Source organism: Cyprinus carpio, chromosome A15 (genome assembly GCF_018340385.1).
Source record: "Cyprinus carpio isolate SPL01 chromosome A15, ASM1834038v1, whole genome shotgun sequence".
Lineage (NCBI taxonomy): Eukaryota > Metazoa > Chordata > Actinopteri > Cypriniformes > Cyprinidae > Cyprinus > Cyprinus carpio.
In genome coordinates, this window is record NC_056586.1 from 26,571,507 (window position 1) to 26,715,685 (window position 144,179).

Sequence of the window (144,179 nt, forward strand, 5' to 3'; positions counted from 1 at the left end):
GATTCCTTGGGAATTATTGGCTTTAATTTTTATATATTTTTTTTAGTTTGGCTCCAGTTTAGTTTTTTTATTATTTAATAGAAAGGAAGAAAGAAGCCTCATGTGAGTTTTTTCACACATGGACTTCACCCTCTCAGGGACAGTAAACAGTAAATGAATTTGCTTTGTGCTCCTCGTTTGATAAGCGCGTACAATAGAAGGGCAGTGGAGTGGACCATGCAGTGTTATGTAATCAATATCATTGGTCATTTGGAACTAAATGGGCTGACAGGCTGCTGACTGAAGCACTGTTTACACATTTCCTTCCCCCCTTCCTCAGGATGCCGCCACCAGAGAAGAAAGAAATGACGGAACAAATAAAGGACTGATCTTTGTGGGCCAATGGTGCGGTTTAATCTGAGCCAGTCTGAGTTGATTGAGGATGCTTGCAAAAGTGCCTAAGCCTGTGACCCATGTCACAGCCAGCCAAGGTCACGGCAAAGTTGCTTATCTCTGTAAATCAAAACTGTCGGCGTGAACAATGGGGGACAATTTCAATTAAAGTGTGTTCAGGGACCACAGAAACACTGGAGAACAAACTAAACGACTTTGAGCTCAGAGTATTGCAGTTCAGGAGTCCAGACCAGGCCAATTAAAGAATCAAGTGAGGTTTTGATTCACAAATGTGGCACTGGAAGATAAAACCTATAAGGCAGGTTTGGCGATTTGGTTTAAAAACATTTTTTGTTATACTGGTTGAAAGTCTCTTCATATCCCGATAGCAATCAATAAGTTAAGTGGTCTAAATGTATTTATATGTATTTATATTGTCTGTGGAAGGTGTAGGACCATCCCTCGGCCTGAGGACTATGATAGGCTGTCTTACCTGCTTGTCAACATATGTATTTGCATATCTGCACACCAGACAGGAAACATCATCAGAACGTTCCATTACACTATTGCAGACTGAGCAAGAATGAAAGGCATTATTATTGTAATATTATGGGCTATGTATTGTAATGTTTTCTCAACGGTGAATGAGACATGAGGTAATCTGACAGCATTGCATTCAATCCTCCACCAACGCCATCTCTCATCGTGTCGTTGGTTAGCCTCTGGTGTGCCTGCGTGCATTCATGTGTTTTGGAGGAGGCGTGGCTTTGGAGAGTGATTTGCAATGAGGGTGGGATCTTATGTTTTCAAAGCTAGCTTGCTATTGCTAGCCTCTCCAAAATTGATTAACATTCCTTTAATTGATACACTGATACTTCAAGTGTACACTGTAATTTTTATTTATTTATTTATTTATTTTTATAAGTTGTAAATTACACAAAGATCATTTGTTTTGTACATTTTACCATTTTATTGGAGTATGTTTATTGTATTATTGGATTAGTGTGCTACTTGGCATTTCTTTGTAACTGTTAAATTTGCTATCAATTTCTAAGTATAAATTGCTAGTATTTAAAAAAAATGATAAAGAAACAGCAAGTAGCACATTGAATTAAATGTGAAATTTGTAGGTAGAAAGACTGAAATAATAAAAAGAATAATTTTAACAGTGTATGTTTAAAATGGTAAAAGCATTTCTCAAGGCCAGATTTTATTCCTTCTCATGATGTTATCAGTTTGCAACACCACATATCCAAATGCCCACGCCAGGATGGCATTCTAATAATGCCAATGTTTCTGGCAACATTGCAGATTATTAGCATCATGGCTGTGGGTTTTACACCAGAAAATGTAAAAATGTAGATAATTATCAGCTGTCACTATAACTTGCCAGATTTGTGTTTTGTGAAACTAGCAATTATTTATGACTAGCATGTTCTACTGGCAAAATGAACATTCATTTTGATATTTCGAGCAGGAAAACATTCCATCCGTTCAAATTATTTGGCTCAGGTTTCAAACTTTTGTTGTTTGTTCAAAGGTTTCGCCTCAGGTGGAGTGATGCGCTCCATTCTACTAGAGGGGAACGTTAGCGTTTTCACACTTATCTTTTAATCATGTTTGCCTAAAACCTAATTGGAAAAATAATAGAGTCTAAATTTATTTAATGCAGATCTCAGCATAACTCAAGACACGCAGAGGTAACAATCTGTATTTGACCCATATCGTGGAACTGATTCAAATGAGAATGGTATGCAAATTAGAATTGCCTCCAAATTATCAAATTGTGCATGCTAAAATACAAAAATCATTCATTTGAATTTAGAATAGTGCTTGAAAAAGACAAGAAACTCAGATACCTGTTGTGTGACTCGCACTTAAATGTTTTGTTGGTCACCTCCTGTGTCACAAGATTTTTGTGTTTAGAATTTTCTTGATCTAAATGATAATTGCTTGTATTTAATTCGGATGATTTTCATGTGTGAATTATCTCTGTTTGAGCTCTGTTGAATGCCTGCCAGGAGACGGATGGAATGAACAAATTGAAAGCTCAAAGAAACAGAATCATTAGTGTTTGCAAGCCAGTACAGCATTGATTTTTCTGAAACATTTTAGTTTGGGTTTGTCATAAACATCCAGCTGCAAGTATTACAATTCAAAATATAGTGCATGAGACCTGTGGACTGCTTTTATAGTGCTTTTATGACCTTTTTAAAGCTTAACAGATTGATCACTATCTAATGTCATCATTTTTTGTTAACTTCAACAGAAAAATAACAGGATGACGTGAAGGTGAATAAATAATGACACGATTTTTATTGTTAGGTGTGAGTGTTCCTTTAATGTTTTAAAATTCCAACTGACTTACATTTAATGTAAAAAAAAAAAAATGTACCTGAAGGAAATTACATGGCTGTAATATTTGCATACTTACTCTGATTGGCCTTTTTGGATTGGTTTTGGTTTTGCTTGTTATGCATTGATTCCCATGCAGAGTCAACCAAAAACAAAAACAAAAAAAAAAATGTGTGCTGATTGTCATGACAAAAGCTAATTGTTCTGTGCATTTTCTTCACACCGAACCAAAGCCTAAAACATCAGCTTAGGTAAAACCATAACATTTTTCCTTTGGTATTGGTATTTCCTTTAGGCAGTGAAAATCTAATTTTCTTTCGAAAGTTGTATTATTAAACAAAGTTTCTGCATCTTAAAAAAGTTGCCTATAAATTTTCAATTTCAAAGCTAGTGGAACATTCATTGGTGATGTGCATTCAGCATTCAATGTTTATAAATTTTGAATTATTTCAATTATTGAGCACTTTACCTTGAGTTAGTTCTTGTGACATCCGATACTGTTACTTTTAGTCAAGTTAAATCATTCTACTAGTCTGTGTTATGAAAAGCATGTTAAATCTCACACTCATTGAAGTGTATTAAATAATGGATTTCATCACCCACCAGCCACTTTTTTCCTTAATTTCTCTCTTTTCCTCGAATGGGCTCTTGTGATCAGAAACGCAGACTCGGCAGTGTCAAGAAAACCTCTGAACCTCAGTCAGCGAGAGCAGCGGATGGGTCATGGGACGAAGGATTAAAGGGTTACTCCACAGCAAAATGAAAATTTTGTCATTAATCATAATGCGCTGTTTTCTTTCAAACCAAAAGCGTAAATACACGTAAAAAACATATCCTTGTGTTGCGGCTGACACAGAAGAGTTGCCAAAATGGTGCTACGCTGATTTGGAGAGACACAGAGGGGAGGAGTTGTTGAATAAAGTCGTTATTTTTGTTTTCTTCATGTACAAAAAGTATTTTCGTTGCTTCATAATGTTATGGTTGAATCACTGACGGCAGATGGACTATTCTGATGATGCTTTTCATACTTTCCTGGACCTTGACAGTGTTAGTTACTTGGCAGTCTATGGAACAGTCTCAAGCCTCCCGGTTTTCATCCAAAATATCTTATATTGTGTTCCGAAGACAAACAAAGCTTTTGCGGGTTTGGAACGACATGGGGGTAAGTGATTAATGACAAAATTTTCATTTTGGGATGGAGTATCCCTTTAAAAGACTCTTCCTGACTAGAGGAACTCTCACGTAGGTCGGCACACGATGAGTCATTCATAGCCCTGGGCAGCTTATCATTTGTGGTTTGGCTGATTGAAGAGGAAAGACACGAACTAACAACTGATCTGAAATCCATCAGTAGTTCCAACCGCATTGAAATCTTTCCAAAGTTTAGATGGGTCTTGATGGTGAAGTTTCCGACCTTCACATGACAGATGACAGCTGCATAATGCACTGTCTGGACTTAAACTAAACGTTCATTTGAGTCCTTAGCAATACAGATTCAAAACTGTAATGTGCAATTAATAATTCACCCAAAGATTGAAATTCTGTTACAAATTATAATCTATTTATGTTGTTCCAGACCTGTATTGTTTTTCTTTTCCTGTTGACCATGAAAGTACTACTAACCAGACTGCGTTTTCTGTACAACAAAAGTTAATGGCTACAAGGGTAATCTGGCTAAAATGCTAAAAAGAACTAGTTTGTATGCATGGATGCCTGTTTCCGCCACAGAATAAAAATAATATTAGTAATAAAAGATAACTGCAGTTTTATCTCACAATTCAGACTTTTTACTCGCAATTACTATGGAAGCTTGTTTCCGCCACAGAATTAAAAAAAAAAAAAGAAAGTAAAGATAATTGCAACCTTTTATCTCAAATTTCTGACTTTTTTCTCAGAATTGCAAGATTTAAATTTGCAATTGCGAGTTATAAATTCAGAATTGCAGGATATAAAATCATGATTGAGAAGAAAAAAAAAAGAGTCAGAAATTCAGTAAAAAAAATCTGAATTCTGACTTTTTTCTTGCAAATCTGACTTTATATCTCATAATTCTATTTTTTCCCCCGCCTTGCAATTAAAAAACAAAAAAGGTAATTGTTACCTTTTACCTCATAATTTTTTTTTTCTCACAATTGATAGTTTATATTTCACATTTCTGACTTTTCTTATAGTTTATATCCCACAATTATGAGTCTATGTCTCGCAATTCTGACTTTTTTTCTCCAGTTTCTATAGTTTATATCTCACATTTCTTATTTTATATTTCACAATTCTGCCTTTCTTCTCAGAATTGGAGATATAAACTGGAAACTTTTGAGATATGGAAACAAGCTTCCATACTGTACATATGACTCATGTGCTATTTGTTTTGGTATTTAAAATGTGATTAATTTATTTGCCATTGATTTAATTTGCACTTCAGTTTGTCACTTTGTGCTCAATTATGAGACAATGCAAGGTTATACAGTTTTCAGTCTTTTTATTTTGATATAAAACAAACATTTATTTTCAAGAATTGTGTGACTTTGTAGCTTATTGTAAAAATAAACAATTATATTTGAATAGAAACCACCAGAAGGCCATTCACACTGTGTGAAATCAATGCTGCAATACAATAAATGTATTGTGGTGACTAATTCCTTTGATTTGTATGTGGCTAACAGGTTTTTTAGTCCATGGGGATTGACGTCTTAATTGGAGAGGATATGGAATTGTAGAGCTGTGAAGATGATGACACGGCCCTCTTCCTCTCCGGTTTGCCTGCAGGGGTCTAGATGATTTCATTCATTTGTAAGTTGGCTGCTGCATTCATGCGGTCCTCCTGTGATGTTTCATTATGTTCTCAAACAGAAGAGCTCTTTGGTATGGAAATAACTTTTCATGGGAAAAATCTCTCTTTTTATGCCTTCAACACACACTATGCAAATGAAACATGAAACCAAAAAAACAGCATTTTTGTTATATTTTTAGAGAAGCTTTCAGAAGCCATGCTCAGGTGAAAGTGAGACACAGGAGACTCTCTCAAGCTGCAACTGTGAAGGATTTTCCCAAGCAAACTAATTAAAGGTAGTAGCAGGTCAGCAAGACACATTTGACCAGCAGTTTGAAGACAAAAACCAAACACAATAAATTTTTTTTTTTTATATATATTCAGGTGTTTGTATTAAGTAAACGTACCATACTGTTTTTCATGAGCATAACACATTGTTTGGAAGGTATTTTCTTGAGTTAAATTCTTAAATTAATCAAATAATAAAAATGAAAACCCAATACCATCAGTACTTAAGAGGGACTGCATAGTCCACCAAATTGAAAAAGAATTTTTAATTTTTAAATATATAAAAATATAATATTATTAAATTCATTTTAATTTCCAATCCATGTACCTATTCATTTTAATTCTGACAGTTTTAGATTTATTTATTAAAATTAAATATCAAATAATCAATTCCATTTATTTATTTAATAGTTCACAATGTGAAAATTAAAATAAAAATCGTTTTTTTTTTTTTTTTTACAATTCCTTTATGGAAACATTTCAGTAATGAAATGGTTATTGGGTTTTCAATTTCATTTTTATTTTTTGATTATTGTATTTACAATTGGATATAAAAAACAACTTATTTTTCATCATACAAAGCTATTATATAACTTCAGAAGACCTGCAATATTGTGCAGGAGTCAAATAAACTACTTATTGTGTTTTTTTTTTTTTTTTGGTCAATTTTCTCAACAGCCTCCATGCACCGTTCACTTTCACTGCCAGAACATTCCGCCCCAAATCTTTTGTCTTCTACGAAAGAAAGAGAAAACATGTTTGGAACGACATGAGGGTGAGTAAACAGTGAATTTATTAATCAATATTAATTCAACAAACCTTAACTTAGTTTGTGCGTAGTGCACAATGATTAGATGATTAGAACAAAAACTGTGTGATGTCATAATGTGTGCTGAAGTCATCACTGGGTCAAAGATCTGTCAACACCATTTTGATCTTTAAGTATAACCGCACATGTCAAGCACTTGCTCTACGATATAATTCTCCGTTTGATGAATGAAGATGAAACGGTGCATCATAACGTTTCTTTCCCAGCATGCCTCCAAATCTCACACTTTCGGCGTACATTACAGACAGAGCCCATCTGCTGAGGTCAAACCTAAAGTCACAGAGCAGAAAGCTGATGAGAGAATAAATTTGTCCCAGTGGGAAAAAACAGAACTGCGTATGTGTGTGTGTGTGTGTGTGTGTGTGTGCATGAGTATATACAGACCCTGAGGTGGGAATGCAGGTACACGATACTGCCGAGAGTCAAGACGCCCAGGAGTGAACCCAGCTCCACAGCGTTTTATTGATGCTGTTGCCACAGAAACCAGGGTCGAAGGGCTCAAGTACACACACAAAAGCACATCTGTGTTCACCTGTGCACACACACACAGTCATTGTTATTCTCAGGCACTCTCGATTGTCTGCAAATGGGTTAGTGCTTTTAAACAAGAAGCAGGTTTTTTGAAGAATCCATTTAGATTTTAAAAGAAGAAACCACTGTTTGCAACAAAAACCTAAAAGTGACCTGAAATGAGGGGTCAGCTTTTTGTGCCCAGTGAATACGTTTATAGTACTTGCGATTATGAGATTGAGATCGCTCCCTGCAGTCTAAAACAGAGGGCTGTATGTATCGCCGGGCTGAACATGAAAGTCCTGGTAAAGAGCTCTGTAGGACTCATCCCGCCCGAAGATAAAACCTGTCTCAGATATTCCAGCTTTGAGTCCCCCATGAGCCCCTTTTCATGTTGGTGCAGCTAAGAGCCTCATAACCCACAGAAGAAAGTGTTAAGCTTCCAGCGCGAGAGGGGCTGGGAAAGAAACACCTTATCAATCACATCACCGCTGTACCAGCTCTGGATGTAATACACTATCAGGGGTTTAAAACTTTACAGGTCGTCCAGAAACTAGAATCGCTGTAAGGCGCACTTGAGGTGGCTGGAAGCTTGATGATTGTTTGGTGTTATATTGAGCCGGTTTGTCTCCCAATGTCCTAGGTTCACATAAAGAACTCCAAAATGAAAAATATAATAAAATAATTAGATTTTTAAATTTTAAACAGAAATACTAAATTAAGGCTCTTAGGTATGAGGGCTGTTCCTTCTCTAGCCAATTTTAAATCTTCCCTTAAATCTTAGCTTTACACTTAAGCTTTTAATACAGTTTTGATACATACACATATATGTTTTTATTTATTTATTTATTTTTATCAGTGTGACAGCACTTTGGATCAAATTCTGTTGTGAATAAAGGTGTTTTTTTTTGTGTTTTTTTTTACCTCAGTGTTGAAGCCAAAATAACCAAAGTATTGCAAAAAAAATAAAAATAAATAAATAAATAATTATAAAATGAGCTAAGTAAAAGAATAATAATGAAATAATATAATGAGTGAGGTCTGATTTGTGACCTAGAAATTGTGTTTGACCCAGAAATTATTATTAATTTTATGTCATTTTTGCCCCCAAAATAAAATTAAATAATTAAATACTGTGAGTGAGGGCAGATTAAAAAAAAAAAAAAAAAAAAAAAAAAAAAAAAAAAAAAATATATATATATCATATTATATAATATATAAAATTAAATTAAATTAAATTAAATATAAATATAATATATATATATCTATATATATATATATATATATATATATATATATATATATATATATATATATATATATATATATTTGACTGGTGACAGAATCAAAAATTGTGCCAAAATATCTTAATGATTTTATGACATAGTTTTCCCCCTAAATCATTATTTTTTTGAATCAATTTTACTTCTATTTTAAACAAAACAAAACAAATGTATTTATTTATTTTTTATTATTATTCATTTATTATTTATGAAGGTCTGAGACAATACTGAGACAAGGTCTGAGAAAATAAAATTATTTTCCAAACCATTGTTTATTTACAGGATTAAAATATAAAGAAAGTCCTTGAGGTCTCTGATCTTTAGACGGCACTTCTTGTACTTCGCTGCTGATGGAAAAATACATTTTTGTGTATTTGAACACATCAATGTCATAAAATAGCATCTTCTTTTGTGTCATCATACAGGTGGACAACAAATTGATGATGAGGGTGAGTATATGATGACAGAATTTTCTTTTTTGGGATGAACTATCCCTTTAACATCTATATATTCCTATAATATTTATATGAAATATTAGCAAATTGTCACACACTCTTCCTTATATGTAGTGCAAAATGTTGTGGGTAATATTAGCATGCATAAAAACAATCAATTGTTTTCAATAAAAACCCTTGCAAAACAATTTCACCAATGTAATAAATTGGAACGCTCTATTTCTATCCTTTCATGCATGCAGTATGAATTAGGATGCAGCTCCGATCCAGATATCTTTCACTGTGTAATAATACACTAATAATTATTGTGAATGTCTTCTTTTGTGTCCAGGTGCGGTCCTTCGGCCAGGTGGCTCGATGCGTATCTCATGCATATGAATGAGTCTATTTTAATGGAATTAATATTTTTACCACGTTGTTGCGGGCCTTATGGCATGCAGCCTGGATTTATCGTGACAGAATTCTTTTTTCCCGAAAAACAACAACCGACAACAGTGCTGGAGAAAAGATGCGAATCATAACGTCTAACAGGAGTTGTGTGAGACAGAAAGATAGTTTGGAGACGGGTCGAGTGTATTCAGGTATGTGTTTTATGTGCGTGACCCTTGAGCTCACAGGTCTATTCGAGTCCAACTTTTTGGCGTAAGGATAAAATGGGATCGTATTTAAATACGGCCACTGGGGAGCACAAGCTGACGTTTGCTCAGGTGTTTCATGAATGTAATTTAGTGTTTCAGAGAACATCCAACTGTGCGGAGGAGATGGCAGCCCCAGCTTAGCATGCTCGCGCTGAGGAACTGGCACCACGTCTAAATGACATGGAAGTCTTGAATAATAAACAGTAGGTGAGCGTTGTATCGCTGCAAAACTCTGCTGTTTGGCAGCTCGGATTTGGCAGAGCCAATTTCCAATATGTTTCTCATCTGTCTCATCTCATCTGAGCGGAGAGAGGAAAGTAGACGGGCCGGGAGAGGGAGAGATGAGGTGCAGGTGTTGAAGAATAAGATCTGAGATTAAATTCTCAAAGGTCACAACCTGTATATCAACTCCACTCGCAGATACATTGAGACACCAAGCTAAGCCTCTCACCTCAACTGCCCTTCTCTATCCGCTGGAATCCACCGCTCAGAGCAGGCGAAATGAGAATGGGAGAGTGAAATCGAGTGTGTGTGTATGTGTGTGTGTGCGTGTGTGTGTGTGTGTATGGCAGGCAGTGGTCTTCTGAAATGAGAAGGCAAAATCCCCTCTCTTTAGTCCAATGGAACTTAATTTTTCATTTGATGTTTACACAGTTTCCAAGTAGAAAGCAAACAAAGCATTATTTTACCTTGCACATGGGACTTAGTGAGCAACCAGTGCCATATTTATTTAATAAATGATATTATGAAAATATTATTTATTAAAACTAGTTCACATTACTGTCTTAAACACTGCTTGAAAAATAATAGCTACTATAATACAGTGCCAACAACCAGTTCACCACAGGTTTTATGTACTTATTATTTATAGTCAACTTCTTTTTGCATCATTAGTCATCAAATCCTCTGTAAACACCGCAAGGGTAATGAAGGTCACAGCAATGGACGTGTAGCTTTAATTTAGCTCAGAACTCACAGTTAAAATTACTCACAGTTCATTTTGATTCAAAAGCAACCAAAAGTGGTTTGTTTTAACTAGTTTCAACCATTCTGGGACTGACCAGTTGCAAATGTGATCGATATGAATTTTAGGTTGAATTTTTAATTTTAGACTGTGATTGTGCGTCATACAGAATAAATATAAGATTCAAATTACTATGTTTTGATGACTCTTGAATTATTATGTTCAATGCAAAATAATATTTATTTATATTAGAAATCATTATAATTTATATTTAAATATTTATGATAAAAATAATGATTAAATCAGGCAAAATGCACCTCATAATACAAGTTTGAAATATAATGTAAAATAAGAAATACAAATTATTTTCTTTACAGTTATTTTCTTTACTTTGAAGCAGGGTTATTGCAGTTAACTAAAACCAAGCCAAAAAAAAAACTTTTTTTTGTTACTTAAATAAAATAAACTTTAACTGAAATAAAATAAAATAAACACAAACAAAATCTTATCTAATTTAATTTAATTTAACGTTCATTTAATCATTATTTTGATGTAATGATATAACTAAAACTGAAACAGAAATAAAAATTAATGAAACAATGTAGACACATTTAAAAATATATATATATTTCTATTTTATTTCATAAAAATGTATTTAACATAATTAGTCAGAATGATTGATGTAATCATTTATTATTATAATGACATTTGAATGTCTCTGAACTGCAAGTGAATACATTTCTCTTTCTGTCTTTTCAATGTTTTTCCAGTTCTTTTCTCCTCCTGTGGCCAGTTCAGTTCATCTTCCAACTCACTGGGATCACAGCCACATCTCATATTCAGAATGTTCCTCAAGCCTGCTATGTGCAAAGACTGTGCCTTTACCTTGTGTGTACATGCTAAGAGTTCATGTCAACATCAATACTACATACATATATCATGAGTTGACATTTACACAGCATACGTGAGTAGGCAGTATCACCAGAGTTTCATGGCTGGGGGAAATATGAGGCATCAGACTACTTTGTACTGCTTATTATGACCTTTGGAGGCTGGGTTCAGACTTCTATTGCTCCAGACGACAGGTTTAGACCTGACCTTTAACGAACTGCTGCCTCCCCATCACAGATATCGGCTGGAGCATCATATGTTTGTTGTCCACTGGACTTCATGGTGTGCCATTATCGTGTTGTTGTAGAGAATGTTGCATCGTTATTTCTGAGTAATTCATATTCATGCATTCCCTGGGAATCCAACTCATGGTCTTGGCGTCACTAGCATCATGTGCTGTTGTTTGAGCTACAGGAAGGCTGTTAGAGTATTTCTGTTAAATGAAACAGGTAAGATTTAATAGTACTAAACTGAATGTTTTGATATATTTATTTATTTATTTTGTAAAACACAATAGGCAGGTTTATACATTTATCATCAATAAATCCAATTTGTTTAAATCTCTATATATCACTTGTTTCACAGCTAGCCATATTTAAACCATGTTCATACTTCTTTCCCAATGAACAGATTCATGCTGATTCTAAGCAATTTGAATAAATGCATTTTGAAGATATATGAAAAATTAAATCAACTAGATGCAAACATTTTTTTTTGAGTGCATAAATCTTACCCGTTTCATTTATGTGTGACTGACAAATGTAATGCAAACAGATGCAATTCAAATACATTCATTTTTAATTTAGAACTACAATTTTTTTGAGTGAATTTTGAAAAGAAATGTAAAACCTGCATTTTGTTTTGTTTTTTCATTGGTAATAAAAAATAATACAACTTTTTAATGCTCATTTTTGGTTTCAGCTATTTACTTTTATTTAGATTATTATTATTATTTTTTTTTTGTCTGCTTGTCATGATTCAATTCAATTCAAGTTTATTTGTATAGTGCTTTTTACGATACAAATCATTGCAAAGCAACTTTACAGAAAATTACGTTTCTTCAATATTTAGTAGTAGCTTATCAGTGGTGATCTTTTGCTTTGCAATTTCTTTGGCTTCTGGTTATGATTTCTGTTAGCATTTTGAATAGCATCAGTAGAAGGATGCTTTTTCGACCAGATGGTGTAGTTCTGCATCAGCGGGGGCTAAACGGGGCTTTGACCCCTTGGTTGTGTCCTTGTTTTGTTATCCTCCCTAGTTGTGCCTCTAGTTCTGTTTTGTTCATCTATTAGTGGGTTTATAATCAAAAAAAAAAACAAATACTAAAAAATCAGGAACATAAATATCCTAAACATTACCCACAACACCACCTACTCAATGTTGAATTCTACGAGTTGCATCCAGTTATGAGAAATAAAAATACCTTTGCATTTTTAATCCAATTTTGTGTAAAAATGTCTTCAATTTTCATAGCTTAATTTAATGAGTTATGCACATTGCAATTTGGGTAATTCATATACAGAAAATGGTACACAGACCTCAAACTATAGCTATAACCTGTTTAAACTGTATGGAAAAGTCGGCTGGCCAAAATGGTCTTTCTGATGAAGTTTGCTGAGCAGAATCTTGCTGCATAAGCTGTTGAAGCAGCCGGATAGGGCAAAGCAGCACACCAGTGTCCTGAACACAACATATGGTGATCTTTTCAGCAGGGAGAACCTCGAAATTAGCTTGATTATACAAGACTATGCCTGCACAATAGAGAACAGTGCTGTTATGGATCTCACAGGTCCTTTAACAAAGCCTGTGTTGTGGTGGCACAGGGGTTTGTTTTATTTTCACTCACACACACACAATCACACACAATGGGAAAGAGACTCACACTTACTCTGAGACACTGACCTTGACAAAGAAAAAGAGCTCACTTCAGCAGTTCTCTCCCCGAGTCTCTCATGATCATCTCTACAGCTCTGCTCTCTTTCTCTCCCTCCCTCCACATCTGTCTGTTGTTCTCCTCATCCTTCTGAAGCACCCGCGTGAATTTACTCTTTGCACTGCATTTTGCTTCACTGTGTAAATATTTGATTTGCCTTTACAACACTGCATTATGAAACACCACATTACTATGCTTGAGCATCACTATATGGAAAAAATAGTCAGTAGCTATTGTTTGTTTAGTACTAATATAAGGATTAAAGAACCTTCAAGCTGCATATTTACATAGCAAAAAAAAACCTGTCTACAATATTGCCTTGAAAGCCTTTCAAAATCTTTTAAGCTTTATTCTTCACTGAAAATCTGCCTCTGTGCTATAGCTCTCAAATCCAAATATGGCATCAGGTGTTATGGCATTTGATGTTAATGACATCTATTTAAGGGAATATTTTATTATACTAAAATTATATTATTTTATTAGTATTTTACAATTCTGTTTTATTTTGCCATTCTATGTCATATTTTAAGGCATATTTTATTTTATTAAAACTATTCTATTTTATTATGTTTTTTTTTATTTTATTATATTACATTATATGTTATTTTGCCATTCTATGATGTCCCATTTTAAGGGAAATTTTATTTTATTAAAATTATATTTTTCATATTAGCCTATATTAAATTTATATATAAATTTTATTTAAAACATGTTTTTATTTAATTTATTTTTATTTATTGGTCTATTAAAAAAAAAAAAAAAAAACAACAACAACTGTGACTTCCATAGACTTAAATAGAGCACTATTTGTGCAGACTACTTTTATGGTGTTGTTTTTGAAGCTGTCATTGCAGAGTCGGCGTCAGAGCAGATCTACTGGAGGGGCATTGGATCATCGGCGGGGGGGCACTGTCGTTTGATAAATATTTTTTTTGACGCATTGGCAACATCATAGTAGCATGGAAATCCAGACCTAAATCTGAAAGATCTATATAGAATGACAATGAAAGATTTAAGGCCCGTTCACACAAAGAACGATGACTATAAAGATAACGATATTAGCGTCCACACCAGCGAACGATATCTTCTGTTTATTCTAAGCGCACGCTCGTCTGGCGCTTTAAATTCTCGAGCGCGTTTACAACAGGATGGATTCTGATTGGCTGTCAATTTTTTTATCGTTCATCAGCTGGAAAAAAAAACGTTTTGAAAGTGATTCCAACGATATCGTTTTTCTTTGTCTTTATCGTTATAGTTGTGGTGTGGACGCTGCTGTTCTTTAATACTGAAAACGATTTTTAGAACTATATCTTATCGTTATCTTTATAGTTATCGTCCTTGGTGTGAACGGGCCTTTAGACTTGGGTTTTTATCTAAAAGAGGAACAGAAGACAGCGCTGAAATTTGCTGTTTTGGCCGACCGGATACGGTTCCAATGATCTATATAGAATGACATTCTACCCTATAATGTTAGCTCCAATGATCTATCTATATAAAATGTCATTATATAATTTTTTTTTTTTTTTTTTTTTTTTTTTTTTTTTTATTAATACCCGTCTTGATTCCTAATACACAACAGATGACGATTGTTAGGTTAAACGTACAGAATACGATTCAATATAAGTTTAGTATAGCCTAGTTCAGCACGTCAGCGAATGGACAGCGACTCATTCTCGCGTTCTATGAGTTCAGTAGCCTACATTTTTGGGAAACGCGCGAGGAATTGCGGCTAACGTTTATAACCTTGCACGTAGAGAGCGCTTTTAAGAGCTAAGATATGCTAGGCTACATCGAGGGAAACCCGGCCCAGAACAGATAGCCTAAACAACAGAACAGGACAGAAAATAATAATATAAATATAATATAGGCTAAATAAAAAACATAAAATTGGCCTACAATGAATAGCTATATATTTTTTATACTTAAATAATTTACAAATTACGACGACAAAAATAAAAACACTGAATCAGTTTGAAGCTTTGAAAAACCGGCAAAAAAAATGTCCCCATCAGACAAAGTGTTTTCGTATAGATGTTTCTGAAAACTTAAGGCTTTTTTTCTTAATAAAACGAGTTGGACATCATCACACAAATGTCTGCGTATGGACCAACAGAAGACTAAAATTCGCCTGCAGAGAATAAGGATGTCACAACAATAATGAGCCACTCACACAGGGTATAAGGTTTAACTGATTTTGTAGTTTTTGATTTGCGTAGAATGCAAATTCTGTAGAACTTGAGAAATAGATAAAAGAAAAGAAAATACAGGAAATGGAAAAAATAAAATACAGAAAATACAAAGTGTGCTTCAACAAATAAAATAATTTCTTTAAACACCGTTTTTTCTTAGGGTTTCAAGGACTTTAAATACTCTAAAGGACTCATTTTCTAAACAAAATAAATAAAGGACAAAAATAAATGTATTTTTCTGCTATTACTTTATGCTAATACTTGGTTTTAACCTGGGTTACACACCTCCCAACAGTTTATGCACGCACCAAGCAGAAATGACATAAGCCCGTATATCTTTACAGACAGCCAAGTATAAAACACAAATGCAGTTAGAACCCACAAACATTCATCAACAATTCACCTGTTTTTTTTTTTTTTTTTTTAATTAGCTGCTAACAACTGTCTATAATATAGACGGACAAACTGTTCTTCAACTTGAAATGGATTTTGCGCGCGCGCTGCAAATCAAATGTAACAAGTTTACTCGGCGACCAATAAGCATTCACCATGACGAAGCCTAGTAACGTGCCATGAGCAACCAAAATTATGCATTTTCCCCCATTATTTTTATTTTATTTACTTTAAGTTACAGTTTGAACATTTAATATTAAAATAATAACTAAAAGGGATTTTTTTTTTGGGCCACGCCATGGCCTGTAGGAGGGGCATCAATGACCGCTAGGGGGGGCACGGCCCTCTAATGCCCCACCACAGCGCCGGCACTGTGTCATTGTATGAAAAAAGAGCTGCTGAAAATACATCAAATTCTTTAAAAAGTGTAGCATCTGAGTTAAAAACATTGTGAAGGTGTGTTAATTTTGACAGAAGTTTTATTTTCTGTGAGAAAACGTCTATTAAACTATTAAAAGTAGCTCAAGACTTAAGCACTTGCGAGAACACGAACACATGCAAATCAACAAAAACGCCCTCGTCACCCACACTCAGTCACCACTTTAATGAACCCAAAAGCGCTTCCAGGAGACCAATGTAATATTTCACTTCCTAAAAAGACTAAAATGAACAACAAATACTGCGTGCCGCCATGAGCACTTCTAGAATGCTGCCAAGTGTTTGCCGGCAGTGGAATATGAACGGTGGAAAGGTTTAGTGAGTTGTAATTAAGAGCAACCTAGGTGGTGACTTGCAGAGCTGAGATAAGAGGGTTTCTGAAGCGCACCGGGTGTAATTAAGTCTATTTGCTGATGCAGTGCTGAAAGCCTCCAGCCTGTAAACACAACGCATTACACACTCAACTTCCCCTGTGCAACTAGAAAGTGGAACCAATGCGACCAAACTTAAGATTTGGAATAAGCGACAAATGTTTGAATTTCATACCATAGAAATATCATAGAGTAGCCTACTATGTAAATATCAATCTGCATTAATGCGATAATCATTCAGTATAGTATGGCTTATCGAAATACATGGTTCTACCATCAGTGCACCATAGCACGTTGTTTTCCCACCCTTAAGAATGTTTACTATGTTTACTAGTTAACTATTTTGGCATAAGTATTCTACTGTGCTACTGTGATACCATGGAATCAGATACAGTACCATGGTACTTTTGCTACTCTACTTTAAGATTTCCATATTCATGAAGGAGAATATATTTAAATAATACTAAAAGTTACTTTAAAGATTTAAGCTTTTTCCATTTTTTCAACATTTTATTTGCCCATATTTTTCTAAACATATATAGTGTGTTCAGCTGTATGAGTCTAGTATATATATTAATGTTAAATATTTACATTATATATTGAACTTATTTTGTATTTGAAAAAAACATGCCATTTATATAGTTTGGAATCATATAGTTTTTATTTGATAAAAATACAGTAAAAACAGTAATATTGTGAAATATTATTACAAATAACTGTTTTCTATTTAATATATTTTACAGTGTAAATTCTTCCAGTAATGGCTGAAACTTCAGCTTTGCCATGTCATGAATTAATATATAAATATATTATTTTAAAATCTACATAGCTATGTAAATACATAAAAAAAAATTACCTGACATTTTCCGACCCTGTTTCAGACTGCTATTTTTCATAACAAATACTGTAGTTTAATTTAATTAGATTTGATCTAATCATGGTAAATTATTATTAATGCTTTTACCTGTGATGTGAAAAATCTTTCATAAGGGTGATCTGTTTGTGAAATCTGATTGATGCGGCATTGATTCATTTCTACTTTATACTGAAATACAACTCTGAAACACCTGACACGCAGGAGCTGTTGTGATTGTCAGGCAGACCTTTAATGAAAATGATCAGTATTCACATAAACACAAACACACAAATCACCAGTCGAGGCAGTCAGTCTTTAAACTCATGCCAATTTGCCTCTTACACAACAGATTTATTGAATCTGCAAGACGGGGGGGAAAAAAAACCCAGGAAGAAAAGACCCAGCAGGGGTTAAAATCAATCCGCAGATTAGAGTGAGCCGTAAACAGAAAGTGCAAGTGGGAAAAAAGTTTTCCTCAAGTAAGTTTAACTCCATATAATACTACTGGAAAGTCTCCAGCTCTCAGCAGAGGCCTTTAACTCGCCGGTGACTCTGCATCTTATATCTGTAGCGATGATAAATTAGCTCTCATTCAGCATTTCACCCCAGCAGCTCTAATTCATTAGTCTACTTTCTTGTTCCACATCAATACCCACAGTTCATTATCTTCCTCTGGCTGGTCTACATTAGGCAATAGCACGCTAAGGAACTCAAGCGCAGGATGAAAGGAATTGATGCTACACATATACAGCCTTTAAACAGAACAACCTGTACCTGTGTCGAACACGTCAAGAAATTAACCGTCGTGCTTCTGAAATAAAAGATTCCCTAGAATCAAATCAGTCCGGAGGGGGGGATCGACTCGATCAGATCGTAATTTTATCCAAATGCAAAAAATATGATTCAGAATAATAATTCAGAGACTCAGGCACACGAATTGCTTATGCACAGATTAAAAAAGATGAAAATCTGTCATCCGGCCCTGCATTATCATATAAATAACCAGGAAGACACAAGCGAATATGATCAATAAAGAGTGCATGTTTGGGAGGAAAGAAAGACTTACACGCAGGGAGAATTGCATATTGATTCTCGGTAATCATTTACAATCATATTAAATCTTCATGGAAGCAACAGGACGAACTGTTAGGGCATTTGCACAGAAATTGTCTATTTGCATACGCCAAAACCATTTCTCAAACATGCACAGATAGACCTGGACTGCGAGCGGCTCCTTGTTTCAGTCGCATCAGCAGATGCATTCAATCATCCTGAAAAGGTGTTTTAACTAGGTGATTGGATGGCCTTTTCAGGTTGTAGCGCAGGTCTGTAGAGCATGTTTACAGGGGCTGGATCCTCCTCCTCGACAGACCCTCATAAAAACCATAATCCTTTATACTGACAGGGCATTTCGCTGCAGGCCTGACAAATATCTCCCCAATCCATAAATGCCTGTGTAGGTTTTTCCAGCTGGTACAACAGAAAAGGTCTGTAAACCTGCGGTGCTCCTGATGCAGCATCCGGCTTGATGTTTAAATCCTTATCTTGGTGCATTGATATTTGGATGGCATGTAATCTCAACAGGGCACATGTGAATATTCTATTATTTCTTTGTTTGATGTTGTTAGGCTAACAATTTAATGTGATATGTATTATGAATGAAATGGTTTGACCTGCAGAAGCAATCTGAGCAAACCTCAGGACAGAAAAATCGGCGGGCAGATCAGTGTTTTATCGTAAACGGCAGAAAATCCCACTGAGTAGACGCGTGGAACGCTGGTGTTTTTGGAGCTAAATCGCATCTCCTGTGGAGAGTATTAATCAGTCTGTTTACCGGCATTGTTCATGCAATTGATTGGAAGACAATGGGATGCAGCTCAATTTACACCTAATTACGGTTTTAATGTGTGTTATTAAATACATTGCCATGTCCCAATTAGTAGAAGCTGGGCTCATACATCACACTAATTGATATCTAGCCTGTGCTGCAATAGTGGCTGTATTGCAAGAGAATTCCCAGAGTAGCCCACATGGCCGCTGAGTGAACGTGTGAACCGAATTATTGTCAAGGTTTTATGTCTAGCACCGAAGCGAGGGGACACAGAGCAAAAATAAAGACTTTTCTACTTCAAACCAACATAAAAATGGACAGCTCTTTTCTAGCTTTAGAAAATTATGTTATGTGGGAAGATGCATGTGTCAATATCTTATATTTTGCTTATGTAAAACACTGTACAATAATTTTGATAAATGTTATGAATGTTGTTGTGATTTGCATTTCAAAATTATAAAAACATGTTAAAACTGTAACAAAAAATACAGAGGCAAAATAAAGGCAGTTTTATGTTCGTAAATTTTAGTTTAAAATTTCAAATGTACCACACAGAATTTACATGACTGACAATAAAAAGTGAAAAACACAACTAATATAACAATCACATGTGGGATGAATGACTTCTGGGAATAAATCAATATTAATTCAGATTAATTATTTGTGCTTTTTATTTATAAAAAATAATTGTAGAAATATTTAAATTTTAGAAATATATATTTTAAAGACATTTAAAAATAATATATAATAATATGTAGATTAAATTTCAGGCAAATCATACTTTTTACTTCTATAAAACAATTTATACAATATTACAATACAAATTACAATTACAATAAAATTACATATACGTGTATATGTAGTCTTTTTAAAAATAAAGTTTTTTTCACCAAATATAACTTGTAGATAATTCACAGTTTTTTTCTGTAGTTTTTTATTATTTAAATATTCAATATGTTATATTTTTATATTATATTTTAGAAATCACCAAAATCTCACCCACACACTTTTTTTCCACCTATTTCCTATTTATATTTAATTAATTTATATTTAAAATTTATCTTTAAAATGTTAGTTTTACTTCCAGTTTGAATTTGGTGTAGTTCTGCATCAGAACCTTTTTGAATCTTACTTACCTCATCTTTACATGGACAAAAAATTTAGTCTTAAATGCTATATTAAATGCTATAAAAATGATTTTAAAAGTATAGAGAAACATTCAGTGATGACACCTTTGACACAGTGATGACAATAAAACATTATTTCATGGACAAATTGTAATTGTCCATTCAATGATCTATTTTTATTCAGTTTAAGATTGTTCAATGACTCTTCCTATAAAAACTATATGTCACATTATTTAATATTACATCTGGCCGTATTCATTGATTTTTTTTTTCTGAAACATATAACATGCATTTAACAAGCCAGCTTGTTAAAATTCCCCATGTCTGATGTGTTAATTTTTTTTCATTGTCACCCGCTGTTTATGTGTTAGATATTTGTTAAGGTCTCCACAGAGTGTTGATAATAGGCTCATAAATTAGCACTAACAGCCTCCATCTTCAGCCATTATGATGTCATACGGCTGTGAGGAAAAAGAGGTAAGAGAGGCCGGACGCTCTATCACCAAAAATAACACAACACAGCTGATGGACGGCTGCGAATAAAGTGCCAGTGCCACTCAAAGACCACTTCGCCCACTGTGATTGTGTTCATCACGGCAGAAGAAGATAGAGAGGGAACCAATCAATAGCCATTTCACATCTGCACCCTTGATGTGATCCTAATCAAAGGGCAGAACCTCTCTTTCACCTGTCGTTCCTTCACTGACATCAGACCATCCTCTCACGCGGTCTGCTCGTCTGTTGCCATGGTTGTGAGTGTGCTTCTGGTTACTGCTGCGAAAATACAAATGTATTATTACACAGACTAAAAACACAATCAATATTGTTAACTGCTAATGTCTTTTCATGTTTATGCACCGTGGGGCTAGAGAAGACTAAATATCAGTAAATAAGACAAAGCGTGTGATGAATATCTAGTTTAAGGCTTAAAGGGACAGTGGAAATCCTGTTACCGTCTACTCTCGTAATGTCACTCAAACCTCAGATTTCCGGTTTTATTTTTGTGAAGCACAAACTGTTATCTCACACATGCTTTTGAATGTTCAAACATGCTGCGTTTTTGATACATGCAAGAACCAACCAAGCAAACAAGTAATTCTAAAACAGATCTCACTTTAAATCCTGACTGGATGTGCCTCATTTGAGCACATATGCAGTAAGAATATAGAGGTATAAAATAAATGAGAAAAGCAGCTCAGAACATTTGGTCTCTGAAGAATTTCGTAAGCAGTGATCAAGTGCATATTGAAATCTTGACTGCAAACACTAGAATATCTGTGCATCTGAACGCATTTTAGGAAATTGCTGGAACCCTAGAGGAGACATGAGGTTAATATATGAGTCTATTTGTCAATTCGTCAGCAAAACAACTAATTTAATCAACGGTAGCATTTTACTGTAACAGCTTAGATATTAAAAAGATCTTATTTGTGATTTTTCTTTCCTAGATAGACATATGAACAAATAGATAGCTAGCTAGCTAGCTAGATAGATAGATAGATAGATAGATAGATAGATAGATATAGATAGAAAAACTGAATGAACAAATCTAAAAATTATTATTATTATTTATTTATTTATTTATTTTGTTGTGGCATGCTAACCAATCACAGAGCCTGATTTTAATTGACACTTAATACATTTTGTAATCAGCATAGTGATATAAAAGTGTGCGGTGGAGACTGGAGAGGCTGCATTCGACCCGACCTCAGCGCATCCGGAACTTAATCAAATGTATATTAGCACAGACAGGCTCTCCAGAATCAACAGAGGAGGCTTCTCTTTTCTTCCCAAACATGGTTAGATGAATAAGCTGTTGACTCATGTAGGGAGAGGCAGTTCTGCGGCCTTGCGAGCGAGTCATTCCAGACTCTTCAAAGAACTGCATTAGCTTTGAGCTTCTCCACAGCACAATGAAAGCAATTCAGGAACGCAAGCAAACCGGCTCACCTGGGACCAAGCACACGGGAGTCCTCCGTCCCCATTTCCCCCACTAATAGCTTTTGGTATTAGAAGTTAATTCTGTGTTGGAATTAAATTCTAAAGCATGTCAAAACAAATTAACGTCCAGCGGTGAGCAGGTGCTTTTGTTGACAGGCCGAGGGAATTTGTAATCTAGTGTGGAAGCCCTCAAATGCATTAGTATTGTGGTCCTGGGAATAATGCTAATACTCCAGGTTCGTCCTCTTCCTGTCCTCTGTGTGTACGTGTGAATGCGGTTCTCTGACCCGAAGCACAAACAAACACACGAGGACCATTACTCAGGATCCACGCTGGTATTTAATACAGCCTTTAACTATACTGTTGCTTGACAGAGTAAATATATGTAGTAATTTATGGTTGCATATTTTTATTTATAATTCTGTTATGTTTCTAAATTAATAATTTAACTTTAAAAATACAGTATACATATTTCCAAATATTATTTGTGCAATTTTATTTTCTGTGTAAATGTTAAACATGGCATTTTAACTCGCACCCAGTCTTGCGTAGTCAGACTTTTTATGTGCAATCTAAAGTCTGGACTTCCCTGCAGTTTACTCTGGGTTTAGTCTTCCTCTGCTGAAAGACTGGCATAACAGCTTGCAGCTATTGATTAAACCTTAGGGACAGCAAAAAACAGATTAAGGCTTAAGGTTTTCCATTCAATGAGCCAGACCTTCCAATGGCTCCTGTCTAATATAGATTTATTATTTGCAATAAGAGATGAGCTGGTGCTTCCTCTCCTGATGAAAAGTGATTTGGCTATTTAAAGGAACAGTTCACCCAAAAAAGAAAAATGACATTATTTACTTACTTATAACAATGCAGTGACAGTTTGTAATTTTTCAAGGACAAAAAGAAACACTAATAAAATAGTTCATATAACTTGTGAACTACATTGTAACAGATGGATGGATGGATAAAAGTCAGAGGGTTTGAGGGTGTAGGCAAGAGAGAGTACTGGACTGTTTTTGAAGGAAGTATAAACTCTTGAAAGAGCCAGAGGGCTAAAGACTCTCTCTCTCGCTCATTACTCACCAATAATCTACTCTGGCTCCCTGATGAAGGTCACAGTGAGTCCTCTCTTCTGTATCATATCCTCCGTGTCTCTGCATGCATGCTAAACACAGTCTCACTTAAAGAGGGGGTACAGAGGGGGCTAGGGTCACAAGGTCACCATTTGCTCTTTAATTATGCCAGCAAAAAAGGCTGATGGTGGAAGGTAAATATAGTCTAATGAAGCTTGGCAGACAGGAAGTAACTATCAGCCTGATGGAATCGGCTCTTTGTGGCTGTTGGATGAGTTTAAGAGGACTAATGAGGATGTTTAGGGGAGAAAATAATCAGGGAAGGTTTGGAATGAACTGATAGCAAAGCGAGTAAGGATACGTTTTCTTTCATACTAGTTTTCTCATTTAACTTTCGTATTAGTAAAAAAAAAGGAATATAATTTTTGGATCTGATATATGTGTATTCACAGTAGCATCCACAGGTATGAGAACACTAGTGAAATGCTGCTATTTTGCATTTTTTCTAATTCTAACTGAATACTGTTTCTTTTTTTCAAATCAGTTTAACAATTTGAGTGAAACAATGAATTAGATCAATATGGATTTCAATTGTTTTTGTACAACATTGTGCAGTAAAAACATGTAAAATGGAGTAAAATACAGTAAATAAATAAAAACACTTAAAAAATAATGGATTATATAGATTGTAAAGGTGTGACAGTCTCTCACCTGCTTCTTTCTTATTTTCTTTCAACCACAGCTGCACCGTGAGTGGGATTTATTGAGCCTCTACATGGATCAAAATTCTCCTGAGAGAGAGGAGCCATTACGGTGACAGTTTGTGAGGTGCTTTTGACTTATCCATTAAGGTTTGAACTCACACCATGATGTGAGTTTTAATGAGACTGGTTCCATGTCAGGGTCTGTGCCTCCCAGCAAAAGCACATAGGTGGGGATAAAAAGGAAAGACAAAGCATTAGAGGTAGAGAAGTTCATACTAGATGCAAATTCAGCCGGTATGCCTGATATGAAAAGCATAACCTCCTAATATCCAAAGTCTGACATCCAACTCCCAAACCGTTCCACCTTTGTCTAAGAATTTTCTCGTCTTAAATTCAGATCTGACAACATTTCCATTTAATACTGCTGTCTCCATCTCCAGCTGGCAGAAGTGCTGTAAATGAAAGAAAGCCTTCACATAGTCACATTACACTATATCTTCAAAGTGGCGTGAGAGCCCAGATGGAAGAGATCTTGTAGTTTGATTGAAATTATTTAATCTCTGCCCATCTGTTTGCTTCCAAGCCTGAACCTCCAGCATGTGTTGCCTTATGCTAGAAGGAAACTCAAAAGATTGTTGCTAAATAGTTCAGACTTCATGTTTTGCCAAATTTGAATATTTAAACTGACTCACCAAGGTTACATTTGGGAACCTAAGAATCAAAACACATTGATAGCTTGAGTCCAGGTTGTTGTTGATGAAGAACTTGGGTGTCATCTCCAAGGACACTCTCGGATAGAAGCCTATCGAGTCATCTGCAGTGAGAACTTAGCTGTCTCACCCTCTCCCACTAACCAGCTGTCTAACCAACAGCATGAAGCCAGAATGTTTTGCTTCTTTTTTTTTTTTTTTTTTGCAATGCACTACATGAAGCTTTTAGATGGAAACTTTGTCCCTAAAGAAAAGGCCAGGAAATGAGAATTGTGTTCCTGAATAAACTGGGGTATAGCCTGTGCAAATATCAGCAGGGTGAAAACATACTCTTTCACTCCAAGCAATCTCTTGAAAGGATCTCTGGTTTTGATGGAGGTAGGGAACATTTCAAAGCCTCAAGTAAAAAAATAACATGGGGGCCACAAATGTGTGTGGAAGTCCATTTGGATTGCTATTGTAATGCCCTTGACCACTGTTTTTACCAACTGCTGTCTGGTACACCTGCTCGCTGCTCTGCCAATCTGCTTGGCAGCTTTTCCAATTGTTTACATGCATGCAAATTAGTTTTTATGCATGCTTAATAACCTTTTGTCCACTCATAATTATATGATATCAATAACTGTCATCTAAGCTTGAAGAAACAACTCACTTATATCAACTCTGCAATGTGTCTTCTTTGGAATTGCGATGAGTATCGAAATTATTATTATTACTTTTTGATGGGACTTTTATATTTTTCGAGTAGAGATTTATGGTTGCCAAGCTTATTCTGAATTCAACCGATGTGAGGTTATACGACAATTTTAGCTATTTTAGAAAGGCTTTGAACCTGAAATTTTATTAGACCTTTTACAACTTTTGATGGAAGAAGTGAGTGTTTCAAAGCCTCAAGAAAAAACTGACAATGGGGCCACAGTTGTGTGTGGAAGTCCAAGCTAGGTCCCATGTGACTGCTATTACAATGCTCTTGACCACTGTTTTAACTAACTGCTGTCTAGTAAACCTGCCCACAGCTCTGTCTTCTTTGGAACTCTGATGAGTATCGGAATTATTGGGACTTTTATATTTTTCTAATAGAGGCATTTATGATAGCCAAGATTAGAATTTCATTTAGACAGAGAGATTCATTTTTTGGGAAAACGTTTGATGGCACAGCATTTCAAAGCCTCAAGAAAAGAAAAAAAAAGGAAAAAAAAAACTGTCATGAGGGCTGAAATTGTGTGTGGAAGTCCATTTTAAGCTCTGTTTGACTGTTACTGTAATGCTCTTGACCACTGTTTTTACCAACTGCTGTCTAATACACCAGCCTGCTGTTCTGCCAGTCTGTTTGCAGCTTTTTCAATTGTTTAAATGCATGCAAATTCCTTTTTAAGCATCCTAAATAATCTTTTGTCCACTCATAATCATATGACATCAAAAACTTTCATCTAAAGCTTGAGGAAACATATCACTTGCATCAACTTCAAGACTGTAATTTTTGTCTTCTTAGGAACTGAAATGAGTATAGGAATTTAGTTATTGGGACTTTTATAGTTTTTCTGGCAGTTTTTATTAGGTTTATCAAATTTCTCAGGAGAATCTCGCCCTGAGAGACACAGTATTACTGATATTTGCACTCATCCATCATTGTGGCTTGACAACACGAAAACACTGAGACCCTGAAAGTAATTACTCAATAATGTAGTTACAGCTGCCTAATGTGAGGGACTCAAAACTGGAGGACTCCGCCAAGCTCAGGGCGCTTCTGATGAAGGTTTTAATCACAGACGAAGGCAGACTGACCTGCCTTTGGGGTCACCAAACATTAGACGGGATGGAGTGTCTCTCTATATTTTCAGATGAGGTGAGTGGCAGCACATTGGAAATGATGGGCATCCCTTCCATTCCCTTTGGACATGACCCAACTCCTATAATGGTCAGCCCTGGTAAATCTGTTGCGTGGGTGGCTGGAGCACAAAGGTCTGTTTAATTCTGTGTGGATCGCTTGGTCCTGCCAATGAATGACAAGTTGGAGTCCCTAAATGCCAAGTATCTATAAATGGGTTGACCATTTTACAAATAAACAACTTCATGTTGTGGACAAAGACATGTGAAAGTGTGAATGATTGAATTGGGAAGTAAGAAAGCTTAATATCAATGTCAGTTCATAATGCATATTCAATTTAGGAGTCACGCTTATAATTTAGCTACATGCCTATGATTAATTACCCTATACACCCACGTCGAAAATGAATTAAACACCCAATTAATTAATAAATGTGTTGTGCAATAAAGACAACATAATTCAGTATGCAAAACTATAGAAATCACCATTGATAAACCATTCTTTTACTCATTACAGTTCCAAAGAAGATGCAAAAATACAAAATCACTGTCAAAACTTGATGTTGATATACTACAACGAGACCATTGCTGGCACAACAATATGGTAAAGGACACTAATGTTCAATCAATGCTGACATGTATTACTGACAGTTTTTTTCATTAGAAAATATGTAGGGCGTTTATGGTTGCCAAGCAATGTAGCAACTTGGGCCTATACCAAATTCTACTGATTTGATCCAATTGTAGCTATTTTAAAACAGCTTTGAACATGGTTCACTAAATAAGAATTTACATGCATGTTGCTTTACATGCTGTAGAAACTTGCCATCAAAGTCAGGATATAACAGAAGAAAAAAAAAAAACACACCACGAGGTCAAATAATGAAATAAATAAACAAACAAATAAATAATAGTATAGGCATGGATGAATTACTCACTACAATATGCATTTAGAAAATAAATAAGGTTCATTTTAATTTCACGCCAACTTTAATACTTTTTAATTGGAATATGCTATCCTATTTCAGCAATTTTACAACTGCATTAAACAGTATGGTTTAATGGATGGCTTAACCAATCAGAATTTAGAGTCATTTTTAAGACTACTTTATTAGGCCTTATTGTAGCGTGTAAACCTTTCCATGTTATAATAGTCCGAATAAATAATTCGTCTAGGCTACTATTTCCATTAGTTCATTAGCTGAACTTGCGAACTGGGTATCTGTAGATAATCGATGGTCTTGTAAATAATCGTTAACGCGGTATATCATAACGGGAATCAGTCGTTACTCGAAGACCCCGGATGTGAGGAGCATGCATTTAGTTTGTAAACAAAAACGGCATATTAGCAGGAGAGTAATTTTTCAATCAAGAACAATTTTCACTCAGAAATTGCTAGTAAATTTCACAATCAATTACAAAGAAACAGTAACAGAATGAGCAAGAAAATATAAAGTATAAAAACTGGAAAGATTAATTTCTTGTAAAATGCACTCCAACAATCTTTGTTTTAATTTCAACTTTGAAAAATCATTTTTATAGATCATTTACTCACAGCTGCTAGACACGCACCAAAAGCCTTAAAACTCTTATTTTGATTTATATTGGAGCATTAACTATCCTTCTTATTTATAATATTTTACAGCTTTGAGCTTACATTTCTTGTAAGTACGACCGAACCTGTCACTAAAAACATCAAAAGAGTTTGCTTGTATTCTGTGCATTAGGGTAGATGAATAGTAGAAAGGATGGAAGGATGAAGACGTATTCCGGATGATATAATGCAATGCTCGCGGTGCAGTAACTCATTAAAGTTCAGTGGCGCTGCGGTTCAGCTTTAGGACCCGGGGAAGCAGAGCGCAGTGACAGCGCGTGGAAAGGTCGGTATGCTTTACCGCGCACGCACCGCAGCAGCAGCGCGTGAGAACGCGCATAAAGACACTATCCATCGGTTCACTCCGGTGCCTGCCTCGCTTTTTTTTCTGTGTGGTTGAACTGCCATAGACTAAAGCTCACCTTCGTTTCCCCGCGCATCTAAATTTCCAGGTGCTGACCATCCATTGGAAAGTTACGCACGGTTTATTGGAGAGATGGAAGAGTAGTTTGACTTCTGTTCTTGGAATTATCAAGCATCGTCTGTGATCAGGAAAGTGGGTAAGAGATTCTCTTTTCATACTTGCGTTTTGTGCACTAAAGCCTTTCAGTCAACTTGCATAATTCCTTGCGTTTTTGGGTGTTTGGATTTGATTTTTGAATAGAAGTGAAGTGCAAAGTATCTTATTCAGCCTGAAGGGTTTTGTGCATCAGGAAACTTTCTATTGGATATGTATTGCATGAAACAGAGATACATTTTGATCAAAAAATCATAAAAAATAAGATGCACTCAGTGTTAGGATTTTATCAGTCTTAAGAAGGATGCCTGTGGTTTTGTGCTGCATTTAAGACACTGCATTGAAAGTGGAAATGTGTAGTTACCTTAGGTGTAGCTTTTCTGTGTGATCTCACTTTTCTAATGTGTCCTAATGTAGTCAGATTGATTTAGGTTGATTGTAGTTGTTGGACTTGGAACATATGAATCAGCTGGTTTAGATGCGTTTTTATATTATTATAAATGGGATGAAGTGAACCTCTTTTGTGCATGGTAGAGGTATAGATCATTGACTAGATCACCATAGCTACAGCTATTATCATATAACATAATACAAGCTTTTTAAAGTTTGCATGCAATAATTTAAATAAAGTAATATATATTCTCATAGAGAGACAGTTGTCATTTAAGTCTATCTAAAAGTCTAATTGCTTCTGCAGAGTAAGTGGACTATAGACTCATGGCCCTGAGATCAGAATTTTGCTTAGACTTGCATTTAAGGAGAACAGTGGACTGCTGAAACAGCGTACAGTCACACTGCTTATTGGTGATCAGCCCTTTAACCCACATGTTCTTTAATTTTTCAGATCTTTTCCTCTAAACTAATTAAACCCCAGCAGACAGACATTATTAAAGCTTTAGCCTGCAGTTTTACCACAGAATAGCATGCACTTTTCAGACTATTATGAATAAACGTTTTGGTCAATTTGATCTCTTCAAGAACACATTCAATGCATTTTTGGTTTCTGTGACACCAACCAGGAGTAAAATCTTTGACATAGGGTTTTATTATAAAAATAGGGGTGTTAAACTGATATATAGGCATATATTTAAAAGCTATTTAAGAGGTCTGTGTCTCTCAGACCACTCATGCCTTGAGCTCATGAAATTGGGAGCTGACTCTGGTGCTGAAAGCATACATGTGTGGTTTAGCCCGTTTAGAGAAATTTTCAAATTTAATTCCTGTTTTGAGGTTGAAATTTTGTTCCTTGTTAAATTCTAAAATAGCAATCTGATACATAAATATATTTTTGTACTATTAAAAGTGTCTTAGTGTCTGTAAAACTCCAGACAGAGCATGAGAGCAGTCCTCAGTGTGTGGAAGTGAGAGGTGTCCCTGCTGAAAGTTTTAAAGAAGAGCCAGGTGTGCTTGGAATACATAAATGTATTTTTAACGGGTAACGTCCTTCATAAATGTATGAAATGGAGAATATGTCCATGAATTAATCATCGCTCTCAACGTGCCACCTTTGTTTAATCCAGTGATTAGAATATAGTCTTTTGTACTATGCTGCGCTATGCCCAAGAGAAATCAGCCCAGTGCGGTCTTTCAATAAAGCTGAAAATATTTCAAATTACATAAAGCATGACCCGCTACAGTTCATTGTATATGAAATCAAGCCTCAATTAAGATCGATGGCGGGGAGACACTGAGCTTTGCCATTGTGAATCTTTTCTAATCACAGCAAATGAAAGGCATCTTCATCAAAGATCAACATTTAATTTTCTTTGTGTGAGTGTGAAACAATTCGTGCTCTGAAAAAAAAAAAATAGTGAACAGATGCCACCAAAGTGATTGTATAGCCTCTCATGACATTTGCATGTGTGTGCATGTGTGAACCACACAATACATACGGTCTCTAAGGTATTTGGGCTGTCAGTTTGATCTCATTTAGTGTTGTTATCCAGCCAGGTGCTGTAATTTAAAATTCAACGTTCCAGCACACTCTTCATTTGATGATAAAGTACTTTTTGGTGCCCTTTTTTGGAGCCTCTCTAGGGGTCCTTTGGCAGCCCAGTAAAGTGTGACTAGTTTTAAGTCCTATGAATTGTATTACTCATGGGTTTCGATTAAAAACTGAATTTGAGGGTTCTGAAGAAAGCAGGTGGACCAGTGGTCTGTAAAATACTCTATTCCTTGCTTCTGTCTGGGCTCTTTAGGTGGCTGGACCCATGCGTGACCTCCATAATGTCATGTGATTCACCTCAGTGAGTTCTTCCCTGGCATGCCAATTTCTAGACAGCGTTGCTTGATAGACAGTTCTGGACCAGAGCCAAAGTCGCTAGATTGCCATCTCTTCTTCTATCTCATTTTTCTTCTTTCTACTGTGTGTACGTCCGCAGGAGGTCTGACAGGAAATGCGTGACGGAACAGACTTTGCTTGGCTGGTGGTGTTCGGAAATATAATTTTGTAATTTGACACACTACATGGCCAAAAATTATGTGACCACCCCCTTGTGATTGTAAAATTTTGTGTAGGCCCTTCAATTCATGATAAATCTAAAGGCTACAGTATACAGTAGCCACTTTTGTGTGTGTGTGTGTGTATATATATATATATATATATATATATATATATGTTTGTGTGTTTAAAAACTTGCAAAAATAATACAATTTAATATAACTGATTTCTATTTAAACATATTTTAAAATGTAATTTAAATTGAATTTTCAGCATCATTTCTCCAGTCTTCAGTGTTACATGATCCTTCAGAAATCATTCTAATATGATGATTTGCTGAAACATTTCTTACTATATTATCAGTGTTGAAAACAGTGGTGCTGCTTAAGAATTTTTAGGAACTACTGAAAAATTCTCATTGGTCATCCACTAGATCTAAACAGAACCTACTGTTGAAATGGTAACATCCTGAAAGTATTTTGGAAATTATTTGTTAATTTGAGCTGTTTTGCGAGCTTAAGAAATTGTAACATTGGAGAAAAAGTTCTGTATTGATGGTTTGTGTGAATAAAGTCACAATTTTAATGGTAAGACATCTGCTGACAGAGCTTGAGCAAATTACTGACACACTTAATCCATGCCATTTACCTGTAAGATGTCTATCAGAAATCACAATCAATTTTGTAGAGGAAAGAAATTTCAGATTGGGGAGATGCATAAGCAAAAGACCAAGTGGACAAAGAAATTTGTCTGCAGATTAAAATTTCCAAAATGATATAGTTTTTTCAGCATTTTGTTATGTAGATATAGATGTTTTAATGGTAGCAATACAGATGAAATATGTTAAGTCGTTGTACATGGTATTGGAAAAAGTAATCAGGCCATTTTACTGCAATTTGTTGTGCTTCATGTGTGAAAGTGGCTAATTATAGAGAATTATAGATAATAACAATGTTGAACCAGCATCATGATTCCCCCGCCCTCCCTGCCCCCCTGCACGGATGGTCCGCATACAACAGCGTAAGCGCAAGGTGATTTTTGAGACAGAGCGAGTCAAGTAGGTGATACTGTGCATGTGTTGAGCTCATCTGTCCGTGATCATCCACGGTTGAGTAGGCTATACTTTGAAAACTGTGCGTGAGACGGAATGGAACGCGGAAAGTGAAGTATACCACGGGCCTTTAGTGGTCAGCTGCAGAGCGTTCAGAGTTGAAGATGAAAATATCTAGTGGAAAATGAGAATGTTATGTTTTTAAGGATATAATTGTTTTCAATTTTGTTTTCCATCTAGCCAAAGTAGTTTCTCCGATGCTGGTTAGGGACTGTGTTTGGGGATCAGGGGTTGGAAAGCAAGAGGTGGTTCTTGAGTGAAACAGTATGAACATGAATTGTATCATCATTCTACACCTGTCTGTCCTCGATACCACACCCCCACGGCCGTCATTTCCCTTGCCACTTCCGATCCGTCTCTGTTGCTCTTTTCTTGGATAAACGCGTACAATCCAAAGAGGAACGCAACTCCAGTCCTCACGGCAAATCTGAGGCTTATCACAGAAATTGGATTTTAGCCTGCTTGCTGCAGCCAATGGGGAAGTGCTGATACTGTCTGGCCCGGACCGTGGAGGTTAAATATCGTACAGTGTCTAAGGAATTCAGAATTGGAAATGGAAAATTTGCAATTCCACAAAAGCAGCGCACACTGTATGGTCTGTTCTCAGGAAATGACTGGTTATCAGTGGACTTATCGTTCAATAACCACAGACCTGAATAGCCCATGGCTGTTAATAAATCTCGCTCACCCTCTTTCTCTCCTCTTCACTCGCTCTCTGTCTTTGGGGAATTGTGGAGATAGATTATTTGTTGCGCATGTGGATGTGACCAGATGTCCTCTGGGTAGGTTTGCCTGAATTGTTTCCTGTCTTGTACCGCTGTCCCGAGGAAACCCTGTGTGTGTAACAGATGTCAGAGACCCGGTTTCATGACCCCTGTGTAAGTGTGTAATCTGAAGGGAAGACCTGACAGATCGTAGCCCTCACCCTGATGTAGAAAAGTGCCACATATTCTATCAGGCCCTTAAGCAAGCAAACAGAATGTTATCTCAGTTATACCTTAGTGTTTATGGCTACCCTTGACCCTTAGTAGTTCTCCATAAAATATTTCCACACCTTCATGTTATGCTCATGTTTGCATACAATACACAACCTTTCAAAAGTTTGTGGTCGGTAAGATTTTTAGAATCTCTTATGTTCACCAAGGCTTCATTTATTTGATCAAAAATGAAGTAAAAACAGTAATGTGATTAGAAATATTGTTACAATTAAATTTTAAAGTTTGAATATATTTTAAAATATAATTTATTCTTTTGATTCCATATCAATGTTGAAAATCGATTTGCTGCTTAATAGTTTTGTGGAAACAATAATGCATTTTTTGGGGGGATTCTTTGATGAATAGAAAGTTTAAAAAGACAGCATTTTGAGTTTATTTTTTTTAAACAATTTGAAAAAGTACAGTACCTTTTAAACAATTTAATGCATCCTTGCTGAATAAAATTAATTTCCTAGAAAATGTTTACTGACCTCAAACTTTTGATCTTTTCCATCCAGACATTTCATGGAGACCGTAAATGAAAAAAATAAAGAGACATTGCAGAGAGGATGCATATATGAACTATAAAGTGTTTTTTGCCTACTGCAGTTCTTGTAAAAAACAGGGTTAGGAATTTTAAAGTCCATTTTAGAGCTTTGGTAGAGCATAAGAACTTTATCACAGAAATATATTGTTTGAATCCAAAAGACTTGGACTACAGTGCACAAGTCAAATGGCCCAATTTTTTTATGCACTTTTGGATTTTCTCCATTTTGAGCATACTCAAAACAAAGAGCAATGGCAAAGTCATGGGTTTCTATTTTCATTGAATGTAGGATAAATGCATACATTGAAAGCCAAATGCATGTATATTTTGGATAGACATGGCCACTATTAACTATATACTGTACCAGCATTTTTCCTTTTTTTTTCATGTGAAATAGGACCTTACATGTTTAGAAATGACTTTGGGGGGAATAAATAATGTCAGAATTTTAATTATTTGGTGAATTGTTCCTTTAACTCCAATGCTAACTCTAGTAGAACAGAACAGATTTTTTTGAATGTCACATTATGAGATGAAATGCAATTAGCTGTAAATATATACAAATTAATAATTAAATAATTTATAGGAACTCATTAATTTAACAAATGCTCATTATGTCCTCCATGTTCCATAAAAGATCTTTAGTTCATATCGTATGAAATCTCTAAGCTGACATATCTTAGTCATTATCCGCTTATAGTTTATCGTAGCCTTTGGCGCGCCCCACAGCATCACCGAGAGGGATGTGACTGCAAAGTCATCACACTAAGCACTGAGAATATCATAACAGCATAAGCGGACACCCTACAAACACGGTTTACAAAAAGAAGTCCCCGTTTTTTCATTTGTATCCTCAGCCGTTTGGTGTTTCATAATTTAGCAGGTTTTAATGTCATAAAACAGCTTGGGGCTCAGCGGGGGTTTGGGGAGATAATTGGGGTGTTTTTCATCTTCACTGGTTCTTAAATGTGCTTTTTAAGTCAGGACTTTCCTGTGGCCCATGTGAAGTACAGCCAGCGCTTCTCATCTCGGTCTCTGGGGGAGGGGGGAAGCGGGTGGTTGTGGGTGGGTGGGGGGGGGTGTCTTTTCAAATGGTCACTTCAGTAGGTGCTTTTCTCTTTCTACAGTCAGGCATGAATTGAAAGAAGCCACTCTGCTTTCAATGACGTCTCTCATTCTGTCAGGCATTAAAATGTCAGTTTTACCATAAAAATGGAGATTATTGTAATGCAGTTTTGGCACAATGAACTGTGCCGTTACAGACTAGTTGTGCATGATGATGTTGAACTTTTCTAATGTGCTTATAATTGCCAATTTTTTTTCTCAGCTGTTTGTTTGCACCTCTGTAAAATCAGATGTTCTTCAGAGTAGTTTTAATTCATTGTTTTGTGTTTGCTAGGCGGTTTCTTGCAGGCCCACCCTCAAGTCTCTGTCGACTTGCAAATTTATGAGATTTTATTCACCTGTTTTATAAAATTAATAGCTCACCTCTTGTTAACAAGCTGTGCAATTCATATTTGTAGCACAAACATGGTTAGTCAAAAAAGGATTTTTCTCATTGCTGCGTCTTGCAGAACAGCTTATATTTTGTTTGTTCGTCTATGTATGTGCCATTTCTGAGAACACGTTGAGTGTAAACTCCTCCGTGCATGTGTGCGCCGTCTGTGGTGGTTTGTGCTTCACACCACAGTGAATGTGTCAAACAAGGCTAAAAACCCACTGAAGTCTCTTTACCTAGACTCCGCTGCCAGTGTGAAGAGACAGTATCGGCTAGTCAGTGTGTCAGTTTTCAATTCATATGACATATCAGCACTCTTGTGACATTAGCGGCGAAGTTCATATTTGGTAGCACAACACCTGGTTTTACAAAGCCTACAAACCTTGACATACTGTGCTATCGCGTCAGGTGCAGAGACAGCTTCGGCTTGCCATTTCTTCAGTTATGTATGTGCCATTTACTGCGCACAATGATTGAGTAGGATACTTCCTCAGTGGATGTGTTGGCATCTGCTGGTGGTTTCTGTGCTTCCAGAGCCTACATGTGTCAAACTTGGCTACTGCTTTGTTGTGAGACAGCATGGTGCCCTGGTTCTCAATTACTCTTTTCAGTATCGCGCATCTACGCTGCTTTGATAATACTCATTAAATTCACCATGATCAAGGCGGGCGTGAATTTTTACAGCTGACAAAAGCCATAAGCCCTCCAGTAATTTACTGCCTTGCAGAGCTAAGCAAAACACCCAATTATGGTACCCATTCTCTTGTTGCCAGGTTTGGTGGCCATCTTCCAGTCATTTAAACTTATACCTACAGTGTCACCCACGTAAGAACCACAAGCAGTTTGCATAACCAACCAACTCGCAACAAAAATGCAAACACAACCGCAAACACAAAAAACACAGCTTTCACTTGAGACCATAGAGTTTGATGTGCAGGTGTAACTGTGCAACTGATAACTACTTCACAAACATATCCAAACCACTCAACACACACTTTCTTCAAGGTCAGCAAAGAACAACGGGCAGTCAGATGTGAATCTTATTCAGCTGCTGGGTTTAACAGGTACAACAGTGTTGGAAAAACATTGAAGTACTTCATTAATTTGCATAGAACTGTTCCTGCAAGTAATTTGAAATGTTTGTATGCACCAAAAAATTATTACGTAAATTTTGTGCATGGACTCTTCCTAGAGAAAGTCCACAAACATCCATGTATGGTGGGACAGAATAAAGTATAACATTTATGTGAAAATGTTTTAGTAAGAATACTTATGTGATTGACAATGTACAGCAATTCTCACCAAATATTTGATTCGTTGTATTGGATGCAAAACAGTATAATTGGACAGTCATCCTAAATCCACCGATTAGACAGATGAATCAAAAACTGTATAATGACAGTCTTCTAAATCACCGATTAGACAATGTGCTTGTTCTTCGTGTCTATAGTAAAATTAGTCAAGGTGATACAATATTTATTTATTTATCAAGTGAAAAAGAAGAGATTTATTTATTTATTTAGTAAGTAAAGTGGATTAATGTACAGTAGTAATCTGGTCATTAACTCAAAATAAATCCAGTCAAGGTGATACAAGACATTTAGGTTCATGTGACACTGAAGACTGGAGTAATGGTGTTGAAAATTCAGCTTTCCATCACAGCAATAAATTACATTTTAGAATATATGAAAATAGAGAACAGTTATTTAAATATAAAAAAAATAAGAAGAGTTTTTATTTACTTGTAATTATTTCGCAATATTATGCTGTTATATTTTTGACAAGAACAAAATTTTACCAACCTCAAACTTAAGATCAGTAAATTAATAAAAAAAAACCATTAAAATGAACAAAATTTCACCAACCTCAAACTTAAGATCAGTAGATTGATTTAGAAGAATCCCTCAACTTTTGAGATTTAATGCTTTGTAAAGGACCAAACATAAAGACAAAAGAAGATGAATCGAGGAGCATGCATTCAGATCAGAGTGTTCTTTCGGTTGAATATGGGTCCTTAGGTTATTGATGTGACTTGTTAATTGAGGTGAGGGACTGAGTTGACTTAAACCCCCCCTTGAAATTGGTTCTCATATGTCATTGCCTGCGAGTTTTAAATGGTCAGACATCTAACAACAAGGTTGTGGGTTAAGTGAGGGTCAGGTGAGAAATTGTGGTGACTCATTTTATTCTATCCGTCTTTGGCTCCAGCACAAAGATACTTGATGGTGTCCCAGATACCTCCAATATTTCTAATTTCTCATTTAATGAAACATCATTTGACACTTGCTACTCAAAATTTGTCATTATAATGAATGTTCTGCTGTCTGACAAATAGTCCACTGCCCTGAGGTTCTGGACAGATGCCAATTTTTCTGTTTGTTACTGGTTGGTTTTAATAATCGTCCCCTCTGTCTCTTTCCTCTGGATGTCTGATTGGACTATCCTATCCTGCCATTTTGTCCTGTATTCGGCCCGGTGGTCATCACCCATCTGTATTCCGCGGCCCGGTGTTCATCACCCAACCTATCCCCGTCAGGCTTTTGGCAAGGGAACTATTATTTACTACTTTGGCCAGCTTTCCCCTTGAAGACAGTTGCTGTGTTGTTAGAGCGACACCTCCTGTAACAGTCCAATAGTGTCCACGTAGCTGCCAGACTTTGGACTTGCAACTTTAGTTTTGGCCCTGTTTGGAGTTTATTTCTGTGCCAAGAAGACTTTACAAAACAGCATGCAAAGTGATTATTTTGTTTTGCAAGCAGTTTAAAGGAGGGTTTATTCAGGATAGATTGTACCAAAACTATGTTGTATGGAAAAATGAATTCAAATAATTCAGTGTCCTTCAATAATGACTTTACAGAAAGCGGCAAACAAAATAGCCAAAAATGTATTTCATAGATTTGATTTGTTGATTACAGAGGAAGAAGGCAATGGACTGCAATGCTTTCTCCTGTTGGGTCCGTGTACTTTTGCGTCCATTCGTTTTTCGTTTTTTAACCCAGAAATGAAATACGGAAAATGCGGTTTCTTCTTTAAGCGTCCATTCGTTTTTCGTTTTTTCACCCATAATGAAATACGGAAAATGCGTGTTTCTTCTTTATGGTTCAAACACTGATGCATTAGAATAAGATACCAAACTAATATTTCAGTATTCAAAATTCGTATTTCATAGAAATCGTAAAAATGATATAAATCTTGTGTTTTTTTTTAATGTATATAAATTCCTAAATTTAATGTTCTACCATTTTTAGCGTCCTCTATTACAGACGCAGCGCCCTCTCGCTCTAACTGACGTATCTACCATTAACTGTTTTATAAAACCTTCAACTTTAGCGTCAATATTTAAATGATCTTAAACATACTGTACACAGACTGCCTGAATGGCACTGGATGGCGCTTGGATAAAAATGGTATGCTAAATGCATAAATTGTAAATTATCTTAAAGTGCCCCTATTTTATGCCATTTTCTAAGGTTCCAGAGTTTTTTTTTTTGGTGAGTCTTCTACAATAGTTTTACATGCCTGCAAGGTCCAAACAACCCTTATCGTTTCCTCAGAATATGCATTTAATATCACCTTATTTTCCAACTATTCTCAAACGATTTGTTCGAGCAGTTCTAAGATTCAGTCTCTTCTAAACCCCTCTTATGGTTGAGCCTCATTGATTATAACGGATTTTTGAGATCGGGATAAAACTGAAATGAATGACAGCTTTTATAATTATTATAAGGGAGCGCAGAGCGCGCTTTCTTGGCCAATTCATTCAGAATTCCAATAAATTTAGTTTTTCATGATGCTGTTTGACTAGTGACAGCTGCACGCTGCAAACATCTGCATATAGACTGCAACCAAAATGGTCGCATTTTTTCACAATTTTTTGAGAATGTGCGAGTTCAGATTTGACGTGGTCGCATTTGTGGCTAGTGCATGGTCTGCCCTGCTCCAAAGCATCTGCTCCATACTGTAGCAGGAGTCAGATTTCACTGATCACATGAAGAGAGGCGCTTTCAGTGACTGGTATGGTTTATACTTGCAGCATCAGCACGAGCGCGAAGGTGCGAGCAACGCTCGGCAAAAATGACGCAAATATTAAGGAAATGATGGAAGACGGCGGATTTGGATTTCACACTAAAATAAAATAAAAGACTGCTTCATAAACCAGAGAAGGTGAACATATTGGTATTCTTGTGGAAACAACAACAACAACAACAAAAACATGCAAGTCCTGTCAGCGACAGCCAGTTTAGTTTCACTTTCTTTTTTGTTTTCAAAAAGCTTGTTATCTTTGCTGTTTACCTCACGTTACGCCATGGAGGCTTTCTTTATTATTATTATTTGTTGTTGTTGTTTGTTTTTTATTTATTTCATTCCTCGCTGTTTGCTAAACATTCTGTAATTTATTAGTCTGTGTATATAATAGCATGTGGAGCCATGCCTCATCTTACTAGTTTTTGTTAATAAACGTTAGGCTATCTCGTTTGTCATTATAGCTTATATATATATATTATAGTTTTATTGTTGTTGTGCTTTTTAATTAAGTATAACAATTAATCAAACTTTTGTTTTAGTCTTAAAAAATGAAAAGTGGTATAGATATAGCCTAAGCAAAACAGACAATTATCTTTTCTTGTAAAACCGTGACACAAAGATCGCTAATTCGAAGTGAAAGCGTCCAAAGTCTGACTTATAAACACAGCAAAAGAGGAATTCCCATTCACAAATTTTAAATCACAAATGATACTGATGAAAAGAACTGGTTGAATGTTGAACAATCGTTACCATATAAATATAAACTATGATAAAAGTTAATCAGCATGCATTGATTAATGCCATGCTGTAGTAAAAAAACAAAACAAAAAAAAACCTGCGACCAAATGATGTGCTCCTGCGACCAACTGAGAAAAGTCGAAAAAAACAGAGACCATTGGGAAGAAATGAGTCTAGAGCCCTGTAGCCTAAACACGGCATTATGCGAATGCCACTATCAGTGAACAGGGCAAAAATATGTCAAAATGTATAAGGTAAACTTATCAAAAACAACATATCCCACTGTACGTGCACTGAGCGACCAGGCATGGGTCCTCTCCAATAACCCATACAGCACACAAAGTTATGACAAAATTATATCCCAATATATAATTTTATGATGATAGATTTCCCAAGGATTCTGCAATGTCTATTTTAAAAATAATATCTGTATCAAGTCTTTGCATTGTTCCAAAGAAGGCTCTAGTTTCTCATGTGAAAGTGCGGGAGAAGCATCACTAAATTTGGCCAAAGAAAACTTGTTAAAATCGACATCGATATTATTTTTTTTCCAAATGTTAATTTTTGCATTTTAACAAAAACTCATTAACATTTTCTGTGCAAAAAAATCATTATAGAACATATTGTACGTTTTCGGGCATTTTGTGTGTATTCTAATTTCAATTTTGGTTTTTTATAGCATTTAAAAAATTTTCCTTTTTTCGTTTTTAGGTTTGGACGCAAAAGTACACGGACCCTGTTGGTTAGTTTTTTATTCATTGCACTTTTTTCATTTTTGCATTTTTAAAAAATGTTAAAAAAAAATATGTTCAAATGACTTTAGTCAGACAATAATTCAGATTTTCGGTTTGAATTTGATTTTGACGTGTGTATTATAGTACATTGTAGTTTTATTGTGTTTATTAATATTAGCTTTTATTTTTATATTTTCAATTTTCCTTTTAATTTTAGTTTTTCTTTTTGTCATTTATTTATTTAATTTGCCTTTTTTATATTTCTATAATTAATTTTAACTTTTATTTTATTTCAGTTTTAGTGATTTTGTTATGCTTTTGTAATTTTTCTTAGTTTTTTCAGTATTTCTATAATTTATTTTAGTCTTTTTTTTTCTTTTTCAGTTTTAGTGATTTTATTACTTAAACCTAAAATTATTTCCAACAACATTTTTTTCTTTTCTTTTCTTTTTTTCTTTTAATCTTTGTATTATAACAGTCATTATTTTCAGTCTGGTGCTTTGTGATCAAGACTTTTGAACAATTTTCTATTCAGTATATAGTTGTGGGTAGCTTATGAAATGAAGCGACGCCTTTATCCAAAACCCCTCCCCAAAGCCACACCCTCCACTTGTTTTCCAAAGGAAGTGGCCCACCATAGATGCCCAAGGTCAGCATTCACGTTGAAGCCATTCCTGTCGTCCCTCCCCCATGTTTTTTTTTCAACAAAAAGATTCCTTTCATCCACAAGATACTTTAGCAAAGCCCTCCACCGCCTGCGATGCTTTTAATATTTCCTGACGTGCTCTATTAGGCCCCTCAATGTAGTATTTTTACAAACACAACTGAGATTGGCTACACCGGCCGCCCATCCGTCTGCCTGCGTGTCAGCAAGTCAGAGTCAAACTAAGACGGATGGAGGCCTGCCTCCACCCCAGCTCCTGACCAATGCCTTGGGGCCTCTCCACTTATTGAAATGATCTAATGTAGATTCAGACTCGACAGGGAGGGATATCTGTCTATATCAACCTGCAGGAGACAGAAATGTGTGTGTGTGTGTGTGTGTGGTGGCTTCTTAAAGAAAGAGTTGGGTTGCTGCTGTGTCTTTGTAATTGAAAGCAAAAGAGAAATAACCCAGTGGAACATTAAGCAGAGGACGCTTGCCTCTGGACACGTCTTATGCACTCATTGAGAGGTGGACATAAGGAGAGATGTGAAGAATGAAGGGGACAGGGGTCATAAAATGTATATCTGTAACACTATGGGTCATTTCATACCATTGTTATTTTTTGCTTTTGTCACTGGAGATATAAATGGACACATTGTCAAAATTGAACAAATGTTTTTGTTCTGATTTGTATTGCCGATGGAGATACTCTTGTTTTGTTGCTTTTGTTGTGTTTTGTTGACTCTGGAAGAATGCCATGGTGATAATATTAACAATGATAGCAGTAGCAGCAATAACAAAAGTCTTGCAGTTTGCAGTGTATGTTGTGAATAGGAAATCGAGGCTCATTGATCTGTGGTGGCGTTTTTAATCGTGTTTCAAATTGATTGTTTCATTCAGTTTGTATCAATTCAGTTTGATCTTCTAAGGTTGCACTTGGGAATACGTCATAAAGTTTCCTTAAAATATAGATACAGTATATTTGATTTATTAAGTTTCATTAAGGCCTCATTTTAACATTTGATGCGGCCATGCAGGTCTAGCAGAAAATGGTTAAATGCTTGCTTAATGGACTTTTTTTATTGTTAAAGCAAATACACCAGCAGAACGGTGAATAATTGGATCTGTGATTTGGTTTATGAGAAAACAGTGCTGAGAAATGAATTGAGGACAGAAAAGGAGATCAAAATTGATTTTTTAAAATGGGAATTTAAGTGACAAATATATTCACTGAAAAACACAGTTGGCCAGACGAAAACATGTTTGCTTCAACCAGATATGAAATGAATAGTTTATCCAATGTGAAAGTTTTGTCACCATTTATTCACCGTCATGTCATTCCAAACCTGTATGATTGTTTCACTGAATATTCACACAACCAAAACATAATTGAGACCAGAAAATTGACCAAAGAAGCAGCCCATACATGTTTTACACTACATTTTTGAAGTCTTCTGAAGCCATACATTATCTTTATGCAAGGAACAAACCAGATTTGAACTTGTAAACATGGCATATTGTATAGTAATTGACATTAAGCTGGTGATATGTTTGCTTATGCCAAGTATTCCAAGTGAACCTCTCCTTTAGTGTTCTATACAGAAGAAAGAACATCATACGCTCTTTAAAATAAAGGCCCCAAAGGTGTGTTTTCACAGCAATGCCATATAAGAACCATTTTGGGTTCCTAAAAGAACCTTCCAGTGAACACTACTTCTTAGAAGAACCATGGTTTTCTTTCTTTTTTAATAATCTAAGGAATCTTTTTTAATTATGATGCTAAAGGTGTGTCATGGAACCATCAATGTCGATAAAGAACCTTTATTTTTAAGAGTGTCTGGGTGAATTTAGGATGAAAGTATTTTTATTATTGATTCAACTATTTATTTATTTTCAGTTTTCAAGGCACTTTTTTATTCTGATCATGTTATAAATACATAGTCATTTTGTGTCAGTTCTTTTGAAATGCTGTTCACACTTCACTCGCAGCCACCTAGACACTCTTTACATGAATTATGTACAACAAATGATCTCAAAATGAGGAGGAAAGTGCATGTGTAGGCTCAAATATCCTTCATCTCTGCTCTCACAAGTCGTCTTCCATTCTAATGGGGTTTTCTTGGACCTGCTCCGTGACCCAAACCTTGCAGTGCAACTTCATACTAGTCTTATTATTTTTATTAACAGCGCTTTGAAATCCATTTCTAAAAATCACACAGCCACATGAAAGACCAGGATCTCATACAAATAATTTAAATATACAATACTTGAAACGTGCATTTTTATTGCCCGCTCTTGACTTCCAGCATTTCGTTTGACTCCAGCTTCTCATGGCCTTCTCAAAAAAGCAGTCACATCCACAGCAGTCTCCTCTGATTAATCTTCGAATCCCGAAAGCACATTAAGATGTGATTCATTTCCCACACAAATGCGGCGAGTTACACACTATCTTGGCTCAATAACCTCCAACTAATAAGCCAATTTATGACAATATACCATCAGTGAACACCGGCGGAAACTTAATTTTGCCCTTGGAGCGAAATAACGAGAGTTCAGGTGTGACTGCGGGCTTTGTTTATAAACGCAGATATGCAAATCAGGCTGTTGTGTTTTCCTTTGTATTATTGCTCGTCAGGAACAATTATGTGGGACACTAGAATTGCAAGTACCCTCTTCTCAGGTGCTTTTAATGAGGATGCAACACTTGATCTGATAGAGAGCATTTGATTTGGGAAAGGACTGTTGAAATGTTTCAAGCTGTTTGCAAGCTGGTGAATGGGGTTTTTAAACATGGATATCACATTTTTTGAAGCCAAAAAGCAAAGTAAGAAAAAAAAGCCAAAGTTGTTCTTTTCTCTATGAGTGTATAACTGCTTAATTGTATGTTTGTCAACTGTACATCGGCTTTCTAATTAGCTGAGGCTTATGGGAGGTGTAATCTAAATATCTGGTGTTATTAAAATGCATTAGCTTTAATTAAGCTTGTGTGATACTGCTTACTGATACCGATAGTGCATTTATTTGTGAATAATCTGGTGAATTCATATGAGGAGCTTAGCAAATCAGTCTGTCTGTGTTAATTATTGTGTATGTATGATATGTTTAATTGTCGGGGCTGAGTTGTTCGCTGTGAGATTTCCCTTAGGATTTAGAAATGGTTCTGCCGTCAGAGCGCCGGGTTCAGCTCTGGCAATCAAGCAAATTCACTGTCAACCAAAGACTTTACATGCATAGAAGTGTCTGTTAGGAATATGATGGAATTCAGGGTGTTAACGTAGTCTGACAATGAAGGCTGGTTAAGAATAGTCCAGCCAAAATGTTAAAATTCTGTCATCATTTATTTACCCTCATGTTGTTCCGAACTAGTTTGACTTTCCTTCTTCAGCGAAACACAAAAGGAGATATTTTGCATAATGTTCATGTTACGCTTTTTCCAAAAAGACAAAAAAGCTTAAAAAACGCTTTGAATGTACTCTGTGACTCTATATTTTAGGTCTTCAGGTCTTCGTAAAGCTATCGTATGAAAACTTAGAATGTAGCGCACAGATCACATAAACTACTTTTATGTTTGTTTTTTTCAATGTTTTAGAGCATGTCTATAACCATCTTTTTTCACTTAAACATTCTCCTAAACATTCTGCTCCTTTACGGTACATTCACACGGGGCGTCAGCATCGATGCTTCTCATTTACTTTGAATGGGCGACGTTATGGGTTGCTGAACTGAATTGTGGGTCCATCAACATCGTGTCTCTGGCGTTGCTCGCGGCAGAAGTTGAAAATGTATCAACTTTTCAAGCGCCAATGGAGGCGTCAGCCAATCAGATCGCCTTATGCAAATAGCCTAGCTCAAGTGCTAACCAATTAGAGTCTAGTGTAATTGGCTTTTGTCACTATGACGATTGCGTCAGCGCCAGGCTTCAGACATGGCCTCTGTTAGAGCTTCATGGAAGAAAAGTTATACTGGTTGTGAAGGTGAATTAATAATAATAACAATATAATAATAATAATAATAACATATATATATATATATATATATATATATATATATATATATATAATATATATATATATATATATATATATATATATATATAAATTTTGGGTGTTCTATTAATTATAAACAATATACATTTAAATAATTGCATAATATTAGATGTTGATGTGATTTATATACTACTGAGGTCAGTAAGGTCAGTAAGTTTTTTTATTCTCACCGGGGTTATTATCATTAACTATCTGTTATGCTCACCAAGGCTACATTTATTTGATTAAAAATACAGTAACAGCTAGGGCTGGTCCTGGAGGAGTGGCGCGCCTAACGCGGGCAGGGCTTATATCCTCCGAGAACGGACACTGCACTAGTGATACAAAACACACAGGTCTGTTACGAGCAATACTTTTAATATAGACAAATTATTATTAGGCTGGGCTACTATACGTTTTTTTTATGACTGCCGTATTTTTAATTATATCTTCGGCATTTTTGTCTTCTCTTCCAGATGAACTGAATCATGACGTTCACTCATGGGCGATTCATAAGCAGCTTTTCTACTATCGGGTCGAACGGTTCTCTTTGCTTAACCGTTCGATTCCGTGCCGATCCGGGCCAGTCAGCACGGATACGGTTTCTGTGGTGCTGATAACGGAGCTCTTTGGAATGCAATACAAATGCGTCAGTTGCTTTGGTAATGCAAGTGTAATATAAACAGCGATATGAACAATGATCAGATATTTCTGTTTTTGGGACTCCTTTTTTATTTGATATTTACTTCGTTCAATGATAGAAAAATGGACTCAACTCTTGACGTGAAAAATAAAATAAACAGAAGGGCGACGACGGGTACAATATCAATAAGCAGAAATGTTTCCTCCACAGACCAAACTGTCTCGTAGCGTAGCCATTTACTTGGCTGTTTGTTCAAATAGCTCGCTTTCGCTTATTTAGCCAGCTATGGAGAAACTGGTAACCACACAACATAGTGGCAATGTCACGCACGTGCACTCTAACAGCACCGAGAATGTCTAACCGTGCCGAGAATTCCGGGCCGAGAACGGTTTGTAATTGTGCTGCACCGTACCAGGCTCACGTGGAAATACAACTGTAACCATACCTGACAGCTCTAAGAACAGTTTGGCCTGATAGTAAATGAGAACCATTTCGCGGGGGATCCCAGGTGTTCAAAAAAAACAAAAACAGAATGCGAATCTCAAAATTGAAAATTTAATTCCAGCCCACCGAACGAATATTCGAATAATCGAATATTCTGGTCCAGCCCTAGTAACAGCAGTAAAATTATGAAATTATTAGAATTTAAATCAACTGTTTTCTATTTGAATATATTGTAAAATGTAATTTATTCCTGTGTTGCAAAGCTGAATTTTCAGCATCATTACTCCCGTCTTCAGTGACACATCCTTCAGAAATCATTCTGATAAGCTGATTTGCTGCTCAATAAATATTTCTTAATATCAATGTTGATATTCAGTGTTGAATTCATTGATAAATAGAAAGTTCAAAAGAACAGGATTTATTTTGAATAAATGTTTTTATGGTCACTTTTGATCAATTTAATGCATTCTTGCTAAATAAATTAATTTCTTGCAAAAAACTTTTGAACAGTGGTTTATAATCTTTAGCTTTAGATTTGCTCATTTTGATGCTCATGCACAACTTTTGATAACGGAGTTACTATCAAATCACTAAATAATCGGAAACACAAATCTTTAATAGTTTTTTTTTTGTTCCTATGAGGTCCAAATCTTCCAGCACCAAATCTCTTAGAAACAGGAATTTCTAGAACTTACAGCCTGAAAATAATTTTCAAAATCCTAAATAATTTTTTGATGATTCCTGGTATTTCTTGCACCTTACAGTGAACTTTGTTTCAACTATGACAGCTGAAGTTAACATTCAGCTTTGCCATGTATGCAAATTAAACTGTATATTTTTAGTGACAGTCAGTTGTTTTAAATCATAACAGGTCATCCTCCGGTGAGCGCCGGCATGCTGGAGACATCCCAAGTGTTTTTGTGGCGGGACAGTGACAAGTACCAGTGCAGAACAATGACAAGTGGCATTTAGGGATGTGTTTGCAGCGCGCTACTCTGGTAATTAACATCGTGCAACCTCCGTGCTTACAAAGCATCGCTCTTAATTAGAGTCATGATTGCAGTAGGCCAAAACCAGCGATCCTTGCTCAGGATAATGACTGCTATAGTCAGTGTGGCAGAAGCTTTATTGTTTGCATGCTGGACTTCTGACATCTGGGATACAAAGCAGCACAATAGAAAGCCAGCATTCTTTGTTCTTTCTCCTGCTGATCCAATCAGAACAGGCAAATAGAGCCCAGGCGTCTTCCAAATGAGACCTGCTCTCTGCCTGAGCGGTGCAGACACCTTTGAATTGAGCAATAATGTGGAAAACCTCCTTTCAGTTGAAGGATCGCACACATGTCCTACATCAAGATAAGCTTGTGTGCTGCAGTGAATGCAGCTTTTGAAGGTCGTCTTTCCCATAATGCATCTGTCTATAACTCATATCAATGATAGCAACAAATTATTGGCTGTGGAACACAGTTTTGTGTGGAAGCCTGTTTCCATTTATGTTTGCAAATTTATGTCTCGCAATTCAGAATTGCACTTTTCCCCCCTTACAATTCTAAGTTTATATTTCACCATTCTCGCTTTTTTTCTCACAATTCTGAGAAAGACTGACTTTTTGTCTCGCAATTCCAAGTTAACATCTCACGATCTTGAGTTAATATCTCACAGTTCTGACTTTTTTAAGTTTACCTTGCAATTCTGTTGTTTGTATCCACCACAGAATAAAAGGTTAAAAAACATAATTGTGACTTTTGCAAGTTTCAATCTCAAAATTCAGACCATTTCTCAGTATTGCAAGTTCGTATATCATACCATTCTGAGTTTTTCGCAATTCTTGCTTTTTGCTTTTTTCTTGAAATTCATTTCTTATAATGTGTACTTTTTTACTCGGAATTCAAAAAAAAAAAAAAAAAAAAATTCTGATTTGTAAGATATGATTTTGAGGAAAAGCTTTGCAGGTACCTCTTTAATGTTTGTATCCTAAGGCAGAAACAAGCTTTTGTAGGTTTGCGTTTGGCTTGTGTTTTGAAATGTTTTTTTTTTTCATGTATACCTCAAATATCCCTCCCTGACTTACAGCCATAAATCAAAAGTCATTTATAAGCATTTCGAAGGCTTTAAAGTTTCGAAATTGCATGAAATGTTGTTCCTGGAGCTTTTAGTCAAATGACTTGTCCAGTAGTGTCTGTCTTGATGGAGGACAGCTCTTAATTCTGTCATGATTCCCCCCTCCTCCTTCTTGGCAGACAGTTGGGACTAATTCATCAAACTTAGCTTGCAGACCAGGGGGGCCCATGGTCTTCATCTTCTCCCCGCAGGATATAATCAGCTTTTAATTTCTCCACGATCCTGCAGACCAAATGACGGATAACTACGGTTGGTCCCTTCGGTGACTGGGCCTGTCTGCCTCCTTGTTGGCCAGGAATGCTCTGTTGCTTTTGCAGAAAATTAATCGTAGTTTTGGCTCGGCCTGCAGCTTCTAATAAGAGGCTTGCATGCACAGACACCGTCCCGTCTTAAACGTAATTTCCCCAAACGTTTCCACCAGGGATACCCAGCATGTCTTTTTACCCAGGCTTAACAAATTTTTTGAATAAATGATGATGTGCTATAAATATATATGAAGAGGTTGGTGGTTTATCCGGTTCATAATCGATTTCGGTAAACGCAAGCAGGGATGTTAACAGCTTGTGATTCATATTTCCATTTCTGAAGATTGTGGAGTGAAATAAAGTTTAATAATGTTGTTGGAGCTGTGGTGCAGTGGGTAGTGTACATGCTTGTGAAATATAAGAGCTGTTGAAGCCGGTTTGAATCCATTCTGTCATGTTTTCATCACTTTTACCCTATCTTTACCTTACTTTCCAGGATACTCCCTGTAAAATAACTTAGAGATGCAGTGATATTAAAGGTTTGGCTGATACTTATAAGCTGATAAGTGTTTTAATGATATGCTGGATTCACTTTTTTTGTTTGTTTGTTTGAAAAAATATATTTTCAAATTCATAATTCCATTTCTGTACATTTTTTCAAACAACATTTTACAAAACTAAGATAAGGTACATAAAGAATAAATATGTGAAGTGAATATATATATATATATATATATATATATATATATATATACAAACAGTAAAGAAAACTGCAAAAATGATTTTTTTTTAAATGGCTGATTAACTATTAACTGCTGATATTTATACAAAATGGTATCAAAGTTATATTTAGACATCTGTAGTTTGAACATCACAACATAAAATATGTACAGTATGAAAAATGTATATTCATTTTGAGATTTTCTGAAGATTATATTCAACAGTATTTATTTATTATAAAAATTTACCTTAATTGGGTCATCGGATACTACATGCACTTTTACAAGTTGTTTAAACTGAAATGTGTGTTGGCAGTCTGTGTACAGAACCACCCTATAATGATAAAAATCCACCCAGTGTTTTTTTTTATCTTGTTATATCATTTCCCCTTTCTCAAATCGAGCCGATCTCAGATGCCTGTCTATGTGATGTCACACAGACAGGCCCCTCCCACGATAGTTTGATTGACAGTGGCGTTTCAGCACAGACTGGACTGGTGTCTTACCTTAGACCCGCCCTGAGTGACTGTCATCAGTCCACCATTGTTTCACCGCCAGAGCAGTTATAGACAAGAATGACTCCTAAGAGATTGAGGTGTTCTGTTGTTGGATGTAATAATGAACATAGCAGTCGTCATTTACTCCCGACATCTGAACTGCTGAAGAAGCAGTGGATTACGTTTGTTTTTGAAGGGAATGCGCCCCTGATCATTCGTGATCTAGCTTCACCAATAGGAAAAGTGAGTAAAAGGTTTAATGAATCGTTGCAAATCGCCTTTCATAATAATATGATAATTAGCAAGTTTCATGATAAATGCAGCTAAAGTAAACAGTCCCTCAGAGAGCAGCTCGGAAGAGGGGGCGGAGTCAGCAGAGCTCATTTGCATTTAAAGGAAAATGCTACAAAACGGCTTGCTCTGAAAAGAGCAGTTTAAAGTGTTTTTTTACACTACCATTGAGAAATTTTAACCAAATTATGTTACAGACTTCTCATTAAGACCCTAAAGAATCATATCAACTTGTAGAAAATGGGCATCCAATGACCCCTTTAAGTGACTGTTATAAAAAATCTTTTTTTTTAATTTTGTCTGTTGTAAAATATTGTTAAAACTGGGGAAATTACATATATAAGATATATATGTAACATATATTTTAGATATAAATAGTTTTTTGGTTGGTTTAGTGTTATGACTTTAAAAGTCATCAGTCTTTTCCTTTGGAAAACTAATAGCATACCTTCTCTGAACAAGATGCAGAATTTATGTCCTCAGCGCCAAGTTACATGCCAAAGTGTTAGGGATTTGTTCAAAGTACGAACAAAGTATATGCTTGCCTTAGCAAAAACACTGAGAATTTTAAAAATGTTTCCATAGTTTGAACTCAAGTTAAAGCTCTCTCAGCAAGGCTGACATCTCCAACCTTGGGTTTGTAAGCAAAGGCCTGTCACCGTGTTGGGTTGCACTCAAGATTCATAGTGCATTGCCCTTCTTCCATCTTTCTCTGCACGGTCCTGCTAGAGCATGAGAAATGGGTGCTTGAGACTGAGAATGAGTGTGTGTGTGCTTGCATAGCATGTGCAAGCACATCATGATTAGTGTGTGCTCTCCTGCTGGCCGACAGGAGCTAATGTACACTGCGAGGAAGAGGCAGTGTGGCGTTCCTGCAAAGCGAAGCTGCAGGTTAATCCTTTTATTGTAATGAAGTGGCAGAAATATTAATGCACTGTAAACACAGGACGTTTAAACCCTGTCCATCATCTTTATAAGGGCGGAGCTGCGTTGAGAAAGCCGAACGGCGCCATCCATAACAAACATGACATTGACTCTGCAAAACAGCTGAGCAGTCACTTAAGGAGATTGTCTTCATGTCTGCCGCAAATCCTCGTTCTTTCCTTTTCCATTGCTTGCTCACTTGACTGCATTCACACAATGGATACCGACAGTGTGTTTGTAGTATGTAATGAAGCCTGCTATCCGAATTCGTCTATTCAACAGCTTTTGAGGGGCAATTTTGCCAGAAGACTAGTTGTGGCACATGATTCAGCAGCTCTAGCGCAGAAGCATCTCCCCCTCCTCCAAACTCATCTCCATGCTCCGCGAGCCGCATGCTGCAGCGCAAGCTTCACTGGCCTCACATGCTGATAACAGATTACAATAATCAAAAAGCTGAATGTCTGAGCATGAAATTGTGTTTGTTCGAACAGTTTGATATTTATTCAGAGGGCTTGTTGGAGAGTGTGCATGAAAATTGAATGCCAGCATATTGTTTCAGTTTTACTGCATCGCACCACTGTTAGTTAGAGCATTTTTCAAACATATTAATGGATGTTAGAGATTTTACTGATTAAATACATTAAAAACAATAAGTTATAGTATAGTTGAGAGTGAATGGGAAACAACAAACAGTAAATGACCCATGTTGCTTGTTTCAAGTTTGGGCAAAATTAAGAATTTACTCAGTGTCAATTTATTAATGTGACTTGAAATTGAATTGTTCAGACCCAACAAGATTTTGACTTTCCATGCAATTCAAATTCAACTCAATTTAAATTCAAAATGATTTAACACAGTCTTTGTAATAATTTTTTTTCTTCTCAATTCTGAGGAAAATTAGAGCATTCTGGGAAAGCATTCTGGTTATTCCACTCTTGTTTTTTAAAGTAAAATAATCAATTTAATTTATATTTAATATTTTATAATTATGTAGCAGCAATTAATCATTCAAAGTCCACTTAAGTTATTCTGCATGCTTAAGATGTGTTTTTTTTCTTTCTACAGGTTATCTTAAGGTTTTTTATTTTATTTTATTATTTTTTTTATTTAAATTGTTTTAGTTTGAATTTATTTGATTTGTTTTAACATCCTGACCAGGTTGACACAGCAACATTTTCTCACCCAGTGCTGTGATTTTGGGGTTTGTCCATCTGTTTGGCTGAACAATCATCAATTTTTCAATTCTTTTGGTCATGCTGGTGGTGCCTTTAAATTACCTCCAGTCCTTTATCTTGAATAGCTCAATTCAAATTCAGTAATATTAAAGGCATTCTCAATTAAAGTGTCCAGACCTGCTTTTGTTGAAGTATCTGTGTTTGCCTCCAGGCCATGGATCCTATATATGATTAAATGCTGCCGAATCTAAACAACCTGCTTTCAAATTAATGAACAGGGAGGAGGAACGGCCAGTGGAAATGCAGCGCTGGAGGTTTTACTGAAATGCCTGGAAATCATGAACAATAGGCGAATATGTGTTTACTCACTATCCTGGCTGTAGTCCCGGGGGAAGGCATCTGCGTTGTCCAGATACTGCACAGTGTAGCTCTAAAGCATGAACAAGGAATGAATACGTAAGTGTTCCACTATAGAATGCTCTGCTCCTTATGGCTTGCATTGCACACTCCTGTCGGCGCATTGCATTATTCCCTTAAAAACGTCTCGGTCAGGCTAATTGAACCACCAGCCACCTTCCCAATAAGAACGACAGTCCATGGGGAAAAGCCAGCGCTGGGCAAAGATAATGATGGTGATATTGTGCATCTCTCTTTCCTAACCATTTGGACCATAACGGAAATGGAGGATGATTTGGATTTTTAACAATCGCAGACCACTTTGTTATTCATTTGCTTTGTTCTCTCTTTCCTTCCCCTCCCCAGCTCTCGTAGCATCTGTCTCCCTGGGCTGAAGTTACAGGGAGCTCCAAGGGTAGAAATTGGAAGATGAAAGGCGAGAGATTAAGCTGAAAGGAGCAGTGGGTGTTGTCAGAGGTAATTTGAAGTGCGTTTGATTTCTCAGAGCCCTCTGAACACTTTCCTGCAATAATTTACCTGCTATATGCCTCCACCTTTAACACGCCAGACGCCCCTCATGAGATGTGAGGAGACCTATTCATGTGGAAATGGTGTCATGTCATGTTGGAAATGAAAGCAGTGTGTAAAGGAAATGACAGTTTAGTCGGTGTCTGCCAAACCTCAAAACAGTACATGAAGGGTCGGGGTGGCTGCCGACTTTGTTCACGTCACCTACCAGGACAAAGAAACTCCAGAAGCTGAAGAACAAGAGATGGGAGCACCAAAAGAGCGTGCCTTTTCCCTCAGAAAGCACTTGTTGTGCATTTTTCAAAACTGAAATGTCTTCATCTCTTTCTTGTTGTACCTTTCTTTGTTTCTCCATTCGAGTTCAGAGTTTTACAGTGCGTCGGTAAGGTTTAGGCCTGGTTGTGGACTAGTGATTGACAGATAAGGATTTTTTAATGGGCAATTCCAGCATTTAGACAGCAAGATGGTCGATATAATGTCGAGACAAGGTTGTCATCATGATGAGACAAACAAGATATTCTGAGTAATGTTTGGCTCCATTTTGAACACTTGAATTAAGTGTTAAATTAAAGGTTCATGGGAGATTACTTTTTTTTTCACCATGTAAATAAAAAAAAAATATATTATTTATTAAATTCTCATTGAATTTATTTCTTTATAATCTTAAGTTAACTTTCAAGGACTTTTTATATTTTTATGTAACCCTTTATGTTTTGCCAAATATCATATAATTTTACATATATAACTTAAAATATATTTTTTACTGTACTTTAAATACATTTTAAGTTACATAATTACATTTAAATGAAATTATTAACAATAATAATATTATTATTTATTAAGTTATGTCTCATTAAATCATTTATAATATTTATTTAACATTCTAGTACATTTTATTATTTTTATATTACCTTTTACATTTTATCTTTTAGAATTTAGTTTTATGTGTAAAATTTAATTTAACTTAATGTATTTTAACTTTAAATACATTTTACTCGTTTATTTAAATTTAATAGGGTCTTTAAATAACTTTCATATAGGCTAGTGGTTAACATTTCAAGTTATAAACTTAAAATAAATATTATATTGTTGTTAATATCCCATTAGATTACATTTATTTTATTACAGTCTCAACAAATGAACTTTTATATGGACTAGTTGTTAACATATTTTAAGTTATATGTTTAAATTTAAATTAAATTTCAATTTAAAATTTGTAAAAATTATTTATAATATGTTATATCCAGAATATCCTATTATACAGTATTATATGATACATTTTATATAAGAATAAAATATTATTACGCATTTTTATTTTATTTATTTATTTCTTGGCTAACTCTTTCTTTAAATGTTGATCCATAGTGATCTGTTATCCAGATGACAGATGGATGACTCATTCAGGCTGGAATTATCATGGCATCTTTCTCTGAAATGTTTCAGAATTTACCTCTACTTTTCACATTTGCATACATGTACATACATTTCTTGCTCATAAATAAGTATGTGTTTGCAAAGATAAACAGGAGAAAAGGATAGAAAACAGATTTTTGTAGGCTCAGGTCTGTTTGTTGTTGATTGGCCCAATCCATGTGCATGTAATTTGGAAAGAGGACGTTCTACACATTAATCTTCCATTATCTTCAATGGTTGTATTCATTATTCAACAGAATTGAATAATTACTCTTAGCTGTCTCCTCTGCCTAAACTCATTGGTGCAGTGTCAGGTGAGGAGGCCATCTTGGTGCGGCGCATCTCCTCTGCCCCGCCGACAGTGGCATCTCACCGCTGGTTATTGGGTGTTTATCTGATCGCTTGTGAAAGACGCTTTTGGCTGCCTATCTGACACAATTATCTGGAAGAATTCAGTCCGACCCTCCTGTGTCCACCACGGGCCTGAGCGTTTTTTGAATGAGGGAATGAGGAAAAACCCCAAGAGCTGAAAAATAAATGCAACTCGCACTCGACCGTCAGTTTGTAGTGAATGCGTCTGTCATTATGACATGCAAATTATGCAATTGTTAGGCACAATATTTCTATCAGGCTGCCAGAACACTAGAGGAAATAAAGGACGATAAGGTAGGATTGTGACAATGAGACGGCCGGTTGCTCCAATCAGATAGCGGAGCTCTAGACTGCTGTTTCAGCTCTGTGGCCAGGAAACGGTCCAATTGGAGACAGAGAATGTTTACTGTGCGTCCTATGATAAGAGTAGAATAAAGCCTTTCTGTCAACAAGCTTACTCTGTCTACCACAAACAAGCCATTATGGTTAAAGGGAATTATAAAGATACATATAAATTAATTTGAAATATCTAATTTTAAATGAATTACGTTATTTATTTATTATTTTTTTTAATTTAATATATATATATATATATATATATATATATATATATATATATATATATATATATATATATTAATTTGATATATATAGATTAATTTGAAATATCTAATTTTAAATGAATTATGTTATTTATTTATTATTTTTTTAAATTTACATTTAGCAAGTGTGCAATGAATCAAAAGCGATTTGGGTTGAGCAAGATAAATTGCATGACCAAAATGACATACTTTGCAAAAGATTTACCACTAAAATCATTTTTTATTTCTGGATCAGTTGTGTTTTGTCATGCGTTCTCTCATCGGATCTGAAAAATATTATTGCATCCAAAGGATGTGATGCTCACTCTTTGATTTTGAGTTTCAGATCGGTCTGGGCTGGCATGCAATCTCAGTGGACTTTTATTTTGCAGATGGTTGATCAGCGTTACCAACAGATTCATTTTGAACCAACAGGCAATATTCCTACTGGGCATGAGATTTCATATAAGTCTTGAGCATTGATCCAAATAAGTTTGGTATATGAGAGAACAACTTTTTAATCTTTCAGTCTTCTGTATCACAAAATTCACCTCTTTAAATCTGATTGTCTATTGAAACCAGACTGATTAACTATATTTTCTGTTTTGATTTAATGCATCAGTATTGATTAAGAAAAAAAATAAAAATTAAAATAATATTATATGTATAATTGACCACCAACCAGTGTTATTTTTGTATCATTGACATGCTTTTATGTTTTTGTTATTATTTTGAAATAGATTTTATTTATATTTTCTGTTTTCACTTTCATTTTAGTTAAAGTTGAAATAATTTAATTGTTTTTGTCATGCTCTTTTTGTTGATAATACGCCAACATTTTTAAATGTTTTTTTTTTATTTGTATTAATTATTTATTAGTTTAAGTTATTTTAGTACTTAAAGTAAAACTAAATGAAAATTACAAATAATATGAGTAAAATAAGCTGAATTAAATTATTTTTGTTAAACGTCAATTTGTAAATATTTTCAGTAACATTATTTCAAGTAACAAAAATTTATTATTTCTATAGTTTCAGTTGACTATAATAACCTTGCAACTAGATATTTAATGTCAAACTGAGTCAATGATTCACTGAATCATCGATTATCTCATCCAAAAATGCTATAACAGAAGTTCCCAGCATTTAATTCCTTTGATTTTCTCTTTGTCTGTCTAGATTGATCTCGGAGACATTTAGGGATGCCAGCTCTGTAAGAATCATGCAGGTCACATGGTCAGGTACCACAGTCCTCATCATTTTCACCTGGCTGCAGTTTGTCCAGTCGGAGCTGTCGGAGGGTCCTTTGGTTCCAGGTAAGCATGCATGAGCCTTGTGTTTTGTGATTTGATTCCCAGGTTATTCCAAAGCTACGTGGAACAGACACATAAGCCTATTAATTGCATCTGAACTCTGAAAAAAAAAAAAAAAAAAAAAAAAAAGTTATTTTTATGGGAATACAGACACTCCTGACGTTTATATTCTGCAGTGCAGGCTTATGTGCTTTTCCCATGTGGCTCTGGTGTGGTTTTCCCATCCAGTCGAATGATGAACTGTCTGTTTGTGTGATGGACACCATTCAAGGGGTTGTCAGATCAACTGGTTCTCTATTTCAGGTGAATGATGAATAATGTTAAACGAAAGGAGGATTTCAAGATAAACGACAGACATCAGTCAGGAGCGACTGCTGTATGACTGTGTTCCTTTATCATGGGTTTGAGAATTGAAGCAGATACATTAACTTGTATAAGTGATATTGGAACTGCTGAGCTTTTAAAGGGACAGTTCACCCCAAAATCATTTACTTAGCCTCATGTTGTACCAAACCCACATAACTTTCTTGATTTAGAGGAAGGTTCTTTTTTGTCCTGGCTGTTCTTGTAATGAAAGTAAATGGATACTGGTTCTGTGAGTCTCCAAAATGACAAAAATGTAACGTGAAATTGCCATAAAAATAGTCCATACGACATGTGCACTGTAGTCCAAGTATTGTACAGCTCAATTTATCCAAAGTTAAAGTAAATAAGCCACTTCTCTTGTGAATTTAGGAGTTAGACAGTTCTGATTCTCTTTCATTATACTGTACACAACCGTTTGAAAGTTTAGGGTCTGTACGATTTTATAAAATTATTATTTATTTATTTTTAAATGTCTCTTATACTCACCAAAGCATCTTTTATCTGATCAAAAATGCAGTAATTATGGTGAAATATTACAATTTAAATTTACAGTTTTGTGTTGTAATATATTTAAAAATGTAATTTATTTCTGTGATGCAAAGCTGAATTTTCACCATCATTAACCCAGTCTTCAGTGTCACATGATAATTAAGAAAGAAACATTTCTGATTGTTATCAGTGTTGGATACAGTTGTGCTGCTTAATTTTGTGGAAACCATGATAAATTTTCCCCCCAGGATTCTTTGATGAATAAAAAAGTTGAAAAGAACAGCATTTATTTAAAATGGAAACCCTTTGTAGCATTATAATTATCTTTACTGTCACTTTTGATGAATTGATCTTAACAACCTCAAACTTTAGAACAGTACTGCATAGACAAAAAGAAAAAAATATTCTCACACACACACACACACACACACACACACACACACACACACACACACACACACACACACACAAATCACATTGTGTGATCACAGAAAAAAAAAATTCACATGGGTTTAAAATTACATGAGGGTGAATAACTAAGACAAATATAAATATTAATTGTGTGGGCGAACTATTCCTCTAAAGCTATTTAAAACCTTTTTTTCATCTCGTACACTTTTACCTAAGGACACCTGAGTGAGGGTGTCATTAGTTTTTGCATCACTGGCAGCATATTGTTTGTTCCCTGTACAGCGTAGTTTATGCATGCAATTCATCACGACAGACTTCTGCAACAATCTCTCTTTGCTCCTCTGTTTCTCCGTTTATAGCCTTTTCCTCCCTAATTCACACCAGCCCGGATGATATCTCCCCAAATCACCCTGTTATTCAACCATTTTCCTCTTTATTGCTTCACACTCCTGTCCATTATGATTCTTTCTCCTCACTTGTTTACCTTCCCTTCTTCTCATCTCCCTTCGTTCCCCTCCTTTCCCCATATTCCTTTGCCTACTGCTTCAGAAACAATTTACTTGTCAGCTTGGTCTGTTGGTGCGCGTCTCTCTGGGTTTAATGTTCTTTTCTGGTGTGCTGTTGGAGGCGGCTGTAATTTCAGTCGTGAGCAGGCGTGCGGTGATGCCTTTTGCTCGCTGCGAGCCTGCATTGATAGCTGGAGCCCGATATAGCAGCGTTAATGAACAGGGCTGAGCGAGGCGCATCCTGCCTGAAGTCCAATTCACTCCACCTGATGCGCAGGAACCGCCGCTGAGCTGTAAACACAACTGCAGCCGCACAATGAACAGTGTGCAGCTGAGCATGATGGGTTGCATTCTACAAGCACCTGACAATCTCAGAGTTTCTTTGATGAAACTAGTGTCGTGTTGTTTGATAGCTGTAGTCTAGATATAGATGTGCACCAGTGTCGCTTTTCTATACCCAGCTGTAGTATTTTAATTTCTCTTATTTCTTTGCCAACTCTATCTTCTCAGTGAATAGAACAATTTTAACTCAATTCAATGTTTAATTTCCATTTATATTTATTTAGTAAGTAACTGCAAATAAGTATAGTCAGTTCACAAATCACAAAATAACCCCTTTAGGGTGATAAAACCCATCTCCTTCACATCCTGATCCTCCTTTATTTTGAGATAATGACTGTCTAGCTGTACATTAACCCTTATATATAGGTTTTTAAACTGTTTGTCCATTTTTATACATATATATCTATAATATCTATGAGAAACTGCAAAAAGGGGGCCTTGAGGGAGAAAAAAAACACAGGTGGACTACAGGTCATTGCTAGATATCTGACCAAATGTATAACACAGCAGATTTAGTAGCTGTGCATCATGGGAGGAGGCACTTGAAGGAGAAGACTTGAAGGCATCTCTCATGCGCTGCTGACAGCAGCACTTTGGTCCGCATATGTTCCGTTGCCCTGCCACACCAGGACGCTCCGTCAGTGTCCTACCCTCCATGATTAAATATGTAGTTAATACAGCGCTATAAGAATATTGAATTACACCACAGCCGCTGTGACCTTTTTTTGAAATTACAGGGCCAATTGTGCGAGACGACCGCAGCACTTTATAACAGGTGCCGGCCAGAACACAGCCTGAAGGAGAATACATTCACACTGCTGATGACCGGCTCATACTCCCTGAACGCCACTGGAACACTAAATAGCAACAATATCACTGCAGTACTTTCCTGTTTATCACTATTTATTGCCATATCATTATAGTCCCTATATTTACACTGTATCACTGTAGCTCCCACATGGGCCTTTTACCCAAGACTGAAGGGTCTTTTTCCTTATTCTTGAGGTGAAATGCAACTGTTACTGCCTTACCTGACGTTTTTAAATATATATATGTATTTAAAAGAAAAATAGTGAATAGTGACCAGATTTGAACCTGTATCGCCGACATAAGCACCATGGCTCCACGCATTAGAAGTGTTTTGTTTTACACCCATCTCTAATGTTTCCTAATGGTCTCTTTTTTAGTTTTAGTTCATTCAATCACAACAACCATTTTTAGCCTCTTTAAATGATGTTTGTGGATGTTCTGTTCCAGTTCTTGTTTTTACCCAAGCAAACCGTTTTCCCCTGAGGGCTGTGTAAAACAATCACCTCAAAGAAGAAGCCGAGTTTGTCTGATTTCATCCAAGCCATCGTCTCCACTTGTTCAGATACACCATTCACCTAAATGATGTGCAATTTAACCGGTAATGTCCGCTCTTGGCACACAGCGCAGGAAAGCTTTTTACCAATGAGACGGGTACAAATCATACAGCTGAGGGAACGCTTCTCGCCTCTGAAGAAGAGCAGTTGAACATTACTTTGCACAGCACTTTACAAATTGCCTTGTAATTGTGTTTGTTTGAAAAACGTTGATTTCAGTGCCGTATTTTCATTTCTCTCTAGTCGGAGACAGGACCATTATTGAAACACACTGGATTGGACCGTGGTTGATATAGACAAATATAGATGGAACAAATAGAAAGTTGTACGAAAGTCATTTAGCGCTGAAATACTAGGCAAACGCCTCTGTAATTTAGTGAGGAAAACATCTGATATAGAAGGTATTTACAGGTTGGCAGGTTTATTAGGAAAGTTCTGTGTTTTGCACGTACACACTTAGTCCTAACTGGGCATGACATGATAAAGTGAAAAGTGATGAAATCTATCCTTTCCATGTAAATCAGGAAATTTAGTTTAGTGAGTTCACCAAACAGTTGTAGTAATTGGATGCTGTATTTCAGCTCAAAAAGCATGCTTTTTACTAGTTAAAGAACTTTTCTAAAAAATTTCTGAAAATGTACTCACCTTCAGATCTTTAAAGATGATGAAATCCATCATTAAAGGTGCTTTAACAGATCAAGGACCTTTATTTATGGATGTGTTTCTTACAAACATGCAGCTTTTAGCTTCACAAGATGTAAATGGAGTTATTGTGATGTTTTTATCAGCTGTTTGGACTCTCATTCTGACGGCACCCATTCACTGCAGATGATTCATTGGTGAGCAAGTGATCTAATGCTAATTTTCTCCAAATCTGTTCTGATGAACTCATCAACATCTTTGATGATCTGAAGGTGAGTAAATTTTCAGAAAGATTTCAGAAAATTCCTTTAACTAGCAAGTGATCTAATGAAAAATTATTTTCAAATGAAGAAGCAAACTCATCTACATCTGCATTTTAAAGTAGATGTAAATGACAGGTCCGTGAATCTGAGAGATGGGATTTGTGCATGCATGAAATGTTTTTTGGGCATAATTGTAATTACCAGAGTTGCCAATTCTTTTAGTGAATCAGGGAAAAACAATGCAAAAGTGCTTGCATAAATGATGCCATCAGCAGGCACAATGCATAGAGACATGCATTTAATCAAAGGGCCTTTATGAACTAGTCTTATTAAACGATATGGAGTCTGACCGACTAGATTAGGATTGTGTAATGCCATGTCTATGTCATGACTCAGTAAAAACCAAATATTTTTTTGAAATACCCACCTGGAATGAACCTTAAGGTCAACCCAACATAGCTTTACTACATGGACATGCAAATCAGGAGCAGGAAAGCAACCTAACAGTGTCCGACTCATGTGCAGTAATCTCTCTGTTAGAACCAGTGAGTTCACAAGCTTTCCTGTAATTGAGAAAAGGATAAAAAGATGAAGGAATATGAGCCGTCGTTATGTTTCTAAAGTGCTGACAGAACAAACATCTACAGCCTACACACTGGAGTTATCTTGGGAAATCCTAATAATTTTCTAGATGATCAAGAAAGATGCCTCGTATGCATTCTCTCCTGGAATTCAATTCTGTTTTTTTAATCGGTTGAGGAAATCTGAAGCGGAAAACATCTTTGTACAGATTCAGCTTCGATAAAACATTGATAATATTAGATTATTTTTATGACCTCATACATACAAATGACACCAACTGGGAATGTATATAAATGACAATATCCAACAGAATTCAGTTTGTTGGTTAATATTTTTATAACATGAAATCGAAATGGGAGTCTTGTTGCTTGTTAGTCTGTTAGCCTTCTGGATATTTACTTGCTATTGTACTCCTTAAACTGCACAAAACTGTGATACACTAATGTTCTAAAGTCAGTAAGTAAGTTTTTTTTTTTTATAAATTACTGTTATTCATCAAAGATGCAATAAATTGATCATAAATGTTACATTGTTACAAAAGATTTCCATTTCAAATAAATGCTGATCATTTGGATTTTCTATTCATCAAATAATCCTGAAAAAAAAAATTCACAAAAATATTAAGCAGCACAACTTTGTTCAGCATTGATAATGATAAGAAATGGCTACTGAAAATTCAGTCTTGTCATCACAAGAATAAATTATGTATTAAAATATATAATAGTTATTTAAAAGTATAATAAATATTTCACAATAGTACTCAGCTTTTACTGTATTTTTGATCAAATAAATGCAGTCTTGATGAGCATAAGAGACTTCTTTTCTTCCCTTGGGTTCAAATTCTGTTTCCATGTTACAGGTTCATTCATTCACACAGGTTCATTCAAATCACAAGTTATGTTTTTATGTTCTTTTGAAATAATTGGTTATTGGACTGCTTTACCCATCCTTTTTTTAAACTCCTTTGCAGTTTGGCCTGACAAGCATTTGATGAAAATAATTTTTGGACGTGATATGACATATCAGCCAAAAGCAGCAGCCACTCACTCATCTCGCTATAGAAGCTGATATTCAGCCATCACACGATTTTTCTCTTTTCCATCTCTCCATCGACGTACACCCTGCGGACTCTCACCGTCTCTGTCAGCTCCCAGCAGGCTCTCTGCAGAGCAATGATGTCTTATTCCTTGCAGCATTTGTTGTGTCTACAGCAATGACGCGCTCGTTAAATCCTGAAACCTGTTCGCCACAAGTGTACGGTTTGCGATCGTACTCGAAATATCAAAGCAAAGAGATAAAAATCTCCACCTTCAACAAAACCCATTCAGCAAAACTCCCCTCCAAATCCATCCAGATAAAATCAGAAAAATATGTCTACTGAAAATAACATATTGTTTACAGAACTCACAAAAGATTTGAAAGCATTAGACTCTGTGTCTGCCGTGGTTTATCTGTCATTGTTGTCAGAGCTTTCAAAAGTAATATATTTAAAGGGACAGTTCATCCAAAAATTACCCTTCTTAAATCAATTAACAACCCAAACTTGCTCAAAAAAATCAAAAAAAAATAAAAACAATCATAAAAGAATTCCATACAACCTGTGCACTGTTCTGAAGTCAAGAAAAATGTTTTCATTTGTGAGTGAATTATTCCTTTAAAGCTTTTTTGTCCGTGTCTTTGTCCTTCATCAAACCTCACCCGCTGCAAACAAAGGACGGACAGGTTAGATAGGACTCTCTGTGACAGGAAATCCATGAGGCTATGTGCCAGCGTGGAAAATGAGATTCCCTGTCTTTACAAACCATACGGCCTCATCCAAATATCATGTTGGAGAACATTTACGCCTGTTTATTTTGCGAGAGATGTGGGTGTTCTGTTTCTGTCATCTCTGCAGATTTAGTTTGTGTGTGTGCTTTGATTTGCGATTTTCTGTAGAGGCCCATATCCTTGATGCCACCTGCTGTTTCCCAGCATGCATTCGTCCTTCTATGCATCTAAAAGACTCTATGGAATATGAGTGAGAGCTTGGAAATGCAAAGAATTTTTATTACCCTGATGCAAAGACCTGCATGAATTTCCATGCTTGTTTAGGCTGGTTATGCTGATTGGTGGACAAACATAGTTATTTTTTGTTGATTTGACTTTATTTCTTCCATGGAACACAAAAAATATATATTTTTAAGAATATTCTAGCCATTATTTTCAATATAATAGAAGTGAATAAAGACTTCAAGACTGTCAAGATCCACAATGACTTAAAAAAAAAAAAAACCTATTTAAAGTGTTCCATATACCTTTGCACTATATTCCAAGTCTTTTAAATTAAACATAAAAACAAACAAAACAAAGTTATTTTTTTCAGTTTTATTTTACCAGAAGAGATTTTAGGTTTTTATGTTAATTATAAAATCTTGCATAATTTTAACTGCTGTATTTTTGTATTTATTTGGTTATTTTGAGTTTATGTAACTCTTGTATTATTCCAAGTTTTTGCCATTAATATAGTCATATAATATATATATGCTGACATGACAATAAAAATAAATGACTACTACTATTACTACCCTAATTCGACATCCACTTTTCTCATTCACTATGGTGAAGAGTGGCAAGAAAAAATGACATACTTTCTTAATTATTGGTTTTATTGACTTAGCAGGAAGTCCAGCCCCCATTCAGCCACCTGGTCATGTGATCGTGTAGTTATAGAGTTTTGAATCTTTTCCCATTAGCTGATGAGTGAAGCACATTGATCCCTCTGCGAGGGGATTCATGAATATATAGTGTAATTCTAGCGAGGCTTGGCGTGGCCTCTTTTTTAAATGCGACATTTAGCGCTGCATTTGAAAGAATTGAATGATGCCAGTTTCCATTTCTATCCGTCTTTCTCCTCCTCCCAGGTGAGATATTAAATATGATCTCCGATTTGGCAGCTCTCTTCTTTTTAAAAGAGAAGCTATTTCAATCCTTTCATTTGTCAATCACAGCTCCGCCACGTCCGGCCCGGGAAATAATTGTCCGCGTCTCTCCTCTTCCCTGGAGTGGCCGAGCGCTTTTGCATGAGAAAAGAGAGCAAGTGGAGGAGGAGGAACGGAGAGGTGAGGCTGCAATAGATGCATTGTTTTCATCACTAGATTTTTGTTTACTATGCCAGGAGAGTCTTGGTCCGCCGAGGCAATCAGTGAGAGTGTCTTCTTACATTTACAGGAGGGTTTCTGTGTGTGATGCTGAAGCTTCTCTCACATTAGCTGTTAGATTTCACCTCCTATCTTAGCTGCTACTCTCTTTCATGTCATTATCGGTTGAATATAGATGAATTTTAGTGATCCAGTTTAACTGTGTGAATAAAATTATGCCATATTTTGATGAATTTCAGTATTCATGTAATTAAAGGGATAGTTTACCCAAAAATGAAAATTCTGTCATCATTTACTCACCCTCAATTTGTTCCAAACCTGTATGAGTTTCTTTCTTCTGTTGAACGTAAAACATTTTTTGATGAATGTTGGTTGATGGCAGCCATCGACTTCCATTGCATTTTCCCCCCATGCTATGAAAGTCAATGGCTACCAGCAAATGTTTGGTTACTCACATTATTCAAAATACTTTCTTTTGTGTTCAACAAAAGAAAGAGAGTCAGAGGTTTGGAATGACGACATTAAATGATGAATTTTCACTTTGGGTGATTTATTTGAGATGAATCATGTTGTTCTTAAACTCTCATCAATCCCTTGACTGGCCTCTATTAGAAAACACATATACCACAATAAAAATATTTACTAATATTGCACATTAATTTGATATTTAAAGTCCTTTAATGTATGCTTATCTGTTTGGTGATGCTAGTGGCATGAAAATGACACACTTATTTTTGCATTTTCATGTTTAGGTTAGAGGCAGGAGTAAACTATGTTACTGTTTTCATATTTATGTGGAACAAAATATATTAATATGTGAAAAAAGACCTACACTACCATTCAAAAGTTAGGTTGCAGTAAGATTTTCTTTTCTTTTCTTTTCTTTTCTTTTCTTTTCTTTTCTTTTCTTTTCTTTTCTTTTATTTTTTTTTTAAATTTTATTTAGAAAAATACTTATACTTTTATTTGGCAATTTTATTTGGCAATAAATGTACATTATTTGAACTCTTTATTCATTAAATAATCCTGAAAAAACAAACAAAAAAAACATGATCACGGTTTCCCCAAAACATGAAGCACCACAATTGTTTTCAGAATTGAAAATAAGAAGACTTTTATATGTATATTTTTTAAGTGCCAAATCGGCATATTAGAATGACTTCTGAATGATCATGTGATGCTGGAGTAATGATGCTGAAAATTCAGCTTTGCATCACATTAATAAATTACATTTTAAAATATATTACAATAGAAAAACTAATTAAAAAATATTAATAATATTTCACAATTTTCAAATTTTTACTATATTTTTTGATCAAATAAATGCAGCCTTTGTGAGCATAACAGTCAGTAATAATAAAAAATATTACGAAATCTTGCCAACTTTTGAACGCTAGTGTAACTGGAGCAATTCAAGCACAAATGTCAATGATATGCTAAAACTAGTCACAAAAAAACAAAAAAGAGTTAATGCAACCACCTTTTCTTATTTATTTAGTAGTTTCATAGGTGATATTGGAATCAAAAATGTATGAACTTAATTTAACTTCTGAAACAAAGCGCATATACACCATTGTAGAGATTCAACTCAAAGTTTGCAATTTTTCAAACTGTAATTCTGTGATTTGTTTCAGATGCAGATGTTTGAAGCTTGATTTAGGTAGCGGTGTTGTTTAAGTTGTTTAAATAGTCAATAATTAATTAAATAGCTCAAATTTCAGGTGTTTACTACAACGTTTTATTTTCATTTTCCGTCCCACGACAGCATCTCAGAGCTGCTTTTATAATTCCATACCAATACACAGCTATTTCTAAAGCACACAAACATGTTGGATTAATCAGTGCTCTTATATTCATAAGCATTCCCAGCTCTTTTAATTCTATACCAGAGTCTATCCCGAAGAGTCTGAGCGTGTGTGTGTAATGTTAAGCATCTGTACACATGCTATGAAATATTGATGTGCATTGTGTCGGTATCTGTTTAATGAGCAGCTCAGGGGTTTGTTTAGTAGCCTGAAGGTTGGATGCTGTACTGATGAACAGAACTTGAGACCTTCCCATCAGCCCTCATCTCTTCTGATCCGCTCTTGGAGTTAATCTAGAGGGGTGTAGCTTTATGAGTCATGAGAGCTCTCCAGACCCCTGCCGATGGCTGCTGGCTCTCTGCTTTCTCCCAAACGCTTGAGATGTGAGCAGTGCTGCGGTTTCATATCGGCCTCTGTTTATTTCCTACAGAACGTGAGTGATATTATGCTGTTCAGAGGCACAGGCTCATAATGTCTTTTAGGAAATGAAAAATAGAGAGTGAATCATCTGGCTTTATCAGCACTGTGCTGTTGCCTGGCCTTAATCCAATTTATCTCCACCCGAGGTTACATTTACCAAGTTTTCAGTAACTCTCTGGGAAAATGTATTTTAAGTTCTTACAGATTTTTACCATTATATTTAGTAACATTGATAAAAAGCTTTGATGAAATCATAAAATGAGATAATAGGACTGCTATTTTTAAGTTTGGTGTAAGGATGTTTTATGTCCAAGGCATTGATTTCTTTGTATTAAATGATGGCGATGTTAAAATTGTCCTGATACTTTTTCATTAAGGGCTTTATCATTAATTTTAACTACTTTTCAAATGCCTTTTGCATTTGAATCTTTTCAATCTTAAACAGTGTTTTTCAAACAACGCTAAAATGATTAATAATAAAACTAAAACTTTTAAAAATAGTTTTAACTAATTGATAAATATTATTAAATAAAATAAATATATATAAATAAATATATAATATAATAATAAAATATAAATATAAATATAATAAATATTAAAATACGATATTGAATGGAAAAACTAAAAACATTTTTACAACATTTTTAACTTTTGTTTGTTGAAGTACTAAAATCGATGAAACTGAATAATATATTTTATTAAGTTTATATATATATATATATATATATAATCTATGTAAAATATAAAAAAGTTATTGAACTATAAAAAAATATTTAAAAGAATATATTATTCAGTTTCATCGATTTTAGTAATATATAAATTACTAAAAATTTAACTGAAAACTGAAAATACTAAAGTAAATATCAATAAATGCTATAATAGTATATAAATAATACTAAATAACAGCATATGAAAATCCACCCAAGAATATGAATTATTTGATCTGGAAGCTTTGGAACAAAGAGTGACAAACTATTTTAATGTTAATAAGAAAATTATTTTATCAACCTTTGTCAGTGTTGACTGTCCCAGCATGGTGACGCCATTTCCACCCACACAATTTTACAACTAAAAAAGTTTTTTTAAAGGTTAATGTGCTTCCAGTAGTTACCAAGGAAACAGCAGCGTTAGAGAAGCGCTTGAGATGAAATGAGACATGTGATGTGTCAAGACAACAAAGATAAATCTAGGTAAATATCAACTGCACTGAATATTTCTTTATAGTGTCACAGACCAGTCGAGCTGCAGTTTTTTCAAATTATGCAAAAGTGTGACAGTGTTATTTAATTGTTTGTATTTCAAGATGCATTAAAAGAATTAGTCATTGCAAGACAAAGGAGTTGGCCAAAAAATGTTTAAAATGCCATTGACATTTTCATTACCATAATTTCCATTGTAAATTATATGGAGATGAAATTATTGTAATCAATGTTGTCATTGCTTCTGTGGAGTCTTGGGACTCACGTTGCCGTCTGAAAGATTATCTTGATTTGTAGTCATACCTCAGCCGGTGTAGTCACACGCAGAATCTTTAATTAAAGATGTTCCCAATGCACAAAACACAAGTTTACATGATCAATGACTCAAGTACAAACTCATTAAAATGCATAAAATGCATCTCACCTTGTATCTATATCTCATTTGTTGTCTTATTGCCTCTCTCTTGCTCTCTCACTCCTACAAACGCTCACAAATAACCACAGATGCTCTGGAGCAAAATACAGCCAACCAATCAAACAGAAAGGTGTCTTATTGATAATTTTGTCCAGTGTGGTTTAATGGACATCATATTGTAATTGATGGATACTTATATGACACAAGATGAAGAAATATACTTAGAACTTAAACCGAGTGATAAATTAAATCATTTTGTTTGCTTTTCTGATGATATGAAATGATAAAACATTGTGAATTTCACAATAGTTTTAATGTGATTATTACACTGAAAAAAAAAAATAGTGTAGATGTTCACTCAGAAATTGCTAGAAAATTTCACGAATACATGAAAGTGACACATTGAAACATGAAACAATACATGAAATTGTAAAGCACATAGACTAAGATAGTTTTTTCTTGTAAAATATTGTGAAATAAACTTTATTTCAGCTTTGAAAATTTTTTTTATAATCTATTTGTTAATTAAGTTTCTTAAGAAATATAAAATTTGTATTTAATATTTATATATACATTGTAAAATATTTTTTTAAGTGGTAAATCAAAGATTGTTGGAGTACATTTTACAAGGAAATACTATTTCAGGCTTTCTGTTTTAAATTTCATATTGTTATGTTACTTGCCATTTTTTATACTTATGAAATTTACTAGCAATTTCCGAGTGGAAATTGTTTCAAAATAAATCCTTGACCAGTTTTTTTTTTTTTTTTTTTTTGTGTATTTACTTAAGCTTTGTTATATTAGTGTGTATAAACTGTAAAAAAAAATTCATTTAAATGATTAAAAACATGCATAATCTAGATTTTAACTACTGGTACTACAAATAATGGTTTATCTGACTGGAAACAAACAAACAAACAAATAGAAGCCATTAAGAGCAAATACATAAACATTGAGATCTATTTTTAGCTAAATGTGGACCAGCCCTACTTCATAGCCCTCTTATAACACACTTCATGATTTGAACTTCAGCATGACATTGGCTTTATAGCAGCAGGGCCACATTAACAGCAGAGACACAGTGCTGATGAAGACAAAACATTGCTGAAATGTTATTGGCTTGCATCCCGAATCAGAAGCTCTGAAGGATGTTGAGGATGAGAACTCCACACATCAGTGAGATGAGACTCAGCAGAGATGTCATCATAATACTGCAATTCAATTTGAGATGATGCCTTTTTGCACACACTAAACACATGCATGTCAAGACGTGAATTTTATTGTGTGCCATTTTTACTACACAGTAAAAAAACTAATTTAGACATAATTTCTGTCACATCTTTTAGACAAACACTTTAAAACACTTGTGTAACTTAATTATCAAATGATTATAATTATTTATTTTGGTAAGTTGTGCTGCTTGGCTCGTCAATCTGCAGGGCTTGTCAGTTTGAATGTGAGTGACGCGTGTGACTTTCTGGCAGTAAATATGGCATGTGAGACGTGTGTCAGTATCAGATGGGCTTCTCATGCCTCTATCTGTCCTTCACATTAATGTCACGCTGTCATCTCACTGACGGGCCGCAGAGACACACACAAACAGAGACAGAGATAGAGATAACACAGGTCACCTGTTCGTCCGTGTGCCACAATGTGACCGGTGCTTTCAGAACCTCTGCCTATTATTATTGTTTCTGTGTATCTGTGATTTGCATCACTTTGATTGAAAAGATTTTAAAGGTTTTTAAATCTGTTTATGTAGTAACTTTATGGCATGGCTGGCGTACAGTGTTATTACAGTATCAATAGCTATGTTTCCCTCAAAAGGTATGAATATAACTTATGCACAAAATTAGAATATTGTTTCCATCCCATGTGATCTAGAGAATAAAATTATAACTTCCTGGGAAGACGGCACAACGTATAATTATATTTTATATTTAATTTTATATTATTTTAATTTGTTTTGTTTTGTCTTAAAGTAATTAACTTTTTAATGATTTTAGTTAACTGTTTAAACCCTGCTGTTTCTACAGGTGGTCTCACAAGGTCTGAGGGACCACAACATGGTTCATAATGAATAATCAAATCACTACTTCTGACAAAGATCTTTTTATGACAGATTTTACACTGTTTGGGGGCCATTTTCATGGTCTCTCACAAACCTATGTGTATGGCTTGCTTTATGGGATGACAGGGGAATTAGTTCACGTTTGTTAACCGATACAATGATTGATTCTGCTGAAATACCGTCTGACTGAGCTGATGGTTTGAATATTGGTTCACTAATGAGGCAGAGAATCTTCTGAGCGACTCTATGATGAGAAATGTTCAATAAAACACGCTCTACTGAGGGTCTTTCGGCAGAGGACTTCACACTGAAAACTATTACTGTATATTGCGCAGCAGCTCAGATAGATGTGTGTTTTCCCTGTGCGTGTGGTGTTATAGATTTTGGAATCTAGTATGAAATGCTGATGTGCTCCTCTAGGATTTTTTAAAGAATATAAACAAAAGCTTTGTCATTTGTTTATGTGAAGGCCGAAGTGTCGATTAGTTTCGCCTGCTAAGTTTTGTTTTTCCATAAACTAGTATTGTAACATGTATGCATACAGTACAGACACTCTCATTTATGCACACAGTCAAATATACAAGCCTGTGAACATTCGCATGCACTACATGCATCATAAATATGTAAACGTGTACACATTCATATATGCATGCACACACATACACACACTCCGCAAGCTCAAATATACATAAATATTTTGCAAAACCATGTGCACACAAATGTTATTGCTTTTTCAAATTTGTTTTATTTTAATACAAATGTCAGTTTTTTTTTTTTTTTGCAAAGTTTTTGCAGTGGTTTTGGTAGTAACAGTTCTCTGGAAATATGTCTTGTGCATTTTGATGTATTTTAGAATACATTTTTATTTGAGTATTTACAATTAATGAATCAGATAAGTACGAACCTTACTGTCAGCACTGGAGTGCTCAATGACAATGAGATTTATTTATTAATTTAAATACGCTTACTTAACATGAACATTTAAATTAAACTCATTTAAGTTAAACATGTATTTTATTTATTTTCATTGAGTATTAATTCGTTTATAAATTATTATTATTTTCATTTTTAGTTTCATTTTTACTTGATACTGCTGGATTTTTTACGTAATTAAAAATATCTCCATAACCTTACAGATGTCACTGAATAAGGATTCCTGAAATATCACTTCTGTCTCTGTGGCAGTGCTAGGCTCTGTGAACTAAAATTTTGATGCAGTTTCTACCTGTCAATCATTTTGCAAGTTCACAGGGAATCACAGATATGAGAAGTGCAGGAAGCTGTAAGCATTAGTTTGATGTGTGAGTCGGTTTTTGCATGAGTCTCTGATTCAGCAGCATCTTTGTAGGGCGGGGCTATAGAAAAGGGGTGTGAAACTTGGTGTCTTAATTTGGTAGAACTTTCAGAATGTCTAATATTAAATACCTATATTTAAATGTTATATGTTGAGATGTATATTCATATTACATGTAAATATTTTATTGTAGTTTATGTTTTATTATGCACACATACAGACTGTGGTGTGTTGTCCTGTATGAAGTCTCTTCACACTCACAGACACCCTTTCCATCCTCCCAGTGTTGCTGCAGTATCAGATGAACTGTGGGTTGGGGGGAGTCAGCCATTGATTGGTCCGGTGAATCTTTCAGCTCAAGTGGAGCTTCGATCTGTATGGATTGTGGGTAGGCTGAAGGGTGAAGAGCTATGGTCTTTTTGTGTTTCTGATCATTAATCACGCTGTCACCAGGGTCCAGGGTGTCATCCTGTCCGGCTCGCCACACACTCCCACACAGGTGTTATCCAGCAAAACTTGCGCCGACACTCTCTTTCTCTTTGGCAGAACATCTCTCTGTCCTTTTTGGCAGACCACACACATAAGCCTTGTGTCATCACTTCATCTGTCCTTGGTGTAGATCAGATAGTGAGGGCCGGCCCGCCCTGTAGCAAACTGACAACTCTGAGTGGAAGCCACTTAATGCTGTCCGCAAGAAAACATATACTACGGGGAGACAGACTTATATGGATAGTGCACCCTAAAATAAATTAAAATTATGTCATCATTTACTCATTTTCATGTTGTGACTGACTTTCTTTTATGGAACAAAAAAATAATATTTAGGAAATCAGATGGTGACCACACTAATAACAAAAAACACCATAAAATGACAACATAAAGGATTTCCTAAAATAAACGTGTAACTGTCAGGAATAACAATAATTAAAATAAAAAATAAATGAGTTCTTAATGCTGATGAGAAAGATTTTATTTATTGTATTTGTTTAAATTAAATGCATTTAAGTTAAATTACTTATTTACTGCTTGAAATTATTATATATATATATATATTTTTTTTTTTTTTATTATTTTTTTTTTATATATATATATATATATATATATATATATATATATATATATATATATATATATATATATATATATAAAAAATAGTCTGTTATTTTTTTTTTTAATAATTTGAAAATCATCACAAACTACTAGAAAGGTTTGGAAAATTTGTTGATTAGAAGGTGTAAAAAATAGTCTGTTAGTCTATTCTGATATTGTTGCCGCTGCACTGAAAAGTTCATGAAAAATAGGGCCAATGTTAACATTTAAGCAATTTTCCATATTGATTTTTCACAGGTGTTCGACTTAAACACAAGAAAATTAAATTTAACCGATAATTCCCTCTCATAACTCAGAAAACTTGATTGAGCGTTCTCAGTTTTGTTCCCATAAAAACTCATAAAACCTTACTCAGTCTTTCTCACTTTTAAGTACTTACAGTTCATTCTTTAAGTACTTGACTTATATAGGCGATCCCCCCCCCCCCAATAATAATAATAATAATAATAATAATAAAAACTCTTGTCATCTGTCACTGTTGTTCTGCCAAACCTGAATTGACTTTCTTTCTTCTGTAGAACATGAAGATATTTTGAAGGCTCCATAAAAGTCAATGGGATGCAAAATGCCATTAGGTGTGGATTGTGGATAACCTGGATAATCTCATATTGAGATCTCTGAAATTTGATTTCTGATTTTGGTCACTTTTCAAATCTTTTTAAAACAGTTTCAGACATTCACCAATAAAACAAAAAACAGACATAAGAAAATAACTACCTTTCATTATATAACTACCTTAACATAAATCAATACATTCAAAAAAAAACAATAAACAAAATAACCAATTGATCAAAAGACTGATGCAGCACAACTGTTTTTAACTGATAATAACAAGAAATGTTTCTTGAGCAGCAAATCAGCATATTAGAATGATTTCTGAAGGATTATGTGACTCTTAAGACTGGAATAATGATGCTGAAAATTTGGCTTTGCCATGACAGGAACAAATATTGGAATAATGTATTTTTAATATAATACACTCAAAAAAAAAAAAAAAAAAAAAGTACTATTACTCAAAACAAAACATGAAACAAATCAATCAAATGATGTATACATGAACAGTCATTTTAAAAATACCTCCTATGAAGTTAACGACACCATTTTTACATTTTCATGAATGAAAGCAAGGCTATGAGGGATAGATGTACAGTCTGTTTAAATATAGCTTGTAATATTTCAATTTTTTTCTGTCACATGCTAATAATATGTCTGTCCAAAACTATTCCCTGTGACACAAAAAAAGCGTTGTGAAATGTTTAGACATGACTTAGGGTCTTAGGATCAAAAGGGTGACTACAGTCTAAAGGGTGTCCCATTTATCATTTTCTGATTCTGAAGGGTGATCACGCACTTTGTGGCTATTATGTCGTAAATACTACTTAGCTTCAGCTGCAGCCTACCCACTCAAAGTGAGAGACTGCACTACATTACATTCAATGCACCAAAAAATTAACTAACAACATAACAACCCAATCTGTAAAACGTTTTTTTTTTTTTTTTATGAGAAAGAAAATCTCAGAGTGCACCTTTAATCTTATTGCTGTCTAAGATAAACGATTGAGATATATGCGAGATTTCATTTTTCATACTCTCATTTACACACTGATGTGTGAATAGATGTTCTAGACTCTTACACACTTCTCACTCCGTCATGCTCTTATCACATCTTCATTTCTCTGCTGACAAGTGTTTCTCTCCCAATCTCTGACATCACCAGTGTACGAGTCTCCTCTCTACTCACAGCTCTTCTGAGAATTTGGTCCTTCCGTATTGATTCCCCATCAATCAGTGGGCCACTTTGGGGTTCGGCCCAAAAGAATAATCCCTGTGTCGAGGGCCAGAATAAGAAGCGAAATTGATGGCAGAGAGGGATCGATTGTCTAGTGCTGGTCTTTGTCCACGCTCGTCTGTAGATCCTGTAGCATCAGGAACCCGTAATGAATCCCTGTTCTGAGAATTTCAATACTGATGTAGATGTTTCTGCTGACGGTGGATTTGACACTTACATAAAGCATATTGCCTTGTATATGTCAGTTTTATAGTGGAATGCAAAAGTTTGCATTTAAAATGGTGCATTTAAAATCTTTTTAATGAAATAATCAAAATACCATTTAATTAATAGTAATAAATTTGCCTTGATTTGCATTATTTGAGTAAATACTATTTTTTTTTTCCTATCTGGTTTTGTGTTGTTTACATGCATAAAAACCGAATACCCCATGAATGTCTCAACGTTTGAGCATGTCTTCATGAGTTCATCTATCATTATACTGATATTAGAGATTATAACCAACAGGTGGCAAAGTGTGGTGGTCTCACACAAAAGTGCAGCACTCTACCTAATGGGATCTGTTAGGAAAGTGGAATTAATGGGTAAACATAGTGCCATGAAAAGCTTTGCTAGCGTATTTGTTGCAGCATACTCTCTAGGAATCAGCAACAGGTTAAACGCAAGTTAAGTTCTATTGACAGCATCTGCGGCAGTTACCACAGAAATGAATCATACAAAAATTGTGTTTGCAATAACACACTTCCAATGGAAGGCATTTTTGTACTAGCTGGAACTAGGTTCATCCTCAAATGCTGTCGACAGAGCTTAACTTATATTTAACCCAGAATATTCCTCATTTTAATGCTGAGGTGGTGTATTTCACATAATACCTTACTGTGTAAATCTTGTACAATTAGACTTGACAGCTAATTTAATCTGGATCCAGTGGGTTTAGACAGACCTTGGTCCAAAGCTGACATGTGCGATGATTTACCGCCAGTGGTCCGCAGGCCCAGACAGACATTGGGCTTTTAGTGTATTAACACGTACCTCAATACAAAGTCTAATTCAGCCCTGACCTGCCAGCAACACAAATTGAGCTGGATTTTTTAAAGCGACTGACCTGCCAATTCAGGGAGTGAATTATGGTCGATTTTATTACCTCACAGGCCTTTCAAACAATGCAGATACCATTTTGGTCTAGCAGATTTAGGCTAATCGAATGGCACCACTAGCTAGGGGCGTCAAGAAGACAAACGAATACAAAAATTTAAGCCAGGTCCCTTTCCACATGGAAATAATGTCAAGAGACATCTGATAAGACCTTTAGCTCAAAAATAATTATCACCTCAGTTTTAAAGGCGGAGATTTAGAGAGACTTTCTCCATTTTTAAATGAAGTCAATTATTCAACCTTAAACCGACTGTCTGACCCGGGTCTTTCAGTTAAGCATGCAATCGTACTAGTGTCATGGGAATCCAATTAAGCTAGCCGGGGGAGACAGGTGCTCACTGCTGCTCTCCCGCTCCCTAGCTTCCCCATTACGGTGTAAAATGTCTGAGAGGAGGATGCCTCAGGTGGACTGACCTCCCGACCTGGTGAGGAAGGGGAACAGTGATTTCATGAGCCCTAGAGCCTGCAAGTAACCTGCGGGTTTTGAATTGAGTGTGTGTGAGAGAGAGGAAGATTAAGAGAGGTAAAGAAATAGAGAGAGACAATTCACAAGGGAGGAAGCGAGAGAGAGAGAGAAAAGAGCCCAATTCAGGGACTTTAGTTTTCCTATTTTTATATTTATGGAGTGCACACTTGCACATTTATCAGTATATTGTCACTTAGACGTTTATCTAGATTGCCAGTATATGCCAAATATCAGTGCAAAAACACACACAAAAAATATTTTATTAACTACCACAATAAAAAAATGCATGAGAGAATACACTGTAATATATTCATTAGCTCCACATTCCAAAAATAACAAAAATGGAAAACAGTAACGGAAATCGTTACTGTGATGTATACATTAAATTTGTGAGACTTTGTGTACATTTGTGTTCAAATGACAATGTGTAATTAAAGATACATAGTTACAACTAAATTATGTTGTAATACATTAAGTGAAATTAATTATATAATAATAATAATAATACTTTTAAATCGTGATTTAATAAATATTTTATTGATTAGTCTTAAGCATATGAGTTCCAATGGCTTGAACAGGACTGAAAATTCACTAAAGTTTAATACTTAAGATTTAGAGATTTTGAAGAACCCCTAAAGTTAAGCATGAGCAAAAATAATAGGGATGCTTTCCTTAGCAAAAACCATTAATAATAATGAATGCTGTTCTTTTGTCTCTGTCTAACATTGCAGCAATGATTAATTTATTATATATTGTGCCCAGTGCAACAATAAAACGAGCAATGAGGTGCTTTTATGGCTAATTTAAGGTGTTATGTACAGCCCTGTTGTTTTCTTAGAGAAACAGAATGCATATAAAAACTTTGGCAATCGTAAAACTCTGCGACTTTTTGTAAAATTAGCAGCTTCTATGAGAGATCCTACAGCGGGTCTTAACAGGACCTATGCACATGGTACATGGAGCATGAAGGGTGCAATTCTTGCACACTGAGTTCATCCGTGGCCATAAAATCATATGGCGTGATAAATCCCCCTCTTCCGCAGCCTCGCCTACATGCTTACTCAGTGCTTTTGATCACCCGTGGTCCAATTGTCCTTTTCCCTGCTCTCTCTCTTTCTTAGACTATTTGTCTGTCTCTCTCTCTCTCTCTCCTGCCGTCTCCCCATCTGGAAGGATGGCAAACAAGGGCCGGACCTCCGCCCCCCATCTGTCTTTCTGGCCAGAGTCTGTTTGGTAAACTCAGAACTAACCATGTAAACAGAGGGCAGCATGTCCGATGGTGGACATCTGTCCAGATGAGCTCAGTGGAGACAGCTGTTGTGTGTTTACTACTGATAATTGTTCCTTTCTTAACTAATTTTTTTTATTTACTAAATCCAGGCGCAGACCCTCCACCCAAGGACAGGGCTGCTCAATCTTACTGGCCTTGATGTACGCATAGAGATTTTTTGTAGCTTTTTTAAGGATTCTGTTTAAGTTGCAATATATACTTATGTATTTGATGCCAAAGGTATTGTGTGGAAACCAAGGGCAAAATATTTGTAATTTTAAACATTTGCATATGTGTGTATAACTTATTATAAATAACAAGGACTTATAACTTATAAAATATTCAAATATATTTTATATAAAATAAAATATAAAATTGCAATATACACTCACTGGCCACTTTTTAGGTACACCTATTCAATTGCTTGGTAACAAAAATTGCTAATCAGCCAATGACATGGCAGCAGCTCAATGCATTTAGGCATCTAGATGTAGTGCTGAAGTTCAAACCGAGCATCAGAATGGGGAAGAAAGGGGATTTAAGTGACTCTGAATGTGGAATGGTTGTTGGTGACATATGTGCTGGTCTGAGTATTTCAAAGTGCTGATCTACTGGGATTTTCACGCACAACCATCTCTAGGGTTTACAGAGAATGGTCCGAAAAAAGAAGAATATCCAGTGAGCGGCAGTTGTGTGGACAAAAATGTCAGAGGTTGATGTCAGAGGTCAGAGGAGAATGGGCAGACTGGTTAGAGATGATAGAAAGGCAACAGTAACTCAAATAAACACTCATTACAACCAAGGTATGTAGAATACTATCTCTGAACGCACAACACGTCGAAACCCTGAAGCAGATGGGCTACAGCAGCAGAATACCACACCGGGTGCTGCTCCTGTCAGGTAAGAACAGGAAATGGAGGCTACAATTCACACAGGCAGAAGATTGGAAAAACGTTGCCTGGTCTGATGAGTCTCGATTTCTGCTGCAACATTCAGATGGTAGGGTCAGAATTTGGCATAAAGAACATGAAAGCATGGATCCATCCTGCCTTGTCTCAACGTTTCAGGCTGCTGGTGGTGGTGTAATGGTGTGGGGGATATTTTCTTGTCACACACTTAGACCCCCATAACAAAAATAGAACATTTTAAAAACCACAACCACACCCTACCATAGTATCTTACCATACCATTCCACATCCCTTTATGACTACAGTGTACCCATATTCTGATTGCTACTTCCAGCAGAATAATGCACCATGTCACAAAGCTCAAATCATCTCAGACTGATTTCTTGAACATGACAATGAGTTCACTTTACTCAAATGACCTCCACAGTCACCAGTTCTCAATCCAATAGAGCAGCTTTGGGATGTGGTGGAATGGGAGATTCACATCATGGATGTGCACCCAACAAATCTCCAGCAACTGCGTGATGCTATCATGTAAATATGGACCAAAATATCTGAGGAATGTTTCCAACACCATGTTGAATCTATGCCACAAAGAATTAAGGCAGTTCTGAAGGCAAAAGGGGGTACTAGCAAGGTGTACCTAATAAAGTGGCCAGTGAGTGTGTATATATATATATATATATATATATATATATATATACATATATATATATAATATAGTATATAATACACACACACACATAATTGTAAAAATGTATGATTCTGATGTTTATACATTTTGTTTAATTTAAAAGTGTGCGTGTATAAATATATATGTATATATATATGATTGCAATGTTAATGTTGAAAAATGCACTGAAATTTAATTCATTTTTGTTTTAGTGAATTTGTTAAACTGAAGTGTTTGATAAATGGATGATGCTTACAGACAGACAGACAGATAGATAGATAGATAGATAGATAGATAGATAGATAGATAGATAGATAGATAGATAGATAGATAGAAAATTTATTTTGGTGCCATTGTGACTCAAGAATCCAACAAAAGGCTCAAGGTTTAGACAAAGTCTCTAAAATGAGGTGAGGCTGGAGGAAATTATCATAAAGACTGTTTGTGACCTCGTACCTGCTCAAATAGATTCAGAATCTCAGGCAGACTGATAGAATCAACAGCGGCATTCTGTATTCTGTGATTGCGAAGGACAAAATCAGCTATAAATATGGATGTCCAACTCCATCAATCTTTTCTTACCTTCTCCCATAGACAAAAAAAAAAATTCCTATTCAGCAAGCTGTGAAGTGCAACATTTAAACTAGAAACAGGAGCCTCCAGCCGCGATTAAGCTTCGGCTGAACCATAATCTGGTAATTGTGTTGGACAACTGTGGCCCTGTGATGATGATCCAGGGTCGCGTTAGTGAGAGGATGACATGTTTGAGGCGATGATCCAAAAGTCCAAAAAATTAGATGATTCTTGGACACCTTCCTGCACGTCTGGTCCTCTGGACAGTTAGTCAAACCATAACCGAGCAATTAATTAATGAGGACGCTGAGAGAAATTGGATTCACGCTTGAGCAAACAGCCAGCAAACACAACGACACTCACAGACTACGAAGCTGCTGCATTTACATAATTTCAAGTTTGGGTTTGGGAATGGTAATAAAGAGTTATGATAAAAGTGTCATTAGGTCGTTGGGAAACGAGTGTGACGAATTCGCAAGCGTGAAGATTAATTCTCTGCCGCCTTCCTTGCCACTAATATGCCACGAGACCTAATGTAATGAGTTTAGCTTTTCCTATGGTTAATATACCCGTCTAGCCATATTGTCTCCCAAAAGACAACATGCCGGTGTTAGTCTTTATTTACAGTATGACCTACTGTCCCCAGTGTCCTCTCATGTTATAGAATATATGATGTTTATGAGCTAGAAGAGATCGATAATTTAGCACAGAGAAAGAAAAAGTGGTAATAGAAGCTCTGCTTTGAGGAAAATCCTTGATATTTTGTGTGATATTTTGATTTTTTTTTTTTTTATTGTTCCCATATTGTTTTCACAACAAAAAACTATGAAAATGGTGGAAAGAACAACCAAGTTCTTTCAAAAGACATCCTCCATGTCTGTACTGTAGGTACAGATGGTCTGAAAGTTGATGCTGCAGTGTTCATGTGCTGTGGATCTTTCTTATGCAGCGCAGCATCTCACTTTTTGCTACAGGCAAACTTGCGGTTTAATTTGAAGTGTCTCAGGATAAACCTCTGTTTGCTAAAATACTCAAAGTGTCTGATTCATGCAACCATATGCTTCAGATACGATTCCACCAACACCACGCATACCAATGTTTCTTCAATTATAGGCATTTTTATGTTCCAGGGGCTGATTTCTGTTAAAACTGGCAGATTTAAATTGGTTTCTTTTAGGTATATTAAACATAAGGTCTCATTAAAACTCTTGGAAGTGTTTTTTTTTAGGATCTGTTTTACAGATTGCTGTTCTTTATATTGTTTTTCCCATGCCCCACATCCAGACTTAACCACTTTATTTATTGTGTGAAGTATATTAACTTACTTATAAATTTTCACACATGCATCCTAAATACACAAAATTTAAATAATTGTGTGTAGTTATGGTGCATAAAATTCAGACAAGGAAGATGTTTCAAATGTAATTACCACCACAAATGGTATGAAAGTGATGCAATTTACATTTGTTGATAGATAAAAAAAATGACTGAATTCTCCTGTGATGCATCTATATCCACTTTTGGACATTGTTAGTGAAGATATGTAAATATGAAAACTGTGTTTATTTTCTAACTGTCCACAGGGTCAAAAGTGCCACTAGTTGGGGAAACACCCGTGCATGCACTAATCCTTGTGTTACACCAGATTCACTGTGACATTTTTTCTGGCAGATCATACCCTATTGTGATTTCTCTGGCTTACACAAGTAGCATTGTCCTCAGTTTCGCTCTACAGCCTCAGAAATCTAATGAAACAACAATGGCAAAAAAACTGCCATCATTCTCCTAAATAACACGCATTGGTCCTTCTATATCTGTGCAGCAAATGTCTTCTGGCCAGAGAGCTGTTCCATTTGTCAGTGGAAACTGCCCTAAAGACTACATCTAATGTACATTAAAGTGCAGTTTATTCTTCTTGCAACAGGGACACAATGACACTTCCAACATCCAATCCGATTATTAAAATGGCTCCTCAAGCCACTCGTGTGTGGCGTCTCTTTTTTTTTTTTTCGATTACTGTCGTATCTAAGGCAGTAGCTCAGCAGCAGATGTCAAAGAATCCATTTTAAAAGCTTTGACCTTAACAGAATATGCCAGCAAATAGAGATTCGGCGTCTCCAATGACATTTTCCCAGCTTAGATAATACAATGGCTATAAAACCTATTTGGAATCACCCCTCACGGTTGTGGATTAAGCTGCCCTGCTTGATGAATTTCCCGCCTTAAATCTATCCAAGGGAAGTTTTCTTTTGGAGCTTGTGCGGATGTTGTACTCTTTAGGGCAGACTTAGCTCGATCTGGTGACTTCTGACAGGATTCTGAATGCTTTTCAACTTTTAAAATTGATGAGCTTAAATTTTTGCTTCCTGGAAATGGGGAAAAATTGAGGTTTTAGGTAAAACAGAAATAGTTAACATTTAATTTAAAGTCTATTTATATAATATGCAAATTTTGAGTCAAATAAAATTTATTGATTAACTGCACTGCTTTTGAACTATTTCACCCAAAAAGATATCTGTATTTATTTCCTCTTACAATTCTAGAATACTGGCTAGTTTATGTTTAAGGGTCAGTATCATTTGTCTTGTCTTGGTTTGACTGTAGAATCATTCAAGCGTTGAGGCCTCTGAGCTCATTGAGTGACATTATTGAGTCTCGCTGTTTTGACACGAGGCTTTATTGAAAAATCCTGAGACAGTTATATCGAAAGGACGTCACTTTAAGAAGTGTCGAGATGGCTGTGCTGGAGAATCTATATCTAATAGGCCAACACAGAGCAAACACAATTGAGAAAAAATCAATGCCACTTTCACATCTGGTGAAACATTGGAAATACCTAAAGCACTGCTGTCTGTAGGTTTTCATCAGAAAGAAGAATGCTTGAAATGTTGCTGGGCTTTCTTGAGGGATATTAATATACTGTTGGTGTTATCACATTAATTAGGGTTATTTTTTATTCAGATTAATCTATTGCTGCATTCTGAGAGACTGCTCGACTGAAGACTCTCATGCGTCAATCTTCTGTTTTCATACAAACTTTGTTAGTTTCATATATCTCAGTGGTCTCTTCTCATATATTAAAAGCTTAACTCAATATTTAATCTCCATTTATTTATTTATTTGTTTAAGCAGCCACAAATTAAGCAGGATAATATATACTCTGGCCATTATCACAAAATTAATCTGTATATCTATCTATTTATCTATCTGTCCGTCTTTTTCAATCAATTTTTTTTCTTTTTTTTTTTTTTACATCTATCTATCTATTTATCTGGTCTCCGTGATTTTGCCAGGTAAGATATGTTCCTGGATCAACATTATTGTCCAAAAATATAGACTTAACCCAATCCCTACCCCTATCTATCTATCTATCTATCTATCTATCTATCTATCTATCTATCTATCTATCTATCTATCTATCTATCTATCTATCTGTCTGTCTGTGCTGTAAAAATTATAATTTTACTGATAAACGGTTATGGTTATCACAGTGAAAAAACTATGATAACTAATGGGACATTAGATTACTGAAAATTTACTGTTTTGGAAGAAAAAAAAAATTATCTTATAATATAAATTAAAGAAAAAAAAAAAAAAAAAAAATTAGATTTAGAATAGTATAAATAATTTCATGTTTATTGCATTGTTGCATTATTGTAGTGTCATATGTGTTACCATGATGGTGTTTTTTGCTCCCTATACATGACAGTTAAATGTCATGTTGGGGTTCTTGGGTTTATTTAGTGGAAATAACTGGCTGGCTGTACTTTTTCATTTACTTATGCATTTACAGAGAGGAGGAGACAGACTGCACTTGTTTGGGATTCAGATGGCAGTGCTTTAGTTTAACAGGAAGTGGACTGCTCTAGGGAAGCATCTTGTAAGTTTTAAACCAGCAGGAGTGGACTGACCGCCTGCTCCCATTTATCTTTCCCCCTCAGAGAGAGATTAAGAGAATCTGAGTTCGAGTCTGAGAAAACCACGAGAGGGAGAAAAACCAAGTGTGTAGAAATAAAAAGTGTGAGCTTTTGTCTCTGGTCGGTAGGGAGTCCCTATCCAGCGGTGACGTGCCAACTTCCCTAGTGTAAATGTCACTTCACTCTACATGGAAGCTATTATAGCCGCATAAAACGAGGTGATGTGGAGGGAGGGTGAAGGTCTCAGCTGATAACCCTCAGGAGTGGTACATGAGACGCACAGCACAATGAGCGGGTGGCGGCACAGATCTGCCTGTTAACTCGGGCGCTGTGGGATCATGGCCAGTGGTGTCATGCAGGGTGCCACAGGTGGGGCGCGGCTCGGTTGGCACTGATGAAAGAGTAGCGTAATAGATCTGCTCCCTTCCCCCAAGCCCTCTCTGTCCCAAAGCCACCTGAGCAAGTTTAACATCCCTCCGCTCTCCTCCCCTCTTCAAGCCCCCTACTGCGCCTCTCCGTTTCATCTGCCTCCATCTGAGCAAAAGGGATTTTCAGCAGGAATTAGGCTCATGTCAGAGTGTGTGTGTATAAATTGGAGCCAAAAGTTTTAAATCATTCTCTGGGTTCATCTGTTAGTATGCTGGTTGTGTGTTGAATAATATTATTTTGCTTGAATAAAAAATGAATAGTATGTATATATATATACTATTAATTAATATATATAAATCGTAACATATTCAAACACACACACACACACACACATATACATATATATATATATATATATATATATCATATATTTACTGTATATATATAGATATGTGGCTGTATATATTACTTGATTCAAGTAATTTTTATTTATTTATTTATATATGCAATATTATTATTTTTGTTTTGTTTTATTTAATATTTCTTACACTGAACCTGTATTTCTGGCTAGTTTTTCATTAAAGTAAAACACGAAAATGAGTGCAATTATACATTTAATCCAGACAAAGTGCATATAACAACACAAGACCCATGTGCAGAAATTTGACTTAGAACACCTCCACATCACCCACCGGCCCAATAAGACCACAAAAAAACAGTCTTAAAAAAAAACCCCCTCCACACACACCCCCACACTATAACAAAAACCCCCCATCAGCTGCTCCCCGCCCTGACTTGGACCCTTTTTGGGTATGTGCTGAAATTCAATCAGATGCTTAATTACATCTTAACACAGGTTCCTCGCAGCTGGCTCCTATTCCCCAGCTTCTGATTACGGGGATTAGAAAAATGAAATTTAGCAGTGGATTTGCATATTGCCACTAAGAAGGACCTGCCAGCACGTCTCAGGACGCTGTTGGGATGTCTCGCCCGGCCAGCCGTTGATCTATGTTTTTTCTCTCTCTCTACGCCCCTGTAATCCTTCAAATGAGCCATAGGTAAAAAATAGCTGCTGTCTCGCACTGCACACTCGCAGTGCATGTGGATTCTTATGGGTTTGTGATTATACAAACCCTCTTGTGTGTTACTGGGATTGGTGTAAGTTTTATAATTGAAGTTTTTATAGTTTGAAAACTTAAAGGGTTAGTTAGTTCATCGTCAAAATTAGGCTTATTTTTACTCACCCCTGTGGCATTCTAGGTGTATATGACTCTTCTTTCTTCGACAAATCCAGTCGGAGTTAGATAAAAAATTTGGTCTTTGACCTTTTAAGCTTTGTTTCATGGCACTCAGCGGATGTTTGCAGCAGACGTCCAAAAGAAGTTAAATAAAAAGCGTCCACTCCATTAAAAAAAAACAAATGTCTTCACACAGCTCCGAATGGGTTGAACAAATGCCTCCTGGTGTTTCGAATTGATGTTTTTTGTAAGAATAAAATATCCATATTCAAAAACTAAAATAATCACTTTAGATCTAGCTTGTGCTGCTCATTGTGTAAATGGTAAGCAGTTCCACCAGCGGATGACGTATGAGTTTGGCTTTTTGTTAACTGCTTTTGGACTTATGCAATGCAACACCGCGCTGAGTGACATTAAACAGCTTGAAAGATCAAAGACAATTTTTAATATAACTCTGGACCTGGAATTTGTGCTGAAAGAAGAACAGTCCATATACACCTACGATGCCTCTGGGGACAAGTAAAAGCAGCCTAATTTTCTTTTTTGGGTGAAACTAACGCTTTTAAAGGAGCTTTAACGTTTATTGTACTACAGAAATCTCATTTTGGATAGAAATGGCATTTCTCATACCTTTTGGATTATATTGTGGCACCTAGCATAGTATTGCCAATTAATTAATCTTAGGTATAATAACCATTGCACCTCAAATTTGCAATATATACATACAGGTGATAAGTTGATACTGAGGTTTGTTTAGACCCATTGTAGTTTCAACCCCAAAAAAAATTCCTGTTAATTATTTACTCACCCTCCATGTTGCATCAAACCTATATAGCTACCTTATGCCTAGCTCCAACCCTTTCCCCATCGTTGTCTTCTGTTTTATTTCCACAGCATGAAGGTAAGGTCGTAAAAATTGTATGAATGCAAACGCTCGGTAAAAAAAAAAAAAAAACAACAAACAACATAAAAAAAAAACCCATATGTTCCGATTCGAACATAACAATGCTCATGATATCTTTGTTAACTCTATAATTAGTAAATCCACGTCACCAGCTGATTACTCTTCAACAGCGTGGTATAGAGCTACCGCGAAAACGGAAGTTCAAAGACAGAATTCTAAAGACGGCTGCAAGCTTGTCTCTCCCCGCATACATACATCACGAAGACGTCTATTTGACATCTGCATTTACTGTATATCTGCAAGAAGTATTTTTTTTTTGTGTGTTTGCTCATCTGCAATATGTCTATAAGATGTTTCCCTGCAGATGTCAAATAGATGTTTAGAAAACTGTCTTTAAGACGTATATGATGGTAGAATGCAAGTTTAAGTAAAACTGACATCTTAAAGACATCTAGCACATGTTGTTCACAGGCAGATGCTTTCAGACGGGAGCGATCTTTCACAGATGTACATGTGCTATCTGGGCTGGCGCATACGGTTTATATGGACTTGCTTTCTTCTGTGAATCATCAAATAAAAAGATACTTTGAGAAGACTTATATCTCTTTGTTTTTTTTTCCCCATTCCCCCATACGGTTGTAACCAATTGGCTCCAATGTTGTTTTGGTTCCCAAAGTTTTTTAGTGAACTATATCTTCTTTTGGGTCATACAGTTTTGGAATGACACGAGTAAGAAAATGATGAGAGAGATTTTTAATTTTTTGGGTGGACTATCCTTTAAAATGAGTACGTTATGAATTTTCATTTATGGTAAGGGTTAAAATAATGAAATTATGTCTTTCTATCCCTCCATAGCCACACCATTTTAGCAACTTATTCTGATGTTTGTTGTGGAAACACCATATCATGTCATCTGGGCACCATTGCATCAGATTCAGACTTTGAAAAAAAAATAGTCGTTAATGTAGCTAAACTTTTAGTTTGTTCATGGGGTGCAGTGCATGTGAAACCCCTTTGATGAAATTATAACGAGAAAAGAGAATACAGCATCGGTGCCGGTGGTTAGTCGGGTTGTAGTTTGGATTCCCAGGGATCAAGTTTTTCTCCTGATTGTTTATTAGCGGAGTCGGACACGCGGCTGAACCAGCCAGTCCCGCGGGTATAAAGACTCACCCTCACCGTAGCGCGCCACCTATTCCTTTAGATCCTCCCCTAAATTATGATTCCTCTGCTCCTCTCCGAAAGCTTTCGGGCTCTTATTAATGAAAAATGATAGCGTAGAGAAAGCGAGGGCGGAGGGTCGTCGCGGAGAGAAAAATATATGTATCCAGCTCACCCGGGTGGGGGAAGGGTGGCTTTTGCATTATGGATGGTATGGCAGTATTTACGTTTACCCCAATTAGACGCTCCATGCGCTAAAGGAAGCCATTTGGATTTTAATATTTGAAAAACAAACTGCATCAATCATTCACATTTTTGCGTTTTAGCGTTTTGAAAAAAGGACGTGGTGCAATTAGTCCCAATGAAACACCTCTATGATTGCCTTGTTAAAGGCTGAGGTAAGGTGTAAGCTCGGTTTAATGCTCGGTCGATGGGCAGTCCTCTGGTGAATGTGAGGCGGCGTGCCCTCTATTGGTCCTCGCAATAGGAACTGCTGTTATAGTATTTTTCTGTGACTGCTGCTTGAAAATAGCTGTTTTGACTATTCAAATAATAACTCTATCAATAATAATTCGCTACTCTCTCTCTTAAATGTGATACGAAAGTCCTTTTTTCTTTTACAGCAACAGCACAGTCATTGTATCAGATGCTAATTATCCTGGTGTTGTTTGATTGTGCGGCAAGAATGATTACCATACTTACACCATGGTATTTTACATTGCAACTTCCAGAGAATCTCATTACTACTGTGTTGCATATCTAAAAACACACATTATGACCATTGCATCGTCTTCAAACTGTGCTACTTTTTTTTAAGAGTTAATATTGACGTATAAATAGTCCAATATTTTATTTGGTCAAAAGTAAGCACTCTAAATCCCAAAATAGCAACAGAATAAAACGTTTCCGCCCATTCTGCAGAAATCATTCTGAAGCATAAGCAAGTGAACGGAAAATCCTTTGTTTGAGAGTATGACTGTAAGTGAGATGCTGCCATCTACTACTGGTTCAGAGGCGACTCTACAGCTGCAGATGGTTGAGGGGGAAAAGAAAAAAAGTTTTTTTTTTAACAGAACACCTCAAACGACCCCTACTGGAATGAAAAAGTTTTTCAGAGAACACCAGAGGAAACACGCAGTCATTGATAATGCCTTGGAGAGCAATGATCCTTTGAGGAGACCCAAGGTTAGTTTTATTCAAAGAGAGCTTTTTGAAGAGGCCATTTTGCAACATGAAAGGCTCTACTGGGAGTGAAAGGTTCACTGAAGTGTATTTTTCAGCCATATCTAAAGATTTGCAGAGAGTTAAAAGGATCTCTACTGCTCTCCGTGACGAGTGATGAATACATTGTTATATGTCTGACCAGATAATGATTCTCTCGTGACTATTCTTATTTAAAAACTCTACAATGCAATTCTTTTCTAAATAGCTGCTGTCGCCTCAAACACTGGCACTTTTTAATAATGCATCCTACACCACAGAGGTGCTGTGTATAAATCCATAATGTGTGCCAAAAAGTAATACTTGTTAAGAAAGTTTGTTCCTCTTATTTTGAGGGTTACTTATTTTGAGTTGTACTGCTTACTCAACACTGCCATCTGCCTGCGTCAGCCACTTGTGGACTGAACCCTGAAAATTGCTTATGTGTTTCTGTTTAAATAATACGGTTTTGCATTAATCTTTGTTTTTATTAAAACAAAAATATAATTAAATTTAATATAATAATAATAATTTATCACTATAATATTTTTTATTTTTTTGCTACATTAATGAGAAACAATTTATGCATGCATTATGAAAAAAATTGTGGAAAGAAAATGGAGATTTAGTAATCATATTTAATTGTACTATATAGAGACTGATGCGAGAGAGAGAGATAGTACATTTTGACACTTCTAACATGGGGATAAGTACGGAAATCATATTTCAAAACATTTGCCTCTGCTGATAAGGGACTAATGTATGCATAGAGAAAAACTTATGCTGAAGAAAACAGAAAGAACGTATTAAAATCTTATATCAAACTGGAATAAATTACGATAAGTATATTTTCTTTAGTACTGTGATTAGGTCTAGCCAGGTAAAATTAAATGTCCTTCACTGAAATGCAAAACAACAGGAGGAATAAACGGAGAGCACTTAGTGAGTAAATACAGTTTTGGCTTCCTGTAGATTGACAGGACGTTCTACTCCATCCAGCTGTAAATTACTCTTTACCCAGTACAGAGCAAGTAAAAGAGAGATGCTAACAAAACAAAATACGTTCTGTGGGCCGCCATGCAGCAGTAAATATGACCGTGTTGCACAGCGCCCAGTCTCTCGTCGGGCTCTGGCTCCTCTATTATCAGAAAGCAGACGAGGCAGGATTCAGTTTTACAATTCTTCTGTCTCATCACTTCATTACCAGGGCGAGTCATCAGTCTCAAACCCACCTTGTTTATGCCTTTCTATTTTCAAACACTGAAAGTTATTCCTTAAACCATAGCTTCGTTCATGTGATCAAAAAATTCTCAAAAACATTATTTTACTGTGAGTAAAAAAATATAGCCCAAAGATGTATATTGTGATTTTAAATGAAAAAACATTTTCATCCCCAAATGTCTTTAAAGTCCCAAACCACTGATGCCTGGAGTCCAGGTCATCAGGGTCTTACCCTCTACTTTTAAAGATTCTGTGAAAAGAAAACAGTGACCCTGCTTCTTTGTCTCTAAATGAAGAAGAAAGGCTTTGTGTAGTGCAAACTATAAAACAGCTCTTGATAAGCTAACAAGCCTCATGATTACCCCGCTCACCTCATGAGTATAATGGCTGCTGTTGCCTGGTCCTCTTGCATGCATTTAACCTTCAGCCCCACATGCAGCTGTTAATTGATTCAGGCTCTAACCAACCCATCCACCCTCAATGAAGGATGCATCCAACTGATTGATAGTAAAGAACAGATCTAATTGTGGGCTCCTCGAATCGGGGAATATCGGTTGTGATGGCCACGCACTTTTCATGTCAAACACTCCATAATATATTTCTGAGTATTTCGCAATATCTACTTATTTTTATGTATTTTTATCCAAATAAATGTTGCTTTGGTGACACAGTAACTTCTTGAAGTTAAAAGAATAGTTCACTTCCAGAATAAACATTTCCTGATAATTTACTCACCCCCATGTCATCCAAGATGTTCATGTGTCTTTTCTTTCTTCAGTCGCAAAGAATGAAATGAAAAGGGGGTTTTTGAGGGAAACACATTCAGGATTTCCAGAACTTCAATGGAACCAACGGGTTGAAGGGTTCCAAAATTGTAGTTTCAGTGCAGCTTCAAATGGCTCTACACGATCCCAGCCCAGAAAATAAATAAGGGTCTTATCTAGCGAAATAAATCGTGTTCAAAAAAAAATACAATTAATATACTGTGTATCACAAAGGATGCTCATCCGCCCAGCACTAGTGCTCCGTGATGCGCATTCCCATCCACAGATTCACACATCACATTACCTCCAGTTGGAAAGGTCACGCGTGGTTTGTTTGGTGTGTCTGTGTACTCCGGTTCAAAAAGGTTAGAGTGGGGCAAAAAAAACTCTTGTTTCTTCCTCCAGCCTCAAAATATCGCTGACAGCGTTGGTTTAACCTTTTTTTTGTAAAGGGCGTTGGACTTTCCTTTGCACATGTCGCTTGGTAAACACTGGGTTGGTCACTTTCTGCCCATACATTTGCTGGGTAAAAAGTACATAATTTAATTTAATTTTGTTTTAAAGAAAATGGCTCTTTTCGTTTGATAAGATATTCCTCGGATGGGATCGTTGTAGAGCCTTTGAAGCTGCACTAAAAAACAGCAGTTTTGCACCTTCAGCCCCATGGTTCACCAATTCGAAGTCCATTATTATGGAGAAAAATCCTGGAATGTTTTCCTTAAAAAACCTTAATTTCTTTGAAAACTGAAGAAGAAAGTCATCAACAACCTGGATGACAGAGGGGTGGTGAGTAAATTATCTGGAAAAGGTTTAATCTGGAAGAGAAACTCATCCTTAAATGTTTTGTTTTTAATCCTTCTTTTGAAATGTTTTACAGACAAGGATAGAACCATTGTAGCGTGATTCAAATCAAATCCATACCACAACAAACATTGCAGAATTCATCTAATCCATTGCTTGTTGGCTGTTGATTTTCTAACAGAAATGATGTCACTTCCTGCAGCAGGTATAGGGGGCAAAGGGTGATTTTTGAGGAACATAGCAAAAAAACACCTGTAAGTTGATTATTCATTACAATGCAATTTTTAAAAATAATTATTTATTTATTTATTTATTTTTTTTTGCATGGTAGAAATAGTATATATAGTGTAGGCATATCTATTTTTTTATCTGGTTAAAACAGTCGGTTATAAGATCACCAGGGTGTAGGTCAACGTCATATACGTTTGGTGAAACCTCATATATATATTTTACAGCTCAGATGATGGAAATGTAAAATGGACTGAGGTGCGAGCAGAGGAAGAGATTGAAGTGGAGAGACGCTGGCCTTTCCATTCGCTCTTTGTGTGTGTGTGTGTGTGTGTGTGTGTTGGCCAATTGAGTGTCTCTAAAATCACTATTGTGGACAAGGTCAGCTAAAGAAAAACTTAACGGCTTTTGTAGGGAGGCCACAGCTCACTGCTGTTGCACTGTATTGCTTCAGCCTTTACATCTAAAATACAGTAGGTGACGTCCTGCCAAAAAACACTGAAGGGTTTCACGGTCATAATTCAGTTGACGACTTATTTCCTTCACTCATACATCCTCATATTATAGATATATTCTGTTTTTGATGGTTTTTGACAGGGTTTTGGGCCAAAAGTTGTTGTGTTGTGAAATATTTCTAGATCGTATATGTAAATTACGATATGCTGTTTTATTCTCTGTTGACCATTTTAACAAATGTGTTACGGTTTATATTTTTATCCTCCTCGTGGGGCAGGTATTATCTAAAAGTTGCTTGTATTACTTGCAAATGACATTATAATGGCAATGTGGCCTCTATGGTAACAAAGTAGGCCGCAGGGGCCTTTGGATTCCTCATAAAAGTAAGGATTCACATGGTAGGAGTAATCATTAAAGTTCATCAAAGCAGGGCTTAATCAAGCTGCTAATGTAAGCTCATTTACTGTTTCCACAGTATTTTCAAGTTTATCAATAAAAGAAGGAAAGGTCTTCTTGACAGCATGAGCAGCATGTCTAAAAGCGATCTAAATGGCATTTTGAAGGTGTTGATGTCCATCTCCCATTTATTTTCCTTGATCAAAAGAAGAACAAAGCTGAAATTCACCTAAATTGATTTATCATCCACACTTCAGCAAGCAGATGTAAGCATGTGGTTAGTGTTTATCCAGAAAGCACAGAAAATTCTCCTAACATTAGTACATGATCCCTGTTTGGTTAGTTTTTGTGTGTATGGCACAGAGAGTTTTTTGAAAGACAGAATGATAAGTATGTATACGGAACATTCTTTAGTGGTATCTAATATTCCAGAATCAAAAGCTTATGAGCAGCACTTTGTCACATTTGAATGCTGTTATGTCTGCATGTATGTATGTGCATGGATGACTCCTTAAAATACTATTCCATAGTTAAAACAGTCATCCAAATGAACACCATATGTGGTATTTTGTGATGTACACACACATTGTGTGTCAGGTGAACAGGTGTGTATGGACAGGTGTGTGTGGGGCGGTGCTGTTTGATGCCCGTGTGGAGCTTGATAGACATGCTTGAGTAACACAGGACAGCTATATGAGAGCATGCTGGGAATACAAAAAGACAGTGTTATGCTGACCTTAAAGTAGGCAAGATTTTGAAAGAAAGTCTTCGATCCACAAAAGCTGCAATTTATTTATTGTATCTATTTTGAATTTTGAAAGTAAACAGCATTTATCCTGAAAATCAAAAATCTTTTGCATTACCAAAAGTCTTACTGTCAACATTTGATCAATATAATGCAATCTTTGCTGAGAAAAATTTAAAAATAATAAATCGTACTAACCCCAAAACTTTATAAAATGGTAGTGTTTGTTGCTGGTAGGGTAGTTTTATTTATTTATTTATTTATTCATTTTACTGATAATATCACATATCAGCTCGCTTATTAGAATAATTTCTGAAGGATCATGTGACCACTGAAAAAGACTGGAGTAATGGGTGCCACGTAAAAAAAATCAGCTTTGAATGCCAAATAAAAAGGAATTGACAATTTAGAAAACAAAATATACTAAAAATAGCGAACACATTTGTTTTAAATAGTAATAATATATCACAATATTCCTGTTTTCACTGTAATTGCAGCCTAGGTGAGCAATAGAGAGACTTCTTTCAAAAATATTGTACTGACCCAAAAAACTTAACATTGTTAGAAAATTAAACATATTGCACCCAAAATCACATCGCAATTACGAAGTAGGAAGTTCCCAGAAGGACTGTAAAGAGAATTACTGTTTGAGCCTCTCTCAAGTCAGGGAAGCTGTACTCGCCTGACAAGAGCTGACTTAATGGAACGCTTGCCACTTGTTAGCTTGAATGACTTGCTCTCTTATACACACCTCTCTCTCTCTCTCTCTCTCTCCTCTCTCTCTCTCTCTCTCTACACACACACACACACACCACACACACAACACACACACACACACACACACACACACTCAGTTGCCGTGGCTGCAGGACTCAGCCATCCACTTTGATTTACTCTGCTGTTTTCAGATCAACAGAAGCTTCTACCTGGTGCCTCTGATGAGGAGGCTGTAACAGGGGACCGCCGCACCTGACTCTGGCCAGAGGAGTAGCAGTGTGCCGATATCTTTCGGACACCTGGCCATGCCGTTTTTCGCGACCAACTCTCGTGCTTCTGTGTCCAAAATGGATTTCAGCTGGAGCACTGTGTCTAGAGAGCCTGCTCTCGGCCTGGCTGTGGTAGTAAATATTATGGTGGAGTGACTGAGTGGGATGTAAAGATCAATATTGCGCTGATGAACCTGGGATTTCTGATTCATCTTCTTTGGCTTTAAAGTAACAGCGTGCAGTTTATAGCGACACCTCTGAAAGGTTCAGGAGAGGCTGGAGATACAGATGGATGTGATGTGAAACTGCGTGTGGATCTTTCTCTCTGAAGTCGGACTGGAATGAGGGCAGGGGCTGGTGTTACCCATCACCCTCCTGCTGCTGGGGGGTTATGGACTGCGATCGGTGGTTAAGCTGGGATGGGGAACAAGCCAGGGCGAAAAAAGGGTGGGTGGAGATGGAAAAGGGGACAGGTCTCGGTAAGGTAACCGTCATGCTCTTAAGCACTGCGTTTTTGTGTCTCAACACATTTTGCCTTCTTTTTGCAGGATTTGTCATGTTGTTTACTCTTCTCGCAGTGCAGTGGTTTTATCATCTGTTGAATGTCTTCAGTTGATTTCCATCATAGGTTTTTTTTTGTTCTGTGTGTGTGTCTTCTGTTATTGACATCCAAAATACATTTTAAAATCCCTGAATTGATTTAATTGGAAAAAATGTGCTCCCCTAGAATTTAATTAAAATTTTAAATAAAATAAATAAACATTTTGCATCATTTGTACGTTTATAGAATTCGACAGAGTACACTGTAAAAATATTTTTTCGAAGCTTATAAAGAACATTTAAATTTATAAACTAAAATAAAAATAGAAAGTCGAGGACTTTTTTCTAAGGGGAAAAAACTATTTCAGTCCTTTCTCCATGTTAAAATGTTATGTTTCAAATCAGTGTGTTACATGTATTTCTTTATATTTAATAAGTAAAATAAACCTTTCAAGATGTTGTATAGGGTCATGGCTGCATGAATTTGATCACACATTACAGAATAACAGCAAATATTGTGAACCTTATTAAATCGTAACGGTTTATATTTGAATAGATTTCAAAATATATTTTATTCTGTGATTGCAAAGTTAATTTGTACGCATCATAACTCCTGTCTGCAGTGCCACATGGTCCTTCAGAAATTCATTTCTAATCTACTGATGATATGCTTAAAGGAATATTTCTTCTCATTCTCAATACATGTACAGTGATACATTGTGTCATCTATTTTCAGGATTATATATAATTTCAGGACATTCAGGACTATTTGATGACTATACCATTTAAAAGAAATTAAAACCTTTTGCTAACAATGTAAAGGATTTTACTGTCAATTGTGATCATTGAATGTGGCCTGCTTTGAATAAAAAATATTTATTTAGTCTAATGCCACTGGAAGAAATCAGTTCCGCAGCCCCACATTCTTTTAATCTGAATACTCATGAAATCCATTCGGTGTACTCAAAAATGGAACATTATTAGGAAAGTAAAAGGGCGGTGTGAATGGCAATTTCACTCTGGACTGATTCAGCTTTAACCTACTCATTGAATGTTTTAGGACAGAATCATCAGTACAGAACAACCAAACAGAGCAGTCTGTTGTCTATAGTGCTCCTCCTTGCATCTTGTGAGTGATCAGTGCTCGAGAAGCGATGTGAGGAGCCCAGTAAAAGCATACACACTTAAGAAGTCCATTAAGTGATGTTTAGGAGCCAAGTGCAGGGCCATAGAAGGCCTTGTACTTCTAATCAGAACTGCTCTCCGATCTTAGGGATGTCAGTAGAGTCTTTGTGGGGACTGATTGACCTGCCCAAAAAGGGTGTTTGTGTGAATTGATGAGATGACTCTCACCTCTTTTAGAGATATCCAGGCAGATAGCATTTTAATGTTGGTAAGAGAAGTTGTAAAGTTATTTGAGCATTGCATAAATATTCAGTTATTTTAGTGTCTCATTCAACAGAATTACACATATTGGTCCTGTTATGCATTCGTGCATGGACCGAATGTTCTATGGTCCGGAGGCTTCATAAATCATGTGCTGGTTACTGTCTGTATGGCTCAATGTGGTTTGAGTTGTTTGAGTTTCAGCATTTGGGTTCCATGTGGTTTCAAAAACTTACTGACACATCTGTTTGCTTGACCTTTTCTCTCTAGTGAACTATGATGGTGTGACAAGCAGAGTTCAGGTTTGCACACTGAAGAGAAGCTTGATAAAAATGAAGCGTCAGTGTTTCTTTAGTTATAATTGGTTTTACGTAGAGTATCATATGTTATTTTAAACCATTACCAGGAGGCCAAGGAAGGTTTAGTTTAAGATTTTCATCCTTATGTTGAAAAATAACCAGGATACGTTGGCCAAATTTACATCAAGACAGATGGCACTTTTAGAAAATTTTTTTTCAGTTTAAATGAACTTTAAAAAATGCATATGATTTGTGTCCACCTAAACCTGTGTAGATTCAAGATTTTGGAAAATGTGAAACATAAAACAAGATTCTATACAGGATATGTTATTCTTACATAGTATAATTCGAGATTTTAAATTTGTTACAGGGCAAGGGTCATGATAAGTGGTGTTTTTCCCTGTCATTTTCACCATAGGCATTTCACACCAGACTCCACTATGACTCACATTTCAATCTTTGAATGAAGTACGTTAATATAGTACTTCCGTGGTAATATAGAAATCTAAAGGGTATATTATGTTGTGGTGTGTTGTTGTGTGGTGTGTGGGTGGTGTGTGTGTGTGTGGTTGTGTGGGTGTGTGTGTGTGTGATTGACATAGTAGGAAGGCAGACTTGATTTACACAAAAAAACTCTTCAAAATAAGTGCTTTTTGACATTAACAGAACAGAACTTGAACATGAAATTGAGACACAGCACCCTCAGTGGTCACTGAGGAAATGTTCAGAAATGTTACAAACCTTCAAATAAAGATCTTACAGAACAGTGGCTGAAAAATTACTAACTGAATAATGAAATGCTGTATGATTTTACAGAAGAAAACATCATATGTGTGAAATTTATCAGTGGCATTCCTCAGGGATCTATCCTTGGCCCATTTTCACTTTGATTTACCACACTGTTTATTTCTACTTTATAAGCCGACGTTTCTTTTACTAATGGCTACATTACAGCAGAGAGTTTCGAAAAATAAATGAGCATCCTTGCATTACCTATCAGCGTTCAGGACAGTGGTATCTGATGTGCGGTCTAATGATGCTTGCTCATAAAAAATGTCCATTTAGGTCGCACATACTCCACTAGGCTAGGCAATTACATGCATGAGCACAGCTCACCTTTAAAAAGCGATAACGTCAGCCGTGCTCAGCAGCTGGCAGGTCGTTGTCAGAACCATGTACGTAACATTCAAACTGCATTGTTAACCAGATGAACACAAACAAACACAATTCTGGCTTGTGTTTTATATGAGGACAAACAGAAAGCGCCGAAAAGAGGACGAGGTGCTCTGGGGAAAGTTGAGTGGATGTGATAAATAAATCAAACATGCTGTCTAGGTCTTGTTGAGACAAACAGAGTGAATATTTGATCCTTCTTCTAGAATGTTCTGACTAAAGGTGGATTTTATTTCCCTCGGTGGGCTGTTGTATAAAACTCTCATTTCAGTGATTGCTGAGGAGAGAACATTATCTCACTGAGTGAAGAAACGGACACGATTTTGACTTGTGAAAGCTCAGGGAATGTATTTGCTTTCTTACGAGAGTGAGGGACAAAGGCACATGACTGTCAATACATTTTTCTGTATGTATATTAGAATGGCTCTTTCTCAAGGTTGCCTTTTTTTAACACTTTCCCTTCTACCCTGCTTACTCATACTCAACTTGAAATTAATTTTTTGTATTTTAGAGCTATAGTGTAGTATAGTATAGTGTGATGGGTAATGTGTGTGTTAAAAGTCTTTGGTTCACAAGTTCACAGTTTATATATCCTGTAGTGTGCTGTAGGATATAGATAAAAAGCTTATCTAAAAAATAAAGTAACTCTTATCTCATTTTAGCGTTAAAAGTACACTATTATTCAACGTTTAGGGTCACTAAGATGTTGGAATTGATCAAATGTGACAGTAAACAACATGCATTAAATTTATCAAAAGTGACATTTTAAAATGAAACTTTCTATAAAGATAGATATGTTTATTTATTTACATATTTATGTATTTATTTTTAAATTTACTTTACACTTTTAATTGTAATTTATTTTTAATTTAAACTAACAGTCTTGCTAACTTTTTTTTTTTGTTCATAAGAAATCTTATAACAACCTTTATTTTTTTTTTTTTGCTATGTATTTTGTTTATAGATTTTATTATTCCTTATTTTCAGATTTTGTCTCTACTTCAGCTTGTTTGTCATTTCAACCAACAATTTTGTCCATAATAAATTGAGTGTAATTTTTTACCAGGAAGATAAAATTTTCAATGAGATGGACATATGAGATGTGAAGAAAGCAAGAAAAATCAAGGTAAAATATCATGTGTCAACATTTTATCAAGGACAGAATATTTATTGGCTCATAATTAAAGAAACACCCCTGTATGTAACCTTGCACAATTGTAACATCGATCTACATTTTAATTTGTATTCTATGTGATTGTGTCAGTGTGCTTGAGCAGGTGTTGTGTGTGGTGTCTTGTCTTAAATATAGACAATGTTCATTAGAATAATAAAGACTTGTGCGATAGGCCAGCTGCTAATTAAAATAAGGGACCAGATGCACCGTCTCTCATTTAGAGGTCACTGTTCACGTCTGCTGCTCTTTCTTTCACAGTCTCTTTCTCTCTGGGCTCCAGGAGGTTTGAGGTGTCTTTAATTAGCCCACAATGAGCTGTGAATCTCAATTACTGTACGCTCCACAAGTTCAGAGCTCAGAGCAACTACTGACGAAGGGCGGCGTATCTGAAACCTCATAACATCTGTGGAACCCTCGTTCGGGTTTTGGACAATTGAAATGAAATGGGTTTTTTTTCAATGAAATTACTTATAATTTATCCGATTACTTGGGAAAAATCGTAGACATTAGCATTGTGCTCGGTGTAATTTCCTGTTGTAGACAGCAAAGACTTGTTGTTACCAACAGTGACAGACTGATATATCAGACTCAAAAGTCCCTACTCACATTTTTTTGATAAAATACAGAGAAGGTTTTAATAGCTGGACTCTATCTCACGCTTTCCACCGAGAGGAATGTGACCTCGGACTTAGCAGGTTGTGAATCATGGAAGGAATTGAAACTTTCTCGGGCAGGAGCGAAAAAACAGGTGGAATGACGTGGATGAGAGACAGGGGCAATAAATTAAGGGTTCTGAGGAGGCAGTCCATTATCTGAAAGAGGGGGGGCCCAGGGGCTCTGGGATCTGATAGAGGTCATAAGGTCATAAGTCTGCTCAGGAAGGAACTTATGGAGTTAAAAGCAGATCAGGGAGTCCTTTGAAGGAGATTTTTCTTTTCCTTTACGATGCCCTCAGTTTCACACACATATATGAACACAAATATTGATTGTGCACACATGCACACTGCTGTAAAATACACTGTGTCCCGGTTCAAGGCACCTTTCTGTTGGGGTGACACTTATAGGAAGAGAAGTGCTCCTCAAAACACATGTTGGTGGTATGTTACTTCTACATTATGATTTTGTTATTTGCTGCTGTAAATAGGTTTCTTTTAGATGTTGTTAACCGATCAGCTGTATCTAACATAGTTTTACAATAAAATATTAAGATTATCTTATGAAAATTGATTGCGTTTTCATATGGCAACTCTGTAATATGATGGGATTGCACATCCGTTTTCCCTCATTGGGATTTTTTTATGCCATCAATTATATCATTACATTCATTAATTATTTGAATAAATTAAGTATTTACCTTGATACAATTGTATTTATACATATTTTGGATAATTTTTATAATTTGTCTTCATTTTAATTTTTATTAATGTTTTAGTTGTTTTGTGTGTGCGTTTCATATATATATATATATATATATATATATATATATATATAGATATATATATATATATATATATATATATTTTTTTTTTTTTTTTTTTTTTCAGTTTTAGTTATTTTAGTACATCAAGTTAAACTAAATTAAAATGTAGTAATGTAACTAGCTGAAAGTTTTTTTAATATTTAATTTTATTTCAATTGGCTATAATAACCCTGGTATAGACTTTCCAACTGACAGCATTTCTTATTTCTTTAATTTTTTTTATTAAATGTATTGTTTTTGTAATGTAATATAAATGTAATGTCTTGACATGCTACATCTTTGACACTAGGGGCAGTATAGTTTTTACCTCAAGGTTTAAAGATGAAGTATGTAATCTTACAGTTCTCACCAAGTAGTGGGTCAAAATGTGAATTAACATGAGCATCGCAGTTCGGTTGAGAACTTGGCGAGATTGTTGTTGGTAAATGCAAACTTGACTTCCTTTCCAACAGGTAAGCCTGGCTAGGCCACTACCTTGTTTACATTAGCTTTTTAGATATTAGCTAAATTTTACTGGCTGGATTGTTACCAGGGGAGGCAATTGGAGTTATTGGAAGTAATCATTATTTTGCTAGTTAGTCAAAACTAAGAGACTGTACACTGAGAAGGTGTGCAAAAGAGTTACAGCTTTCCAGGCCTCAGAAATATATAAGTCCTATAAGAGAACGAATCCCACCAATGTGTCTTTGAAATTGTAATTGTTGATTAGCTGTAATCATGTGCAATCCAATGTCATATTCCTTCTAGATCACTGGACGGTCACACGTAGTTAGATGCTCTGATGTGTAGTTTCAGGACACTGTCTTTTATTATGATATACTATGCATTTTTGGCCACAATAAGGAAAGGACAGGCAGGACTGCCCTTTTATATTCAACTTTATTGCAGAAAAGACTTGATGGTTTGAGTCTCTTTACGTTTTATGATGTCATAATGAAGTGTAAATTGACATGCAATACCGATTCTGGTTTCCACAGGGAAGCTTTTTCATATTGGGAATATTTGTGTGCAAGTGAAAAAAAAAAGAAAGCATGCGATGTGTCTGAAATGAAGTGCAGGCAAGCACAAAAGAATCATCAAATGTAAGTTTTATATTCACAAAGAACTTAAACTGCTTAGAAGGCAGTTTCCCCGAGCGCTGTGTTGGACAGCTTATTTTGGCGTGGCTAAGATGGTGTAGATATAAGGAAATGAATGGCACATCCGTTCCGCTGCTAATGCCGCTGATGAAGACAGACGCTTCATGGCCACTCTGATTCTAATTAACATGCTAATTGGAAATTCGAAGACAAACAATGGGAGGTGTGCAAGTTACTTTTTTGCTGTGGCCTCTCTTTTGTGCTGTTTCTAGAGCGAGAGACAGGCAGAAATAAAGCTTTTGTTTTGGCCGATTTCTAATGCAATGGGTTGAGTATTGAAATTGTTGCTGTCGACTGGAGACAGATTTAAATAATAGCGAGACAATTGAAGAAATAAATGAAAGAGGGTTACATCAGAATGAACAATTCATTCTGTTCCTGAACATCGTCATTCGCAGTTACGTTTTATATTTCCAGAGCTTGCATGATGGGTCAGTAGGTGAATATTTAACTTGCACTGTAGTTTCTAGCACTGACTGATTTTGAGCAGTAATTAATTTGCATCTTTTGAAAATTAAAACGGTAGTATTCTATTTTTTAAATGTGAAAAAAAAAAATGTAAGTGGCAATTGCTCTCCATCACAATCTGTATGACTTTCATAGTAAGTCAGCTATACTAAAAAAACATATTTTATTTTGTTTTGTTTTTGTCTTAGGATGAAATATTTGTATGTTTCATTAAAGTTACTTTTTTTTTTTTAACATTTAAAATGTACATTGAAGTACATTTTCTTTTTTGATTGAAAAATATTTATTTTTTTCTTAAGTTGAAATGTATGTATATTTTTCAGGTATTTACATTTTCTTTTGTGACTATTTCAGGTATTATAGTTTTATTTGTCTTAAAGATTAAATGTACATCTTTAATCAAAGTGACTGTTCCAGGTACTGTAACTTATTTTATATTTATTTTATTTTATATTTTATTTTAGTTAAGTTTAGTTCTCTCTTGGCAGTTGCTGGTAATGTTTAAATGCAGACCGAACCAGATCAGTTCCACAGAGTCAGGGCAGCACCGGACACATTATTGATGGCTGAAGACCATCAGGACACTCTTCTTTCATCTGTTTTTCTCTAGCATATGAAAGTAGCAAAAATGTTGCCAGTGTCATTTTTGATTTGTGTTTCAGCAGATTTAGCATGCTAAACAGACATAATGCATTATAGACCCCACCATGACCATGACTGCTGCTTCCAGATTTTGTTTTGAGAGCTGTGTTTACTAAAAACTAGAATAAAGGATTTGTAATATAACTTAATGACAGCTATAAATTCATAAACACAATGTTATTAGAAAATGATGACTTGCTGATTTTTATTGCGATTTTAAACCCATTCTAGCTTTTTCAAATGTACAGTATTACAAATAATTAGTTCATTTATGCAGTTTCTGTTAGCCAGTGAGATACAGGGACTTTGTGTGAATTGTGTGAGGTCTGTGGGTGAGTGGTGAATTACAGTAGGGCTGAAGTTAACATCTGGTTTGCGATGACACTGTAACTCATACTGGAACTGTCAAGGACATATAATACTGTTATTGTGTGAAACCAGGGATATGAAGAAGTGTGTCTGGTAATCATATACACAGGTTAAAAGAGGTCTCCATAACCTGAAGGATCACATCACATCGTATTGCATCCTGTATGTCAGCTAAAAAAAACTGACAGCCGGGTGGAAACACGCTTTTTTCTAATGTTTTCTAATGAGATGTGTCTCATTCTGATGAAATATTTCTACTTGTTTTATGACCTGTAATTATGCTGTCAGCAGTCCCTTCAGCAAAGACTTGAGCAAAAACAAGTTCAGGTTTGATTATGTGATGGGTTTAAAGAGTGCAATGACAAAAGAGGCTTTTGAAAATACATCATTGTTTTTTCTGCAAGACAATAAGCTTGCATTTTAAAGATTTTCCCAGAGTCTTGACAGATAGTGAAAAAGCACAATAGTGCATAACTTTAATCCAGCCTGACGTGTCAACTTCATATTTAATTTTTCAGGCTGCATTATAGACAGTACAAGTACAACCTCACCAATATCAGGTTTATCCAGGAACTGCAAATCATTCATAACTCTTATAAATGCACTTTTCAGTCTATAAATCACATTATGGGGTATTAAATACTTGTGAGTAGGCTGCAATCCCACAAAAGTTCCTTCTATTCCATAGAATAGTGTTCAGTTTTTAAATATTTTGAATTTTGTTTTTATTGCGTCTCGGAAAAGCTATATGCACTAATATTTTAGGGTTTGATGTTTTTATTATTTGTATTTTATTTTTATATTTGCATTTATATTTTTAAGCTTGCATTTTAAAGCTTTTCCCAGAGTTTTCACATAATATAGAGAGTGAGAAAAAAATAAAAAATAAAATAAAAACAACAACAAAAACAACAACAGACCATCCTGGCATGCAAACATCATGTTTCATTTTTAAGCTTAATTATGAACAGTTAAGTACTAAGTTGTAGCTTCAGCAACATCAGGTTTAAACAGATCATTCATAACTCTTATAAATGCACTTTAAGGTCTTTAATAAATCACATCATCATAGGATATTAAATACTTGAGTAAACCGCAATCCCACAAAATACTCCTCAGATTTCCATAGAATTCAAACTCCTTCAGAAGTTCTGAACATCCACATCACTTGTGTTTGTCTTTTTGATAGTTTTATTGTGTCACTGAAAGGTTATATGCAACAATAATTTTTACTCTTGTAAATGTTGATGAAATTGTTAATCATAATTGATATCATTTACTTGTTTTATAAATCATAATCTCTGCTTCCCTGATCGCCCACAAACACCTCCCATCATCCACTGCCTCAGAGCATAAAGCATTTATACAGTGTTGATATACAGTGAATTCTTTAGAGAGTAAATCTTTCAGTAGGAATTACACCCACTCTGTCCCACAGTCCCCTCAGGTTAAAGATGGCAATTCCATTTAACAGCGTCATTCTCCTACAGCCAAGATCTGTGAGCCCTCGCTTAAAGCTTGAGCTTTGAGACATTATTTCCTGGTATGTTGATAAAGCAGAGCAGCGTTTAAGGTGCTGGTTTGGGTCTTTTCTCAGAAGGGATGCAAATTCGGCTGTTGTACTGTGGTGTCAGTGAAATGCATATACAGTAGTTGCACATGTCTGTGCATGTATGCATGCATGAAAGTGTGCGGATGTGAATGTTTGTTTGTGAGCCTGGAAGAGGCAGATAGGCTCTTGCTGTTTGTTCAGCTTGCCTGACTCTGGATCAGATGGCTGGTGAACTGTGACCAAAGCTTTCAGCTGAAAAATCACACTCTAATTATTCTTAAAGTGTAAATTATCTGCTCCGATAGATCTCATTTTTCATTTGAGTGAATAATTTAAAGAATTTCAGTATTCATTTTATTTCAATAACGTGATCATTTGAAATCATTAATTGACTGTTTATACAAAAAAATGAAAATGTCATCATAGGTTATTTATCTTTTTGAGCTTAAAACACACAAGCACACTCACACACACAAAACAAAAATGAAGCACATACCAAGAAAATATTTAATATGATATTCCAAATCTCATGATTTTTAAGGGATTGTTAATTAAAAATGACTTTCTACCTGTGTAAATCATGAGAATTTCATTGTTTGGCTTAGTTCTAAACTATTTACTCTCCGATGTTAAGGACATACAGTATTGTTTTCCAGTTAGAATGCCACAGAAAGCCTCTGTAACAATTAATGAATCATTTCAGGGTAAGTGAGGTTAGTACTGACAGTATAAGCCATCTTTCTCCCTCACACATGCAAATAAGTCCAAGAATGTATCATCATTAAGTAGAGATTCTTTTAGAATGAAACCTTGACTCTTTTGCCCACAACAAAGTGTAGCAGTGGTTGAAGATTGATGCAGTTCAGACATGAACATGCGGTGGAATAATGCTGCTTCAAAGCCTGGAGCTCTGGTGAATTAGCAGAGGTTCTGTCACACTCTTAATAAATCTAGAAGAATTCCCCTTCTGTTGTCATGTTGGCACTTTGCTAATGATGGCAGTGGCTGCAAGGCTGAAGGAAGCTCGTACTGTTGAAAGGCTTTTTCTAATAGACATTGTTTTTGAAAGAACCGTGACCTTGAAGGGAATGTACCCTGGATCTCAGACTTAGTTTTCAGAATGAATATCTCTGTACAAGTGTTCTTTATGGAGCAAATAATTATTAACACATTGAAAGAACAACTTTGCACTCACCAAGGTTGTATCTATTTGATAAAAAAAAAAAGTAATATTGCAAAATATTATTAAAATTTAAAATAACTTTAGTTAGTTATTTCTGTGATGCAAGGCTGAATTTTCAGCATCATTACTGGTCCTGAGTCTCACATGATCCTTCAGAAATCATTATAATATGCTGATTTGCTGCTCAAGAGACATTTCTGATTTTTATAAAGATACAAACAGTTGTGTGGCTTAATATTTTTATGGTTTTTTTTTTTTAAGTCTTTGATTAATCAAAAGTTCAAAAGAACAGTGTTTGTTTGAAATAGAAATAACAGTGTAACAGTGTAAAAAGTCTTAGTCACTTTTGATCAATGTCTCCTTTCTGAAAAATTTTCATTTATTAAAAAAATAAAATCTTACTGACCCCACACTTATGTAGAGTAGTGTAAATGCAAAACTTAAAATAAAATAAAAAAATATTGAAAGTTCACAAAGTTACACTTTTAAATTTCAAATATACTTTTAACTTCTACACTTTTTGTCACCTTTTATTCATATTACAAAAGAACAACAAAGGATGTCATTGGTTTGTATCAAAAACTTGATTTGAACTTGAGCTGCCCACATGAGGCTCAATGTGTCATTTTAGTGACTCCAAAATGGCTTCTAAGTACACATTATCTTCAGAGACCAAAAATGTCCTCATAAACTTGAAGAAGAGTTCAAAGTAAAACCTTGCAAAGTGTGTCTGTCAGACTGAAGGTGGCTTGTCCTTGTGGCGATCATTAATCATGGCTGTAACTCGGCTTTTGTAGCGCTGCGATCAACAGCTGTGCCCTTTCACCACGGTCTTCAGACCCTGAAGTGGCTTTCATTTACTCGCCACAGAAGAGCTTATTGCTCTGAGCGCTTTAACCTCCGTGGCCTGAGCGATGCCCCATCATGTGCTCTGTTTAGCTGCGTGAGACCTCGCCAGCTGTTTTGGCTTTCACAGGCCTGCCACAATTTTGACGTAGATTGATAGGATTATTCCTAGAGCACTTGAACGCGCTATGACCGCGGTGACTCAGTGAGCCACAAGCATTCGCACCGGTGCTATTCAGATGTTCTCCTTGTAGAATTCCTGATGTTTTTGGACAATGGTTGTTGGATGTGTTTCAGGTCAGTTGGTCAGCAGATGATTGGACTTGTTTGTTTGACGTTTGCAATCTTGGCAGTATGTGAACAAGTGCGTGCATAATCATACATTCAACCAAATCTCTCAAAATAAATGAGGTTGTGAAGCCCATTAAAGATAGTCTGTCTTGCTTTATTTTTTAAAGTAAGTCATATTGCTTTATTATCAGATGAACAGTTTTAACTTTGCATTAAACCTAATGGTGAGTGAATGTCATTGACTGCCATTGAACATTTGAATAATGTACTTGGCATTTACGACACTCAGCTGGAAGACTGATTCAAGTGGGTATTGCAGTTAAATTACTTTTTATTCAAATTAGTTTGACTTTAATTAATTTAACTTTTTAAACCAAAAAGAAGCAATCAATATTAAAGGTATCAAGCAATATTAAATGTTATTTTTTTGTTTCTTTAATTATTATTTTTACTTTCACATTTTTTTTTAATCCCTTCTTATTGAAATTGGTTGTTGTTTGAGTGATAATATAAGCACATTTTTTATGTCATAAAAAGACTGAAAAATTACAAATTAGATGTCTTTTAATATCTCATATATTTCTCTTATACAGCAATAAGATTAATTGGAGAACACACTTCTTGCTTTAGGTTGCTGCTTCTTATTTTATTTCTTTACAGAGAAAGATTTGTCATGATAGCACAGTATGAAATAAAAATGAAATGAAATGAAAATGAATTTTTCATCAGTTTCCTGAGATCTCTTTAATATCTTTTTTTCTTATACAATAATGTGAATAATTGGAGAACAAATTAAAACTTCTAACCTAAGATTCCTTCCTTTTGCTTTTTCCTCCCTCAGATTCATGCTTTTTTTTTTAATTAGTCATACAGCTCTACAATATACTGTTATTGTATGTCAATTGTTTCATTTGTTTCTATTTATATTTCTCCTAAGGTGCATTAGGAGAAACATCTGAGACATTTGAGACTTTCATTGAACTTAAGTTTCATAAGTTTTAAAAGAGCAATGAAATGTGGGCCAGTACTAACAACCTCAAGAGCACTATAGATATGTCTATGGCCTTAACTTTATTAATATCTAGATGGTCTGGTTCTCCCTTTCTTAGAGAAAAATCTACAGATAAGAGTAGTTTGCAGGAGATAACTGTATAATTATAGATTTTTACTGATTTTAGCACTGTTGGATTTTTGCTGGCGCAAGCTGGTTAATATGATTATTGCTGCAGGTATCAAGCAGTATTATTAATTTATGGGCTTAACGTCATTTAAAAACGTTTGCAACTTGATCCAAGGTATTTTCAACAGAGTAGGTACATTTTGGATCTATTCGTAATCAGAAGTAGTATGTTCTTTGTATGTGTGGTTTCTAAGAGAAAGTGTGTTCTCTTCCTCTTTCCTGCAGATCAGCAGCTGTGTCCTTCCACACAATCTTTCAACATAATCATGGGTAATTTGCAGTCTGGTTGCACTGTTCATATAGTTCTTTCTCTCCGCACGTGTTCATTTGTGTCCAGCTAAGTTCGTTCATGTGACTTAATTAAACCCCTTTCATAAGTCAGGGCCTTTAAGCTGAACTAAAAATTAGAAATTGCTATCAAAAAAGAGTACTGATTAATAAGGTGATTCATTTTCTTTATATTTCCCCTGCCCTCTCCTGCCTCCAAAAATAATTAACCGAGTGATGGCGGACTCAACAAATGGCCTTGATTTTTATAACCATTGAGATAAACGAATCCAATTGCTGTTGTTGTGTTTATGTCTGGGCCCACTGTTATTGAACTAGTACATCACCTTCTCCTTAAATCAATAAAGCAAGAAAACGAGAAAGCAGGGTGTGTGTCTGAAAATAAGTGGGCAGCCGGAGCATTGGGGTGCATGGGGAACATCCTTACAATGTGCCCATGTGGACATGTCAGCTAGCCGCATAAGGTTTGTTTTAATTAGCCATCAGGGGAGGAAGGGCGTTTTGGATTGGTTTGTGTGGATCAGGGCCATTTGAATCTGAGGGAGCACCAGGTTTTTGTTTGTGTGTCCTCCAGGGCATCTGGGCACACCACCTGTTAATGAGTTGTGAAGTGTTCTTTCTAAACCCACCATAAATCCATATTCTGCAGTCAGTGGTCAGTCCAGATTTGGAGCTAGAATATTCAAGATTTCCTTGTCTACATTGATTCCCATTGGGGATATACAGAAGTTATACTTTTTATAAATATATTTAAGCTTTCTAGTTTTATTTTTGAGGTTGTATGCAGATTATTCCAAATATTTGATGTGCAAATGTAAATTTTAAGCTAAATTTATATGTAGATGCCGTGTAGAATTTTGTGAATGTTGGCTATTCCAGAATTCCGTGGGTTGAGCAAATTGTGTAGAGCTAAGTTTTATGTTTGTCAAGCATGTACAGATTAATTGATTAAAAGCTGTAAATATGTCTGTGCTTGTAAGCCTGGTATTAAAAATTTATTTATTGAGTAATTTGCATCACAAAGAACTCAGGTTCTTGGATTTGAACAGAAGAGCTAATAGTATGGTGAAGTCAATATGGTGTCTATACACAAACAGACAGACTCAAGTAAATGTGTGAGTTCTATGTGTTTGCATGCTTGCCGTTAAATGTTCATAACGTGTCCTTTAAAATTTGTAAAAGTGTACAAATATTAAAAATGTGCAAACATGTATTTTGACTGCTTGAATGCTTCCAACACAAGCTAGCCAAAAGTCTCATGATGGTCACGACCTTGAGATTCTGTGAATGTACTCAACGAGGTGTTTGTTGAGATACTGCCATCTCAGCATAACGCAGGCTAAAAGTGGCATTTCACTAAATGCATCAACAGAAGTGCTAGCTAGTGTGGCCCAAGACATAAAACAGGCATTTGAATTCTACCTAAAATCATTCAAGCACTCAATTATTACTTTTAAATGTTGAAACAGTAGCACTGTTTGTTAGAGAGCTCTAGCGACAGTGGTCACACTTCCCCAAGCTCTAAGTGCTCTCCAATGACTTCCTTTTGTTTTGCCTGTCTGCCTTTTATTCTCGGTAAATGATGTCAATCTTCATTCACGGTCCTGACAGGATGCTTCCCAGTCATCTGGCCCATTCTGAGCCCCTTTATATTAAACAGGCCCCTTCACCTCCCCTCATCCCAAATTAACCCCCTGTCAGTGCCCAACAATGGAAGTGGGCATGGCTCCAGTCTGATTTATCCCACACTTCACCATGATGGGGGGCATCTGCCACACCCCCTGTCCGGTCCTCCCTTTCTAAACCAGGCGTAGAGGAGGGCTGTCAGTCCGTCTTCCAGAAAAGCGACATGCGCTGATTGGGGAATAAGTTTAGTCAATGACTGTATGTAGAGCTAAATAGGGTCTGTATCAGTGACTTTGTGTGTGTTTGCACTTGGGTCAACCTACTTCTGCCCATGCACTGCAAGAGGGCACACATTGTCACTCCTCAGACATACACATAGATGATCAGGGCTAACTGCACCTCTTTAGGCCTGTGAAGAGAAGGAAAACGCCATATATAGGACTTACGCTCTTGGGATTCTCCAATGGAATAATGGCTAATAATTGATTTACACCTCGGAGCTTGAAGTTTGAAGTGCTTTCTTGACATGATAATGCAGTTTGGAAGTTGCAATTGCAGACCTTTCAAAAGTCGCAGTCTGCAGAGCCTAGTGCTCCTCATTTGTTGGTATCAGGGATATTGGGGCGCTACCATGTTGCCGTTGGCCCAATATTCTTTGCTCGAGGTCTCAGAGTCTGTGTTACTTTCAACAGACACGGGGACTCAGGAGGGGACTAGCAATAGGGCCACAGAGGCCCCCACTGCAGAACACGATGACGACAACTCTCTGGGCTATACAGGTACTGCTTCTTGTTTCTTACCTAAAAATACTGCTTTGTGTTTACCATGGAAGAGCTTTTCTCAAATATCTTATTTACTTTACATAATTTATTTATTACTTTATAACATATTTGCTCTATTGTAGGATACTTCCATGAACTTTTGACATTTTTGTAAGATAAATGAGGGGTTGCCTGGTGAAAACATGACGTTTTTATGTAGATATGATCCGTTTCTGACCCAATCATTGCAGGTTCTTGTGTAGAGTCTCTTATACCGCTTGGGTTTCCATGAACTTTGCACAACCTTCACCTTAAGTCTGTCGGTGCATCTGTATTGAGAGACATTTTCCCATTTATAATCTGTTTATATTCTTTACAAATGTTACTTAAGTCAAGCTGTGGAAATTGGACACCCTTTCTATGTTATTTTCGGGAGACAAGCCTGGAACGTTCTGATGCTTATAACACAAAGGTGTAGAGTCAGCCAGAACCTCAATTTCCAGATTAAATGCACTCAGATGAGATGAGTCAATCGGTTAGAGAAGATCCCTGACCCTTTTTGCTTAAGTGGAAATAGAGTTCACCTTCTAGGGGCCCTGGGGGCCAGAGCAGAGAATCTCCTGCAGTGTGTGTGGTGTTATGTTTGGAGAAAGCTTGCTAACATTCTGACCTAATAACATTTCTTATTATTATCAATGTTGAAAACAGTTGTGCTTTATATTTTTGTGGAAACCATAATATTTTTGGATTTTTTCCACAATTCTTTTGATCAATTTAATGCATCTTTGGTGGGGAGGAAAAAATTACTGACCCCAAACTTGATGTGTCAGATGGAAAATGTTGATTACCTATGTAATGTTCAATACTGGACCAATGATAGTATATCTGCTATACATTTACGCTATATATCTATATATTTATTTGCGATATGTTAAAGTACTGTACCCCTTCTCTTTTATCTCCTGTTTTAAAATCAATTGTGCATCACATTTCTGTGTATGTGGAATGTTCCAGATCAGTCACTTAGGATGTTCCATTTCAGCTAGTGTGAGTAGTATGAAACAAGGCAATTGAATAGGCTTTCCAACAGAACTGTAATCTTTGTAGACTACTTTTGTGCAAAGAATGGCCATGTATTTTTGTCTCAAAACCCCTCAGCTTCAAAAATGAGCATCAAAGATGTTTGTGTTTGAGCATCAAATAAACTAACTATTTGTGAAGGCAAACAAATCTCGTGTGAGAGCACTGACAGGCTGTTTATTCCAACTTTTTGGAACAGAGAATGCAGGAAAATGTTTGTCCAAACAACTTTGACATTTCACATGCATGCCATGAAAGCTTTCCATACCTCTTAACCTTACTGAAGCTTGAATCATTGAAATAGAATGAAAGTCAATGTATTGGGTGGTATGATAAAGTATTTAATCTGTTCGTGATATGTAGTCTTCATGCATCTTGATGCAACAATGCTGCACATACTGTCATGCTGTGTAATACTTGTCTGTGGTGGTTCCAAATGCACCTGGTTGTCTGGGCATGACAGTCTGAGACTGAATTAGCCCTGTCTGCTGTGCATCCTCATTACGGGGTCCTGCTCAGACCTTAGAGTCCTGACCTTGAAGCCTCCACAATCATTAGTATGACTGCCTTCCTAATGCCTTGTATTATTAGGGACATGGCTTCTGCCTCAAGGGTGTGCAAATGCAAATCTCCCACACGTTCAGGGTTAAATTTTTCCACCCTTTGGGGAACACAAGCACTCTTACAATGGAGCTTATCCACAAAGCATATTCCTCACAAAGCGTTTGCTTCTCCCTACGGTGGAAAACATGGCAAATGCGGGTCCCTCCTTTAGGTCCGATCCCACTTGAGATGTAATTACCTCCACCACAGTCAACCAGAGGGTTTTCTCCACAAGAGGAGAGGATGTGGGCTCTTCTTATATTCATTTTTCCCCATCCAATCTCTTTTCATCACAAATCCTGGAGCTTAACTCGCCCGGTGTCCCAGGAAACAGGGCCATCAGGCTAAACTCTCAATGCTGAACCAGGCTAATTCTGTCAAGAGTGACTGGAGTGCTGTGGAGAATGAAAGGAGCGGACTAGTTGGAGATAAGAAGCTGGTGGTGTTGAGGTTCTCATTATTCTGCAACACGTCTGCTTGGCACGGGATAAAGAATTTAAATTTGTTTATTATTGCAGCTTACATTAGTATGGGTAAAGGAATACAAAGTTTTCTCGTCGTTGCCAAGTACTAGATAAGCGCCATTTGGTACACAAAATTAAATGGCTTTCAAAATTCCAAAGGAGTAGTCATTTTTGAGCTTGAGGAAAAAAAAAAAAAGACGAGAGGGAAAAAGACAGTTCAACGACCCCCTTTCTGTGTTGAGTCTGGAGGTCCATATGGTCCCCTCATGACTGTCAAATGAGTTTGTACACGATTGGCAGATTTGAAAAAAACAAAAAAACAAACAAAAAAACCTTGTGCTGGTTCCAAACCAGCATATTCAGAAATACTGAGATGTAGCTTAGAAAAATTAATTAATTTGAATACGGCAGAAAATCAACCCCCAAAATCCTTGAATAACTTAACAACAGTACTTTAAAACTCTCCAAAACTTCCCAAACAAGGGGGTGGCTGGGGAACTTTCAGCAGTGCCAGTTGCCACAGGCAAAGTTATGAAAGTGCATCCAAACAATTGCACATTTTACATTTACACTGTATTTCTCCCACATGCTGTTTTGTCATGGAGGAGTGAATGTGTTCAGTCATTAAAAGCTGGACTCTCTGCTCGGTAGGGCATGAGAGTACACAGAGGGTGAAAGTTCATGCTGAGTGTCATAAATCTGCATGGCACCTGCTCCCCCGCAATCCTTCGGCATGTGTTGTGAGGTCAGTGGCACCACATAAGCTGTACATCATATTTATAGTGCTCATCACTTCAACCTGCATGTTTTGGCAGCTGACGGCAGCAGGGAGACAGAAAGAACCCTTGCTGTGTTTCTTTCGGTGGAAGGACATACTTTTAAAATACAGAGGACGTGAGAGAGGGAATGTAAGAAGTTTGGGAGGTTGAATTTTGGAGCATGTGGGAAGGAGAGTGAGATGAAAAGTAACTTTTTTGGCCATTACTGCAGAGATCCATCTCACATGTGAGTTCCAGGTGTTAGACCATGTCAAACATATTGTAAATCCACCCGTTTGTGGTGCAGCTAAATCCACTTCAGAGAAATATATGAATTCACACATGCAGTAGCAGATGTTTTTTTTACGCCAATGTGATTTGGAAAGTAAATGCTCAAGAATATGTCAGTTTCTCCATAAATCAGAATGAAGCACCGTGTGCATTCCTGAATAAATCAAATCAAATTGAAATGCGGGGATTTCAATATATTAGTTTCTCCAGTTGTGTCATTCTAACCAGTCAAAAGCCATACTAGCTCCACTCTGTTAGAATGAAAATTTAAGACTCCATTTGAGACTCAATTTTCTGGTGCTGAATTAAATGCTGCATTTGGGTTTTTACAAGCTGAAAAATGGGTGGAGGCAACTGTCGAGCATCACACCTTTGCAAAGGCCAACCAAATTATAGATGCACAGCTCTTATGCGTTGAGGTGTGATGACATTCTTGCTTTTGACCCAAAGATTGGCAGTTTATTCCACTTTTTTTGTTGGTGCTGTAAGACCCTGTTTTTGTATCAAGGGTAATATGGGAACTATCAGCAAAAGTGCCACTTGTTCTTTATGCATAGTCATGTTTTAATCATTACTTTGGATACATAAGCTTTGATTGAGGAATATCCAGTTGTCCTTGCTGCAGTGTAGTTTAAAGTTCCCCATATTTGTTCCCACTCCTGCTCTGCAGGGCTGCGTTAATAATTCAGCAGGACTGCTGGTGAGGGTCTTGTCCAACAGCTTGCGAGGCACCAACTGGTCGAATCCCCTGTTGTGAAGGTGGGGAGGGCACATGGAAGCCAAAGACAAAGGCACTACTTGGCTCAGTTTCTCTTAGACAGCTTCTCCTTTCATTTAAGCCTCTCCAACCACTAAACCAATTAAGCCAATTAAGCATGAAAACACAATGCATCTTGTTCTTGCCAGTCTGTATAAAGGATATGGGGAGAGCAGGGGGACATGGTTCTTTCTGATGAGGGTAGTTAGAGATTGGGAGAAGCTGAAAAGTCCCATAGTCATTTGAAACACCATTGTTTCTTTGTTAATGTATCTGGATCCTGTCGGCCTGTTACTCCTGGTGTACTCATGCATGGCATTGTGCAAATTAGATGTCGTGGAGGTAGTCTTAATGTCAGCATATGTTAAACCACGTAACCAGTTCAATCTGGTTGTTTCACCAATACACAAGTGAGACACAAATTCATATTGTTGTGGATTTCTAATTGCGATCTTCACCACTCTCATGCCTCAGTCTCACCCAGTCAATTGCTAGTCACTGTCTCTTGAAAAGATACTGGGTGGTAAAGGGGATTCAGCCCACACAGGTGAGCAGAAATGCAACAGCCTGTTTACCCACTAGCCAAGCTTTTGTGTCTCCCAATTGCGGCATAATGCAAAGCTCTTGTGTTCTTTTGCCGTAATTTTTTTTATGTTAGTTGTGGCAGGGTTCTACATGGAGGGCCTCTCTGAATGAATGCGCCCCCCAACTCATCCACCCCCATGTCTGAAAACACAACACAGGGTTTGTAATCAATGAAGAGAATGTCCTTTTATGCTGTTTTTGTGCAATTCTAGTCCTTTATTCTTTGTGCGCGTTCCTGTCAGATGTATTTTTGCATTTTATTGTTTGCCCAAGAAATGTGTAGCTCTGTTGTGCCTCACCTTTCTATAACTTTTTTTTGTCCTTTAATAAAAGATTTCCATATTGATTAAAAGAATTTTCTTGTTGTTTAAAACTTTTTTTCTGTTGATGTTTTTGATCTGGTTGCAGCCCAGATGGCCCCCTCCGCAAGGCATTCTTTCCCAGTGACAACACTTGCACTGAAGATGTCCTAAGAGATTGCCTGAACATAGCTTGGTTGTTTCTTAGCCAGGCTGACAAGTTACGGAAGTTTTCTGCTTGGAGGAATCTCAGGTAATGACAGGGTAGCACTTAGTGCCCCACTGTGTTTCCCAGCCGGTGAGGCCATGTGTCAGAGGTCTAAGGGCAGAAGCTCAGCAACGTCCTCACAAGATTCACTCCTCATCTGAGGTCTGAACAGATTTGTCAGTGCCTGTATGGAGCTGCTCTGTATGCATTATGGCAGACAGACTACTTTGTGATCTGCATTCCTGTACTTCACTCAGATGATTTGCTGTCTTTCATTATAGCTTGGTTAACATGGTGACACTGCAGATGATTTGTGTCTTCCTGACAAATTTTTTGGATGATCCCCCGAGATTATCTTTTTTTTCTTCCTATGTCACCTCTTTTATGAGGAAAAAAAGAGTCACCGTAAGAGCTTTTTATGGGATTAGAAAAACATTTTCTCTAAAGACTTCGACCACAATCATCTCACAATGTGTTAGAATAGAAAATTAGGTAAGAAATTCAATTCCGTTCTTTCGAGCATCTTTTCTGTTTTCAGCACCTGGAGTGGAAAGGATACATCAGCATTGTATATTGAATTTTAAATGAAGTCTGTCAGTAAATAAACATGATTTTGCTCTCAAGGACAACATCTGAACATTTTTGGCAGGACTGGTAGAGGATAATATTCGAATAGGGCAGCACTAACACCCAACAGACAATTTACTACAGTCTTCCTCACACTATAAATGAACTTGCATTATCTAATTAAATACATTACTAAATTAGTTATTTTAAAAGGTTTCAGCTGGTTAATGCAGTGTTAACAAACAAATATGCAAACCACCCCTCAAATCTTGCCCAAGCTTTCCTGAATGAAATCCCAAGATGCACTGCTACCCCCCGATGAGATAAAAATGTGACATTTTCCTCTTTCATGTTTGGAAAGCGGGATTTCTTCTCTCTGTGGGGAGTATTGTTCTTGGAGAATGTTTTTGTTTTAGCCTGTGCTGTTTTGTTAGGTGATGCTTCTTGAAAAGGAGGCGTAAAATAGTCTTTGTCAGGGGGAAAGCGAATGTGTTTCTCTCTCACTCACTGCGTGTGTCAAACCCTCGCCCTCATACCGATACATCCCAGGGTTGATGAGGGGGGTCCGCCCACACTGAAAGAGACGCCCCAGCATGGAGTCCAAAAGGGACCCCTCTTTTTCTTACCCACACAGAAGCATCACAAAAATAGAGAGAACTGTTTGAATATCAAATGGAGAATTACAGAGCAAACAGGATAAAGGTTATTATGTGTAAGATATTGAAATCCAAAAAAGGGGAGTGGCCCCTGCGGACCATATAGTAGTGTCTATCATGTCTCTGTTTGCACCTGGCTCATTAAATAAGTTGTGAGATAAGAAATAAAGCATCTATGACAGGGAATGAGGAGGTTTCAGTTGGTTTTTGGGAAGACTGGGATTAAAAACTGGTCTTTTAAAGTGTGTTTGGAGTTATAATACGTAATGGATTGTTTTTTTGAATAACCCTTGGATCCCAGAAGGTCATCTGATGAAGAAAAGTTGGTGTGTTAAAGTAGATATTCATTTAGCAGAATCATTTAGCAAATTTAAAGATAATTTAATAAGTTCAGAAAGCTTCCACCATGGAGGCCATCACTCTGGTTGTTTCTGTTTTGGTAATGTTTGTCATGATGAGCATCCAACATGGAGGAACTCCAGGAGTCCCTCGTCATGCAAGCCTCAGGGACCCATCAAACCTTTGGAGCAACCACCAACAAGCAAGCTAGCAACCAACCAATCACCCCACCACGACTCCTCGTCATCACAACAGCAAGGCGCATAAATGCTACCAGGTCTTCCAGAGTAAGTTCACAATACATTACCGTGTCTGACATGAGGTTTAGATTAGAACTGAATTATGCCTGGAGTTTTATGAGTTTGTATGCTGATTCAAAGACGCTGTACAAGCTGTTTCATGCTGCTCAGAAATGTTGAGCTCTTGATGAGGGTTTAGCACTCAAAGGAACAATGTGTAAATCAATGACCTCAGTTTTTTTTTTTTTTTTTTTTTTAGTTTAGTTTTTGTTTGTTTGTTTTTGAGGGTTCTGGAAATGCTACACAGGAGGTTTGATGTAGAGGAACAGGAGAATTGTAGTTTGGCTGTCCTTCTGTGTTCTTAGAGGACAGGTGAAGGATGGATATTTGGCTCAGATTTTCAGACTTTAGCTTGATGTGAATGAACGGTTGTTTTGTAGTTTAGGGCTATGCCTGCATAGTGTTTTTGGGTTAATGTGGGGGTTTTATTTGGCATACTACCAGTGGAAAGATTGGACACTGCACAGAATTTGTTTCAGATGTTCAAATGTTAATATCTTTATTTGTGAATTAAAACCTTTGAATCAAAAGACTTCAATGCATTTTAAATGGATAACTTGGAACAGAGAGTGTATTTATGGTGAAGAATCTAAAATAAATTTTATTTTTTTGTCACTGCATAATTCCCATGGCATTTGTGTTATTTCATAGTTTTAAAAATTATTCTAAAATGTGGAAACTACTCAGTAGTAGATATATATCCAAAATTTTCACTGGTACTACTACACTATATATTTACATTTGTATTAAGTTGCAAATAAGATAATTATTCACAGTCCTGTCTGCTTTTTACTTTTCTTTTATATTAAAAAAAGGTAAAAGCTCAGGGGCAGTTTTAGGATTTAGCCTTAGCTCCTTGCTTGAATATATTGTGGCTCAGAGCTTTGCAAGAGGTTGTGCTTTTTACTCAAAATTGCATTTTGTCTGTTAGTATATTGGTTATGGTGGATTATTTTTTTTACATTTAATTTTGATGAGAAATGCATGTGTGTGCAACAGCTTTGTGTTGAGTTTAAGAGGGCCAGTGAAGGAAGACGAGGATGGAACCCTACTAAAAAAGGTTTTTGGACATATATGCAAATGGACATTAATTATAATTATAATTGACTTTTAGATTTAAGGTATGCAATTGTAAAGTCCAAAAAGTACGTCTTTTTTATGCTCCTATAACTGTATATTTTCATATTCTAAAATCTCTCTGAGATTGGCTGCAGTGTAGACCAGCAGAGGGCGGTGTTGGGTCACGGATGGCGCGCCTGTCGGCAGAATGTAGAGAATCGCACATCCCTGTACAGCCACTGCTTCGAAAGATCTTTCTTAAGTAAAACACAAAAGTGTATAAACCACAGCCGTAATAGAGGCATATGAGTTCAACAAATTCAGTTTTGCAAATAAAGAGAAACACACACACGAACCAATTTGAATCCACCTTTCCAAAAGATATGCAAATAAACTACTCCGTAAATCCACGTAAACGAGTCGCCTTTTAAAATAATTAAGAGCAAATTATTCCGTATCACCGAAGCGGGGAATGTCTTTTAAAATGTAAAATTATTAAAGTTTGATCAAACATACTCTTGCCTTGAGGAAACCGTTTCTTTCACAGGCGAAGCCGCGCTGAAGAGGTTAATAAGTGTTGCCAGATCTCACTAGAAAACTGTAACAGTATAAATACTCGATTTAATTAATTTCATTCAAACTTGCATACATTTTCAGTCTATATTATGTTGAAGTGCACCTTGAAAGAAAGTGTCTTTTCAATAATATATATCATTTTACAAAAATAATTAAAATAGCTCACATGGCTAATGTATGTAATTAATATGGAAATAAGAAGGGTCATTCTCCTTTATTATTATTATTATTATTTTTTTTTTTAAGTTTGAATCAGTGATTTGTTTTTACTATTTTGTAAGGTTGTAAAAATTCTATTAGATAGCTATTTTTTTTTACGTGTTTAATTGAATTGTGACCCCCCACCCCCCCCCCCCCCCCCTCCATTTTTCACCAAACAAATACAAGTTACCATTAGTTACTAATTCTTAGTCGTTTTACACATTTGAGAAATGCGATGTGCACTCGTTTTATTAAAAGACTGTGAAAAATTAAATCAGCTTAAAGTCGCGTATAAGCGGAACTGGCAACACTGAAGTAAATTCTCCCTAGGAACAATCCATCCTTCAGTCCACGGAGGGGGAGCGTGGGACATACCATGCCGTTTACTATTCATGCCGTTTGAATGAAGTACCGTTGTTTCAAATCCCCTCAGCCCGAGCGTGACGGGGGACCTTAATGCATAGATCCTAATATTGAAACACTGAGGGGAAAAACTGAAAGAAGAGGAAAAAACAATAGGAGGAAATATTGGAATTACATTTGAATTTACAAAGCAATGGAAAAGTGGAAGTGATATATATCCAATGGACTTCAGTCAGCAAATTCTTCAGCATCAGCTTCTGCTGTTCCAATGGAAACTCAAGTTTCTGAGTTCGAAATGACTTATTCACGTTGTTTCTGAACGATGTGACACTGGTCGCTTTTCTAGGCTGGGGACCTTATTACCTTTAAAACTTTGGAAAAGAGTTCGAGTTCGTTTCTTTTCATTGGCTTTCTGTGGGATCTTTTGGGATGCGATCAGCGGATACAAAGTGAACAACTCTGCGCTTGCAGAATTATTATTCCTTGGAGGTCATTTCAAAACATTGAACGGTTTATTTAAACTTTTTTTCTGATTAATTTTGAGCTTTTCATTCATTTTGGACTCATGGAGTGTGTGTTTGAATACAAATAAACTGGATTACTATCAGATTAACGGAGACCTTTAAAGCAAGATAAAATCTGCAAATTTGGAGAACATATATTGGTTTTGGATATTATGAAGGATCAAAAACACACAAAAATCTGATTTATTATTATTTTTGCGGATTACACAGCTCTAAACGCGAATATTTGAACAATGACGGGGAGAGTTATTGGATTCGTGCTTTTTATCGCAGTTATACACGTTTGCACAGGTACGTACATTTTGAATGATCTTTGAATGAGGACTTTGAGCACAGTTTTTTTTAATTAAATAAATAAATAAATAATTGAAAACTTGCGTTGTGGATCCAGTGCGATGGAGTGAACTCTTGGCATTGGCGAGTCTTCCGATACTGTGGTGAAAATTTGCGAATATAGCCTATTTCCGTACCTGTTACTGTCACTGTGTTTTGTGTGTCTTAACTGTATCATTTTCAAACGCTCCTTGCCTGCTTGACGAGGTTATCACGAAGTTATTTTTGTGTACTGTATCCTCACATTTATCATGCTCTGCTAATGTAACTGAAAGGCATTATCTCGGCATGCTTGCTTAAGAATCATAACGTTTACTTTGCTTTAAGATCACGATGTTTCCACAGACTTTAGTGAAGCATGTGAGAGCATTAGACTAAGTATCCTATAACTGTGCTTGAGGCGTAATTTTTATTTGCCATGGTATTTAAAATCTGTCATTGAGGAACAGCTAGCCAATTTTAATTACTTTTTAAAGTTTTTGCACAGGACAAGTGATCCACGAAAACGGGTTTGTCTTTCTTTATGACGCTCTCCTGTCAGTGTTGCTCCAGTGATTATATGCAAAATCAAAGCTTATGTAATTTTTACTACATCAATCATCATTAAAAAAAAACGCACCCCTCCCTTTGGTTTTGGCTGGAAAAGTCATGTAAATCTTTGGTTAGGAAGTGTGGAACCCTGTAGAAATGTATTTTAAAGTCTTCTTGGTGCAAGCAGTGGTTTTAAGGTGATTTTGAAGCACCACCTTTGAGGTACATTGTAGATTACTTGCTTCCTTAATGTGTTTTGTGGTTATGCTAAACCTGTTTGTCTTGTTCTTGTGAATAAGACAATGATTTGTTGCTTTAACCAAGCATTTGTGCAGAGTTCACTTTGGCACTTGAAGTTTATATAATTTTATTATTCATCCTTGATTCCTTTTATCATATTATAGGTCTATATATGTTTTTACATTCACCATTATCATTGTCACCCTTTGGCTTTCATGAATGATTAATCATTCAAGTCATAATTGTATATATTTGTATGCACTGACATTTGTTTCCGGTAGCTTGGTTTAAACCATCCCACAGCTGTGCCTAGACCATCCCATTCTGAGATCACTGTCCCTCCTTCAGTTTCCAGCCTCTGGCAGGCCCGGGTGGAACTGCTCTGAGCAGAGATTGTGACAGAAACCTTAAGCTGAATGTAATAGACCTGCATAATCCTGGTTGACGTTGCCCCTGATCCTCTTTCTTCACAAATAACTGACTAAAGCTCCGCTAAAACAAACTCTGGGCCTTTTATCTGCATACCTAGTGACACTGTCACACATTAAACTGGATTCCTTTCTCTTTGGGGTTTTCGGGCATGTCAGTATAGACCTGGTGCTCACTGCACTTTGCTACTTTAAGGAAACTTCCCTGTCGGGTAGGTCCCGTTGACTGTGATGGGTCTGTTTACAGTGCTGATGATTTAAAGAGACAGTCTGGTTTAGGAGGCTGTTATGACTTAAACCGTTGATTGCTTTATTTTATTGCTTTCATTTGCTTTGTGATTATCCTTGAGCCTGAATTAATTGGGTTCAAGTTAAAACCTGGAAGAATATAGTTTTAAATTCAAGCTGTGTACATTTTTTAAGTAGTTTTAAAATACTTTCTCCTCATTCAGCTTATATGCAGAGACTGCTACACTGTAAAAACTGATTTTTCAAAGTTATGGAGTATGTTTTAAAATAAACTACTATTTCAGTTTTCCTACTCCAAAATTTCATGTTTAGTTCAGTGCTTGCAGATTCGTTTTAATGATTTGTGAAATTTACTAGCAATTTCTAAGTGAAAATGGTTTATACACCTGATTTTTTCAGTGTATAAGTTACTTTTTTCTCAGTTGATTTCCTGAAGAACTATAAACATAATCGCAGTATTAAAGGGATAGTTCACCCTAAATTGAAAATTTGTTATCATTTACTTACCCTTATGTTGTTCCTTATGTTGAATACGAGAAGATATTTTAAAGAATATTGTTAACCAAACAGTTGCTGGTAGCCATTGACTTACATGGTATTTTTTAGGGCTGGGTTTTGACACAAATTTCACGATTCTATTCGATTCTCATTCACAAGCTTGCGATTCGATTACCCATTCGATTTGATTCGATTCAATATCGATTATTTTGGATAAATATCAGGTACAGTACATGCCAAATTCTGATGTAAATGTGACGTTACATGACAGTGTTTACAAGACATTATATATTGACGTCTTTGCGCTACAGCGATCTGTCACTCCACATTAAACAGCGCCAAAACAACATTTATTGTTTGAATACTGCAATACAATGGACATAATTTGAAATCTGAGACTTTGTTTCATATTAAAAGTACCAAAGCACAAAGCTTATTGCGATATATTGGATGGGAAGTGCCCTTCAATGTTCAGTCCATTAACTGAAAACAGGCTAGACTAATCGATTCTTGGGTTTTAAGAATTGATGTCGTTTTGTAAAAATGAGAATTGATTAATATCGAGATATCAATGTTTTACCCAGCCCTAGTTTTTTTCCCCCATACTGTGGAAGTCAATGGATACCAGCTATTCTTCAAAATATCTCCTTTTGTGTTTAACAGAAGAAACTCATACAGGTTTGAAAAACCTTGGAGGTGAGTAACTGATGACAGAATTCTAATTTTTGGGTGAACTATCCCTCTCATTCATTCATTCATTCATAAAAGCAGTTTGTTTGAGCATCCCAACCATTCATCACTGGCTCAACCAATGGCATGAGTTTGGGGGCGGGACTATCTGTTTGCTCACCTTATGGCAAACAAAACCAATTTGAAAAATAATTATTTTGTGTTTTGTTCATAAATGACACACTTCAGCTTAAAAATGGCTTTGGGACTAACTTTCTGTGATTATTTTGTGCAATTCTGCATACAGGGAGTGAGAGAGAGAATGAGAGTAACTAGATGGATTTACAACTGCAACTGAATAAATAAAACATAAGGCAACAAATTACAGACCTTTAACGTCTTCTCATGATTACAGATGAAGTGATTGCTTGATTAATGTAATCAAGAATAAACAGCTTAAATCATGTCTATCAGTGAGCTGAAACGGAGAGGAGGATTGTCGGATGAAGTTGTATTTCACGAAGGAAATTAAATTCGGGGAAAAGCATGTATCCCTTTCACATGTGCTTTGCTTGTATTGAATTCCGATGGAGTTGCTCTGAGAAGTAGCTGTGGGCTGCACCACTGCTGAGAGCCATCTGTGCATTGAGGAAACAGTGTAGCGCTTTAACAAGCACCCGTAGGGAGAAAGGTCAAGGGTTGCAGTTCAGACTTCACGGTAGGGCTCATCTTCTCTGAGAGATGGATAAACACAACTCTCCTGGTTGTGTTCAGGTACAGAGCTCTGTAATTATGCTAAGCATTGTAAAAGTATGTGCTATCATCATAGATCTGAAGAAAACCGTGTCAAGGACGGCTTGTGTTTTGGCGTAGTCAGCAACGGCGTTCGTGATTCGAGTCTTAACCACAAGGCTTTATAGTCAGCTGGAAGATTTCAAAGTGCCGTTGAAGGACATGGTGACAATCCCAACTGTAGATTGAGTGAGAAAACGGATGTTTTTTGCCCAAGAGCGTTGACATATGAGGAGTTGGTGTTGATTCCTGGCTACTGAGCAGTGTTGTTCTGCTTGTGACAATGAATGGATGGTGTTGTTCTAATCGTTGTCTGTTGTACAGTGAGGCCTGTGAGGACTTGCTGATTAGCTCATGGCTGTTGTTTAGGCTGGGAAATGATAGTTAAGACAGAGCACATCCGTCATGTGGCCCTGATTCATGTCTCACTGCAGGGATCCCATTTTTATTACTGTACGTCAAAACTGTTCCTATTAGAGGCTCGAATGTCATCTATCAAGAATTCACCAGCTCTTCCATGACCTCCGAAAATCGTCAGAACTTAACCCAAAGATGCAATCCGTAATTGATTAAAACAGCGGCAATACAGCAAATAGGACGGATTTAAAGGGTGTGGAATAGAGGCCTGTGTTGATGACAAATAGAGAGACTGTAAAAACCTAAAGTGGCCGATAAGTTGCTACCAAATATATCATGCATGAATATTTCAGTTCAAACTTGCACAATATCCGATAATGGCAGTATATTTAATTTTTAAAATAATATAAATTTTTTAACAATTATATATATATATATATATATATATATATATATATATATATATATATCTATATATATATATATATATATATATGTGTGTGTGTGTGTGTGTATGTATGTATACATATATACACAATTTAGTGATTATTAATGCTCAAATATTCAAATAAAAATATACAAAAATATACAAATGTTAGAAAATTATTATACAAATATTTACAAAAAATATATATTTTTAATAATTATGATAATTTGAGTCCTAAATCCACTAGCATTTAAAAGAGTTAATTTTTATTTCTAGTGTAATATCTTATACTGTTTTAATCAGAATTTACTAATTATATTATACTTATTTTTGCATGCAGCTTTTTTTGATAAGATGATTTCAGTGGCTGCACAGAATATTTCAATATCAAGCTAAAATCTTGCTGTTGATAAAACAGAGACATGTATAAGAGAAAATGCATGTTTTAGTTCCTCCTTTCAAGTTTTACACTTTTTTTATTAGCTTTAAATGGTCTTTTGGTGTGACAGAAATGATCAAAAAAGCTTCATTCAAAATAATTGTAAAATAATTAGTCAATTATATGGAAACACTGAATACATTCTAAAATGCATTTTTGGCATTTTTTGTAAAATAGTTGAGGCATACTATTCATGATCTTTTCACTTGCATTTCGTTGTCAATCAAACAGGTAGAGCCAGGTAGCAGTGACTGTAAACGCAACAAGATAAGCTGTACATGTTGCATGATGGGCGGCTCTCAAAGGAAGCACAGAGTATTTGCATCTCGTACGGATGCCGCACATGTTCTCTGATCCTCAGAGTGGGTGTGGCCATATATATGCGTATACGGCAGCGAGAGCAAGAGAGAGAATAAGAAACAAAAAAGAAAGCACGAAGGAATGTCTCGGGAATGCAATCCATCACGTTAACCCCTGCGGTGCGGCGCGGGTGGAAGTTGGGATGGATGGTCTCCTAAGTGCAGATAATAAATTGTCAGTGTCTGACGGGCACAGCAGGCAACCAGAGGCCAATTAATGGCCTCTGTTCTCGCAGGTGAGCGATGTATCTGTCTCCGGCGCTCCTTCTCTCTCCCGCTCAGGACCTGCACGCTGGCCTTGACGACTCACATGTGGCTTAATGAAATGAGGAATGTCAAGATGATGAGATCCGTGCGTGGTCGCACTTCAATAATAACGGTAATAAGAATATTATCGAGCAGCTACAGCAATACTAATAACGATATTGGAAAAAAAAGCCAGGTTTAGACAAAAAACACTGGTAGTTGCAGAGATTTCCCACCAGGAAGTAGTCATTGAGAACAGGCCAAGGGATTAGTAACCCTGATCCTCAAACACCTGTGAAAAATGACAGCGCCCACTGAGCTGTGTGTGCCACGTTCACCTAAATCCCAATTAACGTCTGCCTAAACCTAATTAGGTGGAATTAAACGATGCTTGCTGCTATCAGATAGAGGCCGAAATGGTGGGTTTACAAATCTGTACAGACTCAGGCGTAATGGGCAAGATAGGGTTCCATCACCTTTTGTTCATTCTCCATGCCGTTTATTAAAACTGAACAGTTCCTCATTCTTGCAGTCTCACTAAACATTTAATAAGCATGTGAGAGCTGTTTAATTGGATTAATTAGCAGATGATTATGACATCGATACTTAGTGAAGCAGCACAACCCAATGATAAACACTTCCCAAGGGGCTTGATGCCACATACTTGGTTTGATTCAAAGCCTCTGGGACGTCCTTTTCTGCGACCGCGTCCGCGTTGTGTATATCTCCCAGCACTCTTGTGGTATTTTAAAACCCTCGAGGAATGCAAGCGTACCCCTTGGGTCTGGCACAGGGCCAGCGTGGTGATGAGGGGTAAAGAGCGATGCGGTGTGGTGCTTCGCTGCGTCGGACTGTCTGGAATGAGCTGTGCGATTGTCAGAGACGCTGGAATGATGTTTAAAGGTTGGAAAGGGGGTGTTCCTGATGCCTCGATGATTCTGGGAGGCTTTTTAGACCAAGATTATAGGGAAAAGGAGTGTTTAGAAAGATGGCTCTTGGCTTAGATCGCTATCAATTGAAAATGGAAAATGAGTGGGAGCTGGAACATACGGTTGTGATTATACCGAAAAACCTGTGTCCATCTTAAATCAATGTTTGTATATCTGTAATGGCAAATGGAATTCGGAGCATTATTGCACAACATGGCTCTATTATTTAAGGTTTTCTAATGTGATTTTGAGCAGATTAATGTGAATTTCATGTGGTGAATATAGTACTCAGTATGTTTAAACACTTAAAAATTGTCAGACCATTTGAGGCTTGACATTTGCATCACATGTGAAAAGACTGGATTTAGATGTAAAATTTTCTGAAAACAAAAACAAATTGCATGTGGTTTTGTTAAATTAATAGGAATGTGAAATTCATCGTGGTAATCAAGTGAACTTTGCACGTAAAACTATATAAACACATGTGAAAACATTTGGATTTACAATCCAAATGTTCCAAAACCACTCAAGCACATTATTGCACAACATTGCACATTTTTTTTTTTCAGCTTTTCATATGTTATCCCAAAGCTGTAACTGTTTTGAATGTTCTCCCCCCCTCTCTTTATTTTTGACTGTTTTTCTTTTAAGACTTGCCTTTTTGTTGCCGTTCAGGTTTCGTTCCTTTGACAGATAAAGCAAGCCAATATGCAGAAAAGCCAGTGGGGGGTGACACGGGGTTCATGCATTTGTGGTCGTCTCAACGGGGTAATTGTTAGGCCCAGAGGAAGGAGAGGGGCTTTCCGTGAAGGACTCGGGGTCCACAATAGCTTCCTCAGGGAGTAAAAAAGCCAGACTGAACGTCTGTCCAAAACATAAACAGCAAAGAGCTGCTTTTCTGCCACTGTTACATCTCACATCTTGTCTACATTATTGGAAATAAAGGTTCTTTTATTGGCATCTATGTTCCATAAAGAACCTTAACATCCATGTAACCTTTTCATTGGACAAAAGGTTCTTTACAGTGGAACAGAGTTTCTTCTGATGTTTTTTTTTTTTAAAGAACTATTCAATGGAAGGTTATTTGGGTAACCTAAAACAACTTTTTGGAAACCATAATTTTTTTAAAAATGAAGCATGAAAGCAGAGATTTTAGACACATTTCTTTGGGACGAAAAGTAAATGCATGAGCATGGCATTACTTTAAAAGACTATTGATTTATGGATTTATCTTGTACACAAAGAGACACATCTGGATTTTGGCATGTTTTGCAGTGCTCAGCAGTACTCGCTTTGGGCTCAAGTTATCCCAACTCAGCCTTTGTTGGGTTGGATGGGCTGTAGGCTTCTATACATTCTGAAAAAAAAAAGGTTCTTTATTGGCATTGATGGTTCCATGAAGAACCTTTAACATCCATAGAAACCTATTTATTGCATAAAAGTTTCTTTATAGTGGAAGACGGTTCTTTAGATTATTAAAATGTTATTTACACTAAGAAAATAATGGTTTATTTTTACCATTTAGTTATATTTACCATTATAATGGCTTTAATTTTTAAGTTTTAGCATGAAGCAGAGATTTTAGATTAAAAAAAAAATTGGGGGCTATGAAAAAAGTAAATGCGTGGGTATGCATTATTTGGAAAGATTGTGTGATATATGGAATTTATCTTGTACAAAAGACACATCCGGATTTTAGCAGTTTTGAAGTGCTCAGCTGTACTCGCTTTGGGCTCAAGTTATCCCAACTCAGCCTTTGTTTGGTTACTCATAAGCTGTAGGCTTGTATGGGTCATTTTATAACCCAAACCCCAGTGTTTTTGAAACCTGAAAGATGGTATTGAAGACCATTCCTTCTCTGAAACGCCCTCCCTTTCCACCTCATTCTCTTTTCGGACAGGATCCATTCTATTTGGGTAAGCTTGTATACACTTTTGAAATGCTAACGCTTTCTTTTGAAGGTGTCGATCTGGTGGGGAGAGAACAATCAAAAGACTTAAGAGAAGGGAATTAAATTAGCAAGGAAAAAGAGGGTCCGCTAATTAGTAGATTGTGAAAACATGGACCCTCCTCCCACTCCCCGGTTTGTTCACCTTCACACATACACAGGCTAACTTTGATCCCCCTCAGCCCTGTTGCATTGTGGGTATGCGATTTCCCTCAATTACGGGTCTTTGCAGCCCTCCCCTGCTATTTGTATCTCTGCCCAGTCTAATTGGTCTTCTACAGGAAACCAAGTCCGCATAATACAAAATTTTGCTCATTTGCAAGTGGACCAGATCAGTTTGATACAGTTTTGGCAGGTGGTTGATATAAATAATGTAGAATGATTTTAAAGATTGTCTCAGGCCCAGACTTTGATCATATATAAATTTGGTGTGTCTTTGATTTCCCCACCTCATGCCTGGAATGCTTTACCTGCTGCATGATGAAGAAGCTTTCAGGCCAAATTTTAGACTGAGAGGCTTGACTCAGCATCTTGAAGAGCTCCCTGCCCCAGGGCTAATCCCAGAGCAGACAGGGTGTAAAGCAGAATAGCAATCTCCCCAGACAGACGAGGTCCTCCAAGAGGCAATAATTATCCAAGACCTGACCTTGTGAAACTGTAGCTAAGGAGCTGCTTATATCATGTGCTATCATCTCTAGGTATAACCATGGAAAGGAAGTGAAGGAATTTGATGTGTATTTGCTCAACATTGTAATACTTTCATGTGATCATTAGTTATCTGATTAATATATATATATATAGATATATCTATCTATATATATATATATATATATATATAAGTATATATATATATATATTATATATATATAATCATGATATAATCTGAGTCATTTGAGGCTTAACTTTTGCATGTGAATCCATAACATAGGTGAAACATCAGGCTTTTAGTGTCAAATGTTCTGAAACCACAAAAAATGTAAAACACGTGTGAAACATTGGATTCACATCTCAAATGTTCTGAAATAACATGATTTTGAGCACAATGTGGAATTTAATGTGGTGTACTTATATGCATTAATATGTTTAAATATTTTACATGCATGCATTAAGACATGTATAAATTTAGGCTAAATGGCTTAACAAATTTAGACCCTTGTGGAAAAGCAATGAACATTCACATTAAGCACATTTTGACCACTTAATAGTTTTGAGATCATTTTGAGGCACACCTATGTGCAACTTTTGGATTTTCCAATTTTAAAACTTGGATTCTTTTGGGGATTTATGTCAAATGTTCAGAAACCTTAACAAAAATCACATGCGATTTTGTGTAAATGATGTGTGAATTTCATGTATTCATGTTTTTTTATGTGGTTAAGATTTTATATTCATTTATAAGATATTAAAACACAAATTGAAAGTTGATTATGGTAATCACCTATTTCTTGATGTATAACGGTACCCGTCAACACATGTGAAACATTGTTTTTACATGCTGAAATCTTTACCAACAAAACTAAAAAAATCTGATGTGCTTTGTGTAAGTTGCTGTTAACTTCATAAAAATTAACATGACTCATTTGCATTTAATGTGCTTAAAAATGTTCCATATAGCCAATGAAGTGACAAACATGAAGGCAGATGCACAGCTAGTTCTGCTACACACACAGGCCCTATTCAATAAAACAAAAAATGCTAGATTACACGATGTAAAAAGTACGTCAATTAATAGATTAAAATCATTAATCCTATTTACCACCCCCCCTCCCCAACCCGATTTGACTTTTGCTCACTAAAAACATTTGTACAGTTATCAGAAACCCAGCAGAACAAAATTCTAATGTTTTCCTGAGGCTTTTGGGCCTCACACTGTTTCTCAAGATATTTGAGGTCCCCTGTGCAACAAATAAAAGCCTTAATAGTATAATGTTAGCGTGTGCGGCTGAAATACTGGCCGCTGGCCATTACAGATCCTGTCCTACAATTGGATTGGAACTGTTCTTACACCTATTGTTGGTCGCTAACTGAAATACAAAGAGATTTTTTAGCTTGGCATGAGAGCCTTCTGCTAGAGAAATAACGTTCCACACGCTTCAGATTTCGGTTTGGCCCTGCGCTTGGAGTGATGTAAGAGCCTAGTCTGTCTGGCGAAGTTCACTGGTGTGTGGCACTTCTGCCTCATATTACTAAGGATTATTGCAGCCCTGTGTCTTCCTGGATGTATATCCATTTTGAAAGCTTGTGGCTCACGTTCATTTTCTGAATTGGTTTTTTGTTTTCTTCACTTACTTTTAGCCCTTCGGTGATTAATAATTATTGTCTTCAAATAATCACTTTCTCATGCTCCTGATCCTTGGTTGGAAATACCAGAAAAAAAACTTGCAATGGTGCATGTTCCTCAACCGTTTTGCAATGAAGTTGCCACCAGTGGGGCCGGTCAACCGCAAGACATGTCCAACACACGGACCACTTTTTTAAGCTTTGTGGCACCCTGCAATTTATTTATAAATAATAAACCAGACTGTTTGACTCACCAGTTAGTTGGCTTTTAGCTGCATCTTGTTCCAGTGAGTCTTGACGTGGAAACATGTTTGCTTGGCATGCAATTGGTACAAACTGCTACATGTGAGGGTGTTTTAAAATGCATACTGGATAGAAAAAACCTCGTCGTGCTGCTCCGCGAGTATATTGTGGCGGCTTATTTAGTCTGCCCGCACCCAAATCTTTATATGTGGCCTCAAACGAGGGATTTTAATTGAGAGGAAGAAATGTCAGCCCATGTTGAAGTGGCTATCCTCAGGTTACTAAGTGCATTCAGGCATAGGAGGGCTGCCTGAGTAATTACGTGGGGCAGACAGGAAAGTTGGTGGGCGTGTTGTAATGGGGCGGTTCTTGCTTGGCTTTAATGTGTTCTCAAGACAACTGGGATGAGGACACAGATGGGTGTACAATGGGACGTGGTCTCGAGGGCGTGTGCCGCCCAGCTTTTGGAATGGTCTTTACCGAGCGGGTAGAGTGTCAGTCCTTCCGAAATCGCCTGGACGTCTGGTCTTTAAAGGTCATCCCACCGGCTCCACGAGTTTCGGATTGCTCAATCTGAAATGGAATCCACAAAGAAGTTACGGGTCGTCAAAGGTTTAGGGTGCACACACGCATACAGTACATAAGAATTAATCTGTGAACTGAGTCATAGTTGATTCCGGTGTCAAGTGAAGCCAAAAAGGGGGCGAGGGGACCATGATGGCGCTGGCTCTTCAGATTAAGCTGGAATTCCCCGGGTGCTCATCAAGCTGTTAAACATCATGTTTACAGCAATCGCGTTCGAAGGGCAAAGTGCTTATCCCCCCCCCCCCCCCCCTTTACATAGTTGAAACATGATTTAACTGTGGATTCAGCACGTGCGCCTAACGCTGTAGATCACAGTTGATAGCGAATTGCGACCCAGTAGCGACAGCCCTGAGGCACTCTAACCGGCATTCGCGGTGTCCTCGTGTCATGTACAGTCCTCCTGAAAAAAAAAACAGTTATAGGGGCTGCATAAGTGCCATCAGATAAAGCGGCTGATATGGTTTACCACAAGACTTCCATTAAACTGCAATCTCATCTGCCATCTCCTAAATGAGGGGGGGGGGTGAAATTAAAAAAGGCATTCAACCCCCCCCACCCCCAGGCCTTTTTGGGCGGCCTTGCTATATGTTTTCTGGCAACTTTTACAGATGTTGTTTTTGTTTTTCTGTCTTTGGTCTATGGAGGCCCCCACCGAGATGCCCATAATTCTGGCTATGGCATCATGGTTGCCAAGTGAGGAGCTCGAGCGTCAAGTTGTCTTCACCTCTTGAGGATGTGAATATTTGAACAGAAAAACACACATAGAGTGAAAGCTTGACTCTTGACAGAAAACTCAGTTATCTTTGCTGTTGCATCAAATGTGTTTTTAATGCAGTACTGTGAAAACATTGGTGCAGTACGTACATCAAAAATGGAAAGGGAGCCTGGGCACAAATGTAAGAGTTATTGTACAGCATTTCACAGTATATATCTTTGAGTGAAGGGAAGATATGCTGGGGGTGTATTTATATCTGAAAATGATGGTTCGATTTATTTAAAAGATTTTATGTTTTCAACCAGAGATCGCGGCCATTTTACACAACAACAACAACAACAAAAAAGGGCCATTTTTGCCAAGTACACTTCGATATATTTCTAATAAATTTAATTTTTGAAAGGCAGTTTTCATTGACGTGGTTCATCTTGAGACTGGATTTAGGATAATTTATTTTCATTGTTGCGAATGCAAGTCCTTGAAATTTCAATCAGTTTATATGAAGTGGACTGTGGTAACATGGGGTGTAAATTTATGTTGGGAATAGTTGACTGAATCATTGATGCAAAGGGCAATACAAACATTTCTGTTGACTCAACTGAAGTGGATATGAATCCACATTGTGGGCACTGGATTGAATCATTAAACATTTGATCCAGCTGAGTGAAGAAAAAAAAATAATCGAAATAAACTTTTTGAGTCATTTCATTGTATGGTGAGATCATCAAATTTCAGATCACTTTATGCAAATAACATCCACGTTTTGAAAGCTGATTCATTGAAGTGAAGCTATCGGGATTGAGACTGATTTCAAATGGCACTGTTGATTTGAAGCCTTACGTGAAGTAAACATAATCATTGTGATTTTGATCCGAAAACCTTATGATTGACATGTCTGACCCGCTGTTTTAACGATGGAGCCCACGCTTATTGGTGGGCGGGGGTGGAGATTACCAGATGTCATCTGAGTGCCGCACAAGTTAGTCATCCAATGTTTTAAATTCTAATCGTTGCACCCTGATGTACAAGAAAAGCTAATTAAATTGCGTTTTTTGTAGAAATTCTGACTCACAAAACAAGGTATCCAACTTACGCAGCTTTAAAAGTCAATTTGTTCTACTCAATGTTTAAATCCAGTGGCTGAAATTGAATTTTTGTTTGGCCGCCCCCCTGAATGCTCTCCTTTTTCCAATATAAACAATGTAAAAAATGAAAGTTTGCCTAGTAGCTTTAAGTTAGTTGGATGTGGAGGTGAAACGTGAGGATGCGATCCAGCTTGCTCTCTATCCTGCTGAGGCCTTGATGGGAATTTGGGCCTGCGTTTTTGGACAATGGGTTTGCAATAGTCTTTTTAAATGACTAGAACCATTCTCTGTTGGATAAAATGAATGGTTTCACATTCTTAATTTTATTCTTGTGTGTGTGGTTCTCTCTGCTTAGTGGGAGTTGTCCTGATATACAGGTGGGAGACATTGGTTCATAGTCAACTCGGGCCTTTTTTGCCTCTCTCAATGGAGAAGAAACTAAAACAAGATGTAACTGGCAGAGTGCTTGCTTACTTTCTCAGCACAGCATCTTCCCCCAAGTTTAACCCGTGCGTAAATCTCTCTCGCACAGCCTACCAAAAAATGACACACAGGCACACTGGATCGTTCAGCCTGCATGATGCTGCCGCAATGTTTAAGTTTGGGGGCAAATACCATTTAATTTATTTTGCCACGGCCTTGGACCTAGTTGACAGATTACGCAGTAGTAACAGGCATCACAGCCATCCTCCCCCTGAGAGGATGAAGCATCTATTCACCACACATGAGAGGCTACTCGTAAAATATACCGCATGAGGGGCTGGATTTAAAGTTGATCAGCGAGCAGTTAGGAAGAGTGACAGTCTCTGTTGACATGAGGCACCGTCAAATAATTTCATCCTGCTGTATCCAAATTCACGTGCTTGCCCTTGTCCACTAACATGGCACTGAATCCGGGCCTGCGGACGCATTGTTCTGCAGGGTGAGGTGACGTGTGCGACACGACATGTAATTATTTAGAGTCAGGACATGATGCCATTGTACATTTCTTTGTTCTGAATTGTCCATTCAGCAGAAGCCGCATGCGACAGTGGATTTGAATGGCTGACCGTTTCGACATGCATGCCTTCATAATCCATAGTTTTTACTATGATGTTGCCACAATGAACTAATTTGCCAAAAATGGCTCAAATCAAATATCAGTGTGTTGATATTCCTACTGTTTAAATGTATATAGTATGTATCATTGCATATAAGCATCCAATGTTTTTATGCTAAACCCTGGGTTTGCATTTTAGCACACTGTCAATACTCCCAAAATGCCGTGTATGGCAGCGTTGAGATCTTAGTTTTCGATAAATGACTAGATGAACTCTTCAAATGTAAGCATCAATTTTTTCACTTCAACCTTATTCAAACTTGAAGACGTTTTGCCGAAGATTGGATTAGATACTAATAATTACGCGAAAAATTCTCAAATTCAATATGCAGTGTGGTTGGAATTTCAGCTATCTGTTTAGAACATGTATATAGTACTGTATAAGAGTGCATATTATTAGGCATGCAGATTGTTTGTATTGCATAAACCCTGGGTTTATGTCATTTTCGTCATCACTGGGATACTCCCTATAATGGCGTGTATTCAGGGCTAATGACCTATATTTTTGCGTGTGACATGATGATCTAGGAACTACTGTCAGCATAAGGTTTTTTTGACTGCAAAATTTTTTATTCAAACACTAACGACGTTTTAGGACAGCAAGATTAGGATTAAAATATAATGATACTAAACAAAAACTATTTATGTACTTGGTATGTAAGATTTAAACTGGAGCGTTCCTCATGTCACACAAAGAGGTCAATGACCAAACAAGTACAGCGTGTTTGAAAATTGTTTTTTTGTGTTAGCTCGTCATGTAGGTGTAATCCACATGTTTATATTAATAAACCTAATAAATATTATAATATGAATTCATTATATATATACTTATAATATAATATATATAATATATCTACTAGAATAGAAATTGGTTTCTAAATTGGTATAGTTAGATTAACTATATCTAGATTGTCCCTTTTTATTCAGTTTTTATTAATCTGTTTTTTTTCCGCAACAAATCGTCCCTTTTAAAAAAGGCTATGGGCAACATTTGCCTTGATCCTCATAATCCCATATCGTAGGGAGCGCAATGGCTCAGAATGACTTAAATGAGTGTTCGCAGCGATCTGTTTAGCACCACTGTTCACACTGTACCCACTCCAGCTTCATCTTCCTCTCCAGGAAATCTCTCAGCTCAGGTTTCGCCTGTCTCCATCTGTTTTTTTTTCGGGTTTCTGTTGAAGATTGACTGAAGCCATAGTCAGACGTGGAACCCGGGCGTCTTGTGATGGTTAAACCCCTTTTAATAAGCCCCGCTCCAGACTGGGTGGGGCCCCTGGGGCATGATTGTGCTAGCAGAATATCTGGGAAAAAACCAAGAGAGGATATGGGTGACAGTCCCTCCCCCAGCAGGGGATCCCTCTGTGTTCTCTGTCTCCGGCGTGCTGCCCTGGGACCCCCCCCCATGGGCCCAGAAGAAACCCCCTGCCGGATCTGTTTTCATGCAAGTCAGCGACAGAGGTCGGCTTTGTCCTCTCGTCAGGACTGTCGCCTTAGTTGTTTCTGAATCCTGATCCTTCCTCCGACAAATCCGCTCCGGTCTCCCGATGGGACTCTGGGCGATCTATGGACATTTTGGCTGAGGCCGTGATTGTGAAATTCTGAGTTTTGAAAATGAGGTTCCCTGGCGTCCATGCATTCGGAAGAGTTTCACAACAGCACCTTTGCTTGATATAAGTCCGTCAAATGACACAGAGGAGTGGCAGTTCATCTTTTCTAGCCGCATCTGATCGTAAGCCCTCATAGTTTTTTCTGTGCTGTCCGATTTACGTTGTAACTGTCAGTTTGTACTTTAATGAATCTGTCAAACTGTATGAAATGTAGGACTTTGACTTAGCATTTTTCTGGTTTTGTCACTTTCTGAGCACGTTGACACACAAAATGCCATCTCACCTCAACCCTAGCAAGCCCATGTGCTAATGTGGTCAATGTTTCAAATGCAAAGGAAAACAAAATAAACTGAATGTGTGGAGTTTGTCAAGGCTAACATTAATTATGTTCTAAATCAAGTAGAAAAGCCAATATTAGGGTACAGGTGAGCATCTCATATCTTGGTTTTTTCAGTATCGCAAAGCAGCTCAGTAAATGATGCTCCACACAAACTCATTTGTTATTTAGTATTGTAATTTCAAAGTTGTGCTTTAAATTTTTTTACTTTTTTTTTGCCACAAATGAGATTAATTTGACCAAAAATATCTCAAATCAATATCAGGGTGTTTGATTTCATACTGTTTAAATGTATATAGTATGTATAAAGTGCATAGATAGCATGCACATGTTTTATGCATAAACCCTGGGTTTATGCATTTTAGCACACTGTATACTCCCAAAATGCAGTGTATTCAGCTTGACCTTACTTTTTGCGGTGTGACAGATGAACTGGAAATAATGTAAGCAGTAATTTTTTGACTCAAAATTTATTCAAACTTAAGACGTTTTTACACAAGATTGGATTAAAATAGAACGATGCCATTGTACATTTCTTTTCTGATTTGTCATTCCAAGAAGAAGCCAGCATCGTCAGGGATTTTGTATAGCCTGACAGTTTGAAGTACTATGCTTTCTTCGCTAATTCCATATTTTATACCTTTTTTTTTTTTTTTTTTTTTTGAACTTGCCTGAAATGAGACTAATTTGACCAAAAATATCTCAAATCAATATCAAGGTGTTTGATTTCATACTGTTTTAAATGTATATAGTATGTATAAGATGCATAGATAGCATGCATGTTTTATACATAAACCACCTGGGTTTATGCATTTTAGCTACTGTATACTCCCAAATGCAGTGTATTCAGCTTGACCTTACTTTTCTTGATTGTGACAGATGAACTGGAAATAATGTAGCAGTAATTTTGACTCAAAATATTATTCAAACAAAGGCGTTTTTACACAGATTGGATTAAAATAATAATAATAAAAAAAATCTATTATATTGTATGTGAGATAACTGGGCGTGTGTACACACAAAGGAGGTCATGTGACAGTATTGTTTGAAATGTTTTATTTACTCTCATGTGTAATCACATCACATTTTATAATAATAATAATAATAATAATATATATATATGATAAAACACATTTTTATATATATATATATATATATATATATATATATATATATATATATATAGTATTTAATTGATAGTTAATTAACTATAATCAAAATTGTCTTTTTTTTTTCAGAAAAATCTTTTTAAAAAAAATGGTACTAATCATGATCCTCAGATCCCATATAGTGAGGCTGAGCTCAGAATGACTTATGAGTGTGCAGCACATCACTTCAGCACACTGTCACTGTACACATCCAGCTTCATCTTCTCTCAGGAAAGCCTCAGCCGTTCTCCATCTGTTTGGGGTGTCTGTTGAGATTGACTGAAGCCAAGAACAGAGAGACTGCTCTTGTTGTTCACCCCTCAGACTGGGGGGCCCTGGGCAGGATGGGCCTGGTCTCCAGAGGAGACCCTGCTTTACTCTCTCCGGGGCTACTTGGCCCCTGGCCAGAAGGAAACCCTCTTGGATCTGTTTCCAGCTGACGAGGAGCCTTCCTCTCCAGGCTGTGCTTGTTTCTGAAATCCTCATACGACCCAGATGGGACTTCGTGAGGATGGACATTTTGGCTGAGGCATTGATGTGAAATTCTGAGTTTGAAATATGAGGCCTGGCGTCAGCATTCTGAAGAGTTTCCAGCAGCTACTTTTTCTTGAATAACGTCAAATGACAGAGTGGCGGTTCACTTTTCTGAGGAGCCCTCTGATCTTAAGCCTCATAGTTTTTTCTGTCCTTTCACGATGTAAAAACTGTCAGTTTGAAACTGTATGAAGCTGGTCACAGGGGAATTTGTATGGAAAATGTACGGGGGGGTGACACTTGGGGACATTAGCTTTTATGTTTTTTGTCCACTTTCGGGAGCACGTTGACCCACCACAAAAATTGCATTCCCAACCTCAAACCCTTAGCAAAGCCCATGGGCTAAATGTGGGTTTCAAATGTTTCAAATGCCAAAAAGAAAACAAAAAAGAACACTGGAAATGTTGTTGGAGGTTTTTTTGTTCAAAGGCTCCCAATGTAAAATATGTTCTAAATCAAGTAGAAAAAAAGGGCCCAATATTAGGGTACAGGTGAGAGCATCTCATGGTCTTGGTTTTTTTTCCAGTATCGCCAAAGCAGCTCAGTAAGTAACATGATGCTCCACACAAACTCATTTGTTTTTTAGGTATTGTAATTTCAAAGTTGTGCTTTAAATTTATTATTATTATTATATTTTTAAACTTATGTTTTTTTATTGTTGTATTTTCTTCTTATTTTGTTGAAAAACAGGTTTTTTTTATGGTAATAATATTAAAAATGTTAATCAATCTTAAACAAATTGATATAAAATGTTACAAAACTATTTTAAAATATATAAAAAAAAAATATTACTTACATAATTTCAAACTTTTGTGGCTGAACTGTGCATCCCACAGCAAACCTGTACTATTTTTTTTTTTAATCACAAAAAAATTTATCAGGAAAAATCCTAGAAGATTTTTGTTTTCCCACCAAATCGTTGCAGCCCTAGGCCTGTATTGATGTTTTATCTGAAAGGTCTCTTATGCTACAAAAGGCTTTTTTTCTCTGTCAGAAATAAGGCTAAGATACATTGCAAAAGCCATTAATTAGCTGTTTGTGTCAAAAAAAAAACATTTGTACAGTGGGGGCATTTGGCCTTTAATTAGGTGGGGGGGACATGAACAAGAAAAAAACGGGGTCAGTTGAGATTTACGAATCTCGGCATTTGTTAAAAAAAGCCGAATTTCCACCTCGGTTTTTAGACTCTCGACACTAGTTTACGGACGTTGTCAGGTGTTGCTACAAGCTTGTCTGGTGGAAAAAAAAAAACGCCGACATATTGCCAAAAAACAGCCTGTTGCTTAATCTTTGGCCTAATAATCCCCAATAAAAAAATGACCGGACTAATCAGACGATTTTAATGTGGTTAAAAAAAGGGCGCGGGCCCTCGTGGTGGCAAGCCATTCGTAAGCTGTGCTCAAAAAATTACTTTCCTATCGGGAGTTTGGGGACCAAGCAGGTGGATGGAAAGCCAGATTATGAAAGCAGCCAGAAGGGCCGTGTTGCACGGGGGTGAAGTCCCACGTCTTCTTTGTCTTTTCAGGCGCTGTTGGCTAAAAGGGGGGCCCATTTGGTGCAGGAAAAGGGGGAATTTTGAGATTTTCCCATTTATGGGGGCTTTGAAAAAAAAGGTTTGCGCGCTCTATATCTTGCCACACACTTTCAGGCTTGTTTCTTTATCTTGACTGAGTCGTGTGATTAAAACAGGGCAAAGATAGAGGTAGGATTTTTACCAGGAGAGCTGGGCTTAAAAAGTCATCAGCGCTTTTAGAACAAAAAAACAACATAAACACATTTTTTCAACAAAAAAAGGAAAGTTGCAACATTATCCCATTCAGGAATTGTGATTTGGGCAGGTGGTGGGAATTATATATAAAGAAGTGTCGTATTTGGCCTCACCAAGGGGCTGGCATTTTAACTGATTAGAAATACAGGGTCAAGATCTTTTTATTTTTCTAAAAATTATTTAAATTTTAAACATAACATTCCATCTATTTTTACATTTTCATTTATTCCGTAGAAAAATTGCAGCATAAATACTTAGTCTTTTGGGTGTCATGATTCATCAGGAAAAAAAAAAATTCATTCCTAATTATGCTGAATCTGCTGCCTTCAAAATAAAGATTTTCTTATTATTATCACGTGTTGTGGAAAAAAAAACAGTTGCGCTGGCCTTTAAATATTTTTGTGGGATTTTTTTTCTAAAGTTCTTTTGATGAATAAAAGTTAAAAAAGAAAAGCACTTATCCAAACTTTTTAAAAGAGCCTGTAAAGCCCTTACTGTCACATTTGAAAAATTAATGTAGGCTTCATGTAAACGTAATTTCAGGAAGTCTTTTACTGTCACATTATGGGGATCATATGTGGATCCTTTTAATATATGTTATTTCAAAAAAAATTATAATATGAGAAAAGGAATTATACATCTTATTAATAATAATGTTATTTATTTCCCTTTGAAGGGGAACTATTTTTTCATGGTTTTATTAAAATTGTTAATTCTTTTATAATTTTAATTTTTCTTTTGAATTTGTTGTTTTTTGTTTCATTGGAAGTCGTTGGTTGTTAATATAAAAATCGATATACAAAGTTTGTATCAACCATGTAATATGTTTTTTATATTGTAAGGTTTTTTAGTATTGGTTTGCCTTATAGGTTTATAATCATTTTTAATTTTCAGTTTTTTTTAACTTTATATATATAAAAAAAAACTATTTGTTTCCTAATCATATACATTAATATTTTAAAAAAAAAAACCATTACATATTTAAGTTTTCTATAATTCTTTCTTTCTTTTCTTTCTTTCGTTCTTTTTTTATTTCTTTCTTCTTCTTTCTTTCTTTTTTCTTTCTATTTTTTATTTTGTTTCTGTTTTTTCTTTTTTCTTTTCACTTTTTTTTTCGCTTTTGCTTCTTTTTTTTTCTTGTTCTTCTTTGATCTTTTTCTTTTTTCTTTTTTGCAGCAGTTGGTTATTTTACCGTTGTTTTTTGTAATAACTTTTTTTTTTTTTTTTTTTTTCTTTTTTTTCTTTTTTCGGATCTTTTTTTTTTTTTTGGGTTTACTTTTAAATTTTTTTTCCAGTGGCCCAGGATCTTGGTCCCTTCTCTTTGATGAGGGGGACTCACGAGAAAACAGCGGCTAGCACTTTTTTCCATCTAAAAGTTAATTGGAAGGCACTGAAGCTGAGAACTTCTTTTTTTTTATTTGCTTTTTTTTTTTTTTTTTTTCTATTTTTTTTACCTTTTTCAGTTTGGTCGTGGTTTGTTCTTTGTTATTCTCTGTTTTTCTTTTTTCTGTGTGCCAGTAAATGGAAGTGAACTGCACTGTAGGTTGTGGCCGCAATTGCGCTATATGCATGAATATAGGTGTGAGCTGTGTGGTTAACATGGCTGAGAGGTGTGTGGAGTTTTAACTGCAAAGGCAGACTAGAGTGAAAGCACCCCCCCCACTGATACGCGCTCTCTGTTCCTCCCAGGCAACTTACCATCACCTTTTTACACACACACACACACACACACACACACACACACACACACACACACACACACACACACACACACACACACACACACACACACACACACACACACACACACCTGACTGAAGAAGACCCCAGATATAACCATTATAGATCAACCCAAAATGATTTTTCCCACCTTCAGGGAGCCGTGTGAGTTACTGAGGGGGCAGCAAGAAGTATTTTTTTTTATTTATTTTTTTTTTTTAAATCTTAATAAAGTCCAAATGAAAAATTAATGTAGTGATAATTTTCAGAATTAAGTCATGTTTAAAGAAACATGAATGAAACCTACTATGTTTAATTGTTCAGTAAATTACATTGTTTATGTATGTAAATAATTGTGCATACACACACATACGTGTCAAATGTTTCAAATAATTTACATTTGATCAAAAATTAATTTGGAAAATATTATTACAATACAATGTAAAATAACTGTTTTCTATTTTAGTATATTTAATGTATTTAATTGTAATATATGTAATTTATTCTTGTGATGCAAATATGAATTTTCAGCATCATTACTCCAGTCTCCAGTGTCACATGATCCTTCAGAATTAATTCTGATTTGCTGATTTCCTGCTCAAGAAACATTTCTTATTTTTAGCAATGTTGGAACCAGTTGTGCTGCTTAATATTTTCATTCAAAGGTTTGGGGAAAGTAAGAAATATACAATATGTATAAATAAATCTGTTAACTTTCTATTCATTAAAGATTCATGAAATAAAGGTATCATGGTTTCCACAAAAATATGTTAATGTCATGTTGTGTATGCTATCAATTATTGTTATCAAAACTGTCTTCAACATTGATAATAAGAACTGTTTATTAATAAATCAACAAATCAGCATATTAGAATTATACACTGTATATATTTTTTATTTAAAAAATTGAATTTGTCTGACCGCATTCTTATTTTTGAATCAAATCAAGCAGAGATTTTCCGGCTTGTGTTGAATCCCTTGTCTGAGGTTTCCTCTCCCCTTAATTACCTCCAGTGCAAACCTCCAGTGGCTTCCCTCAGCCGATGAGGAAAAATGGAGTGATAGAAGGGTAGCGAGACAAATACGGCCTCACATATTGAGTGTACTTCATGTGTATATATATGTAGTAGTATGTTTGTGTGTGTGGTGTGTGTGTGTGTGTGTGTTGTGTGTCTGTCAGACAGGAGGAGGAAAATGATTCTTGCCCTAGGCAGCAATCGATCAGATCTTAGATGCTGAAATCCCAGCGGCCGTTGTTCCCCCTCCGCTGAGCCTCGCTGTTTGGAAGCTGATTAGCTCATCTCATATTCTCCAGAGCACAGGGAGGAAAGAACATGGAAAAAACGTAGGAGGGGGGGTGACACCAAAGGCTCACCGGAGGACCAAAAGAAAGTTGACAAGCAAAAGGAAGAAAAACAGTCAGATGTGGAAAATAACTCAGACTGACAGGATCAGCGGAGCACTGAGAAAGAAAATACTAAAACACAGCGGCTTTTATTTATTATCCATGAATAGAGCTGGGTTATATATTACAGCCTCTTTTCCTTTTTCTTTTTCGTTCTTTTTCTCTGCAGTTTTTGTCCTCGTTTCTCACCCCCCCCCCCCACCCCCCCCCCCCCCCCCCCCCCCCCATGTATATTATGCTTAAAGTATGCTTCAACAACCGTGTACGTGCGCCCACCCTCAGCGCG

The 144,179-nt window shown here is 36.3% G+C and overlaps 2 long non-coding RNA genes across 2 annotated transcripts; both read left to right on the forward strand.

The window, feature by feature from the left end:
- The first annotated feature begins 5,389 nt into the window (after nucleotides 1-5,389).
- On the forward strand, nucleotides 5,390-6,848 carry LOC122147865. The gene is made up of 3 exons (XR_006161868.1): nucleotides 5,390-5,517; nucleotides 5,698-5,793; nucleotides 6,464-6,848. It is a non-coding gene; the product is annotated as an uncharacterized LOC122147865 (long non-coding RNA).
- Nucleotides 6,849-28,570: 21,722 nt separating this feature from the next.
- Nucleotides 28,571-111,942, forward strand: LOC109104138. The gene is made up of 3 exons (XR_006161820.1): nucleotides 28,571-28,899; nucleotides 57,125-57,261; nucleotides 111,223-111,942. It is a non-coding gene; the product is annotated as an uncharacterized LOC109104138 (long non-coding RNA).
- Nucleotides 111,943-144,179: the final 32,237 nt, after the last annotated feature.